Genomic DNA, 144,179 nt, shown 5'->3' with positions numbered 1-144,179 from the left:
AACAGTTATACATAATACAGTCTTGGCAGGCCTCTTGCTGGGCTTCTCTCGGCTGAGCTAGAAGTATGCGAGGTCAGAGGGACGTAACTGCAGCTTCAGTGTGTCAGGAGTCATGAAACACCCTTATTTCAGAAAAGTGGCTCGGGCTGCGCCACAAAATGGGTTCATTACAATATTTATTTAAAAGTGCACAATGCAATGCAAATACATGGGCCTTATGCTAACTTAATGTTTGGGAGACTTGATGACTGGCATTTCTAATGCAGAACATGTTTGCAGAGGCCTAGTGATTCAGGCCACTACAAGGAAATATGCATGGGTGACATGCACATGACATGTAACATAGGGTATATGTAGTGGACATTTTTGGTCAGGCAAAATATCATTTTCCTCATTCCCTCCTTGTCACCTACATAACCCTTCAGGATACATCTATTTTCATGAGACCGCATAGTTGATCATACAGCATCATTTGTTCATCTTTAACTCTTTGTTTACGTGGATGTGGAATACAGGCAGTAGCACACAGGCCGCAAATGGCCGGGCCACACTGCAGACAGAGACAGCAACCAAATACCATAAGTAGGGCCATTCCTAGGAAGGACATAACTTTCCATCCCCATGCAGATATTACACCCCAGAACCAACTGGACCAAGTCCATGTGCCTGGGTCTTGATGTATGACATTAGCAATTTTGTGGAGCCTTGTTATTGCTTCGTACACAGATGGTGCATTATCTGGGATGAAAACGCAACAACTAGATCGGATGACTCTACAGGCTCCGCCCCTATCCGCCAAGATGACGTCTAGAACGAGGCGGTTTTGAAGAACGACAAGTCTAATAGCAGACTGTTCCTGGGTCAAGTTCGCCAGGGCAGATGCAGTTACATTTACAACTGTTTCAAGAGTCCTTGTTAACCTGCGTATCAGTTTACTGTTTTGGACGGGACCTATGAAGAAAAAGAATCCTCTGTTGAAATCTGTATATTGCTCCAAAGCTGTTTCAGTCTGATCGATCCCTGCGGAATCTGTCTCTCTCTTTTGTCTAACATGTTCTAGTCGTGAATCTCTGTGATAATTGGATGGGGCTAGAAAAACGGGTGGCAATAAGAATGCTATATAACAAGTCCCACCCCAGTCTAAGGGCAGATGTACATAGGCTGTCTGACCGCAAATGAAATAGGTATGGCGTGATGTTTTGAAAGAAGAAAGTCCGTTATCATCAAACTCTACTACAGTGTTACACTTGCTGTGTCCCATATGTACTGAGCCTTTCTTACTAACACATAAATCACCTTTTGCTGGCAGGACTGATATAAACGGTGGACCTGTATTTTGCTTGGGCTGAACGTTTAACATTATAAAATTAACAGATGCATTTCCCTGTTAGTACTCATCATTCTCTAAATCGGTTCCCTTTCTTTGGGGGAATCCGTCTTTGTCTGGAAAGCATGCTTCATTCATTACTTTATTCAGGTTTCCATATATCCAGCCACCTGGATAAGCTATGTACCTTCTATCTATTGATGTCATTAGAGCAAACCATGCTCCACACGAACCATTGTGTGAGAACGGTAAAGGGTAGAAGGGCAAGACTCCCTTCGTTTCTTGATAAGGAGGCAGTTGGCCACATACCCAGCAATCGGTCGCATTGCTGGTCTGATGAAAATGGTGTAACATTCGAATGAATGTATTGTTACGCAGTGCAAGTCGATATGACAATTCATGAGGTGGCAGGTCACTAAATGTATGCTCTATGGTACTGTTACTGGAAGAGTGTATATGTGAGGAAATAGGAAAGAAAACATGTAGCAATAAACTAACACCAATTATAACAATGCACAGAATAAAAAGGATGATCAAAGTAACTATACATCTACTGCGTAATACCTTGCAGTACTTTTCCTTCTTATCTCTCTTCTTGCTATTCTCATATGTGATCTTATACATGTCAGAATCGAGTCTAACCGATTCACCACCGGGTGGGCTTAAACAATTAAACTACGTCTGACTTACTAGTTCTTAATCTAGACCTATACTCTTGCTGAGGGGTATTTTCTAGCAAAGGTCAGTGTTCTTTATTAAAAGTTTCAAAGTTCCAAAGTTCCAAATAGTGATGAAGGTGAGTTCGGCTTTTACGTCCTTCCACCAACTTCGGCGTCTTCCAACGTGGCTCAAGGGGACTTGAATGATCAAAAATCCGGACACAAGTATAGAATCCTCTGGTGCAATGGCATGTTCCTTGACCTGGGTGTTGTCAGGGAAGGCGGCAGCAACCTGTGAATGAAAAGAGAGTAGTGCAGAAATCAAGGAAGCCAGGTAATCTGTCAGCATGTTACTGTCAACATCAGTTGTTGTCTTTGGCATAGGCGTACCTCACATATATACTCCATAAGGAGATAGGCCTGTTTTGGAATGAGCTACCATACGCATGTAAAAGAGGGCAACCGGCAAGGCCACCATCCAATCCACGCCTTTTTCTGCACATATTTTGTCTTTCTACAAGGCCTGCGGCTTCTGGGTGTCTGACAAAATGGAATTTCCATGTATAACCTAACAGAAGGGACACTTGTTTCATTAATTCAGAGGAGAATGGCTGATCGTTATCTGAATAGATCACATGAGGTAATTCATATCTGGGGAAGTACTGCGCACTAATTGTCTGGCTGTTGTCACAGCAGTATAATCTGGAACTGGATATGCTTCTGTCCATCTAGACAGTGCACACACAACTACTAGGACATACTTGTTAACCTCTACATCTGTCCATTTGGATATAATCCATCTGGAGAACTTCAAAAGGGTGGTCAGGAGGATGAAATCCGCCTTGTTCCACCGTAATGCCTTTACCTGGATTGAACTGGTAATAGATCATACATGTTCGCTGCTTGTTAAACCAAATGTTCTGTAAGCTGTCTAGCATTGCCTTCTCTCCCAAGTGTGTTGGACTATGTGCTGAGAAGAAAACAATGTACCTTTTCCCCTAGTCATCTAACCTTGGTTAGTCTGGACCCCTCCTTGTAAAGTCCATTTCTTTATCTCATCTGCAGTGGCATGTGTCTGTATGTCAAGTACATCTTGTGTAGGATCCCTGACTGTCATACATGTTGTCAGTAATGGTACCTCTGTCCTTGTCGTGTCTGGTGGTGTCTGGGCTGTCTGAGCTGTTCGGTCTGCCAGGTCATTACCCTGGGAAATGGTGTCTGTAACTTTGGTATGAGCTTTATATTTCAGGATAGAAATGGCTGTAGGTAAATGTATGGCCTCTAACAGGGCCTGAATAAGCTGGCCATGCTGAATCTTGGTCCCATGGGAGGTCTCAAGAAACCTCTCTCTTTCTCCTCAGAACCCCGAAATCATGAACAACGTCAAAAGCGTATTGTGAGTCAGTATAAATGTTTGCTTTCAAGTGCTTAGCTCTTATGCAGGCTTGTGTCAGAGCAATGAGCTCTGCTGCTTGAGCAGACAATGTGTCTATTTCCTGTGGTCACAGCATAGGCTGCTACTAATTCTCCTGTACTCGTTCTCATGCATGAACCATCTACATAGAGTGTCAGGTCAGGGTCTGGGAGTACAATATCTGTCAGGTCTTGTTTTGGTCACTATATTCATAACGTCCACACAGTCATGTGGTGGTGTATTTACTGTACTTGAGGGCAAAAGTGTTGCAGGATTCAGAATGTTACAACGTCTGATCTCTATGTGTGGTTGAAATAATGTCAGTTCATATCCTGTCAGTCTCGCTACAGTCAATGTAAAAATAAATAAAAATAAAAAAGCATAAAATGTTTACTGTAACATGGAGTCGCTTAAAACTGGCGCTTGACATAATGCTCTTTTTAATTCCTCAAATGCCAAGGTGTGTTCTTGTGTCCTAGGGAGAACAGTCAAAATGGCTGCCTCCTGTGTAGTTAACTGTATGAGTGGTGTGGCTAGATATGCATACTGGGGAATCCATTGCCTACAGTAAGAAGTGAGGCCAATAAAGGCACGTTCTTCCTTTTGTGTCCTGGGCTGTGAAAGGTTAGTAATGAGCTGTATGATTCTTGTGTTAGCTGTCTACTGTGTTAGCTGTATACCTGGTGTACCCTCCTTGGAAAGCAAGTGTTGTACACCACTTGCTTTACACAGAAAGTGCAAGACTGTCAGAGATGCAATGTCACAGTCCGGTTCTGATCTTGCTGTAATTAGAATGTCGTTTATGTACTGTATCAGTGCTGTGTTGGTAGGCATGTAAACACTGTCCAGCCGTTTCTTTAGTGTCTGACTGTAAATGCTAGGGCTCACTGTCATCAATCTAGCAAAAATAAATGACATAGAAATAAATAAATAAAGAAAAATGAATTTTCAATTCAAAAGCTCTGCAGTTTACAAAAAAAAAATCCTACTCTAGATCTTGGGAACAGTATGACCATACTACCTACAATATGTTCTCTAAATGTATTTGAATAAAATCAAAGTATTCTTGTCATAGACAGAAGGCCTAGAGCCTCTGTGAGAAACAGCCCCTCCCTCTAGAATTATGTTCGCGCTCGGAGTTTTGAATCAACTCCAAGCCGGGCTACACTGAGATCTACAATTGAATGACTGCCAGATGCTGAACTCATTGCAAGAGCAAGACTCCTGCCAATTATTCTGTTTACACTACTGAGGGACAAACTTATACATTTGCAAGCGTGACTTATCTGAAGTCAATGAAGCTCTCAATGTTGACCGTTTCAGAGGAGCAACTTGGCCCCCCCTTTACATAAACATTGTCTCCGTGGCTCGTCAAGTATTTTTATTCTGTTCGCGAAGGAAGCCTGACTTAGCTGGAGAACAGCCAATAATCGTCCGCGGAAAGGAATTGGAGGATGGCCAAAATCAACAAGACAGGCACTCCAAGAGAGAAAAAGCCCTCCCTTTAAATAAACATCATTTACTGGGAACCAGGCCATCTCGGACGGACTGTGTCTCAAGGTAAAAAAAAACACATTCCTTGTACTTCAAAACATATCTGTTCCCAGGCCAGAGCTTTTCTAACTTTAGCTGAAGCAAAATTTAAAACGTGGTAAAAAGTAAATTAATAAAGACATATATTTTTCTGTAACTGAGTGACATGCTAGCATTTTAAAATCATTCTGTACTGCTACTAGCTGCAAGGGAAACAATAAACAGAACAAAACAATCATGGCATGGAAACACACCATATTTTACTTTTTTGAAAATAACATGTCAAACTCCTTAATTCTGCATTACATAACCAATATTTTCATAAGTAAGTGTGCAAACTATTCTATTCTACCTATTAAAAGGGCCAGATTCATACTTTTTCAAAAGGCCATCTTTTCTAATTTAAGTGGGGACTGTTCTCTGCATATATCAATTGAAGCAGCCTGTCAAAGTACATAGGTGAGCCTTGAAACTAAATGAATGCAAATTAAACTAATGTAGGGGACTCTTAGCAATGCATTAAGATGGTAGTGTATTATAGCTATCAAAAGGGCCACGTTCATTAATTTCACAAATAGCCATTTTCCTAAGTGAGTGTGCTCACATTCACACGCTATTCTAAAGGGCAGCTTGCATTGGGAAAAATATTCTGTAGAAACATTCCTATTAAAACAACACACTGTTCTATTACACTAATTTAAAAACGCATTCTATGAAGGGTCTGATGTATATTTTCTTGTCAACCCTGAAAACATCTAAGCACTCTTTGTGCAAACTCTTATCTCAATTCGACTGGTCTATTTACAATTTTACCGACCTCTGAGCCAAACACATTAAATCAAGCGTTCCACGGCATTTACCATTCAATCTGCAAACTGAATACGCCCATTGGATAACATGGCAAATCGCACCTCCACACAAAACATGCTTTTTCCACCACTTCCACAGCTCGGATCCTTTTCAAATTTGGCATCACAGTAGTCCAAGCTATTCCCTAAATCCTCACCAAAAAACAACCAAATCCCTCCACTGGAACGGGTACGAATGTCCGCTCAAAAACACGCCCCCCCAAACACCAAAAAACGCCAAAATCCCTCAACACCTCGTTAAACAAATACTGCATGTTAAAACAAGTACTGCCTTCTCAGTAAAAGATATCAACTCTTTGGCAGCTGAAGCACAATCATTCCCCAATGACTGCAGTACATGGGAAAGTCATGACCTCATCTCTCCACGTTATCACATAACACATACGCACATCTTCAAAACATTTTCTCTAAGCACTTGAAAGAGATCCAGCTCTCTCCTAACTAACGTAATGGCTAGGGACCTGATGATAACATGCTCTGCACAAAACATAACCACATGGCGCTATTCACAAGCCATATTTACAAGAAACTCAACAAGTCACAAAAATGACACGCTATTCACAAGGCATATTTACAAGGAGCTATACTTAAGAAAATTCAACAAACTACTCACAAGTCTTAATCACAAGGCGCTATGTACAAGGAACTACAAGCCACTCACAAAGCGTTACACACATGGATGTAACAAACTTATTCACAAGTCTTAAGCACAAAGCGCAATTCACAAATAAACCAACTAGTTACTCACAAGGCACTTGCGCAGTCCAGAAGGGACTTGTCTAGATACAAGGAAATGAACGCTTCAGATGCTGTCTGCTTTAATTCTACATACTCTAAAGGGTACAGGTGGTGGCGTTCTCTACCTACTGGGTCTTTCTGAGGCGGTCACTTGAACTAGTTCTTCTGACAGGGTGGGATAAATACCAGTAATGACGGAATTTCTTTCTCTAACAGTCTGTTCTGTCTTGACCTGTTCCCCCTTATCCCGTAGTTCTTTTTTCTTTGGCTTTTTCCTCTGCTAGTTTGTTTCTCTCTACTTTGTTGAATTCTTTCTCTGATCACCTATGTGACTCTTTGCGCCACAACTCAATGGCATCTTTCTGAGAGGGTCTTGACTTCTTTTTCAAATGGCGTCTAGCCCATGCTTATTATACATAAAATGACCACGTGTGTCTCTAGGCCGGATATTAACTGTCTATTCTAGTATACCTTTTCTGGTCCCTATCTGACGCAACTTTGAAAACAGTGGCATGTTTGAAATCAATACAATGAAAACACAATACACAAAAATAGACTGAAACATTCAACAATCATTCATACAAGAAACATTATAACATGAAAACACTAAAACAATACCATTACAGAGAGTTAAACATGTACTTGAAAAACAGTTTGTGCACTGAAAATACAGTACAACCATACCGGTCTCAGAAATGTGACACGTCTTGACCGTTCCCATTTAAAATGAGCCCGTCTTGAAACTTGATACATTTCCCATAGTGGTACTCACCGGGAAACCAGAACTTGAAACTTGAAGGCCTCGGAAACTTGACTTGACTACGCTTGCGCCTTGGAACAGGTGGACCTCTGGAGACCTCGGACCTTGCTCTCTCACGGGCTGGGCCTCTGGTTGAGACGATCCGCGTTCCTCACCGCCTCACATGGATGCCTGGTCGCAGTCCGTCCTCCTCCATGGGCCTGAGGGAGTGGCAGGAAGTCCTGCTGGTGCGCTTTGAAGTCCTTCACGGCTGTAGAAGGGGGCAAAGACTAGACCGACAACTCCGGCGAGTGGGGAAAGGGATATGTCCCTGTAAGGGCGCCAAATTATGTGGTAAATAAATAATTACCCTGGCAGAATTTCTAGGCATTAACAAAGTATCATGCATCAAGTGAGAGGCAGAGTCCGTGGTATCCGAGTTAAAATGGGCTTTATTCCAATAACTCGAGTCATAGGGAGAATATGTTCCATCACCACAGAGGTTCAGGAAGAGTCTTCTAACATTTAATAACAAAACATTATATTATATACTTTTTACTCCTTGTACATAGGAGCAGGCGCAAGACAGAAAATGAAATAAGAGCATGTGGGCGTGCATGAGGGTGTGTACTTTGATGAGTCATAGGTAGGTGATAGGTAGGTGTCATAGGTGGGTGGGTACTTAGAGGAGGAGTTGGCATGACCAGCTCGAACTGTGCCCTAATTGTGCAATTTGAGCATGACGTGCAATTGACGTGTAACTGGGAGGAGGCTGACTTTCAACCTAGCAGAGAGATCTCTTATGTCAAGGCGACCAACACATCTAGTACAACTGATATCTAGAGTCAGGGGATGTATTATCTGAAGAAAAGGTTGTTCGTCACTAAAAGACAGAGAGGGCATATTTATTCGTTCATTGTATGAGGGCTGTGAGCTCTTCTATGGTTGCAAGCACCGTGATTTACTTAAATGGAGTCAGAATGGCTAGGCCCTATCTCCCTCGGATAACAGTTATACATAATACAGTCTTGGCAGGCCTCTTGCTGGGCTTCTCTCGGCTGAGCTAGAAGTATGCGAGGTCAGAGGGACGTAACTGCAGCTTCAGTGTGTCAGGAGTCATGAAACACCCTTATTTCAGAAAAGTGGCTCGGGCTGCGCCACAAAATGGGTTCATTACAATATTTATTTAAAAGTGCACAATGCAATGCAAATACATGGGCCTTATGCTAACTTAATGTTTGGGAGACTTGATGACTGGCATTTCTAATGCAGAACATGTTTGCTGAGGCCTAGTGATTCAGGCCACTACAAGGAAATATGCATGGGTGACATGCACATGACATGTAACATAGGGTATATGTAGTGGACATTTTTGGTCAGGCAAAATATCATTTTCCTCAGGCCCACCCCCCCAGCAGCGTGCCTGTCGCCCATTGTGAACCCGAAATATAGACAAGATTAAGAGAACTAAGGAAATAAGAAGGGAGAAGGAAGAAATAACCAACAGCCCACAAGAGGGAAAGAGACATGGGGGAGACTCCCCGTACAGGAACCCCAACCCCCCTCCCCCCGCCCACCTTTAAATCAATCAGAAAACAAATAGACAATATTGGGAGCACCTACTTAAACAGGATGTATCAGTCGCTACACAGTCAAAGTCCCACGGAGGGAGCATAATGCACTCCCAACCACAGAATGGCGCCCTACGCACATTCGATTCTCACAGGGAAACAGGATCAATGATGCAGGTCCCACCCGCCCCAAAATGGCGGACCGGGGTAGAAACCACACAGTGAAACAATCATGGCAGTCCAGGAATAACCAAAACCTCTCCAAAGGCACAGGAGAAGAGCAATCAGCCATCACCGATCGTAGTCCAAGGAATACAATGTCCTGCAGCTGATCCGCCATGAGATGCACCACATTCTTGTAAATATGGTGCAGCCGTGCGTTTCCGAAGTGGCGGACCATGTCGTTAAGCCCAGAAGGGTAACAACACGCTCCGCCACTTCATTGTACATATCCCACAATGTGTTATACAAATGATGACAGCACAGCGTAACGTAAAACAGACCATTAAGCACCTAACACAAACCGTTAGGTGCTTAAGAAGAACGTGCCGCCTGGGCGGCACGGTTCTTAAATGGGTTTTCTTCCTTTCTGAAAGACCGACAGCAAACGATTCGGTCCCATCCTTTTGCTGCCCCTATTGCTGCCATGAAGGTAGGGGTTCTGCAGGGCTCGATCCTGAACCAGACTCTCTTCAACTTATATGTGGCCCCCCTCGCGCACCTAGCTGAGGAACACGGCGCAAACATAGTATCATATGCAGATGATACTACATTGCTGGTCACCTGTGACAAGGGCGCGGATTTCAGATACGACGAGATCAACATCTGCTTGACGGAGGTGTTCTCCTGGCTACGACGGAAACAATTAAAGTGCAATCCGGAGAAATCAGAAATCATTTTCTTTGGGCCCTCACCATGCGAAGCGTGGCGCTAGTGGTGGCCTTTGGACATGTCCCCCCCCCGGCAACCTCAGTAAGCACGGTGAAGAACTTAGGGGTCAAGCTAGATGCTAATTTATCTATCAAATCTCAGATCCAAACTGTAGCTGGTTCCTGTTTGGGCCTGTTAAAAATGTTAAAGGTTTTTCTTCCCCTACTTCCGGTTACGCACAGGAAGACTATAGTCCGAGCCCTGATTGCATCGAGGCTGGACTACGTCCATGTCCTGTACCTGGGCCTTCCAGAATACTTATTAAACCGCCTGCAGGTGGTCCAGATCGCTGCGGCTAGAGCATTTCTCATGTTAGGACCCGGAACGCGAATGTCCACCCACCTGAAGTCCCTGCACTGGCTGCCGGTCTTTAAGAGGATTCGGTTCTAAGCACTGGTCTTGGCTTTCAAAGCTGTACATGATTTTTGTGCCTTCTATAGGAAAAGGATTCAGCACTACGTACCATGGAGGTTTTACAACGCAAGTCGTTACAACGACTTGCGTTGGGGGGCGCTGGATAGTGAATAGTTTAATTTACTATTCCAACTCCAGTCCCTGTGGATTGTAGGGAAGGTGTTGGATAGTAAATTGAACTACTCCCTATCCTAGAGCGCCCTCCAGCGAAAGTCGTTGTAATGACTTTTGTTGTAAAACCTGCGTGGTAATGGTACCATGTTGTAAAAGTTTTGTGGTAAAGGATGTTCTCCCGCTCCCGCAGGGGCGGTCGCTCCTTCCAAGTGCTGGCCTCCCGTTTATGGAACTGTCTGCCATTGTCACTCAGGCGGGTACAGGATTTACTGACTTTCAGGAAGCGACTGAATACTTGGCTATTCCAGCAATAGCCATGTGCCTTTCGCTCCTTCTGATATAGTGCCGTTGTCTGTCTCGAGGTCTTTCAGCGCAGGGACGCTCTGTGGAGTAGCCGCGCGCTCTGTAAAGTCCCAATTTACAATTACAACGTGTTGCTCTTCATAATCATAAATAAACAACAACAGAGTACTAGTAACAACTCTATTTCTTATTATTATTAGAATTCATAATACTGCATGAAAATCTTGAGGGTGGTTATAGAGTAGGACTGGGACACAAAATTGGCCCAGGCACCAAAATAAAAGTTGCCCCACTTAGCAAATGAGCGAGCTGAAAAAGTGGCCCCGCAGCGGAGTCCAGTTTTAGGCGGTGGGGTCGCTGCTCTGTGACTGCAGCGGGGGAGCCCAGAGACAGGGCTGCCAACAGTGCCAGGGTGACCGCGAGGGACAGCGAGATGGGCTGACAGCGCCGGCACTGTATAGGCTCGACCTAAAAAGGGCAGGGGGAGTGTTGCCCCTCGAGATAGAAAATAACAAAAATACTGTTAGGATTTTTTACCACCCCAAAAATATTCTTTAAACAGACCGCTACCTTGTCACCCAGGTTCTGTAAATATAGGGGGCCCGATTCACAGAATGAACTTAAGACTCAATCCTAAACTTACTACTTTTTGGTATTCACAGAAGTTAGGATTTTGTCTTAAGTTTGTCTTAAAACAAACTTAAGACAGACTTAAGACAGACTTAAGATGGACTTAAGACAGACTTAAGACAGACTTAAGATAGACTTAAGACAGACTTAAGACAGACTTAAGACAGACTTAAGACAAAATCCTAACTTCTGTGAATACCAAAAGTAGTAAGTGCCTTCTGTGAATACTAAAATGGCAGTAAGTTTAGGATTTTGTCTTAAGTTAGTTCTGTGAATCGGGCCCTCTGTGCCTTCCTCCCATGCACTGACTCCCTCTCGCTCCTTGTCTTTTGTCTCCTCCAACTCTAGGCACATCTAACACGTCTACAGGTAAAAAGCAAAACCGGGTTAAAATAATCCTCTTCTTTCCTTTGCCCTCCATGTCTGCCTAGATGTCCCTTTTCTCGTTGCTCTATTGCTCTCCTATGGAAACATATCTCCCTGTTTCCGGACACTCTGGTTCTCTTTGCGGTTCATTGTGGGATACTATTTTCCCAGGATTCGTGTAATCCTCGTGCCCATGTCCTGCTTTGTAGGGACATGTTTTGTTTCGTATGTATGGACTGGTCCTACTTTTGTTTCTCCAATAAAAAATCTTTTGAAATAAATTTTAAAAAAACCTCCTCTGCAAACAGCAGGTGCATTCATAGTGCTTAAGTTACATCGCCGGGGTGTCATTTACAGAAGCAATAATGCGAAGTCACGTGACCCGGGTGAACCACAGAACTTGGCGAAGGTCCCAATGCTTCCTGAGGACAATGAAAGGACTCCTGTGGCCTGGTCTCAAATGTCCCAACTAAAAAGTAAAGTAAAGTAAAGTCCACATTTGTAAAGCGCACAATCACCCGTAAGGGTCTCTAGGCGCTGGGGGCCGTCGGGAAGATTAAGCGAGCTATTGCCCAGAGTCACATGGTGCTGGGCTAACCTGCCGCCGGAGCCGGGGATCGAACCGTGGTCCCCAGATTCCAGCGTCAGTCGCCCTGGCCGCGGCGCCACACCTCTCCCAAAAACAGCAGCCATGTCCAGGCCAGAGGGAGGGGTGGGCACCTTCCAGGAGGAGTAGGGTCAGTACTGACTGCATGAGGCGGGGCTTTCTCTGGAGTGACACATTGGTGGACAATTGCCCAGGGCCCCACCTTCCAAAGGGCCCCTTGGCAAAGTGAAATTTCTCTCTCTGACCTCTCTATACTAATTCCATCGAAACCCCTCGGTCTATCTCTACCTCTGTGTCATCTTAAGAATGTTTTGGTTCCGGGTTCAAGCATATTTCAACTGGTTTTGTGTGAACCAGTTAAAATTAAACACATCCTATTGTATTGTTTGGCGTCATGCTGTTTTGATTTAGCAGGTATCCAAACTAATATAATAAAGAGAGAGCCCAAACCTTTGAGGCGGGTAATCTCAGGAACCAGAAGCACCAATCACAACACCCAATACAGCGTTGGAAAGGGCAGTTGCAGCAGAAGGACATAGGCTATGCAGACGCCCACCATATACATTTAAAAGGTAAAAGAACTGTGCCAGCAAAGTAGTCCCTTGTGGGTGTGTCTGCGTTGTGCTGTGGGCGTGTGCTGGGGGCGTGACAAACGCTGGGGGCGTGTGGTAAGTTCCGCCCTTCATGCCATGTCTCATATTGTGTGCTAATCCCACCCTGCTCCCTTTAAATACCCCTGCACCCCATAATCATAACCCACCCTTACTCCTTAAAATACCCCAACACCCTTAAACACTAACCCATCTTAACCCTATAAATATACCCTGTACCCCAAAACCCAAACCTATCCCTAAACCCTAAAAACACCCCAAAACCCAAACCTAGCCCTGAACCCTATAAATACCCCTGTACCCCAAAACCCAAACCTAGCCCTGAACCCTAAAAATACCCCTGTACCCCAAAACCCAAACCTAGCCCTGAACCCTTAAAATACCCCTGTACCCCAAAACCCAAACCTAGCCCTGAACCCTAAAACTACCCCTGTACCCCATAACCGAAAACTATATCTGAACCCTTAAAATACCCAAACACCTCAAAACATATACCTCAGTACCCCAAAACATATACCCCTATACCCATATTTACCATATCCAAACATTCTTTTACCATTCATGCATTTACAACGCCTCTTTGATAATGGCTTTGGCATTCAATGGAATGCTTTCGGGATTACCATAAAAACGCCCCAATCCTATTTCATAATATTTCTCTTTCAGAAAACGAAGCCATGGTATTTTTATGGAGTTGGCAAGTTTTGACAATCTTTGATTATTTCTCGTGAGTAAATTAGTTCTTCAGATAGCCAGATTTTAGCCCATAGGAATGGGGGGGGCACAAGACATGCGATCCTCAATATCCTCTAATCCCAATTCCTCATGACATAGGCGGTTAGGGGCACTATTAGGCGTCATCAAAAGCCTTTTAGTAAATTTATTTTCTACTATTTGTAACTGGCGTTTTTATGATGTCCCCGCACCCCTACCCCATATGGTGCAATTGAAAGGCGTTTGGCTTTGTAAAGTGTAATTATTTCTCTCACGGTCTTATGGCCTAGTTTGCTTGCAAAGCAAAATAGCCCGTCCACAGCCCTAGTGGTATGGTGGCCTCTTGCTGTCACACGTGGGTCCCAACTTAGGGTCCGATTATGATTGCAGTTTTTCCGCATCCTCCGGGCCGGCGGAAGAGTCCGCCGGCCCGGAGGATGCGGAAAAACCGCTGCGGAGCCTTCAAAGACCCCCCGCGGTGGAAAAGCTCTAAGCAGCACCCGGCGCAATGTTAAAAATACAGAATGTGACCGCCAGGGTGGGGGTCACATCCTAATTTGCACGGAGGGATCGCCGCTGCCCCTGCGGATGGTCCCTCCTACTCTGGGGTGGCGGACGGACGTCCGTCCGCCATACTAATCGGCCCCTTGGCTTATTGTTAAATAAATTCCCCAAGTACATAATATTCTAAACCTTTTCTATTCTTTTGTCCCGTGCTACGAAAATTTTAGTCTTTGTACTCTTTAGGCCACAAACCATAATGCGTGTTTTAATAAAATTGACCTTTAGATCAAGTGATGACATAAAATCAATAAAAGCATTAAGTGAACTCTGAAGGCCATTCGCCGTCGTGGCCATTAACAGCGTGTCATCAGCATAAGATAGTAAGTGGGCAAATTTACTGCCAATTTTGGTAAAATCAAGTTTCCTGCCTAATAGAGAGGCCTTCAAACCGTTTGTATGTATTAAAAACAGAAATGGGGCTAGGATTCACCCTTAACGGACACCCTCTGTGGAAGCTATTGCGTCCATGTTTTCCCCTTGAGTGCCGTATCTAATGGAGACTGAAGTATTAAGATGTAGCCTACGAATGAGTGACACCAGTGCTTCTTCCACACCCAAACTTTCCAGAATATGCCACAATTTCTCCCGGTTAACAGTGTCAATGGCACTAGACAAATCTATGAAGGCCAAGTGTATCGAGCCCTTCCTGGCCTTCACGTATTTGTTAATAATTAAGGACAAATTAAGGCATTGCTCGGTTGTGCCAAGCCCCTCCTGAAACCGTATTGCATTTTGGATATCATTCCTGTGTTGGTTGCCAGGTCTCCAAACGGGCGAGGAGAACTACCTAAGATCTTAGCTGTGGCATCAATAAGCAAAATTGGCCTATAACAAGCCGGGTCACTTCTATTGCCCTTTTTAGAAACGGGGACCACTATTGCCTACTTCCAGGATGCAGGCGTTGGACCAATGATTACTGCCCTAAATACATTAGTCAACTGGGGTGCGCACAGGTTTGGATTGTTTTTAAAAAGGTCAAGGGGCACCCTATCAGGAGCTAGTACTTTCAGACGGGTCCCCTGGGCTAATGCTTCATCAACCTTGGTTACTGTGATGGATAGTCTGAGTTGGATAGCTGCAAGTGCAGGTGCTGTGTTTGGAGACACCCGATATTTTTTCTTGGCGGCCATCTTAGGGGAACTACAAGTCCCAGCGCTCTAGCGCTGCAGACGTCAGAATAAACCCTTTCCTGCCCTCAATTATGGTTTTATATTTGAGCCTTGCGGCTTACTAGATCGGGGAATAGCATGAAGTGCCCTTTTTAAATCCCTTTGGGCCCTTTTGGGCCCTAGAACAATCAGAGTTAAACCCCCGGGCCTCCTGGGGCTCCCCATGCTTAGGACTCCTCGTCAGCCTCTTGGCTCCCTCAGAGCAGAGGGACCCGAACTCCAGAACATCATCCTCTGGGGGAGAGTCTTGCTGCAAACACCCCAATATTGAGTGGGAGTTTCCTTTGATGATGTCTCTATCAAATTTGAGCGGAATGATTGTGAGAAGTTGGCCTGGCATGTCCACTATTCTAGTGGGCACCTTGCACCAGTCCAAACGACCCTTATTGATGGTAGGTTAAAGACAACCTTTATAGAAAGCTATCCTAGTGGTAGCTGTGGAGAGCAGCCTTCAGGCTAAGTCTTGAAGGAATGTAAAGCAGCTTGTTTTACCAGTCCATAATCTCTTGAATAAACAAATGAAAGGAGACCCACACCAGGTATATATAAAATATATGTATTTATTCTAAGCACACCCTACTAGTCTCTTTATGAGGCTAGAGGTATAAGCACATAAGTTATACTTATCATCACACAGTAAATTAGCACAATATACTTTGAGCCCTAGGGGCGTGCCAAACCATATATTATGAAAGTGGTATAAGAACCACGACTTGACCAGACACAAGGCCCACAGCCTGTAGAATCACTGGGACCACAAGGTACCACCCAAGGTAGTGACACAGGGGACCCACGGGGACGCGTGCAGTGTGAGAACACAGCAGCAAATCACCATTAGCTTCTATGGGTAAAGTCGCGGTTGGAAATTTAGGTGCCGATTCACAGAACTAACTTAAGACAAAATCCTAAACTTACTACTTTTGGTATTCACAGAAGTTAGGATTTTGTCTTAAGTTTGTCTTAAGACAGACTTAAGACAGACTTAAGACAAAATCCTAACTTAAGTCTGTCTTAAGTCTGTCTTAAGTTTGTCTTCGGACAAACTTAAGACAAAATCCTAACTTCTGTGAATACCAAAAGTAGTAAGTTTAGGATTTTGTCTTAAGTTAGTTCTGTGAATCGGGCCCTTAAAGATTAAGGACACTTAGGAGAGGACTTTGAGCTAACCCCTTTAGACTTAAGGGGTTCTAGAGCCAACAACCAAGGGAGCACTGGAGTACTCGAGTTACCTCACCCAGGGAAGCCGGGTGCATAGGTGTCTTTTGGTGTCAGGAATCGTCGCCGTTTTCAATCGCGATCTGCTGCAAAGTGCTGCTGCCGTCGAAGTGGAAAGTGTCTGGTGTGATCCAAGCCTGGATCGAAGATGAGAAGAACCTGAAAGCAGAGGGGACAGAGTATGGGTCACTTGCCAGTGACCAGGGGCACGATAGTCGAATGTCCAACGATGTCGGGTGATTTCAGGTGAAAGAGGTGAAGCTTGACTCTTCAGCCACGAGGACCAGGAGGCGTTGACCAGAATCTGGAATCAAAATGTCCCACAAAGGATGTCGAGTGCTGCGGTGTCGGTGCCCGGATTGGACCCAACAAGCCTTGGCAACAGCAACTCATGTAGTAAGTAAAGAAATGCTTTGGTGTGAACCAGCAAGGTTCAAGGGACTCACCACATGGTGGGGAGTCAGGGCATGTCTGGAGCAACCAGGGAAGCCCTAGGAAAATCAAATTTACCTACGTGGGGACCCACCAGTTGACAGACCAGGGATTGCAAAAGGGCCTCAAGCGGAAATGCAAGAAGCAGGCTCACAAAACACTCGTGGAGTGTAGGCCTTCAATCTTCAGTACAAAATGTGCTCGAAGCTTGGGCTATAAGTAACCCAAAGCACAACTTCAAGAGACATCGAGAAGTTAGTGCACTTGCAAATGTGAACGGTGTCTAGGAGTTCCGGTTTCCCATCACTCGTGAGGGCTGCGGGTCTCAGCTTTGCTGGGAACTCGGATCGGCCTCTGAGAAGTCTGAAAATCCTCTTTCCTTTCTGCAAATACTTCGGAATCCAGAGGGAGCTTCGGAGATGCAGACCGGCAAATGCTTTGTTGGTGCCTGCCAAGCAGGGGAGTCACTTCTTGAACCCAAGGGAGATTTTTCCATCCTCTAATCGTGAGTAGAGCACCAAAGTTCCAGGATTCAGTTGCAGAGATTCGTCCAGGTGTTGCCAGGGGTTCCTTACTTACACCTAAGAAAGGGATTGGACTACTCTGGTGACTGTCCGACTCTGCTTGGTCTCTTTGAAATAACCCGGAGATGTTAAGGCTTTGGAGGTCTCTTTAGTCCAATATACTCCTTCTAGTGTCTGTGTACAAGTCCGGAGAAGAAGATAACAAATTAAATGTTATTTTTGTCTTCATCCTAAGCTCTGTGTAGGAAATTGTTTCAAAGAATACATTTGAAAAACAAAAGACTTGAGAAAGTCCTCCTCAACCTCCTGCACAATTTCATTTAAAACTCCTCACAAACCAGTTTCTTCTCCCACTTGTCCCGCTTGGTTAAAGAGGCCATGGATTTAGTAGGCATTGACACTTCTGCTTTTGGGGCTCAGTCCCAAGGCCACAAAAGCTTTTTGGACTGGTGTCGGATTGAAGGACATTCTGAGATCTGTGGTTCTGAAAATTCTGGACTCGTGTAATAATTCTGGACTCGAGAATTAAACTTCGTCGTAACCTGACGAATTTGGTATCAAAAGACCGAGAATGGCTAGTACACTATGTACAAGCATTTTCGTCATATTCGAGTGACGATTTCTCCTCGAAATCGTCATTCTCGTTCTGAGCCCTTGGCTTCCATTTTGTGTATGGCAGCCATTTTGTGAGTTGCCCTCACATAGGCAAGACGAATTAAGCCAAATTCGATTCCAAAGGACACGTACACCTTAATTGACTTTTCTCTGACCTGGGCAAGTTGGAACCATTGCCCCAGGCCGAACCTGTTTGGTCAGTTCCTCTCCCAGTGGCCGAACGAGATAGCATCAAGGCACAACAGGCCATAAACCCTTTCATCACACACACACCCTGCCGAATCTTGTTCACACCTGTCCCTGCTCTTTTCTCTCTCACTTACTTTACGATGGGGAGGTGCCCGTTTTTATTAGGGGTCCACCGGTATCTGATGGAAATGCTGGGCCTTGCCGGGTAATTTGTTATGGGCTGGACAAACCGAAATGTGGGCTGTCATCATGACTCTGCTTTTCCTTTGTAGTGGAAACATTTCAATGGTATAGTAAAATGTGAAGAATTTTGCCTAAAGCACAATATTTCGTATAAAAAGAGAAGCCTGACTTTGTAAGATTGAGCAGTCTCCTGAGAATATACATCCCATGTTGTTGTACTTCTAGGACCTGTTACTTGGTTGCAGCCAATAAAATCGATCCTTGACTTCACCTAGAAGACTCTGAGTTTCTGTGGTCTGAATCAGGAAAGGACTCGAGGTCTCTGGGTGTACCCTGACACCGCTGGGTTACCGGTTCGGTACCGGTTCTGAAAAACCCAGTACCTCAGTTGGCGCCCAACGTGGGGCGATACCAGCGGTACCGGTCCAGCCAGAGGTTCGTGAGGAGCTTCGTGTGAAAATTCTGGAGGAAGGCCAACCACTTCAACGACCCCTGCTGTCGACGTGGTCCGAAAGTCTTTGCTGCGAGGTTCCCCGCTTCCCGACGGCTACAAAGGACTGCTGCCCTGGCTATCGCCCTGATTTGGACCCTTGAAGTTTGGTAGAGCGAAATGCTAAGACGAGTCTTCTGGTGACGTCATCGATATTTCAGTTAAGTATAAGTGGAGCGTCTCCCAGTCCTTAGTTGGTTCGTAGTCTTGGGTATCCTTTGGGATTGTTTGGAACTTGCAAGTGCCAAAGCCGAAGGACTCGTGTATTCACGAGAAATATCGTAATCGATAATCCTTTGAAGTTTGGAGCTAGACTAGAGAGCGAAGATGCCTGGTCTTAGCAGACTTGGAAATTTGTTTTGTCTTGGTTGTAGTAATAGGGACTCCCGATTGGAGGACTCATGTCCGGTTCCTCCGATTGGAACTCCAACATATGAACTGTATGTGAAACATGGAGTAGGCCCCATCACATATAACGAAGTGTGGATCAAATACACCAGAAAAGATGGTGTTTTAAAATGGCCCCAATATGGTAGCTTTGATACCGAAATCCTAGATAACCTTGAAGTTAAACTTTTTAAGAAGAAAGCCCGGCCGGCGATGTTTGACTCTTTCCGCCTATGGCGTAAGGAAGCCAAACAGAAGGAAATAAAATTAGCAAAGAAAAATAAGAGAGAAAGGGGTATTTCGATAATGCAAGCTGCTATGCAGTTTAAAGACAATGAAGAAGAACAGATGAGTGAGCAGTTGCACAGGCAACGTAAAATGGTAATAGATAAATGCTATCCAGTTTTGCCGCCTCTTCAGCTAGATGCAGCAAAAGAGCTTGAAAAAGATCCGTTAATGATGCATTTATTAAGTTCGCCACCCCCCTATGCGCAAAATGCTACAGCACCTCCGCAACCTTTAGTTGCGCAACGTGTGATTGCATTGCCTCCTGCTCCTCCACAGCACCCACCAGCTGTTCTTCAGCTGGCTCCTGCTCCTTCGGTGCAGCCTCCTCAAGGCCCACCGATCACATCTGCTTCACCTGTGCTTTCTACGACTTTGCCTAGTACACCTTCTATTTCTCCTAATGCTCCCTCTGCTATTTCCTCTGCTCCTGCCTTATCTCACCCTGTTTTTCTGCCCGTTCTTCCGTCAGTTTCTCCTTCCGTTTGACAGAGAATGGCCAACACTGTTACTAATCTTTTCTCACCTTTCTTCGGGTCGCCTAATACAACCCCTAACACGGAACGAAGACAGTTGCGGAGTCAACTGCCTGACTATCGAGAGAGAGATTTACTGAATCGTTTAGGGCATAAGTGGGTTATCGACGCTGTAAGGTATGATGTAGAGTCTGTCATGGAAGTCTTCCGTCAATGGGGAGCACCGAAGCAGAGATATGTTTTTGAACAAATGTGTGTTTTTCTCTGTGAAGATTTGGAAGACAATGATCTGGAATACAACCCGCCCGAGTTGTGTCGTGTGCGGTTCGATTTCGCAGAGAGCATGATAGTAGGTTCCGATGTCGAGAAAGCGGTTGAGACATTGTTGTCGTATCGGAGTAAGGGGGGCACTTCTCGATCACTATTTGAGCATGACGCATCCGGTAGGAAAAAGGCGCAACAGTATCCCATGAGAGAAGTTCCCCCACAGTGGAGGGAAGGGGACCTACAAGCTAACCCACCTATTCAGCCTCATTTTTAGCGTGTGTGGGTACATGTTCCATGGAAGCGAGCTGAAGTTTTAGCCCTTAAACATACATTGCCTGATCCCCGTAAAAATCCTGCAGGGTATTACAAAGAGTTGTCACAGACTGCTGGGTCATGTATCATGAACTTAGCCGATATCGATATGTTATTTGGGAATGTTGTTCCACAGCCTTTATGGGGAAAGATTCGTCATACAGATCATGATCAGGATCTAGGTGACTCATGGGCTAATATTGCTGCTGCAGATGCCCTACAAATTGGTGGTTCTAAACCTGAGCCTTTAGTAGCAGAACTTCCTGGTAAGATCATTGATTATATGAAAACTATAATGCCTGCGATGCGTGTAAACTGGGATAAATTGTCTGCGTGTAAGCAGAAGAAAGAAGAAACGGTGTCTGATTTCTTCACCAGGTTTGAAGAAACGTTTGTCGACCACAGTGGTCAAGATATGAGCACAGAAGGTGGTCAGCGTTTGTTCGTCGATAAATTCGTGCACAATCTGCTTCCAGAGTTGTGTAAGAAGTTAAAAGATTCAGAGAGTTCATGGGCAGTTTCCTCTTCAGCCCAGATATTGGCTACTGCACAATATTACGAAAATCGAGACAAAGACGAGAAAGATAGAGCAGAAAAGAAAACTAAAGAGCTGAAAACGAAGGTTCTGTTACAGCAAGCATATCCGCCACGTGGTGGTGGTGTCCAGAATAGTGGTGGTCAGAATAACTATCAGAGTAATTATCAACAGCCTCAACAGTATCAGAAGAACTCGCAAAGAGTCGAGTATACTCAGCCACGTGTCCCTGTAGGTCCCAACCAGTGTTCGTATTGCAAGGAAGAGGGTCATTTTAAGTATACATCCCCTATTCTATTACAGCGCGCAAATGGTGTTTCAAACACAAGAGGTAGAGGTGTTCAGCAAGTGCCTAGAGGTAGAGGACGTGGAAACGTCCCCCAGAACGCACGCCCCCTTCCACCTCAAAATTCTATGAATAGGTTCGATCAACAGAATAACGCATCTGGTAGGACAGCTCAGTGCTATGCTGATGATTACTATACAGAAGATGAGCATTGGGAAGGTAATGATTGCTAGGACAGCCATAGACAAAGAGAGGGAGTTGTTTCAGTTCCAGTAGATCAGAGTGGACCATACGTTGAGGTGATTACATCAGGTGTATCAGAGCCTTTTCTGTTGGATACTGGTGCTACAAAGAGTTCTATTATGCACTCCAAACTCCCTGGCGCACCTTTGTCTGGCGAAATGAATGTTTCTGTAGGTTTTTCTGGCGCCCCGGTTAGGAACCCGATTTCTGACCCTTTGTCTCTTTCTGTTGGTCCTTGTGAATTCGAAGCACCCTTATTCTGACAACAGGTTGTGGTGAAAACTTGCTAGGATTAGATTTGCTGAAAAGATTGTATGCGACTTTGTACTGTTCTCCTTCAGGAGTACAACTTACTTTAGGTAAGAAAGTGGTTTCTCCAATGTATTTATCAAGGGATAAACTTCCAACAGAATTGTCGTTTCTTCCTGATATTCTTTGGGCTACTGGTCCTAATGATGTGGGTCTTTTAGAAATACCACCATATGTTGTAACATTGAAAGCCAATGATAAAATGCCACGAATTCCCCAATATATAATTTCTAGTGAAGGTGAAAAAGCTTTGCTAGCGATCGTTTACGATCTAATTGAAAAAGATGTCATTGAAGAAACAAGAGGCAACGTTTGCAATAGTCCTGTTCTGCCTGTTTTGAAACGAACTGATCCTTCCCAGCCACCTGTTTACAGATTAGTGATTGATCTTAGAGAGGTCAATAAAATAGTTGTGCCACAATTTCCAGTTGTCCCCGACATTACTGCCATATTGACTATGATTCCAGCTTCTGCAACCTGGTTTTCGGTGATTGACCTGAAGAATGCTTTCTTCAGCATCCCGATTGCTGAGGAGAGCAGGGATATTTTTGCCTTCAGTTTAGGAGGACGAAGCTTCCGCTTTAAAAGAGCTCCCCAGGGCTACTGTGAAAGTCCATCAATATATAGACAAGCTTTAAAAACACAGCTTGATACGATTGTTTTACCTGATGGTGCTACTCTTGTACAGTACGTTGATGATTTGTTTATTGCTGCTGATACTGAGGAAATATGTAAGAAAGCCACATTGTCGTTGTTGCGTCATCTGTGTGATTTGCATCACAAGGTGTCACTTTCCAAATTGCAATATTGTTGACAAGAAGTGACCTACTTAGGTCATCTCTTATCGAAGGAGGGAAGGAAACTGACCCCAGAAAGAATTCAGGCAATAGCGAAATTGAGTGTGCCAAGAACACAGAGAGAAGTGCATGCTTTCTTGGGCATTACATCGTACTGTAGACAGTGGATTCCAAATTTTTCGTTATTAGCCTAACCTTTGGTGGCACTAACGTGTAAAGATACACCCAATCCCGTTCCTTGGTCTGAAGAGTGTCAGAAAAGTTTTTCTGAATTGCACACAGCATTATGTTCGGCTCCTGTGTTAGGTATCCCCAACTACAGTAAGCCCTTTACATTGTATGTCCATGAGAAAGAGGGTTGTGCATTATCAGTGTTGACTCAGTTGTTTGGAGACAAGAAGCGTCCATGTGCATATTTTTCGTCGACTTTGGATCCGGTAGCTAAAGCATTGCCGAGTTGTTTAAGAGCAACAGCGGCAGCAGCTGTTTCTATTCGACAGTCTGCTGGTCTAGTGATGAATAATATGTTAGTCATGATGGTTCCACATGCAGTGGACACGTTGTTGAACAGAACCAAGACACAGCACTTAACTAGTGCTCGACTGTCAGGTTACGAATTAACATTGTTAGCGAGTCATGTGCATATAAAAAGATGCAACACTCTAAACCCAGCCACGTTGTTGCCAAGTGTAGAGGAATTAGATGCTTCAGAACAGCATGATTGTTTTCTTAGAACAGAAGAAGAAACGAAAGGGAGAATAGATCTTAGGGACACTCCTCTTGCTGAATGTGATGGTACATTGTGGGTGGATGGTTCATGCTTCAAGCTCCCGAATGGTGATACGACTGCAGCATATGCTGTCACGACTTTGCATACAATTGTTGAAGCTGCACGTATTCCACATAATTCAGCTCAAGCAGCAGAATTGATTGCACTTACGAGAGCATGTGTGTTGTCAAAAGGAATGAAAGTGACCATATATACTGACAGCCAGTATGCGTTTGGAGCGGCTCACAGTTTTGGACGATTGTGGAAAGAACGTGGGTTCCTGACTTCGCATGGAGCTAAGATTCAACATGGTCAGTTGGTGAATGAGCTTCTTGAATCACTGACCTTGCCTCTGCAAGTGGCGATTATGAAATGTAGTGCTCACAAGAAGGTGACTGATGATGTTGGTCGTGGAAATGCATTTGCTGACGAAATCGCGAAAGAAACTGCAAGGAATGTGATGAGCCGAATGAATGTTGCAGGCCCTGCAAGATGGGTTGGTGATGTTGGAATGTGTGAAGACACGATAGAGAGTGTGAAGGCTATTCAAGCTGAAGCTACCGAGAAAGAGTTGAGTGTGTGGAGAGAAAGTACGGGTAGAATGGATGCAAATGGTTGCTGTATTGAATTGTCAGAGCATCAGAGATGGTTGTTGCCCGATGCGTACGTCCGATGCGTACGTGCTTGCAGTGGTTACAATGGCTCATGGAATGGCTCATATCAGCGTGAAAGGGATTTGCAAGTTGTTGGCTCCAGTCTGGCAAAATTCAGGAATTCCCAAGTGTGCAGAGAATGTCGTCAAGAATTGCATGGTGTGTCTGAAACACAATCCTGGTAGGGGAACCCCAACTCGTTGTTGTTTGTGCCTTCTCAAGATGGGTAGAAGCATATCTCCTAAAGGACAATACTGCCTTGTCCACAGCGAAAGCCCTTGTGAAAGAGTTCTTCCCCAGATTCGGAATGCCTAGAATGGTCTGGAGTGACAATGGAAGTGAATTTGTGGGTCGAGTGATGAAGAGAGTATGTGAAGGGCTAGGCATTGAGCAAAAGTTCCACGCTGCAAATCACCCCCAATCAGCTGGATTAGTAGAATGTTACAATGGCACGCTTAAGTTAAAAATGGCCAAAATTCAAGCGAGCACGGGTCTTAAATGGCCTGATGCTCTACCCTTAGCACTCCTATCCACCAGAATGACTGTGCATTCGCGAGTGAAACTTAGTCCCTATGAAATAGTCTTTGGACGCCCGGCCAACATATGGGGAGTGCCAAGGCCCACAAAGTTCAGCGAACTGAAACACCCTGTTTTGCTTGATTATTTGTACGAATTGACTGCTAAATTGCGTGTTTTGCATCAACAGGTCCATGACACCCTGCCTCCGGTCTCTGAAACTCCAGGTCACGCCATCGACCCTGGATCCTGGGTCCTCGTGAAAAACTTCCAGCGAACCAAGAACGACCAGCCCAGGTGGACCGGACCGCACTTCGTCCTTCTTTCCACAAGATCAGCTGTTCGAGTGGAGGGGAAGGCAAACTGGATCCACGGGATCCGCTGCAAACGGATCCCTCTACCTCTGCCGTATGACCAGTGGGTCCAGAAGGGTGTCGCCGACTCAGAAACTGAAACTGTGCCACGTTTTCTGCCTTTGCAGTGATGCACGCGTAAAAGGAACACTTACTGAACAAGAGAGCGATAACATTTTGCAACCAGTTGTATCACCATCAGTTCGATTGGACACTACAGAACCTGAACTCCTTTTCCAAGATAATACTATACCAGGAAAGCAACGGTATAATCTGAGGCCAAGAAATACGAACTAATAAAAGTGTTTTTTTTTCCCTCCAAGTACTATTTTTGAAAGTGCAGCTCTCCCATCTGAGAAACTTGCTTATTTTTGTTTTTCGAACCGCCATCCGGGTTCCGCTGCTAGGGCCGCGATTGCCCAAAGTCTTTGGGGTGCAGCTGACGACGTTAGGTCGGCAGTTCTGGTTGGTCCAAGGGAGTTTCCCTAGACTGACAGAGGCATTCCTTAGCAGAATCAATCTCCTATCGCGGGCAGCACTTTAGAGAGGATGGAGTTTTTCGAGATGGAGAGACCTGCCAAGGAAATGAACTTTAAACACAGATTATGTAAAATAATGACAAAGAAAAGCTTTTTTAAATTGTGCATTTTCATGTTATTCAGTATGATGATATTTTTATTAGGATATGTTTTATTCTCTTTTCGAGTAACATTTGCACCCACTACATCGCCCATACCTCCTCCTACTGTTTCCTCTCATTCTTTCCAACCCCTTCCTGAACATGAATCCGCTAGGAGATTAGAGTTCATTAATAACTCCTTTGTTCAGATCTTGCACCAACACCAACTTGTAATGAACACAACTAACTGTTGGGTGTGTGGTCTTATGCCTCACACAACGGATAAAGGTATCCCTTATCTGGTTCTGCCTTTCAGCCATAATGGTTCTGTGTGGGCATACAGAACAATGTTCATATATGCTCGTGAAGTCCACCCCCTACGTTCTGTAAAAGACAATCCTAAAAATAGTGCTCTAGTTAAGGGTATAGTCGACATGATTAAGGAAGATATTTCTTATGTAACTACCCCCGAAGATGAGACACTTGCCTATATAGGATGGAACGTGACCGGATATGGAACTACTCTGAGTGAGAAACAGCAAGCTAAGAGATCTTCCCCGATTTGGATTGTACCCCATCAGGGTCACCTGTGTCTGCAAGGTACTGGCAAGAATCCCAGAGCTCAGTTGGGGAAGAGTATCTGTACTGAAACGTATGTTTTTGGGTCTCAGACTTCCCCTGCGTTTTTAGCAGCTAAGGGTACCTATTTCATCTGCCATGATAGAGCCTATACATGGTTGCCCCCTGACTTTTCGGGCTCATGTTTTGTTTCGTTCCTGTTGCCCCCCAACTACACAGCAGCGGCAGATTACCACAAGACAAGGGTAGTTAGAGGTGTCTTGAGTAAAGAAGACACTGCAGGTCAAGAATTTTGGGACTTCGCAAAGGGTTTTCTGCCGTTCTGGGGACCCATGGATAACAGCAGGAACATAAGGCAATTAACAAGGGTGGTTGAGTCCACCGTGATCGAAACTGCTGGTGCCCTTAGTAACTTGACTGCTGAGCTCCAGTCGGATCGTCTTATGACCCTTCAGAACAGGGTCGCTTTAGATGTCATGCTTGCAGACCGAGGTGGGGTATGTAAATTGATCCAATCGAGTTGCTGTGTTTTCATCCCAGATAACGCTCCAACAGTGTACCAGGCCATCTCCAAACTGCATAAGATTTACGAATCTATTCATGTGGATAAAGGAGATTGGTCGTTAATGGGATGGTTCTGGGAACTGATATCCGGCTGGGGATGGAAAATTCTGATGGTCATTGGGATGGTCTTAGCCATTCTTTTCCTGTTCTGTCTGTGCGTGCAGTGTGCTCCTGCAATATGTGGCCTCTGTGCCACATCATGTGTAAGGAAGCCTGTATCAAGAGACGAACTAAGTAATAGAATGATGTTACAGCAGCATCTCAATGACTTTAGGAATATAGACCTGGACTCAGATTAGCATGAGATTAGGTTAATTGCCTATGTAAGGGCAAAAGGAGGGTTTGTGGTTCTGAAAAATCTGGACTCGTGTAATAATTCTGGACTCGAGAATTAAACTTCGTCGTAACCTGACGAATTTGGTATCAAAAGACCGAGAATGGCTAGTACACTATGTACAAGCATTTTCGTCATATTCGAGTGACGATTTCACCTCGAAATCGTCATTCTCGTTCTGAGCCCTTGGCTTCCATTTTGTGTATGGCAGCCATTTTGTTAGTTGCCCTCACATAGGCAAGACGAATTAAGCCAAATTCGATTCCAAAGGACACGTACACCTTAATTGACTTTTCTCTGACCTGGGCAAGTTGGAACCATTGCCCCAGGCCGAACCTGTTTGGTCAGTTCCTCTCCCAGTGGCCGAACGAGATAGCATCAAGGCACAACAGGCCATAAACCCTTTCATCACACACACACCCTGCCGAATCTTGTTCACACCTGTCCCTGCTCTTTTCTCTCGCACTTACTTTACGATGGGGAGGTGCCCGTTTTTATTGGGGGTCCACCGGTATCTGATGGAAATGCTGGGCCTTGCCGGGTAATTTGTTATGGGCTGGACAAACCGAAATGTGGGCTGTCATCATGACTCTGCTTTTCCTTTGTAATGGAAACATTTCAATGGTATAGTAAAATGTGAAGAATTTTGCCTAAAGCACAATATTTCGTATAAAAAGAGAAGCCTGACTTTTTAAGATTGAGCAGTCTCCTGAGAATATACATCCCGTGTTGTTGTACTTCTAGGACCTGTTACTTGGTTGCAGCCAATAAAATGGATCCTTGACTTCACCTAGAAGACTCTGAGTTTCTGTGGTCTGAATCAGGAAAGTACTCGAGGTCTTTGGGTGTACCGGTTCGGTACCGGTTCTGAAAAACCCAGTACCTCAGGTCAGCGGATTGGTCCAATGTTTCCACTTTTTTAACCTTTTATTGCAAACCCAGTCCTCGTGTGGCTAATCCTGTTGCAGTGATGCTTGAAACCAGCATGATATGAGCCTCCGGGCTTGTAATAAAATAGATATTAAGGGGTTCATTAGGATATTAAGGGGGTCATTAGGAGAGCACCGCCTGCCACAATGCTAAAAATACAGGATGCGCCCACCACAGTGGCGGACGCATCCTAATACCCCCCGCGGGACCCCCGCCCTTATGGCGGGCGGTCCCGATTACCGATGGGATGGCGGGCGGACTAAGTCCGCCCACCATCCTAATGGACCCCTAAGTCTTGATTTGGTTAAAGACACGGAGGCAAGAATTATTTCATCACATTTACTGAATTAACCTCCCCCTTGCTTTAGGGCCAACCAAAGCCACAAGCCAGATATCGTGAAATGCATCATCAGAGGGATATGGTCTTTAGGGCCGACAAGCGTTTGAGGCTGAATAAAGGCTACTCCAAACAAGACGTTCCTCAGGCTGTTGGCGGTCCCTCCTCACAAGTGCGATGCAGACTGTTGATTACAGACCTTGCTTTTGAATATTTTACATTTCTAATGGCATTTAGAAGTATTATATTTACTGGTCCTGTGATTGAAAACACTTATTGCTCCCAGTCTAGAGGTTTATAGGGTATCTGACAGATGATTGGTTGTTACCTTTGTGAGGACATATGGTAGATCTTTTCTCAGGTATTCATGGGTATTGTAATGGTTGATCTTGACTGCTGTTTGAAAAAGTGCAAGAAAAAAGGCACAAAACTAACCTCTGTGTGTTCAACACAATCAAGACTTTCTTTCATTAAAGCTGAGAAAATCTTCATTTCACTACCAAATTAAATTTATCTGATACCCAATTTGGGAAATGTATACATGACAATGTTTAGTGTTTACTTAAGACATTATTGAACACACAAAAGTTTACACGCTAGTAAGAAGATAATGAATGTATTATTTATTCAAATATTCCACGTAAGGAGCGGCACCAGCGTAGGGCAGGGACATCCACCCTAGGCAACTGTCCTTTCCATCCGCCACCCTTAAAACCGCCCACACTATCCCACAACCCCAACATTCCAAAACTATAGCACACATCTTTACTCCAAAACAAAATAATAACTTTAGACATAACTGATATTCAACAAATGTATTTGGATGTATGACGGTACAATCCAACAACGCAGGTTTTACAATGCAAGTCGTTACAACGACTTGCGTTGGGGGGTGCCGGATAGTGAATAGTTTAATTTACTATTCCAACTCCAGTCTTCGTGGATAGTAGGGAAGGTGTTGGATAGTAAATTAAACCATTCCCTATCCTAGAGCGCCCCCCAGAGCAATTCGTTGTAACAAATTGCGTTGTAAAAGTTCCGTGGTAATGGTACCACGTTGTAAAAGTTTTGTGGTAAAGGATGTTCCCCAATGTATTTACATCAGAATGCCAATTTCTACCAGGATGACACCATAAATCATACATGACATCAGGTGGACTAATCATCCTAACAGGTAATTATCAAAATAAACAGGAAGTTTCCTCATTTTTGCCCCCGTTGTACTTTTGCATTGCACCCAGGCTCTTCAACACACTCACTCATACCACGCCCACATCCTTCTACCTCACCACCACTTCTCCACAAGTCCACCTCCAATTATTTTCCAAAATATAACCATTACCCTCACTCAACTCACCTTCCCCACCATTGCACAACTTGATATTACTACTCTTCGCTTTGCATAAACTTACTCAATGTAGATTCCATTGTCTACCGTCTTCCAAGTCCACAGCACTCCTCAACACTTCCATCACTCCCAACAGTTCTGACCAATTAGATGCACCCTTCACAACAAATCTGTGATTCTCCACTTGTACAAATTGACCAACCTTAGGCCATCGAGCTTTGAGATTCTGTTCCTGTTCAGTCTGTTCTTGCAGATTCTCTACCCTCGCCCTCATAGTCTGATCAGGATTCCCGCTCCTTATTTTACCATGTCTCCTCATTATCCACCAGCGCACCAGCAAATTGGGTGTTTTCCTTCCGCTTAACAATTCAAATGGCACCCCACCAGTCACCGAATGCAGGGTAACTCAATAAGACAACAATCCTTCCTGTAAGGCATTTTTCCATGGTAGCCCAGCAACAAGAGCCAACTGGATGGCCTCCTTTATCACCCTATTAAACCACTCGACCTTTCCATCCTCTTCTGGATGATATAGTGATGTTTTCACACGCTAAATACCAGAATACGCAAACAATATCTGCGTTTTCGTGGATGTCAATTGCCTTCCATTGCCCAACACTAGCACTTCCGGGACACCTTCCCAATTAAATTTATCTTCCAAGAATTCATTCTCAGCATCCATAGTCACATTATTCACCGTTCTTCCTTACGCCACCTGGAATGTTAATAATCAATTAAAACAATAGCATAATTTTCCTTAGATGACAAAGTGGATAAAGGACCCATAAAATAAAGAGCCAGTTTCTGCCACAGACCCTCCGGCAACTCTCCATAGTCAGAGGTATGTTCAAAGGTTTAACCACCTTGTCACTAGAACTGCAAGCCTTGCAGTTCCTGACCCAGTGGTCTACCATAGGATCCAATCCGGCCCACCAAAAGCTCTCCTTAATTCTTCTTTTAGCACTTGACATACCCCCATGCCACTTGTAACTAATGTTTACAATACATTCTCATACTCCAACTGGAGGTACAATTCTGTCTCCCCTCAAGATCATCCCTTTGGACACAGATAATTAACCCTTTACTTTCCAAAAACATTACATTCTCCTTGCAACTGCCCTTCTCTTGGCCAACCACTCATCACATACCATCTCACTGACTCCATAACAACATCTTTATTTATTTCCTGTCCCGAAAGCTTTCTGTCAGTATCTGCCCTACTGATCTCATCTCTACCCCATACAATATCCACATATGTGAATGCCACCTCACACTCATCATCCATTGTTCCTGGGCAATCATCTGATTATTAGGCAACCATGACAATCCATCGGCAATTGTATTATTTTACACTCGATCTGAAAATGGAACATTTGTAATTTAGACGCTAACCTCGCTAGTCTTGGCGTCAAGTTCTTCCCACCCTCCGGTTTTCAAAATATTAACCAATGGTTTGTGGTCAGTGCAAATTTGTAATTTCCTTCCCCGTACTTACAGAATCATTCAGCTGCCCACACAGTTGCAAGTAACTTCTTCTCTATGACTGAGTCATTTCGTTTAGGTTGCGCTAGAGTACGGGATGCATACGCAACAATCCATAGGGCATTTTTATCCTTCTGTGAAAAAGAAAGGCCCAGTACCATCCACTGACAATACGCAATCAGCCACCTTACAAATCACTTTAAACATGGCGCTGCAGATATTTCCTCCATGATCGCATTAAAAACACTTAGGGGCCCATTATGATGTCTGGCGGATTGCCCCCGCCAGGCTGGCGGATTGCCCCCGCCAGGCTGGCGGTAGCCACCGCCAGCCTGGCGGGGGCAATCCGCCCGACATCCACACTCGTTTCCGCCCCGCCATTTTAGTATGGCGGGGGGACCTCGGCGGACGGAAAGATCGTCCGCCGATTTTCCTTGCGGCCGGGACGGAAAAGGAATAAAATGGTGGCGGTGTCTATTAGACACCGCCAGCCATATTATGATGGGCATTTTTCAATGCCTTTCCGTGGCGGGCATGCGGAGTCCCCCTGCGGGGGCCCATTGCGGGCCTCCAGGGGCTCCGGGGCAGTGGGTGGTGCCCCCCTGCATTTCAATGCACAACGTGCATTTTTAGCATTATGGCGGGCAGTGCTTTTTTTTTAGCACCGCCCGCCGCAATGCTAAAAAAGCGGGAAGCACCCGCCACTGTGGCGGGCGCATCCTAATCTGTAGGACGGGACCCCCGCCCTTATGGCGGGTGGTCCCATGCACCAGAAGGATGACGGGCAGACTTTGTCCGCCTGTCATCCTAAAGGACCCCTAAGTCTGCTCGCCAGAACATACACATTTTGCATTTTTAGATGCATATTCTCCACAAGTCGCGAATAGAATTCCGTAAGACCCAAAAACAACATTAACTGTTCCTGATTTTTCGTCTCCAGTGGATCTACAATAGCTTCCACGTGACAGATTTTTGGTCGAATTCCATCTTCAGAAATAACATGACCAAGATATTCCACATGTTGCTTCCCAAACTCACACTTCTCATTTTCCACAGACCTTTCTCTCTTCGAGCCAATAAAACCTCACGTAATACCTTATCATGGGAGATCTTATCTACACCAAAAATCAAAATATCGTCCTGGAATATCTTAGCTCCCTGTATTCCATTACAAATTGTGGAGTGGTGTGGCTCACTGGTTAGAGGCGGCAGACCCGGAAGCAGAGGTCGGCCCGGGACCAGGGTTTGATTCCCGACGCAGCAGGGTCTTGGGCCATGGTCAGCGGACTTGATAATTCTCGCCTCGGTGCCTACTCCAACCAGGGGTCCCACTCAGCAACTCTGGGCAATAGCTTGCTTAATCTCGACTAACGGCCCCATCAGTGCCGGGGATGCTTCTCTTCACCTTGGAGAGCCCAGGAGGGACCATCTCAAAAGGGAAAGCCAGGATGGGTTCCTCAGCGATATACAGCGCAGAATTCGGCAGAATTCGCAGAATTTCAGCGTTTGTGAACTCATTTGAGCAAAATGGTATGTATGTAGCAGATTTCAGTGCAAAATAAGTAATAGCAAATTTGTGATTCCTTATTTTGCGATTGCATTTAAGGAATCGCAAAATTTGTGATTCCTTAAATGCAATGTATGAAGGGAAACAAATTTGCTAATTGTCCCTAAGGAATCGCAAATTACCACCAACTTCAAGTTGGTTGTAATTTTCGAATTTCTTGAAAAATTCCCATTTTTGCATTTTTCAAAGTGCCATGTGACGCACATATGCAACACATGTTTACCCATGCTTATTTCAGGGGTGCAACAGGGTGTCCTTTGGACACCCCTGCACCCTTGAAATTATTCTCAATTTGCGATTCGCAAATTGCGAATCGCAAATTGAGAATAATTTCACATTCATTCCTATGGGCCTCCCGGCCCGTAGAAATGAATGGGAAATTATTCCTTAATTGCGATTAGCAATTTGCTAATCGCAATTAAGGAACTTTAAGAAATCGCTAAAAAATAGCGAATTTCTACATCCATACCATTTTGCAATTCTCAAATAGCGATTCCTTAAAAATCGCTATTTGAGATTCGCAAAAGTGTATCTTGATACATCTGGCCCTTTGTGTTTAAATGTATTCATCCTTCCCAGTTGATCACAGAAAACATCAGGGTTACGCCCTTCAAATTCCCATATACGCTCTTAGCGTTATCTTTTTTTCCACTGTCCTTTTCCTCCCTCTGCACAACGTACACTGCAGGGGTGACTCTTGGATCAATTTTCATCCCAAGTTCCATAATTGTGGCCATCCAAGAATTATGGCTCCTTTATCAGCGACATACACCTTCCCATGACAATCCCTAGAATCAAATTCGATATCAGTCCGCATGAATCCTTGCATAGGGATCTTATGCCCTGGATAAGCATCCGAGTCACACAATTTCCTGCCAGGCCATAGTTTCACAAACATATCCTTTCCCATGATTGCCTACCATGCACACGAATCCACCACGGTCTTAACTTGAGCACATCAATGCCCACCACACAAGCGAATGGAGTTGGGGCTGGAGATGATGAGATCCAGTGTCGAGCCTAAGTTGTGAGTGGGGCTGTCGCAGAACTGGGTGAGAGACAGGTCGGTAAGGAAGTTTTTGAGGGCTGCGACAGCCTGATCGTGGGAGTCATTCCAGTGGAGATTGAAGTCACCAAGGAAGATCTGTGGGGAGTGACGGCCCAAGTTGGAGGAGATTGTTTCCATAACTTGTTCGATTAGGTGGAGGTTATCACCTAGGGAGTGGTAGAAGAAGTGAAGGCTGCTTAGGGGTCTGTGTGAGCTGGTGATGTCTATGCAAAAGTATTCACAGGAGGAGAGATTAGCCGAAGGAGACTGTTTTGCTGTGAGAGAGTTGCGGAAGATACAGGCAATGCCACCTCCCAATTCCTTAACTCGATCTAGTCTGATAATGTTGTGAGTAGGAGGGACTAGAAGGTCAAGGAAAGGGCCGGAGGAGTCGTTGAGCCAGGTTTCTGTGCGGATAAGGAGCTCCAGATCTTGGGCGAGGATGAGATCGGCACGGTCTGTAGCATGTTTCACCACTGATCTACAGTTAAGTGGCATGTTTTTCAGGTGTGGTTTGTGCAGGGTGTCTGTGGGCGCGGGTTGTGTAGTGGGGATCTCTAAGAGGTTATTGATGTTTATGGAATTGGCGTTGGGTCTGGGCGTTCTGTCGGGGTTGGCGTGATGGTTCGGATGGGATCCGCATTACCATGTTTAGGGAGCGTTGAGTTATGTGCAATAAGTGGGGTTGTACGAGAGCATATAGCAGGGCCTGAGAAGGACGAAGGAGGAGAGGCATACTCACGGAGGAGGGAGACAATATCAGGTTCTGAGTATGGAGAGCCGTACTCACGGAGGAGGGAGACAATATCAGGTTCTGAGTATGGAGAGCCGTACTCACGGAGGAGGGAGACAATATCAGGTTCTGAGTATGGAGAGCAGTACTCACGGAGGAGGGAGAGAATATCAGGTTCTGAGTATGGAGAGCCGTACTCACGGAGGAGGGAGACAATATCAGGTTCTGAGTATGGAGAGCCGTACTCATGGAGGAGGGAGACAATATCAGGTTCTGAGTATGGAGAGCCGTACTCATGGAGGAGGGAGACAATATCAGGTTCTGAGTATGGAGAGCCGTACTCACGGAGGAGGGAGACAATATCAGGTTCTGAGTATGGAGAGCCGTACTCACGGAGGAGGGAGAGAATATCAGGTTCTGAGTATGGAGAACCGTACTCACGGAGGAGGGAGACAATATCAGGTTCTGAGTATGGAGAGCCGTACTCACGGAGGAGGGAGACAATATCAGGTTCTGAGTATGGAGAGCCGTACTCACGGAGGAGGGAGACAATATCAGGTTCTGAGTATGGAGAGCCGTACTCACGGAGGAGGGAGAGAATATCAGGTTCTGAGTATGGGGAGCCGTACTCACGGAGGAGGGAGACAATATTGGGTTCTGAGTATGGAGAGCCGTACTCACGGAGGAGGGAGAGAATATCAGGTTCTGAGTATGGAGAGCCGTACTCACGGAGGAGGGAGAGAATATCAGGTTCTGAGTATGGAGAGCCGTACTCACGGAGGAGGGAGACAATATCAGGTTCTGAGTATGGAGAGCCGTACTCACGGAGGAGGGAGACAATATCAGGTTCTGAGTATGGAGAGCCGTACTCACGGAGGAGGGAGAGAATATCAGGTTCTGAGTATGGGGAGCCGTACTCACGGAGGAGGGAGACAATATTGGGTTCTGAGTATGGAGAGCCGTACTCACGGAGGAGGGAGAGAATATCAGGTTCTGAGTATGGAGAGCCGTACTCACGGAGGAGGGAGAGAATATCAGGTTCTGAGTATGGAGAGCCGTACTCACGGAGGAGGGAGACAATATCAGGTTCTGAGTATGGAGAGCCGTACTCACGGAGGAGGGAGACAATATCAGGATCTGGATATGGATTTAAGGATCTGGCGGGTCTAGACGGGCGTTAGGGTAGGGAGTGGCGTTCGAATTTTGAGCAGAGGGTTTCGGGAGGATCAGATGTGGGATCTCGAGTGATGGCCTGGTGGAAGAGAGATGGGGGGTCTCGAGTGATGGCCTGGTGGAAGAGAGATGGGGGGTCTCGAGTGTTGGCCTGGTGGAAGAGAGATGGGGGTCTCGAGTGTTGGCCTGGTGGAAGAGAGATGGGGGGTCTCAAGTGTTGGCCTGGTGGAAGAGAGTTGGGGGGTCTCGAGTGTTAGCCTGGTGGAAGAGAGATGGGGGGTCTCAAGTGTTGGCCTGGTGGAAGAGAGATGGGGGGTCTCGAGTGATGGCCTGGTGGAAGAGAGATGGGGGGTCTCAAGTGTTGGCCTGGTGGAAGAGAGATGGGGGTCTCGAGTGATGGCCTGGTGGAAGAGAGATGGGGGGTCTCGAGTGTTGGCCTGGTGGAAGAGAGATGGGGGGTCTCAAGTGTTGGCCTGGTGGAAGAGAGATGGGGGGTCTCAAGTGATGGCCTGGTGGAAGAGAGATGGGGGGTCTCGAGTGTTGGCCTGGTGGAAGAGAGATGGGGGGTCTCAAGTGTTGGCCTGGTGGAAGAGAGTTGGGGGGTCTCAAGTGTTAGCCTGGTGGAAGAGAGATGGGGGGTCTCAAGTGTTGGCCTGGTGGAAGAGAGATGGGGGGTCTCGAGTGGTGGAAGAGAGATGGGGGGTCTCAAGTGTTGGCCTGGTGGAAGAGAGATGGGGGGTCTCGAGTGTTGGCCTGGTGGAAGAGAGATGGGGGTCTCGAGTGTTGGCCTGGTGGAAGAGCGATGGGGGTCTCGAGTGTGGGCCTGGTGGAAGAGAGATGGGGGGTCTCGAGTGTTGGCCTGGTGGAAGAGAGATGGGGGATCTCGAGTGTTGGCCTGGTGGAAGAGAGATGGGGGTCTCGAGTGTTGGCCTGGTGGACGAGCGATGGGGGGTCTCGAGTGTTGGCCTGGTGGAAGAGAGATGGGGGATCTCGAGTGTTGGCCTGGTGGAAGAGAGATGGGGGGTCTCGAGTGTTGGCCTGGTGGAAGAGAGATGGGGGTCTCGAGTGATGGCCTGGTGGAAGAGAGATGGGGGATCTCGAGTGTTGGCCTGGTGGAAGAGAGATGGGGGTCTCGAGTGATGGCCTGGTGGAAGAGAGATGGGGGGTCTCGAGTGTTGGCCTGGTGGAAGAGAGATGGGGGTCTCGAGTGATGGCCTGGTGGAAGAGCGATGGGGGGTCTCGAGTGTTGGCCTGGTGGAAGAGAGATGGGGGATCTCGAGTGTTGGCCTGGTGGAAGAGAGATGGGGGTCTCGAGTGTTGGCCTGGTGGAAGAGAGATGGGGGGTCTCGAGTGTTGGCCTGGTGGAAGAGAGATGGGGGTCTCGAGTGATGGCCTGGTGGAAGAGAGATGGGGGGTCTCGAGTGTTGGCCTGGTGGAAGAGAGATGGGGGGTCTCGAGTGTTGGCCTGGTGGAAGAGAGATGGGGGTCTCGAGTGTTGGCCTGGTGGACGAGCGATGGGGGATCTCGAGTGTTGGCCTGGTGGAAGAGAGATGGGGGGTCTCGAGTGTTGGCCTGGTGGAAGAGAGATGGGGGTCTCGAGTGTTGGCCTGGTGGACGAGCGATGGGGGATCTCGAGTGTTGGCCTGGTGGACGAGCGATGGGGGGTCTCGAGTGATGGCCTGGTGGACGAGCGATGGGGGGTCTCGAGTGATGGCCTGGTGGAAGAGCGATGGGGGGTCTCGAGTGATGGCCTGGTGGAAGAGAGATGGGGGGTCTTGAGTGTGGACATGTTGGGAGCGAGGCCAAGGGCTCGCTCCTCGGTGGTCTTAATGAGTTTAAGGATGGCAGTTTTGAGAGTTAGTAGTTCGTGGTTTATAGTCTTGAGTTTAGAAGCGGGATCAGAGTGGATTACGGGTCACGCAGAGGGGGGGGAGCAGGGACACCTTAAGGATTTTGGGGGCCCTGGGCCGAACATATTTTGGGGGCCCCTGTTTAGAACAGTTTTGAATTTATGGTCCAATTTGAGCTTCTGTTTCCCATGCCGTTTCTGCTTCCTCAGCGATCATTAGCGATCCAGTTTGCATCATAGGCATTAGCCTATATATTCCCGAAGTAAATTGATACGTGCAGCTGACAGTGGTAGGATTTAGTGTTTCCTGCCCTACTACTAGGTTTTTAATACTTTTTAAATTGTATATGTGTGGCTGAATTACTCTGTGCTATTTAACAATTTCTCCTACCTATGCGCCCTTGGACTTTACTTTATTCTGTTTGTCTACACCTCCTTAGCTGCTCCGATTCGCATCTCGCTTTTTCCTCCAGTCCTGGTCCGCCGCGGCTGATACACCGATTGTGCGGAGAGCTGGGGCTACTATCAGGCTCCTCACTTCCACCCACTCAGTTTCCACTTCCTCAGCTGTGTTAGCGATCCAGTCTGCATCATAGGCATTAGCGTATATATTCCTGATGCAAACTGACGTGCCCAGCGTGCGCGCCGCTGGCGCACCAAAGGCAAGCCCCTCTGTGCCTGTCAGTGTCTTGGAGGCGTCAATGCACCATCCATGCTGCCCAGTTCCCCTCCGGTGAGTTTCATCCACTATATTACATAGGGAAAAACTGCTTAGCCTTAGGCGGCTTCCATTATGTCAGTGTACAGTGGCTGATCCGAGCTTGGAGGTAGACTTTCGATGCAATAAGTGCAACTGGTCTCTCCTCCAGCCCAGGAAACTCGCACCCAAGATCCTCCCACGCAACAATAAGTGTAAAAACAATAAGAAAACAGAGGACTTAAAGGTCACCCTTTTAAATTGTTGCACTTTGCAAAAGCATGAACCACACATTTATGGCCTACTTTTAGACAAACAGACTGATCTTTTATTTCTCACTGAGACCAGGCTGTCTGAAGCCTCAGACCCTACTATCACCTTGGCCAACCCTATGGGTTATAAAACCGAGTGGGATGGGGGAACGGTGTCGCCATAATTTACAATCAAAAACTCGATTGCTCTCCCATTCCGATGGAAAACATCAAGGGTGCAGAATCCTTAGGCTTCCGCTATACCTTATCCCCCATCATAGCATCGCTAGTTTTCTGATTTACAGACCTTCCGGTGCAATTGGAAATATTATCACTTCGTTTAATACAGCCACTACCTCCCTGGCCTTAAAATACAACAACTGCCTTATTCTGGGAGATATCAATATATGTATGGACAATGGAAAATAGCCTCAAACAATTTCCTTGTTGGAGACGCTGCAGACCTGCAACATATTTCCATCTATCTCCTCGGCCACCCATGAGGAGGGCCACACCCTAGACCAAATCTTTCACAACTTTGACATATCAGTAAGCCTACCTCTTCCCATTACCTGGTCTGACCACCTCCTACTAAAATTCTTCATTCTCAATTCTGCCACAGGCCCTCAGGCTAACGCAGGGCAGAGGGTCCCTAATTACAGAACGTTCTATAAAATATCCATCCCGATGTTAGCAGATGGCCTCGGTCGTTCACCAGAGCTGTCTGGCTGTCCCGACTCGGACGCCCTCTCAATAGATTCATGGCCCTGAACCAACATTGCTGCAGTGTTACCAGTTGTTTCCCGCTCCTCAAAGAGGTCGGCCCCCCAGCTCCATGGTTTAACAATTCCCTCAGTTCTAGCAAAAGAGATTGTAGAAAAATGGAACGGAAATGGCGTAAATCTGATCTACCCGAGGACAGGAAGGTGTATAAAGACACCTTAAAAGCTCATTACATTCTCTTCAAGGCAGCCAAGAAAAACTTATTTCAAACCAAGATAGAAAATGCTCAAAATATGAGTAAGGAAATCTTTAGCATAGTTAAATCCTTTACCGACCCGAAAGCCAGCACAAAGGTAGGAGCATGCACAGAAGAATGACTAAGCAAATAGCTCAATTCTTCCACAAAAAGATCTCTGTGATCCAACAAGCCTTCACTAACATCTCAGAGGAAGAACTGACCTTCTACCTTAGTTCTAATAAGACCTCTGGGATCCTCCATCTTTACTAACTTTCCCTGAGTTTCAGCTTGAAGAGTCACTGACCCTTCTCCAAAGCATTTGGGGGCATAATAACAAGCTGAAGTATCGCCACTTTCTCGGCACAATTCGCCGAGAAAAAGGCGATACTTCCAGCGCCCTATTAACAAGAGCATTGCAACGCCTGCCTTAAGCCCACTTTGCATGTCAGCGAGAAATATCGCTAATGACATGCAAAGTGGGCGTTCCCACGTCCAACCACATGTAAAATGTGGTTGGAGGTGGTAACACCCTATTACCTAGGCAGGCGTTGGGAGAGGGAGACCTGCGACAAACTCGTTTATCGCAGGTCTCCCAACGCCTGCTCTGACCAGGCGTTAGGCATTGATAACATGGGGGTGTGGATCATAAAGCTGAATCCACCCCCCCATATTATCAAGGCACACATTAGCGCGTGAAAACAACGCTTGTTTTCACGCGCTAATGTTCACTATAACCGGCTATCGCAGGATTTACTATCGCCTACGTGTTGCGCGTTGATAATAACGCGCTAACATGGCGAAAAAATCCGGCGATAGTGAAATGTGCGAAGTGCGTTCTTTAACGCACATCTTGTTAATATGCCCCTAAGTTTGGCTCTCCTACCGACCCATGTCCAGCAAATATCCTAAACGTATTAGCTCCCACCATAAAACCCACGATAAACCAGCTCTTTAATGCTTCCCTCTACTCAGGCAACATGCCGAAATTATGAAAGAATGCTAAGATTCTTCCACTGATAAAAAGTCTAACGCCAATAAACGGACCCTGCCAACTACAGGCCAATCTCCCTTCTTCCAGCCCTCTCCAAAGTATTAGAGAAGCATGTAAACAAGGCCCTCCAAAAACACATTGAAGATAGGAAGCTCCTTCATGAGTCCCAATACGGGTTTAGGTCTTACTACAGTAGGGAGTCCGCTCTGCTGGAAGTGACTGAATTTCTCCAGCGTAAGCTGGACCAGGGAGGAAAGTCTGTTCTGATACTGCTTGATCTGTCAGCGGCCTTCGATATGGTCCCACATGAGAGGCTCCTGGAGAGACTTGCTAACATCTCTATTGCACCTTTGCTTAAAAAATCAACGTTAGATAGTTCAGATCCCAATAGTTACCGGCCCATAGCTAGACTCCCACTACCGGCCAAACTTATTGAGAGGGTCATGAATGCTCAGCTCTGTGAATTCCTCCGATCCTCTCAAAATCTGGACATAGCGCAACACGGATTAGGGAAGGCCACAGCACCGAGACTGCCCTCATTAAGTCCACCGAAGAAATCAGGAAGGTGTTGGACGCGAGAGGACGGGCAGTCCTAGTGCTCCTTGACTTGTCCGCGGCCTTCGATACGGTCCACCATAGCATCTTGGTGGACCGTCTTGAGGGGTGCGGAATTCGAGGAGCTGTGCTGAGCTTGCTGAAATCTTTCCTCTCGGACAGGGTTCAGGTGGTAGCCCTGGGAGATTTTGAATCTACTCCTTTCACACTCCCAGGAGGGGTTCCTCAGGGCTCCTCCCTGAGTCCCACCCTTTTTAATATATATGTTACCTCCCTCGCCCCGGTGATTCGGTCATTTGGCTTTGAATTGACATCTTACGCAGATGATACACAAATTGTGGTATCTCTGCTCCCGGGGCGAGAGGAAGGAACAGCAGCAAGATTCCAGGACTGCATGATTGCAGTAAGTTCATGGATGGCTAGGAACTGCCTCAAATTGAACTCCTCGAAAACAGAGGTTCTTCTTTTTGGCAATGAGGCCAATTTATGGACCCCCAACTGGTGGCCCCAAGAAATGGGAGAACCACCCATTCCAGCCACGACAGTAAAAAATCTGCTCATTGATAAACAACTATCCTTTAAATCACAAGTCAATGCCCTCTCATCCTCCGTTCATTGGATAATAAAAACTATTAGGAAAATTCTCCCCTTCCTTTCCATCAGTAGCAGGAAAACGGTGGTGACAGCACTTGTGCTGTCACGCCTTGACTACTGAAATAGTCTGTATTTGCAAGCACAGCAAGGGATTCTGAACAAACTACAGACGCTGCAAAATGCTGCTGCCCGATTAATTATGGGTCTACCCAAGTTTGCATCAGTCACTGGGGAACTGAGAAAATTGCACTGGCTCCCAATACGGAAACGTATGATGTTCAAAGCACTGTGCATAGTGTTCAAGGCAGTGAATGTACTAGGTCCGTCCTTCCTTCAACAACACTTTCAGTTGTATAAACCAGGTCGACATCTAAGATCATCCAACAAATGGCTTGTTAAGACTGATCGCATTAGGAAAGTTCGATGGGGAGGTCGCAGTTTTATCTCCGGAGCATCCGCTATCTGGAATAAAATGTCCCTCCCCCTAAAACAAAGCACTGACCTGATGATATTTAGGAAAAACATCAAAACATGGCTTTTTGACCTATAGGGATTAACATCGTATGGAGATATCATTTCAGCGCCAGGACACCTGCCCGGTAACAGTGCGCTTAATAAATTGTAAAAATAAATAAATAAATAAATAAACATCGGCCTGGGGAAGACCATCTTAACATGGATGTCATCCTTCTTGGCAAACAGATCTCAAGACATTTGGCTCCCCCTTTCTTATCCCCGGTTACGGCCATGAATTTAGGTGTCCCTCAGGGCTCAATCAAGTCAATCAATCAATCAAGTCATTTATAGAGCGCACTACTCACCCGTAGGGTCTCAAGGCGCTGGGTGGGGGGGGGGGGGTGCCGTTACTGCTCGAACAGCCAGGTCTTGAGCTTCTTCCTGAAGGAGAGGTGGTCTTGGGTCAGGCGCAGGTCGGTCGGCAGTGAGTTCCAGGTCTTGGCGGCCAGGTAGGAGAAGGACCTTCCTCCTGTTGTCGCTCTTCGGATGCGGGGGACGGCGGCGAGGGCGAGGCTGGTTGATCTGAGGAGGCGCTTGGGAGTGTAGAAGTTGATCCGGTTGTTGAGGTAGCTCGGGCCTTGGTCGTGTAGGGCTTTGTGTGCGTGGGTGAGGAGCCGGAAGGTGATTCTCTTGTTGATCGGGAGCCAGTGCAGATCTCTCAGGTGTCCGGAGATGTGGCTGCGACGGGGGATGTCGAGGATGAGTCTGGCCGAGGCGTTCTGGATCCGCTGTAGTCTCTTCTGGAGCTTGGCGGTCGTTCCGGCGTAGAGGGCGTTGCCGTAGTCCAGTCGGCTGGTGACGAGGGCTTGGGTGACCGTCTGCCTTGTCTCGATGGGGATCCACCGGAAGATCTTCCGTAGCATGCGCAGGATGTTGAAGCATGTTGGGCTCCATTCTCAGTCCTACTCTTTTTAATATATATCTATCCCCCTTTGCATTTCTGGTAGAGGAAGAGGGCGCCAACATGATTTCATATGCTGATGACACTCAGCTGATTTTTACGTGTGAAAAAGGAACCAACTTTGACGGGGCAATGGTTAGGTCTTGCCTCACAAAGGTTTTTAACAGGCTTAAGATCAGTCAGCTGAAGTGCAATCCTGATAAAACTGAAGTTATTTTCTTTGGTAATCCAGAAACACCTGACTGGAGCTCTAAGTGGCCAAACGATCTGCCGCCCTCACCCGCGGAAAAGGAGAAAGGTAAAAACTTAGTAATAGTCATAGATAAGACACTCTCCATGCGCAAATCCAAAATCTAACTGGTGCTTGTTTTGGCATACTCCGGATGCAAAAACAATTCCTGCCACTGTTACTGCTTGAGAGCAGAAAGATTGTGGTGCAGTCTATGGTGAAATCAAAGCTTGACTATGCCAACAGCTTCTACCTCGTTCTTCCCAAATCCTTTATCCTGCACGTACAAGTGGTACAAAACGCAGCGTCCAGAGCCATCCCGAGACCTAAACTCAGATCTAGTATGACCCCTGTTCTTAAGTGGCTACACTAGCTCCGCATAAAAAAAACAGATCAACTTCAAAGCGATGACCATCTTCTTTGAAGCTTTCCATGGCTTAGGTGCTGGCTACCTAAATAAGAGCGATAATTGCTACACAACAGATAGACCCCTAAGATCTTTCATTGCCAACCTGGCCATCATGCCTTACATATGCTGTGCCCACACTGAAGGTAGACCCATCAGCTTTCTAGGTGCAAAATTGTGGAATAGACCCCACAAGTCTCTGAGACTAACCACAGACCTACTCTCTTTCAGGAACAACTTAAAAACCTGGCTTTTTAATAACTGATGGGTCTTTTACGCACGTTTTCCTTCCACTGTCATGCACCAGGACACTCTAGTCTGAGTAGCTGCGTGCTTTATTAAATACACTATTTCATTTAATTTCATTAGGTCCCTGGCAGTGCAAAGGAACACTCGTCCAAAATCTAAGGGCCTTATTTATGAGGCCTTGATTCACTTTTATGCCGCCGGTGCGTCACTTTTTGAGACGCACCGGCTGCGTAAAAAATGTGCCATGTTGCACCCTATTTACAAAGTGATGCATCTAGGCAGATGCGTCACTTTGTAAACCCCTGCACCACATTACACCTGAGCCAGGTATAATGTATGCAGGGTGGGTGTACCACTGCAAAAAGCCTCGTAGAAGTGGTGCAGTGAAATCTATGCACCACTTCTAGGACGCCATTGCATCAATATCTCACACCTTGCCCCATGTGAAAGGACACATTGCCGGAGTTGCGTCTATTTTCAGACACACCCCAGCAATGCGTCACTTTTGCGCCTACAGATACGTCAGAAATACGTATCTGTAACTCCTTGCGACATGATGCGTCATACATTAAATATGAGGCATCCATCATGTCGCAAGGAGGGCGCTCTGAGAAGTGAAGCATCGCTGCTTTCACGCAGCAATGCATCACTTCTCATAAATAAGGCCCAAAATGTGTTTGCATCTAATATTCAGGGATGGTTGTGTGTGTTTTCAATATTGTAACACAGCAGCAGCTCACCACTATTACTGCAAATAATCTCTGTGATGCCCTCCTATTTCTTATGTTAGGTCTTGTTTTGATGTAAAATAAACTCTTTTTTTATGTGTATTGCATGAAACATAAACAGCATTTCTCTACAAAATGGCTGTACTAGACTCTCACACATCAGGTACATAAAAAATAGATTAAAGGAAAACAGTATTTCAAACAATGTGTTTAAGAAATATTCAAGGTCATTAGGGCAAAACTCTGGAGAACGGAGCTGACTCTGTCAGGGGGCCCCCTCAAAGGCTGGGGCCCTGGGCCAGAGCCCACTTTGCCCCTGTGTTAAAACGTCTCTGGGGGGGAGGAGGGTTGGTCAATGGGTCGATCGAGGCAGGTGGACGGGGGAGGGGTGGGGGAGTCCACTAATGGAGAGTTCCCTCTCCGAGGTACCGTCGCGCGAGGCGAGCGGGTGATGTAAGGGAGCCTGGTTCTCTCTCTTTCTCTCTTTCGCACACCCTCTCTCTCTCCCCCTCTCTCTCTTCCCCTCTCTCTCTCTTGCTCCTTCTCTCCCTCCCTCTCTCTCTCTCCCTCTCTCTCTCGCTCCCTCTCTCTCCCCTCTCTCTCTCTTCCGGTACCTCCCCCTCTCTTTCCTTCTCCCTACCCTCCTCCTGGCTCCGCTTCTCTCTCCCCTGCTCAATCCCTCTCCCGCTCTCCCTCTCTCTCCATCACTCTCTCCCCTCCCCTCTCTCTTGCTCTCTCGCTCCCTCCTCTCCCCTCCTCCTCCTGTCTCCCTCCGTCCCTCCCTCTGTCTCCCTCTGTCCCTCCCTCTGTCTCCCTCTGTCCCTCCCTCTGTCCCTCCGTCCCTCCCTCTGTCCCTCCCTCTGTCTCCCTCTGTCCCTCCCTCTGTCTCCCTCTGTCCCTCCCTCTGTCCCTCCGTCCCTCCCTCTGTCTCCCTCTGTCCCTCCCTCTGTCCCTCCCTCTTCCAGTCACCCTCCTTCCCTCTCCTCCTGTCCCCTCTTGCTCCCTCCCTCTGTCCCCCCCCCTCCCCCTCTCTGCGTGACTCAGCAGCTCCCAGACAGATAAAGTTTGGCTCGGAGTCTAGGCGCTGCACTCAGATTGCAGGGACTGGACGGGTCGGGGAGGCGCTGCTGAACCAGGAGAGACAAGTAAGTGCACCCCCCCTCACACACACCTTCCCTCCCTCCCCCCCTCCTTCCTTCCCCCCCCCCCCCCCCGTCCCCCCCCTCCTTCCCTCGGGCGTCACTGAGTCCGTCGGTGTTTTCCTGTATAAACAATTAAAAAACACAATGAGGAAATTAGCAAACGACGCATTCAGTTCAGCAGCACTGAGGGCTGTCTGCATTCATCGTAAATACTCATTGAAGCAAACAGAAGTAGAAATGCTAAGAAGCATTGGCAAAACCATTAGCCTCACCTCTCGCCTTTGTCAGTGCAGAACTTTTGGTTTTGCCAATGCTTTTTGATGACGCTTTCCAGCACCGGCAAAAAACACACCAAAAAATAGTTATCCACATTGGCATAAAAACATGCATTGGCAAAACTAATCATTATTATTTGCAGCTGAACAATTTATTTATGCGTTTTTATGTAGCGCGGACTTTACCCGAAGGCGTCCGAGGCTTCACAATAGGAACAGAACTGATACAAGAGGAGAAAATTACAAGTCAGCAAATTACAACAGCAAACGTTAAGTTGCATGATGCAAAAGTGACAAATGTGAGCAAACAAAATACAAGAGGAACAAAAGGTACATTACAGGAGGAAAAAGTGACACGTGTGCAGGTTACAAAAGAAAACAAAGTACAAGTCGAGGTAAAATACTGCAATAAATAAAGGACACTCAATCACAAGGAGAAACGTTACGTAGGCAATGGTGGCACTTGTGCAAGTATCGGAAGCAAACAAAAGTGAGAGGAGCAAACAGTGTGTTACAAGAGAAAAGTGACGTGTGCATGTTACAAAAGAGAACCAAACACAGGTAGAGGGATAATACTGCAATAAATGGCAGACTCTCAAACCACAAGAACACACTGGGAAGACACTTCTATAGGCCTGGAGTACAGAATGTTCTATAATGGAAGGGCTTCCTTCAGATAATAGAGAGGGCATGGATTAACTTTGGAAGTGTCTTTGAAGGAGGAGAACTTTGAGGTCAGTTTTGAAGGCCTGGGAGGAGGCGGTGGTCCGGAGCTGAGGCGGAAGTGAGTTCCAGATTCTCAAGGCGTTTCCTGAAAAGGATTGGGCCATTGTTCTTTCCTCCTTGAAAGTGGGAGGTTCAAGCAGTAGATTCTCCGCATTGCGTGATGGTCTAGAGCCTCCAGAGAGTTTCAGTTTATTCTCCAGGTAGCGAGGAGAGGAGGAGTGCAAGGCTTTGTGGGTGATACAGGCAGTCTTGTAGATAGATCTTGCCTCGACGGGAAGCCAGCGGAGGGTGGATAACACCGGTGTGATGTGGTCGCTTCTTTTGGCCCCAAAAATGAAACGAGCTGCTGAATGGAGAATAGATTTAAAGGGGGACACGTGGGATTTTGGGGAGTCCAGTAAGAAGAGAATTGCAGTAGTCAAGTCTGGAGAGGATTAAGGCAAAAGAAAGCCTGCACCACCATTAAACGTCACAAACAATAGATTGGAACAGAAGGTGCTAGTACCCAGGAACGCAATCCCTATACGATCCAAAAGGGAACTAGGAAACCCTAGTTCCCTTAACAAAATGCACGAAAAGTGGTCTGCACCCTTCAATGATCTAATACATATGTTGCATCTTACAAGTCAAGATCTTATATAAGTATACATAAATTCAATATTGTCAGTTTTCCCAAGAAACAGTAAACGGAGGCTTCCTCAGTTCTTGTTCAGTTCTTTATTTAATTTCTTAATTAAAATGCATCTGGTTGACCACACGGTGACTTTTGACGCTAACATATTGCGGTTTTACACTTTGCTGGAAAATAAATAAAGAGAAAAAATGTGAACTTATCGTGCTTTTCTTAAGAAGTTTATCTACAAATAAATCTAAAATTATTGAATAACAGTATTTCGAGAAGGAAGGAACTATGTCCATGATGTTGATGAAATTTAATCAGCCCTGAAGAAGTCCAGTAACGGACGAAATGTGCTGGCTTTCTGAATTTTAATTAAGAAATTAAATAAAGAACTGAACAAGAACTGAGGATTCCTCCGTTTACTGTTTCTTGGGAAAACTGACAACATTGAATTTATGTATACTTAAATAAGATCTTGACTTGTAAGATGCAACATATGTATTTGATCATTAAAGGGTGCAGACCACTTTTCGTGCAAGTCTGGAGAGGACCAGCGATTGGACCAGGGTTTTAAGGTCTTGCTCCGGGAAGAAGCGACGAATTCCCCAAAGAAGGCGCAGTTGGTATCGAGCAGACTTTGCAATGGAATTGATGTGGGAGATTAAATTGAGTTTTTTGTCGAGTATGACACCAAGTGATTTTGCGCTGTCGACAATGATGGGTTTATTGTTAAGTAGATTCATCTGATCCATCCATGATTGAACCGGGGGAGGAGAAAGTGAGGAGGAGAGGAGGAGGAATTCAGTTTTGGAGGGGTTCAAAATCAGTTGATGCGTTGACATCCAGTTTTGAATGGAGCCGAGAGTAGAGCTTAGGATGGAGAGATCGTGAGTGGAGGCAACCTTGAGGTAGATTTGAGTGTCGTCTGCGTAGAGATGATAGTTGACCCCAGATTTACTTAGGAGATTTCCCAGAGGTTCCAAATAGAGATTAAACAATGTGGGTGCAAGAATAGAGCCTTGGGGAACACCTTGACCTATCGCCAAAGGAGATGAAAGACTGTTCGCTATTTTGATCATTTGGGATCTATCAGAGAGGAAGGAAGCAAACCATTTAAGCACAGTGCCCTCCATGCCCATTCTCTATTGAAGAGTGTTGAGGAGGGTGTTGTGATTGACAGTGTCAAAGGCTGCAGAAAGGTCAAGGAGAATAAGAAGACAAGACCCCCCCCCCGAATCGAGTATCCGCAGCGCGTCATCACTCCCTTGCAGCAGGGCTGTTTCAGTGCTGCAGTTTTGGATGAAGCCGGACTGACAATTGTCAAGAAGCTCATTGTCCTTGATATGACGAGAGAGTTGTTTCGCTACACATCTTTCTGTGATCTTCGCAAGAAAGGGTAGATTAGTGATGGGGCGGAATTTGTTGAGGTCTTTCGCATCAGCAGTGGGTTTTTTAAGCAGAGGGGTGACCTGCCCAGTTTTGAAGGAGACAGGAAGGGAGCCTTGACTGAGGGAGAGGTTGACCAGAGTGGTCCAATAGGGAAGAGAATGGGTATAGAAGTCAATGGCAATGGCACTAGGGATGGGGTCCAGAGACTGGTTGTAGGGCTTTGTTTCGAGGATATACTTGAGGAGGACTTCTTCAGAGATGGGGTCGAAGTTCTCCCGTATGACTAGTGAGCTGCGCTCCTCTGGAGGGGTAGGATGAGCGACCTGATCCACTAGTGATTTCACTTTTTCATCAAAGAATATTGCAAAATCCGCTGCTTTCTTTGTAGAATCCTCCAGCTTGGAGGTTGAGGGAGAGCAGTTAGGAGCCTTGAAGAGATCGAATAGTTTTTTGGGTCTATTTTTGGCCGAGTCAAGGAGGGTTCTGAAGTGCGACACTTTCCCAAGGAAGATGTGCTTGTGGTACTTGGATCTTGCTGAATGAAGCGTGGCCAAGTTATCGATGGAGGGCGCATGCTTCCATTTTTTCTCCAGGAATCTAAGGTGCTTCCTTTCTTCATAGAGGGATTGGTTGAACCAAGGTGCTGAGGGGGTGGGCCTTTTCTTTTTGCTTTGTAGAGAAGCGACGTTAATGATTTCGACTGCATGGACTGTGAGGCATTGGGAGGTGAGTTTGTTAACATCTAGGTTAGGGTCTAGCCTTGGAAGTGACAGCAAAGCTGATTCACAGTAGGAACCAAAGTCAATTTTTTTAGGGTCACTGAACCAGGAGGTAGCTCTCTTAGGTTGGCCAAGAGTTATAGAGTGTGCGAGGTTAAGAGAGAATGGGATGAGGAGGTGGTCAGACCAGTCTACGTGAATAGGGGTAGCGATAGAAAGAATGCCTGCTTTGGAAATAACAAGGTCCAGGATTGAGCCCTTAGAGTGTGTTGATTCTGTGCAGTGTTGGATAAGATCGTTTGTAGAGAGGAAGGTGGCCAGCAGGTTCGCAGACGAGTCTTGCAGAGAGCCCCAGTGGAGATTGAAGTCACCCACGAAGGTCTGATTGTCACTTTGCGTGTATTGGTCGCTGATGAAATCAGTGAGTTCCTCCATAAACGAAGGGCCGCTACACGGCGGGCGGTAAATGGCATGTTTATGTTTATGAAATTTATAGAGCGCACAACTACCCGAAGGTGTCTCGGCGCTAAGGACTAGGCAAGATAGGTAAAGAAAGAAAGTTGGAGGTTACTGATTGAAGAGCCATGTCTTTATCTGCTTCCTGAAGGAGAGCAGTGTGGGGCTAGTTTTAATGTGGAGAGGGAGCTTGTTCCAGAGTGTGGACGTAGCATGGCAAAAAGATCTGTCGCCCCAGGAGACTTTCTTCGTGCGTGGAACAGTCAGGAGGGTGGCAGTAGAGGATCGTAATTGTCTAGGTGGATCGTAGGGACGAAGTGATTGTTTAAGGAAGTCGGGTCCCGTGGAGTAAATGGCTTTGTAGGCGAAGCAGAGGGCTTTAAACTTGGTTCTGTTTCTTATCGGTAGCCAGTGGAGTTGTTGTATGACTTTGGAGATGGGGCTGAATTTGGGAGTGCCTGTCAGTAGCCTGGCCGCTGCATTCTGTATCAACTGAAACTTGTTGAGAACTCTTTCCTGTGCATTGACGAATAAGCTGTTGCAGTAATCCACTTTGGACATGATAAGAGTGCTAATCAAGGTTTTTGTGGCTGATGACGGGAGATATGGGAGAAGTTTTTTAATGATTTTTATAGTGTGAAAGGCTGAGGAAACTGCAGAGTTGACATGATGCACAAATGTAAGTTTGGTGTCGAAGATGACCCTGAGGTTTCTGACCTTTGAGACTGGGACAGGGTGAGTCCCTAAGTCTGCTGGCCACCATTGGGGGGACCATGCCGGTGTAAGGTTGCCAAAGATCATCACCTCAGTCTTGCTGGAATTCAGTCTAAGGGAGTTGTGAGTCATCCAGGAGCTAATGGCAACCATTCCCGTCTGAAAGTTAGCAGCAACCCTAGCGCCATTGTTGTGTATTGCTAAAACTAATTGGGTGTCATCTGCATAGGAGGTAACACTCAGGTTATAGGTTTTGATGACCCTCACCAAGTCCGACACGTAGATGTTAAATAGTGTCGGGCTTAGCGAGGAACCTCGGGGTACCCCACAGGGAAAAGTGAATGAAGGGGAGGTGTAGGTGCCAAACTTGACTGATTGTGATCTGTCAGCCAGGAATGATGCAAGTAAGTCCTTGGCCCTGTGACTGATGCCCAGAGCAGTGACACGGTCGATCAGGGTAGCGTGATCGACCGTGTCAAATGCTGCTGAAAGATCCAGCAGAACAAGAACCGCGGCACCTCCAGTATCCAGGATTTTTTTGATTTCGTCGGAGGCCTTGATGAGGGCAGTTTCCGTGCCGTGTCCCTTTCTGAAACCAAACTGGGTGTCATCTAGTAGCTGGTGCTGCTCTATGAACTGAGTCAGTTGGCTGTTCATTATTTTTTCTGCAATTTTTGCAGGTAGAGGCAGGCGGCTATGGGTCTGTAACTGGCTGTGTCTGAGGGGTCGAGATTGGCTTTTTTGATCAGAGGTTTAATGACCATCTTTTTCCAAATGGAGGGGTATACGCCTGTTTTGAAAATGGAGTTTAGAATATTGGCTAAGTTGTGTCCAATAATAGCTGGGTTCATTTTCAGCGTGTCGGGGGGGCATGGGTCATCCGGGAGCCAGATTTCATAGAGGAGATGAGTTGGGTGACGAGGTCAGCGGAGACTTGGCTGAATTCGTCAAAGGTAGGAGAGGTGTGGATAATAGTGGAATCTGAGGGAAGAGAAGTGTGGATAATAGTATGGTCTGTAGAGGCCGGGAAGGTTGTGGGGATGTTGGACTCATTTGTATGAGCTAAAAAGTTGCTGGAAGTAAAATTGTCATAGATGGTGCAGACTTTTTGTTGGAAATATGCAGCTAGTGAGTCACAGAGTGATTGGGTGGCAGGGATTGGCGGTATTAATCCTTGTCCGGAAAGTCTGGATACCACATGAAAAAGCTGTTTGGGTGAGTTTTTGGCTGATTCAATTTGGTTTCAGAAGAAATTGCTTTTGGTTACAATCAGAAGTCAAATCAAATCACAAATCAAAAAGTCTTTATTTCGATTTTTTTCAATCATAAAAGACAATACCTTAAACATTTTCAAAAGATTTAACAATTTAAAAGAAAAATAATTTTTTTTAAAATTACTCTTCATTAGCAGCTAGTAGAATCCACAATTCATCACTTCGTCTCTCAATTAACAATTATTATTGGCCAACCACCAAACATAAAATCCGATACAATCAGAAGTCGTTTGTAGTCTTCCAAGGATTGCTTATAAATAGCTTTAGGGGAAGGGTCATAGTAAAGGCACCAACGACGTTCTAGCTGTCTGCATTTTTGTTTTGCGCATCTAAGGGTCTCTGTGAACCACGGCGCAGAAGCAGTCCTTCTATTACTAGATTTGCGTTTGATGGGTACTGTTTTATTGACTGCTTTATTTATCCACTGAGTAAATAGATTAGCTGCTCCGTCGTGGTCGCGAGGGGAAAAGTTAGGCTGAGATGTGCGTAAGGTGGATTGAAATTTAAGGGGGTCAATGTTACTCCAGGATTTGAACTGCCTGGGGAGAATGGGTTTTATGTAAGGGGAAGGATTGTTGTTTTGTTGAAAATCGAAGAGTACTGCATAAGGGTCGGACCATGGTAGCGTTAGAATGTTACTAATACAAAGCCTTCTCAACAAGGAGAAAGCTACTCTGAGCACTACGGAAGAGACCAACAGGTCTTGTTCATTGAATCAAAGAGTTAATCTTGAGGTAAACAACCAAATTATCCAAGGATCAAGTCATTTATTTTTCCAAAGTATAAAGATGGTTGAATCACAATCAACGAATTAGATATTCAATGGCATATCTTCATTATTGAAAACGTTATTAATGATGTTCACACATCCCGATGCATTTCGGGCACCGCCCTTCTTCAGGGGATTACTCTACAAAACAATCCAAAATAAATACTGTTCAAATACACAGCTGTATGGAATCAGAAATGCATTATATCGAATTTTCATACATAATCCAAATAGATAAAGACACTAAATGGTGAATACACCTTCACCCGAAAAACACGTATCTCAAAGAGTGCGAGATGGGTTGTGAAGTGTGCGAAACAGTCACCAAAGAAATCGTGAACCTCTCCACCAAGCGAATGAACAAAAATGGTGCATATGGCTAGTTAAAGTGAATATACCAGAACGAGTGTCTCAATGAAAACTAGCGTCAAAGTCACAGCAAGGTAAAATCATAACGCGAGTGCCGCATGCAAGATGTATCCCTGTGTGAGGTACAAACAAAGTGAATTCATTACATGGGGGCCGCGTACACAGGCCTGAGTATGATGGGGTCCCAAAAGGGTTACTTACATAAACGTGTGCAGATACAAGCTCCGCGGGCTACCGCAGAGAACAAGATGAACCGGAACTGAAACAGGTCCCCAGTGAAATAAGACGTGAACGTGAATAAAAATAAAAAACGGACAATGTGAATGAAAATAGAAAATGGACAACCCCGTGTGGGCAAGTAAATACGTAAACAGACTGATAGACAAAAAGGTGGAAATCAGAAGAAAGACTCAACAGCTCAAGGGGTGTCAGTAACAGGAATCATGAAAAAGAATTACCACTGAAAAATGCAAAGAAGAAATAAGAATAATATGAAAGAAAACGATTCATGACAAATGACAATATAGAATAACCAGATGACATAAATGCATTACAGATAACATAAAAATTCCATCCGATCATTAAGCCCATCGGGCACCATGGTGGACATAAATCGGATCCAAAAGTTCTCTCGTTTAAGTAATGTGTTCTTGTTGTTGTGTGTCACCTTGACTTGTTCCAAGATCAGAAATTTCAATTGTGCCACACTGTGTCTATTTTCATGAAAATGGTTTGCCACACTCGATTTCTGATTGTGTGTACGAATGTTGCTTTTGTGTTCTAAGATGCGAACACGGATCTTACGTTCAGTGTGTCCGATGTAACACTTACCACAAGGGCATTTCAACATATAGATGACATTACTGCTGTTACAGGTGGCATTAACTCGCAGTTTTATCATGTGTCCTTTCATCGGGTGGCGTGTGGTATTACCCGGAATGCAGTTGTTACAGTTACTGCAATTGTAGCAGGGTTTGAGTCCCATGTATGTAGAAGGAGTAGTGGTAGATTTGGGTTGACTGAGAATTTCCTTGACATTTCTGCCACGAGTAAATGCAAACATTGGTGGTTGACTGAAGAGTCCATGGAAGTCAGGTTCCATGGCTAAAATAGGCCAGTGTTTGCGAATGATGTACTGAAACTTGTTGGAAATCCTAGAGTGTTTGGAAACCACGACCATACGGTCGGAATGCTTCTTGGGTTTGGGTTGTAATAGTTCACTCCTACAGGTTTTTTCAGTTCTTTCTGCAGCTAAATCCAAAATGGGGGTGGGATACCCTCGCGCTTTTAGTCTCTCCAAAGTCAGTTTCTTGCTTTCATTTTCGTTGGAAACAATCCGTTTGACTCGAAGCAATTGAGCATAAGGAAGATTGTTTTTTAAACCTGAACGGTGAAAGCTTGTATAGTGTAATGTAGAATTCCTGTCCGTGGGTTTCCGGAAGATGGTCGTGTACCACTCATCTCGTTCTCTGTGAATTTCCACATCCAAATAATGGACACATTTCTCACTGAATTCCCAAGTAAATCGTATTCTCTCATTAAAGGTATTCCATGTCTCAAGAAAGTTCACTAGGTTCTCAGTTGATCCACTCCATAACAAGAATATGTCGTCTATGTATCGGAGATAAAGTTTACCGTGTTGAAGCCAGCTGTTGTGACGTAATATATGAGTCTGCTCAAATGTTCTCATGTATATATTGGCGTAGCAAGGAGCTGCCGAATTTCCCATGGCGGTGCCATTTAATTGAAGAATCCATTTGTCTAGGACGGTGAAATAACTGTGATATAGTGTAAACATTGTCAGTTGCATTAGGAAGACTTTCAAGTCAGAATCTAGATCTGAAGCAGCCAGTACTTGTTCAATTGCTTCAATGCCTCCATCATGGGGGATGGAGGTGTAGAGTGCACAAACGTCCACTGTACACATAATAAGTTCAGTGTTTCTTAGTTCATTCATGATCGGTTCGATTTTCAACAGAAAGTCTGTAGTGTCACGAACATGTGACCCAGTTTCCAATACAAAAGGTTGCAAATATCTGTCGAGAAATTTCCCTGTGTTCTGGTGAATGCTGCCTCTGGTGGATACAATAGGACGAAAGGGAGGTTTCGTGGGATGCTTGTGCATCTTAGGAAGCATGTAGAGCACCGGGGGTTTAGGATTCGTAGGTGTCAAGAATCTTCTGGTCTTGTCATTGATGGTACCGTTCTCAAATGTCAAATTGATTAGTAGAGTCAATTTTTTAGCAAATTCCAGGGTGGGATCCCCCTGTAGAAAATCATACGTGTTGGTGTCCTTGATATGTATTTCAATCTGTTGTTCATAAAATGTGGTATCCATAATCACCAAGGCGCCGCCTTTGTCCGCATTCTGGCAAGTAATGGCTGGATTGTCAGCCAGTTTTTTAAGGATATTCCTTTCCTTCTTGGATAAGTTACCATGTTTCATCGGTTGTTGAAACGGTAATTTACAGATCTCCTGCTTGATAAGGTTCTCAAAGGAGTCAATGATCTTATGGCTTTGTGGTGCCAGGAAAGTGCTGTGTGGTCGTAATCCTCGGAGCATGTCTTCTTCATGTGTATTAATAGGACAAATGTTCTGAAAGTAGTGTCGAAGACGGATGTTCCGTATTAATTTGAAAGCGCTGACTTCTAACTCTAGTGTATTGGAGTTAGTGGTTGGCACAAACGATTGTCCCTTTTGCAATGTATTAATCTCTTCGGTGGATAATGTCGTAGAAGAAATATTAATGATCAAATTTTCTTCTGGATTCAACGTTTTCTGTTTGTCCCTTTCCTTTGACTGCTTGAGGGGTTCTTTCGGATTCCTCGGCGGATTTTTCTCCCCCGGGATCTTTTTGCTGTTCCGGGCCTGATTCTAAAAAATGAACCGCAGATTCTGTAGATGTACTCGGAGTCTGTGTGTCTGTATTCGTTGGCACTTTGGAAGGTCTTGATCTGTTTTCTTCCTCTGAAGAGGATGTTTCATTGCCAGAAAAAGGATTGTACGGTTTGTTGGTTCGTCGGCGGGCGTACACCTCTGCCCAGGTGTACACCTCGCCGAGCTTGTAATCGATAGTGTCTCTTTTGAATTTCCGGAGCTTCCTTTCTTGTGTTTCCCTGGTGTGTTTCTCAATTTGAGTTTTCACATCTTCCAGCATGGTAGTGAGTTCTTCAGCAGACATGGTTTCGTCCAGCTCCTTTCTTACGTTATTGATTTCCAATGTTAGTTCTTCCAATGTTTTGGATAGCTCCTCCACGATCAGGAGGATCAGGTCAAGGGAACATTTGTTGAGTATCGAATACCATCGCTCAACAAATTGTAAATTATTCTTACAAAGTAAAGGCTTTAACGGGACCCTCAGGCCCCTTGGGATCCTTTGAACACGATGGTACCGGATGAGGGTACTGGCATGTAGTTTTTGGTTGGATTGTTTTTTGAGAAGGTAGAGTATTTGTCTGATGTTACTCTCCACACTGCGAGGATTGCTGGTGGAGGTAATGTCGTCCTGAATAAGGTCATAGATTTTATCAGCATCATCTTTGGTGAAGGCAAATGTACTCGCCTTTAAGTCGGTCATGCCGGAGACCGAATCGAAATTCATCTTCACTGCGTGCTGAGCTCCAGGGACAGAAATTAGTGACTACTATGACAGGAAGGGACTCGCACAGCTCGATAAATCACAGGTTGAACGACGATGACAGGGTGTAGTGTGCTGCTAGAGTAAAACACTGTCTGGCCTGGCAGTGTTAAATCCGAAGGAACTAATACAAAGCCTTCTCAACAAGGAGAAAGCTACTCTGAGCACTACGGAAGAGACCAACAGGTCTTGTTCATTGAATCAAAGAGTTAATCTTGAGGTAAACAACCAAATTATCCAAGGATCAAGTCATTTATTTTTCCAAAGTATAAAGATGGTTGAATCACAATCAACGAATTAGATATTCAATGGCATATCTTCATTATTGAAAACGTTATTAATGATGTTCACACATCCCGATGCATTTCGGGCACCGCCCTTCTTCAGGGGATTACTCTACAAAACAATCCAAAATAAATACTGTTCAAATACACAGCTGTATGGAATCAGAAATGCATTATATCGAATTTTCATACATAATCCAAATAGATAAAGACACTAAATGGTGAATACACCTTCACCCGAAAAACACGTATCTCAAAGAGTGCGAGATGGGTTGTGAAGTGTGCGAAACAGTCACCAAAGAAATCGTGAACCTCTCCACCAAGCGAATGAACAAAAATGGTGCATATGGCTAGTTAAAGTGAACATACCAGAACGAGTGTCTCAATGAAAACTAGCGTCAAAGTCACAGCAAGGTAAAATCATAACGCGAGTGCCGCATGCAAGATGTATCCCTGTGTGAGGTACAAACAAAGTGAATTCATTACATGGGGGCCGCGTACACAGGCCTGAGTATGATGGGGTCCCAAAAGGGTTACTTACATAAACGTGTGCAGATACAAGCTCCGCGGGCTACCGCAGAGAACAAGATGAACCGGAACTGAAACAGGTCCCCAGTGAAATAAGACGTGAACGTGAATAAAAATAAAAAACGGACAATGTGAATGAAAATAGAGAAGGCTTTGTATTAGTTCCTTCGGATTTAACACTGCCAGGCCAGACAGTGTTTTACTCTAGCAGCACACTACACCCTGTCATCGTCGTTCAACCTGTGATTTATCGAGCTGTGCGAGTCCCTTCCTGTCATAGTAGCGTTAGAATGTTCCCTAGGACTATAGTCTGGAGATTGGTAAAGAGTCCATCTAAGGTGTGTCCTGCAGAGTGGGTGGGGGAGGTGACTCTTTGCGTGAGGCTATGGTATCCTGATCGTTGTGTTCTTCTAGATGGAAATTGAAATCTCCTAGAATGGTGAGGTTGCTTTCACCTGCCACTGATTCTAATAGACTGCCTAGTGAGGACAAGAATTCTGGGCGGGAACTTGGTGGGCGATAGAGGAGAACGCCTTTAAATGGCAAAAATTGGGGGGGCTGTGATGGAAAAATAGCAAGCTTCACATGTATTGATAGGGACTAGTTCTGTTTTAAATAAATATTTTTCCCGGTAAATTATTGCGAGGCCTCCACCTTTTTTATTTTTTGGCCTGTCAAATCTGCATGTGGAATATCCTTCTGGTGCAGCTGTGTAAAAATCGGGTCCTGTAGTAAGGTCGCCCCAGGTTTCAGTGATCAATAAAACGTCTAGGTTGTGATTTTCAATGAGGTTTCGGATTTCCTATTTATGTTTTGGAAGTGACCGTGCGTTGATTAATGCCAGATGAAGGTTAGTGTGTTCTGGAGTGGTTCTGGAGGATTGGGGAATAATATAAGGGTTATTTAAAAAAAAAAAAGCATTCGGGGCAGCGCGATGTGGGGTAATGACTCGAGTTTCCAAGCTTAAAGCTGGGACGGTTAGAAGGATAGTTGCAAGATAGGCGTATGGTTTTTAAATGATCAGGTGAGTACACTATAGTATTTATTTGCCCTATGGTTTGGGTTGGAGGATTAAGGAGGGTGGGCCTTGGCCCGGTCCTGGCGCGGACGGGCTCAGACGGGCTTGCCTGCTGCGCGCGGACGGGCGCAGACGGGCTTGCCTGCTGCGCGCGTCCGCTGGCGAACGGAAAGGCATATTCTATTTGTAGTCTGGTTGGGCACAATAGCTAGACTGCTGACCTGCGTGCCACTGGATTGCCGGGAGTAGTAGTCACTTCCGGGGTGCGGTCGAGTTTATATCAACTTCCCTCCACAACAATCTGCAACGCAGTGGTGGACCGGGGAAGGGTTTTAAAAAGGTGAAAAGAGCGCGCAAGTGAATAATGTGCAGTTAAAACATTAGAGTGGTTTTAAACAGCATACAAAGATCGCAGCGTGATGGATGTCAAATTCAAAGAGCATTTAGCAGGAGCCCTTTACCAGGTGCTTCTAATATTATCAGCGTCCTGCTTTCTATTATACCTTCAGGCTGGGCCCTGGCATGGAGTCTGAGGGGTGAGTGGTGGTGCAATTAAAGCTCAAGAGAAAGGCATTCAAAAGTGCGGAAGGAGCTGATAGGAAAAGCCTTAAGTTGAAGGGAGTTTCTAAAGATGACTGCAACACCTCCCCCAACTTTTTCAATTCTGTCATTCCTAAGTAAAGAATAGCCTGTGGGTAGTGGGAGATCAAAGATAGAGTGAGAGGTATCGTTGAACCAGGTCTCTGTGAGGAGAGCATGTCTATGATGTGATGGGTGATGGTGTCGGACATTTCAAGTTTGTGTTTTACTGCAGATCGGCAGTTGTGGAGCAGACAGCGCAGCTCTGTCAAGACTGTTTTGGTGACGGGGCACTTGGGCTATGAAGGGTGATCGGGGTATTGTACTTATACGGAGGTGCTCGGGAGGGTTTAGGTGGATGCTTGGTTCTGACAGAGGAGATGGTCGGAATAGTGTAGATAGGAGGGTTACTTGGAGATGAAAGTTGAAGAAGGGTGAAGTTCGAGGACTTGTGTGAGTTTGCGATGTTTGCAGACGACAGGTTATGCTTGGCTATGATGGGGTGAGGGGGCGAGGTGCATCTCGTGGGAAGGTGAGAGTTTTTCAAAGGAGTTGAGGTGAATGGAAAAGTGGAAATCTTGGAGCTTAACAGTGAAATGGCAGCTACAAGCTGGGAGATGGAGGTGATAAGAGAGCCTAGCTTATTTTCCAGCGAGAGTAGGGCAGAGCACGGACGGTTGTGTGGCTCGATGGAAACAGGAGGGGGTGAAATTGGTGGCGGAAGGCAGGGAGAGCTGGTGGGACAGGAGGTGAGTTGGGGTAAAGTGTTCATATGTGGGGAAAGGTGGAGGTTGAGAGCGGGAGTTGGTGTATCAGAGGTGAGTGGGTGTGAGAAGTTGGCCTGATATGCAGTGCTCACTATTCTAGTGATCACTATGTATCAGTCCAAACAACCCTTATTGATGATTGGTTGTAAGTCAACCTGATAGACCAGCTATCCTAGTAGCATGGATACGAGCAGTCTAAGGCTAAACTCTAGAGGGCGTGTTAAGCCAGCTGTTTTACCATCACATTACCCCTTGAACACCAAGTGAAAGGACACCACACAAGTTGTTATGAAAATAAACAGATATTTATTTATAACAAGACTACCCTGAACTCTTTATGAGTCAGGGAGCTAAGCACACAACAAAACTCTTAAGAAAATACTTTAAGTCGCACAATTTACACAAATGCCCTAGGGGCACGAAAAACCATATACACAGTAAGTGGAATGCGAACTTGCTAGCAGGTAAGTAATACTTTTCTAGACTTAGGAATCGCTAGGCCTACAATTCTAAACACTGGGATTAGATGCAGGAGGCCTGTGGACGTCGTGTGCGGAGTGGGAACTCTCACGCGTAAGGCGGGAAAAAGTCTATGGAGGCTAGCAGTTGCAAAGTTACTGTTCTCGGGCGAACCCGACTAGGTGGGTCGAAAACGGGAGTGGATCCGAACACTTAGGGTGTTGGACTATGCTGGAGCACCGGAGTACTCAGGTTACCTAACCCAGGGGCTGCGGCTGCATAGGGTTGAAGTTGCGTCGGAAACCCTCGTTGAAGATCCAGGAGCCTGAAGAAAGAGTTGCTGGCAGGCGGCCAGTGAAGAAAGTTCGGAGTGATCCAAGCCTGGATCAGGGAAGAAGAAACCTGTAAGCAGAGGGGACCAAGTTCTGAATCACTAGCCAGTGATTTGAGTGGGCACCAGGATGGCACCGGACGAAGTCACCTCAGCCAGGTGAGTGGGCGCTGCTGGGCTCTGCAGTCTCTCGGACCAGGAGGCGTTGTCGGCGACCAGGATGGAGGTGCGAGCTGTACCACGAAGGTACTTGCTGTCGACGTCGCTGGACCCAGGATTGGGCAACAAGTCTTGGCAAATGCAAGGCCCACGCGGTGGACCTAAAATGGCGTCTTGAGTGGACCAGGAGGGTCCAGGGTGCTCCTCTTTTGGAGGGGAGCAAGGGCTAGTCTGGAGCAACCAGACCAGCAGTAGTTGTCGTCGTGGAGCGTCGTAAGAGGGCCACTAGCCAACGGGCAAGCGACCTGGACAACGCGGTTGGCAGCAAAGAGCAGAAGGGCCCCACGCAGATCTCGTGGATGCAGGGGGGCTGAACTTCGGTGCTGGAGCTGCTCAGTGTCGGGGCTTCTCTTACCCCAAAGCACTCAGTCGAGGGTCACTCGGGAGTCGTGCTGGACAAGCGTCGTGCAGTTCTGAAGATGGCCGGTCCCTCGAGGTCTCGTCGCACCCACGGGTCACAGCTGGGCTGATGATGTAGGTTGAGGTCAGAGGTGCCAGGGAAGCCGGTTCTCGTCGTGCTGGAGCAGTCTTGATCCGAAGGAGAGACTGGCAACAAACCGCGATGCTTGGTTGGTGCCTGCTGCTGCAGGGTGACTACTCCTTAGTCACAAGGGAGAAATCTTAGGAAGAAGTCTTGAGTTCCTTCTTGAAGAAAGTAGTTTCAGGATTCAAAGATGATCTGATTTGGAAGGGGGCCAGGTCCTACCTTTATCCTGCAAAAAGGGGCTGGCACGCGACTAAGTCCTGCCCTATGGGTGGGACTAGGAGGGGGGTGGTTACACCCCTCTCCTTTGGCGGGCTTTCCCCAGGCCAGGGGCTGGAGTGCCCCTGGAACTGGTTTCAGCCGGCCTATGCACAGTGAGCACCGGGGTGCCACTTGCAGTCACCTTCCTCTAAAGCCCTGCCTACCTAGAATACACAAAACCCTGTCTGGGACGGTGCTGGCACCGCCCCTGGCAGGAAACCCTTTGTCCTTGCCTCCTGCTCTGGGAGGACTCCCAGCAGCAGGAGGGCAGACTTGTGTCTCGGTGGCAGCATCCATTTTGTGGAGCTAAGGCTCTGTTTGACTTTAACCGGGGTTACAGGTTACATACATGTCGTGTCCCTCTAGAAGGGTGGAATGCTAACCCCGTCGCCAGAATTGGCGAGGGGTTAGTATTCCAATTCGTATGACACCTTACTCGACATGTTTTGATAAAGCGATACCAGAGTTGGCATATAACCGCGAGGATTATAATGCATTTAAGAGTATATGGTATGTGATATCATGGAAACGGCTAAGGGATAGATCCCGAAAGCCGCAGACAGGCTCAGCTCATGCCAGAGCACCATCTCACACGATTCCAAGCACTCTGCCTTCAGGATTGTCAAGGCCTGCCATAGGAGTGACTGATAGGAGATCTGTGTGTCCATGTAGGTTTAGATATAGGAATACTATATCTAAAGCAAAGGGTGATTACACCACCTTGCCCCAGCTGTCGTGCAGCCAGTTGTGTCAGATTTGGATGGCCAGCCAGGGGTGGCATAATACATGCTGCAGCCCCTGGTAGGCCCTGGGTACCTATGCCCTGGGTACCTAAGGTACACTGTACAGGGACTGATAAGATGACTCAGTATCCAATTAGATATGTACCTAAGGTACATGGAATCCATTTTACAGAGAGAGCAGTAGGCCTGGGGCCCTGAATAGCAGGGTCCCAGGTCAACTAAGTCAGAAAACCAGCAAAACACCAGGCAAAAAGTTGGGGGCAACCATAGTCAGGGATCTACCTTCCTACAGTGGGGAGTTGTCTTAGTTGGCGTTGGAAGAAGGAAAGGAATTAAGGACATAATTAGGGGGAGATGGGTGTGGATCGAGACGGTGATGCAGAAGGAGAGGACTGCGTGGAGTCATAGGAGTGAAGGAGGTTTGGGAGGAATAAAGGGGAGGGGGTTGTAGAGGTCCTGTCAGCTCGGAGGGGTGGCTGTGAGGGAACGGGCATCTGGCAGAGTGAGGGGGGTTGGGAGATAGGGAAGTTGAGGAAAAGAAGTGGTTCTGCTCGGCCCGAGGCAGGGAAATGGAAAGGGTTACCAGGGGGGAAAGGGGGTAGCACAGCAATGCTGGTGGAGTGGGGGGAGGGAGAGAGATGCAATGGGTTTGTGGAGAAGTCGGGAGAGGAAGGAATGAGGGGAGCATGGGGAAAGTTAACTGGGGGAGAGGGTTGGAGGAGAGGTGGACTAAAAAGAGGGGTGGCAGGTAGGAAAGTGGGGGAGGAGATAAGATTGGAGTACTGGGACGGGGCAGATTGGAGAAGGATCACATCAGCTAGAGGTAAGGCTGACGTGATGAAGGAGGGGCACACTGTGAGGGGGGAGGAATGGGAGCGGAGGGCATAGGGGGGGAAGAGGGCCGACCTGTGCTTCTCGAGGGTGCAGTGACTTGGAGTGTAGGAGGGTCAGGGGAAAAGTAAGGGAGTAGTGGTTGGAACTAGGTGAAGAGTCAGGGGAAAACCTGGTCGCAGAGGACGGGAGTAGGGAGGGCGCAAAGTGAGCACAGCTCACACATTCACACCGGCACAAAGTGACTACAGCTCACACATTCACACTGGCGCAAAGTGAGCACAGCTCACACATTCACACCGGCACAAAGAGAGCACAGCTCACACATTCACACCGGCACAAAGTGACTACAGCTCACACATTCACACTGGCGCAAAGTGAGCACAGCTCACACATTCACACCGGCACAAAGTGAGCACAGCTCACACATTCACACCGGCACAAAGAGAGCACAGCTCACACATTCACACCGGCACAAAGTGACTACAGCTCACACATTCACACTGGCGCAAAGTGAGCACAGCTCACACATTCACACCGGCACAAAGAGAGCACAGCTCACACATTCACACCGGCACAAAGTGACTACAGCTCACACATTCACACTGGCGCAAAGTGAGCACAGCTCACACATTCACACCGGCACAAAGTGACTACAGCTCACACATTCACACTGGCGCAAAGTGAGCACAGCGCACACATTCACACTGGCGCAAAGTGAGCACAGCGCACACATTCACACTGGCGCAAAGTGAGCACAGCTCACACATTCACACTGGCGCAAAGTGAGCACAGCGCACACATTCACACTGGCGCAAAGTGAGCACAGCGCACACATTCACACTGGCGCAAAGTGAGCACAGCTCACACATTCACACTGGCGCAAAGTGAGCACAGCTCACACATTCACACTGGCGCAAAGTGAGCACAGCGCACACATTCACACTGGCGCAAAGTGAGCACAGCTCACACATTCACACTGGCGCAAAGTGAGCACAGCGCACACATTCACACCGGCGCAAAGTGAGCACAGCTCACACATTCACACTGGCACAAAGAGAGCACAGCTCACACATTCACACTGGCACAAAGTGAGCACAGCGCACACATTCACACCGGCACAAAGTGACTACAGCTCACACATTCACACTGGCGCAAAGTGAGCACAGCGCACACATTCACACTGGCGCAAAGTGAGCACAGCGCACACATTCACACTGGCGCAAAGTGAGCACAGCTCACACATTCACACTGGCGCAAAGTGAGCACAGCGCACACATTCACACTGGCGCAAAGTGAGCACAGCGCACACATTCACACTGGCGCAAAGTGAGCACAGCTCACACATTCACACTGGCGCAAAGTGAGCACAGCTCACACATTCACACTGGCGCAAAGTGAGCACAGCGCACACATTCACACTGGCGCAAAGTGAGCACAGCTCACACATTCACACTGGCGCAAAGTGAGCACAGCGCACACATTCACACCGGCGCAAAGTGAGCACAGCTCACACATTCACACTGGCACAAAGAGAGCACAGCTCACACATTCACACTGGCGCAAAGTGAGCACAGCGCACACATTCACACTGGCACAAAGTGAGCACAGCGCACACATTCACACTGGCGCAAAGTGAGCACAGCTCACACATTCACACTGGCGCAAAGTGAGCACAGCGCACACATTCACACCGGCGCAAAGTGAGCACAGCGCACACATTCACACCGGCACAAAGTGAGCACAGCTCACACATTCACACTGGCGCAAAGAGAGCACAGCTCACACATTCACACTGGCACAAAGTGAGCACAGCTCACACATTCACACTGGCGCAAAGTGAGCACAGCGCACACATTCACACTGGCGCAAAGTGAGCACAGCGCACACATTCACACTGGCACAAAGTGAGCACAGCGCACACATTCACACTGGCACAAAGTGAGCACAGCGCACACATTCACACTGGCACAAAGTGAGCACAGCGCACACATTCACACTGGCACAAAGTGAGCACAGCGCACACATTCACACTGGCACAAAGTGAGCACAGCGCACACATTCACACTGGCACAAAGTGAGCACAGCGCACACATTCACACTGGCACAAAGTGAGCACAGCTCACACATTCACACCGGCGCAAAGTGAGCACAGCTCACACATTCACACTGGCGCAAAGTGAGCACAGCTCACACATTCACACTGGCACAAAGTGAGCACAGCGCACACATTCACACTGGCACAAAGTGAGCACAGCGCACACATTCACACTGGCACAAAGTGAGCACAGCGCACACATTCACACCGGCGCAAAGTGAGCACAGCTCACACATTCACACCGGCACAAAGAGAGCACAGCTCACACATTCACACTGGCGCAAAGTGAGCACAGCGCACACATTCACACTGGCACAAAGTGAGCACAGCGCACACATTCACACTGGCACAAAGTGAGCACAGCGCACACATTCACACTGGCACAAAGTGAGCACAGCGCACACATTCACACTGGCACAAAGTGAGCACAGCGCACACATTCACACTGGCACAAAGTGAGCACAGCTCACACATTCACACCGGCACAAAGTGAGCACAGCTCACACATTCACACTGGCGCAAAGTGAGCACAGCGCACACATTCACACTGGCACAAAGTGAGCACAGCGCACACATTCACACTGGCACAAAGTGAGCACAGCGCACACATTCACACCGGCGCAAAGTGAGCACAGCTCACACATTCACACTGGCACAAAGAGAGCACAGCTCACACATTCACACTGGCGCAAAGTGAGCACAGCGCACACATTCACACTGGCACAAAGTGAGCACAGCGCACACATTCACACTGGCACAAAGTGAGCACAGCGCACACATTCACACCGGCACAAAGTGAGCACAGCGCACACATTCACACCGGCACAAAGTGAGCACAGCTCATACATTCACACCGGCACAAAGAGAGCACAGCTCACACATTCACACCGGCACAAAGTGAGCACAGCTCACACATTCACACCGGCACAAAGTGACTACAGCTCACACATTCACACCGGCACAAAGTGACTACAGCTCACACATTCACACCGGCACAAAGAGAGCACAGCTCACACATTCACACCGGCACAAAGTGAGCACAGCTCACACATTCACACCGGCACAAAGTGAGCACAGCTCACACATTCACACCGGCACAAAGTGAGCACAGCTCACACATTCACACTGGCACAAAGTGAGCACAGCGCACACATTCACACTAGCACAAAGTGAGCACAGCTCACACATTCACACCGGCACAAAGTGAGCACAGCTCACACATTCACACTGGCGCAAAGTGAGCACAGCGCACACATTCACACCGGCACAAAGTGAGCACAGCTCACACATTCACACCGGCACAAAGTGACTACAGCTCACACATTCACACCGGCACAAAGTGACTACAGCTCACACATTCACACCGGCACAAAGAGAGCACAGCTCACACATTCACACCGGCACAAAGTGAGCACAGCTCACACATTCACACCGGCACAAAGTGAGCACAGCTCACACATTCACACTGGCACAAAGTGAGCACAGCGCACACATTCACACTGGCACAAAGTGAGCACAGCGCACACATTCACACTGGCACAAAGTGAGCACAGCGCACACATTCACACTGGCACAAAGTGAGCACAGCGCACACATTCACACCGGCGCAAAGTGAGCACAGCTCACACATTCACACTGGCACAAAGAGAGCACAGCTCACACATTCACACTGGCACAAAGTGAGCACAGCGCACACATTCACACCGGCACAAAGTGAGCACAGCGCACACATTCACACCGGCACAAAGTGAGCACAGCACCCACATTGACACCGGCGCAAAGTGAGCACAGCGCACACATTCACACTGGCGCAAAGTGAGCACAGCTCACACATTCACACTGGCACAAAGTGAGCACAGCGCACACATTCACACTGGCACAAAGTGAGCACAGCGCACACATTCACACCGGCACAAAGTGAGCACAGCGCACACATTCACACCGGCACAAAGTGAGCACAGCTCATACATTCACACCGGCACAAAGAGAGCACAGCTCACACATTCACACCGGCACAAAGTGAGCACAGCTCACACATTCACACCGGCACAAAGTGACTACAGCTCACACATTCACACCGGCACAAAGTGACTACAGCTCACACATTCACACCGGCACAAAGAGAGCACAGCTCACACATTCACACCGGCACAAAGTGAGCACAGCTCACACATTCACACCGGCACAAAGTGAGCACAGCTCACACATTCACACCGGCACAAAGTGAGCACAGCGCACACATTCACACCGGCACAAAGTGAGCACAGCTCACACACATTCACACTGGCGCAAAGTGACTACAGCTCACACATTCACACCGGCACAAAGAGAGCACAGCTCACACATTCACACTGGCACAAAGTGAGCACAGCGCACACATTCACACTGGCACAAAGTGAGCACAGCTCACACATTCACACTGGCACAAAGTGAGCACAGCGCACACATTCACACTGGCACAAAGTGAGCACAGCTCACACATTCACACCGGCACAAAGTGAGCACAGCTCACACATTCACACTGGCACAAAGTGAGCACAGCTCACACATTCACACTGGCACAAAGTGAGCACAGCTCACACATTCACACCGGCACAAAGTGAGCACAGCTCACACATTCACACCGGCACAAAGTGAGCACAGCGCACACATTCACACCGGCACAAAGTAAGCACAGCGCACACATTGACACCGGCACAAAGAGAGCACAGCACACACATTCACACCGGCACAAAGTGAGCACAGCACACACATTCACACCGGCACAAAGTGAGCACAGCTCAGTCTGCACCGGAGGACAAGCCAAAGGGGTGACAATAAACTGATGCAGCAACAGCTTTTCAAAGAGAGTAGGGCACCGCTAGTTCACTTGCATAGCTTTACGTTTACACTGATGTGAGGGGAGTGTGGAGCACGTGGTGTCCTTCAGTCTGGCTGTTGTCATGTAACACAACAGTTTTACACCAGTACACCAGCCTCTAACATCTTGCTTTGCAACGGTGCAAACAGTGGAGCATTTTCAGTTTGTTTCTATAAAAATGACTTTTCCTAAAGTATGTTGAAGGTTCGAAAGGCACAAACGTTGGGTTTCTAGTCATGAATGCCATCGGTGAAGTGAGCTATCGATACTTTACTCCTGCTCCTCCAGCTTGTAGCCATACAAAAATATATGTATTTGCTGCATGTCTTCAGTCGCCATAAACCTAGGGAGGGAAACAGCCTTTACAACGCATGCATTACAACGCATGCCATTACCCTGCATGCTGTTGCAACGCGAATGGCTTGATGCAGGAGGTAGTAGAAAGTGTTGGATTTAACTCCAACACATTCCCTACTGTTGCACACACTGGAGTTTGAATAGTAAATTATACTATTCCAATTTCAAGCACACCCCGACAGCAAGTCGGGGTAAAGATTTGCGCTGCAGCGACATGCGGGGTGATGGCGTGCGTTGTAACGTCATACAACCACCTAGGGATAGAGCGGTTTAAAATGAGAGAAACCTTATCTGCTCCATTTCTGGAAGTTTGTGGAAAGCTGCAGAACCCATAAATGTTGAAGTAATCCAATTTTACCCCGAGGAGTGGGCTCTCTCTAAAGGTTCTTATCCAACAGTTACCAAGTGGAGGCGTAGTAAATAAGCATTAAACAGAGTCGTAACTATATTTCCTTAATTTGACTATACGAGAAATTTAATTTGGTAGTGAAATGGGGATTTTCTTAGCTTTAATGAAAGAAAGTCTTGATTTTATTAAAGACACAGAGGCCAGTATTGTGTTCTTTTCTTGCATTTCTTTAAACAGCAGTCCAGATGAACAACTACAATACCCATGAAAACCTGAGAAAAGAACTACCATATGGCGCAGAGGATGTAGCCTTACGGCGAGAGCGGTCGACTTCGAAGCTGGGGATCCGGGGTCGCGTCTCGGCAACGACGCTGAACATCCTGTGATTCTGGGCAAATCACTTCATCTCCCCATGCCAAACAAAAATGAATGTGTACTAATGTAACAAAACTGGTGCTCATGTAAAGCGCTCTGATACCCAATATCTTCGGTATACAGCCTTTACAACAAAACTTTTACAACGAACTACCATTACAACGCAACTTTTACAATGCAAACCATTACAACGCATAGCGCTGGGGGGCGCTCTAGGATAGGGAATAGGTTTAATGTACTTTCCAACACCTTCCCTACTATCCACGGGGACTGGAGTTGGAATAGTAAATTAAACTATTCACTATCCAGCGCCCCAAAGCGCTATGCGTTGTAATGGTATGCGTTGTAAAACGTGCGATGTAAAGGTAGGCGTTGTAAAAGTATGCGTTGTAACGTCATACATCCGGTATCTTCGGGTCTAGTTCGCGCTATATAAAACTCTAACAAAAAATATATGCCGTCAGAATGCTAACAACCAATCAGCAGCTACCAGATACGGTTTAAACCTCTAGCCTGGGAGCAACAACTGCTCTTTTCTTGCGGCAGCAGATTGTTGGACTTTGGCCCTTAGGGCAGGTTCACCCCTAGACTTTTTGCGTGAAATGGTGACCTGGCAATGGTGATTTTTGGGATTCTGCGCACTTTCACTGTGTCCCAGTGGAAAGTGCGTGCGCACTCTGAGTGCATGTGCTGAGCTAGGCCTGCCCGCCCATAGGAATGCATGGGGAATGTATGTGTCCCTGGTAGTTCCTGATGCGTGGGGTGTACAGGCTTGAGTCTGGTATGTGTGAACTCGTGAGAGTGAATGCTGCGCAACGGTGTATGCAGCATGTATGTGTCTAGTAGAGAAGCGCCATTTCTAGACATGGCTGTACGTGTGCTGTGAGGGTGCTGGCGTGTGATTGGCTGGAGCTGGCTGGCATGCCAGGCTCCAGGAAGTCTGGATGGGTCTGCCCGGTGGTGAGTGGGAGATCTGCATGAGTAATGTGTGGGAGGAGTGTACCTGTGTCCTGGATGGGCTGGGTTTTCCCCACACAATGCTGGCTCCGCCCCCCTGTGGTGTGTCTAATGACCCAAGCCCTGCCAGTGAATAGAGAGGGTGGTTGAGGTAAACAGAGTACTCAAGAACCAGCTGCGACTGGTTCCGCCCCCACTCTGCACCCTTGAACAAAGGAATGCACTGTATAAAAATGGGGCTGTGTCCCCACTGAAATTGTTCTTGTTCTTGTTCCAGGATCCTGAGGGGGGCTGCTGCTGCTGTCGCTAGGCCAGAGGACCGCCACTTGGGGTGTCTCCCTGCCTGGAGACCCAGTGTGCTGGCTCTGGGCCCAGCCTTGCCCCCTGCCCCCCCTGAAGGGACTTTGCTGGATCTTTTTATTACTTCTAGCGCTGGGGAGCGCTTTCTGATTTCCCTAGCGCCTGGAAGCGCTTCGTTTTCCTTCTAGCGCCTAACAGCGCTTTATTCGGGCTGTAGCGCTTGGGAGCGCTTTGCCTGCTACAGCCGGTGCCCACCCGGCGTGTGCCCGCTTGATTGGCCGATTCTGGAAGTCCTCTGGCGAGTGCCCACCTCGACAGGGTCCTGGCCGCCATGGCGAGAGCCCACCTCGCCTAATATTTAATTCCTGGAGGGAGCCCACCCCTCGTTTGCCTGCTCGAGAATCGCCGCCGCCCGGCCCGCGACCAGGAAGTCAGGCAGGCCGGGGGCGGTACTGCGGGACACCTCTGACGTCATTCCCGGGCCGCGCTCTGATTGGCTGCTGGCCCGGGACCTGACGTGTAACCAGGAAGAGAGAGCGGCGCCTGCTTTCTCGGGGCTCCCGGGACCGAGGGGGAGCCCCGCCTGCTGCCGTGAAGAGGAGACCGGTAACTGAATCCAGGCCCAGGCGAGAGCCTACCCCGCGCTGGGCCACACCAGAAAGAAGACCGGCGGCAAGAGAACCGGTGAGTGCAGCTCCAAAGGGGACAGGGGGGCCGTCGGGGCACATTGCCGGTGCCCACGCCCCCACCTCCGGTGTGTAGAGCCTGTTGAGGCTCAGGGGGCATATCTTGGTATCCGAGCCCCCGAGCGGGGCTCCTACGTTGCCGGCATTTCCTGGGGGCACTTAACTGTTTTCAGAGTCCCCCGTGAGGGACTCCAATGATCCAGGGGCATTTGTGAGATTGCGAGTTCCCAGGAGGGGGACTCCAACGTCGGGCCATATTTGTAGTTAGGAGCCCCGAAGCTCCAGGGTCCCATGGTTATTTTCAGAGCCTAGAGAGGCTCCAGAGACGGCCGCATTTGGTGTTTGAGCCTGAAAGGCTCTAGGGGGCACAAGTGATTTGGCCAGAGCCTGCTGCGAGGCTCCAGCGTGTGGCCCCATCCTCACACAGCTGCCCAGCACTTTGTGGGCAGCTGCCACGTTTAGGCCCCCCCTAACTTTGGACACAGGGCGTCCTAGCCCTAGAGAGGCCAGTTGGCCTAGGGACAGTCACAGGTGGTGACTAATGTGATTTTGCGCAATTGTCCTTTACACCTCTGAATGAATGTTATGCATTGCATCATGTGTTTTCCTCTTACACCCCTACAGGTATTGTGATACATAGGTGGTTGTTTTCTCCCTAGTGCAGGTGGTGCTAGTGAGGTCCTGTTACCAGTAGTTACTGGTTGTGTGCTATTTTGTGCTAAAGTAAATTTATATTCTATGTACTAAGTGCTATTTCTGAAAGTGCTACTTCTGATTCCTGACAGTGGTCCAGGTGGCCCTGTCTTGTAAATATCCCCTTGTAAATTCTGCCCGTGCCTCTGGCACATTGTAAAGTGTGTGTTTTATCTAATGTGTTTTGGTGTAATACAAAGGCTATTTTTATATAACCTTGTGTGGAGTTTCCTTTGTGGTGGGCCTTTGGTTGTTGTTGCTGGGGTGCGTGCGCAAATACTTAGCCTACATCGCCTCCAAGTTTAGCCTTGCTGCTCGCGCCACGTTACCTAGAGGGTGAGTAGGGGTTATCTTGGCGTGTAACTCCCTTGCCCTGACTTGGGAGTGGTGGTCTCTGACTGACTTTGGCGAAAGCCCTGGCCGGCCGGGGATCCCATTTCCAACATTGGCGGCAAGCGGCGGGATAAGGATTTGTGTTTGCGTTGTACCTTGGTAGCAGCTGGCTGCACCACAAAACTCTGCATTTTAGATGACCACATTTTAGGGGATTGTTTTTTTGGAAGTTTCATATTTTCTTCTCCTGAAGGTATCCATTGTGTAATTGTGTCAGTACATTTGTCCCCCTCCCTGCGCCCAGAGTCGGTACCTGTGTCACTTGTGGTCAGGTTGAGGAATCAGGGGTGGTAGAAACTGCCTTACCAGTCCGAGGGGAGGGTTGTGTGTGGATGAATGGTGTGTGGCACTAGGCAAGTGAGTGTGAGTTCTCTGGGGTAGAGAGCTTGCTGATACCTTTGTGAATTGTGTACTCCTGTGTTAGCTCAGACCCCTAGGTTCCCTGTGTGATCTCTTCTCTAGAACGTCCGCCAGAATGGAGCTGGTTTTTGATTTCAATGATCTAGCCACATACGGTATGTGGGAGCTGAGAAAGTTCTGTGAAGAGAGAGGCATAGGGGCGGATCAGTCAGGCTGGTATGCACTTAGGAGATGCATGGTCAAATGGCAAGAGGATCAATGGGATCTTGAGCGCAGTGAGGAAAGGGCCCGGGCTCCACACCAGGAGGGTGGTGGGTCTGTGGGGAACCCTGAAGATTCAGAAGAGGAGGAAGAAGATAACAGCACCTGGATGCCAGTAGAGAGTGAGGACCCCATAGATAGGGAGTCCCTTGCTGGGTCCAGCGTAGGAGGCAGCGCCTCATCCCTTTCCCTGTCCCCAGAGGAGCTGGAAGATAGGAGGAGAGAAAGGGAGCACCAGCTGGCTTTAGAGAGGCTCAGGTTGGAGCATGCCCAGGCTATGGCGCAGCTGGAGCTTAGGAAGCAACAGCTAGAGACCGAGATGGTCTTAGCGCAGGAAAGGATAGAGGAGGCTGAGAGGGCCTCCACCAGAGGCAAAGTAGCTCTGGAGGATAGACTATCCCCTGCGCGCAGTTTTAATTTTCTGGATTCCCCAGGGAGGGCTGAGTCCAGTGGTGGCAGCTATTTAGACTTCAGTGCAGAAAGTCCCCTACCCCGTGCCCAACGTATGGTCCCTTGTTCCCAAGAGGAGGAGTTAAGGTTGAAGTTCAGGGGCAGTAGGAAACCGCCTCAACAGAAGTGGGTTTTTTTTGTGGACGACTGTTCTGATGCAATGTGGGATTGGCTGGCGGCTAGCTCGGATGATGAGAAAGACGGAGTACTGAATATGTTTCTCAAGGAGCAGTTGCTCAGTGTTGTTTGTCCAGAGTTGCGCCAGCACCTGTTGAAGTCTGAATCCCTTAATCCTTGGGCGCTTGCTGAGGAAGCAGAGCGCTGGGAGAGTGATAAAGGTTCTCTAGGGTCATTAGGGAGTGACTCCAAAAGTAGTGGTTCAGGTATCTTCCAGCCCAGCGTGGTGGAAGAGGCTCAGTGTAGCCCAGCTAGGTCCCAGGATAGCGAGGAGGGTATAGGGGCTCACTGCCTGGCTCAGTGGAGCAGGAGTGAGGGGGAGACCGAGGTTCCCCGGACGCCCGAAGCCCTGCCTCAGGACTTGGATGGTTTCTGTAGGGAACACCAGGTTGGGGACCTAGGCTGTCCTGTTAGTCCACTTGAGGAAGATCTCCTAGTGAGTAGAGGACCTGGAGCGTCTGTAACCAGAGCTCCTATGGTTCTAGAGTCTGGCAGTACCGCTCCGGTAGGGAGGGTACAGGAGTCCAGAGTGAGGAGTGATTGGGGGAGTTCCCCAGTGGAAGGACCAGTGGGTCAGGGACTACCCAGTTGGGCTAGGTTCCCGTGTAGTGACCATGGTAACACCACTTCTGGTCTGGGGGATCGTCACGCACTGTCAGGTGGACAGGGGACGGGAGATCTGCGCCAGACAGACAGTCACACAACATATGTCTCATTTGTTAGCCTCAGGGGGATGGAGTGTAAGTCCCCAGAAGTCCTGGAGTGCCAGGCAATTGTTCCACCGAAGGTTGTAGACCAGAGGTTGGAAGGCCAGGTTCAGGATCAGCCTGACCTGAAGGGTAGGACGACTGTAACCAGTGTCCTGACCGGTTCTTCTTCCAGAGGAACTTCTCTAGGTGGGAGAGGGCAGACCTCTGGAAGGGGGTGCAGAGGGTGGGAGAGCCCACCTCTTACCCCGGTGCAACCTGAGTGGATAAGTCCTGGGTTGGAATGGCGTTCTAGGGGTACCCCTCGCAGAGGGAGGAGGAACCCTAGAAGAAGAGGTAAGGGGAGGAGAGCCTTCCCTGAGACTCCTGGTCCGCCTGAGGTTGTAGGCCTTAGGCTGGAGAACCAGTGGCAGTCTAGTCCTGTCTTGCAGACAGGAAGAGTGGAGAATGGCTCCTATGTGCCAGGGGTTACTACCCCCCGCTCTGCGAATTGGCATGGACCAGTGGCACCTGGGTGGCCCAGGGCCTGGTCCTGGCCGCGGACAGCTGGGGAGTACCAGTGGGGTAGCCCAGTTGGTCCGGATAGTGGTTCTAGAAGGAATCCCATGGGTTCACCGTGGCGTAGAACAGGAGGGTGTCCCTGCAGTTGCGGGCCTGCGTCCGTGTTCTATCGCCCCAAGCAGGGAAGTCCATCACGGTGGTGATTGGTCTCCCCTGCGTTTTGGCTGGAAGGGGGTTATGTTGGACTTTGGCCCTTAGGGCAGGTTCACCCCTAGACTTTTTGCGTGAAATGGTGACCTGGCAATGGTGATTTTTGGGATTCTGCGCACTTTCACTGTGTCCCAGTGGAAAGTGCGTGCGCACTCTGAGTGCATGTGCTGAGCTAGGCCTGCCCGCCCATAGGAATGCATGGGGAATGTATGTGTCCCTGGTAGTTCCTGATGCGTGGGGTGTACAGGCTTGAGTCTGGTATGTGTGAACTCGTGAGAGTGAATGCTGCGCAACGGTGTATGCAGCATGTATGTGTCTAGTAGAGAAGCGCCATTTCTAGACATGGCTGTACGTGTGCTGTGAGGGTGCTGGCGTGTGATTGGCTGGAGCTGGCTGGCATGCCAGGCTCCAGGAAGTCTGGATGGGTCTGCCCGGTGGTGAGTGGGAGATCTGCATGAGTAATGTGTGGGAGGAGTGTACCTGTGTCCTGGATGGGCTGGGTTTTCCCCACACAATGCTGGCTCCGCCCCCCTGTGGTGTGTCTAATGACCCAAGCCCTGCCAGTGAATAGAGAGGGTGGTTGAGGTAAACAGAGTACTCAAGAACCAGCTGCGACTGGTTCCGCCCCCACTCTGCACCCTTGAACAAAGGAATGCACTGTATAAAAATGGGGCTGTGTCCCCACTGAAATTGTTCTTGTTCTTGTTCCAGGATCCTGAGGGGGGCTGCTGCTGCTGTCGCTAGGCCAGAGGACCGCCACTTGGGGTGTCTCCCTGCCTGGAGACCCAGTGTGCTGGCTCTGGGCCCAGCCTTGCCCCCTGCCCCCCCTGAAGGGACTTTGCTGGATCTTTTTATTACTTCTAGCGCTGGGGAGCGCTTTCTGATTTCCCTAGCGCCTGGAAGCGCTTCGTTTTCCTTCTAGCGCCTAACAGCGCTTTATTCGGGCTGTAGCGCTTGGGAGCGCTTTGCCTGCTACAGCCGGTGCCCACCCGGCGTGTGCCCGCTTGATTGGCCGATTCTGGAAGTCCTCTGGCGAGTGCCCACCTCGACAGGGTCCTGGCCGCCATGGCGAGAGCCCACCTCGCCTAATATTTAATTCCTGGAGGGAGCCCACCCCTCGTTTGCCTGCTCGAGAATCGCCGCCGCCCGGCCCGCGACCAGGAAGTCAGGCAGGCCGGGGGCGGTACTGCGGGACACCTCTGACGTCATTCCCGGGCCGCGCTCTGATTGGCTGCTGGCCCGGGACCTGACGTGTAACCAGGAAGAGAGAGCGGCGCCTGCTTTCTCGGGGCTCCCGGGACCGAGGGGGAGCCCCGCCTGCTGCCGTGAAGAGGAGACCGGTAACTGAATCCAGGCCCAGGCGAGAGCCTACCCCGCGCTGGGCCACACCAGAAAGAAGACCGGCGGCAAGAGAACCGGTGAGTGCAGCTCCAAAGGGGACAGGGGGGCCGTCGGGGCACATTGCCGGTGCCCACGCCCCCACCTCCGGTGTGTAGAGCCTGTTGAGGCTCAGGGGGCATATCTTGGTATCCGAGCCCCCGAGCGGGGCTCCTACGTTGCCGGCATTTCCTGGGGGCACTTAACTGTTTTCAGAGTCCCCCGTGAGGGACTCCAATGATCCAGGGGCATTTGTGAGATTGCGAGTTCCCAGGAGGGGGACTCCAACGTCGGGCCATATTTGTAGTTAGGAGCCCCGAAGCTCCAGGGTCCCATGGTTATTTTCAGAGCCTAGAGAGGCTCCAGAGACGGCCGCATTTGGTGTTTGAGCCTGAAAGGCTCTAGGGGGCACAAGTGATTTGGCCAGAGCCTGCTGCGAGGCTCCAGCGTGTGGCCCCATCCTCACACAGCTGCCCAGCACTTTGTGGGCAGCTGCCACGTTTAGGCCCCCCCTAACTTTGGACACAGGGCGTCCTAGCCCTAGAGAGGCCAGTTGGCCTAGGGACAGTCACAGGTGGTGACTAATGTGATTTTGCGCAATTGTCCTTTACACCTCTGAATGAATGTTATGCATTGCATCATGTGTTTTCCTCTTACACCCCTACAGGTATTGTGATACATAGGTGGTTGTTTTCTCCCTAGTGCAGGTGGTGCTAGTGAGGTCCTGTTACCAGTAGTTACTGGTTGTGTGCTATTTTGTGCTAAAGTAAATTTATATTCTATGTACTAAGTGCTATTTCTGAAAGTGCTACTTCTGATTCCTGACAGTGGTCCAGGTGGCCCTGTCTTGTAAATATCCCCTTGTAAATTCTGCCCGTGCCTCTGGCACATTGTAAAGTGTGTGTTTTATCTAATGTGTTTTGGTGTAATACAAAGGCTATTTTTATATAACCTTGTGTGGAGTTTCCTTTGTGGTGGGCCTTTGGTTGTTGTTGCTGGGGTGCGTGCGCAAATACTTAGCCTACATCGCCTCCAAGTTTAGCCTTGCTGCTCGCGCCACGTTACCTAGAGGGTGAGTAGGGGTTATCTTGGCGTGTAACTCCCTTGCCCTGACTTGGGAGTGGTGGTCTCTGACTGACTTTGGCGAAAGCCCTGGCCGGCCGGGGATCCCATTTCCAACACAGATCAAAAGTTTTCAACATAGCAACAGTAACTATAATATTTCTAAGTGCCATTAGAAAAGGAAAATATTCCAAGCAAGGTCTATAATAAGACTGTGTTGCATTTGTGAGGAGGGACCGTGAACAGCTTGAGGGACGTCTTGTTTTGAGTGGACTTAATTCAGCCTCAAACGCTTGTCGAACTAAGGCCAATATCCCTGATGATGCATTTTATAGTGCCTGGGTCGTCGCTTGTGGCTTTGGTTGGCCCTAAAGCAAAGAGGGGGTTACTTCAGTAAATATGACGGAATAATTCTTGCCTCCGGGTCTTTAATCAAATCAAGACTTAATCTCCATTTTATTACAAGCCCGGAGGCTCCTATCATGCTGGTTTCAAGCATCGCTGCAACACGATTAGCCACACGAGGCATGGGTTTGCAATAAAAGGTTATAAAAGTGGAAACATTGGACCAATCCGCTGATCTCAGAATGTTCTTCAATCCCGCACCAGTCCAAAAAGCTTTTGCGGCCTTGGGAGTGAGCGCCAAAAGCAGAAGTGTCAATGCCTTCTACATGCATGGCCTCTTTAACCGAGTGGGACAAAGTGGGAGAAGAAACCGGTTTGTGAGGAGTTTCAAATGATATCATGAATGAGATTGAGGAGGACGTTCTCAAGTCTTTTGTTTTCCCAATAATGGGGCCCATTAGGATCTCGGGCGGATCGCCAACGCCCGCATGGCGGTGGCGACCCGCCTGAGATCCGTCCCCGCCCGCCACCCATTTCCCCCCGCCATATTACTATGGCGGGGGGACCGCTGCAGATGGAAAGACTGTCCGCCGCTTTTCCACCCAGCAGACGGTTGGCGGACGGCGGAAGAGTTTAATGTGGTGGCAGTGTCTGTTAGACACCACCAGCCATATTAGTATGGGGGCGGAAACATGCCTTTCTGTGGTGGCATTGCCGCCACAGAAAAGCTTGCGGGAATTTCTTGCGGGGGCCCGTTGCAGGCCCCCAGGGACTCTAGAGGGTGCACATGGGGGTGTGCATGGAAGTACACGACATGCCTTCCTGGCATTGTGGCGGGCAGTGCTGAGTGCACCGCCCGCCACAATGTCAGTAATGCAGGATGCGCCTGCCACTGTGGCGGCGCGCATACTAATGGCCCCCATGGGACCCCTGCCCTTATGGCGAGCGTTCCCATTTTACGAAAGGATTTGTCCGCCCACCATCCTAATGACCCTCGAGGTCATTAGGATGGCGGGCAGACTCCTATCGTGAAATGGGAACGCCCGCCATAAGGGCAGACCCTGGGGGTCATTAGAATGATGCCCGCCATCCTATCGTGAAATGGGACCGCCCGCCATAAGGGCGGGAGTCCCATGGGGGCCATTGGGATGCACCTGCCACAGTGGCGGGCACATCCTGCATTCCTGACATTGTGGCGGTCGGTGCACTCAGCACCGCTCACCACAATGCCAGGGAGGCATGTCGTGCACTTCCATGTACAACATGGCAGGCACCGCGCGGTGGCTGCCATGTTGTGCATGGATCCCCATGTGCAACCCCCAACCCCCATAGTCCCTGGGCGCCTGCATCGGGCCCCCGCAAGCAATTCCGCCACGGAAAGACATGTTTCCGCCCCCATAGTAATATGGCTGGCGGTGTCTAACAGACAGCGCCACCATATTAAACTCTTTTCCGCCCTGTCGGCTTGTTGATTTCATGAAAGTCTTTGTCTGACGACTGATGAAAGGACATGTAGATTTTGCAGTGGCTCCCCGTCTGCAAGAAGATCACGTTCAGGCTCCTCACCCACTCACACAAAGCGCTCCACGACATGGGCCCCGAATACCTCAACAACCGCCTCTCCCCTCCGGCCAGCTCCGCTCCACCAGCCTCGCCCTCACCACCGTCCCACGAATTCGCAGAACCACCACCGGAGGAAGATCCTTCGCCTACCTGGCGGCCAAAACATGGAACTCCCTCCCCGCGCACCTACGACTGACCCAGGACCGTCTCACCATCAGGAAACACCTCAAGACCTGGCTATTCTAGTAGTAGCGAACCCCCCCCTCCCTTCAGCGCCTTGAGACCCTCATGGGTGAGTAGCGCGCTCAATATATGTATTGATTGATTGATTGATTGATTGATTGTACCTGTGTAGACCCCAATCACCCACTTTTAGAACTGTTCTGATTTCTCTGTAATTATGAACTGTACACCATGATGCTAAACTTGCTTATGGCATGTTTAATGTAATAGCCTATTAATGTTTCTTCCAACTATTTTATTGGCATTTTAATTAAACATACAACCAGTCAAGTATTGCAGAGCCCTTGCGAAGCATGCACAGGATGTACCATAAGACATAAGTATTGGAAGTCCATACATGAATCGGCGTTGGAACCAGCAGACATTCTTAAATTACAAGATACAAACGTATTGGTAATGGCACTCGATTCAGTGTAACTAGTGAGCATTTTTATCCTTTGTGAGATGAGTCCCAGTGAGACAGGAGACAGAGGTAGGATGCGTAGTCTGTGTTTATTATATTTTATATTATATTATATATTTTATTATTATATTTTTATATATATTATATATTATATATATAATAAATATATATATAATATATATAAATATATATGATAAAATACTCCAAATCAATAAACATATGGAGAGAGCGAGTGCCAGACAGCAGTCGAGATCTGGGGATATCTCTGGCAAGTGGATTGCAAACCACGACCTCTCTCTGGAAAGAGACCCAGGCCCACCATGTGAGGAAAGAGAGTTGGTTGAAGGAGTTCCTCTCAGATAAGATGAGCTTCACATCGATCGCCAGGGGATCAATCAAGGAGGGCCACGCGATGCTTCGAAGACTCAAACTGGTCTATTGCCTATTAATTCTCTTTATAAAAATTCTAAACGACAATGCTTGCTGTCATTCTTACAAGCTTGTTTCAGCATTTTTTTTAATTAAACTTCATCAATTAGAAATTGTGATGGAGCCATTCGGAAACAACAGAAGTCCGTATAGGGCTACGCTGCTCCCGGTCCTAGCCGTTGGCATGCCCCATGAGCTGGATTTCAGGGAACGTTTGTGGGTTGACACCACAAAACAAAAATTAGAAAACATCCTGTTGCTGAAATGTGGCAGCCATATGCTTGCAATTAAAAACAGTGTTTGAGGGCTGCTCTAGGGCCCTTTGCACATGTTGCCCTTCCGGCTGTACCCTTGGGCAGCGCTGTCCCTGTGAAGACTGCCCTCCAAGGTGTGCCCTTGGGCAGTGCTGCCCCTGTGAAGACCGGCCTTCAGGGTGTACCCTTGGGCAATGCTGCCCCTGTGAAGACTGGCCTTTCAGGGTGTACCCTTGGGCAGTGCTGCCCCTGTAAAGACTGGCCTTCAAGGTGTACCCTTGGGCAATGCTGCCCCTGTGAAGACTGCCCTCCAAGGTGTGCCCTTGGGCAGTGCTGCCCCTGTGAAGACCGGCCTTCAGGGTGTGCCCTTGGGCAGTGCTGCCCCTGTTTAGACTGGCCTTCAGGGTGTACCCTTGGGCAGTGCTGCCCCTGTGAAGACTGGCCTTCAAGGTGTACCCTTGGGCAGTGCTGCCCCTGTGAAGACCGGCCTTCAGGGTGTACCCTTGGGCAGTGCTGCCCCTGTGAAGACTGGCCTTCTGGGTGTGCCCTTGGGCAATGATGCCCCTGTGAAGGCTGGTCTTCAGGGTGTACCCTTGGGCAGTGCTGCCCCTGTGAAGACTGGCCTTCAGGGTGTACCCTTGGGCAGTGCTGCCCCTGTGAAGACTGGCTTCAGGGTGTGCCCTTGGGCAGTGCTGCCCCTGTGAAGACCGGCCTTCAGGGTGTACCCTTGGGCAGTGCTGCCCCTGTGAAGACTGGCCTTCAAGGTGTACCCTTGGGCAGCGCTGCCCCTGTGAAGACTGGCCTTCAGGGTGTACCCTTGGGCAGTGCTGCCCCTGTGAAGACTGGCCTTCAGGGTGTACCCTTGGGCAGTGCTGCCCCTGTGAAGACTGGCCTTCAAGGTGTGCTCTTGGGCAGTGCTGCCCCTGTGAAGACTGGCCTTCAGGGTGTACCCTTGGGCAGCGCTGTCCTGTGAAGACTGCCCTCCAAGGTGTGCTCTTGTGCAGTGCTGCCCCTGTGAAGACTGGCCTTCAGGGTGTACCCTTGGGCAGTGCTGCCCCTGTGAAGACTGGCTTCAGGGTGTACCCTTGGGCAGTGCTGCCCCTGTGAAGACCGGCCTTCAGGGTGTACCCTTGGGCAGTGCTGCCCCTGTGAAGACTGGCCTTCAAGGTGTACCCTTGGGCAGCGCTGCCCCTGTGAAGACTGGCCTTCAGGGTGTACCCTTGGGCAGTGCTGCCCCTGTGAAGACTGGCCTTCAGGGTGTACCCTTGGGCAGTGCTGCCCCTGTGAAGACCGGCCTTCAGGGTGTACCCTTGGGCAGTGCTGCCCCTGTGAAGACTGGCCTTCAAGGTGTACCCTTGGGCAGCGCTGCCCCTGTGAAGACCGGCCTTCAAGGTGTACCCTTGGGCAGCGCTGTCCTGTGAAGACTGCCCTCCAAGGTGTGCTCTTGTGCAGTGCTGCCCCTGTGAAGACCGGCCTTCAGGGTGTACCCTTGGGCAGTGCTGCCCCTGTGAAGACTGGCCTTCAAGGTGTACCCTCGGGCAGTGCTGCCCCTGTGAAGACTGGCCTTCAAGGTGTACCCTTGGGCAGTGCTGCCCCTGTGAAGACTGGCCTTCAAGGTGTACCCTCGGGCAGTGCTGCCCCTGTGAAGACTGGCCTTCAAGGTGTACCCTTGGGCAGCGCTGTCCTGTGAAGACTGCCCTCCAAGGTGTGCTCTTGGGCAGTGCTGCCCCTGTTTAGACTGGCCTTCAGGGTGTACCCTTGGGCAGTGCTGCCCCTGTGAAGACTGGCCTTCAAGGTGTACCCTTGGGCAATGCTGCCCCTGTGAAGACTGGCCTTCAAGGTGTACCCTTGGGCAGTGCTGCCCCTGTGAAGACTGGCCTTCAGGGTGTGCCCTTGGGCAGCGCTGTCCTGTGAAGACTGCCCTCCAAGGTGTGCTCTTGGGCAGTGCTGCCCCTGTGAAGACCGGCCTTCAGGGTGTACCCTTGGGCAGTGCTGCCCCTGTGAAGACTGCCCTCCAAGGTGTGCTCTTGGGCAGTGCTGCCCCTGTGAAGACCGGCCTTCAGGGTGTACCCTTGGGCAGTGCTGCCCCTGTGAAGACCGGCCTTCAGGGTGTACCCTTGGGCAGTGCTGCCCCTGTGAAGACTGGCCTTCAAGGTGTACCCTCGGGCAGTGCTGCCCCTGTGAAGACTGGCCTTCAAGGTGTACCCTTGGGCAGTGCTGCCCCTGTGAAGACTGGCCTTCAAGGTGTACCCTCGGGCAGTGCTGCCCCTGTGAAGACTGGCCTTCAAGGTGTACCCTTGGGCAGCGCTGTCCTGTGAAGACTGCCCTCCAAGGTGTGCTCTTGGGCAGTGCTGCCCCTGTTTAGACTGGCCTTCAGGGTGTACCCTTGGGCAGTGCTGCCCCTGTGAAGACTGGCCTTCAAGGTGTACCCTTGGGCAATGCTGCCCCTGTGAAGACTGGCCTTCAAGGTGTACCCTTGGGCAGTGCTGCCCCTGTGAAGACCGGCCTTCAGGGTGTACCCTTGGGCAGTGCTGCCCCTGTGAAGACTGGCCTTTCAGGGTGTACCCTTGGGCAGTGCTGCCCCTGTGAAGACTGGCCTTCAAGGTGTACTCTTGGGCAGTGCCGCCCCTGTAAAGACTGGCCTGCAGGCTGTGTCCTTGGGCAGGGCTGCCCCTGTGAAGACTGGCCTGCAGGGTGTACCCTTGGGCAGTGCTGCCCCTGTGAAGACTGGCCTTCTGGGTGTGCCCTTGGGCAATGATGCCCCTGTGAAGGCTGGTCTTCAGGGTGTGCCCTTGGTCAGTGCTGCCTCTGTGAAGGCTGGTCTTCAGGGTGTACCCTCGGGCAGTGCTGCCCCTATGAAGACCGGCCTTCAAGGTGTACCCTTGGGCAGCGCTGTCCTGTGAAGACTGGCCTTCAGGGTGTACCCTTGGGCAATGCTGCCCCTGTGAAGACTGGCCTTCAAGGTGTACCCTTGGGCAGTGCTGCCCCTGTGAAGACCGGCCTTCAGGGTGTACCCTTGGGCAGTGCTGCCCCTGTGAAGACTGCCCTCCAAGGTGTGCTCTTGGGCAGTGCTGCCCCTGTGAAGACCGGCCTTCAGGGTGTACCCTTGGGCAGTGCTGCCCCTGTGAAGACCGGCCTTCAGGGTGTACCCTTGGGCAGTGCTGCCCCTGTGAAGACTGGCCTTCAAGGTGTACCCTCGGGCAGTGCTGCCCCTGTGAAGACTGGCCTTCAAGGTGTACCCTTGGGCAGTGCTGCCCCTGTGAAGACTGGCCTTCAAGGTGTACCCTCGGGCAGTGCTGCCCCTGTGAAGACTGGCCTTCAAGGTGTACCCTTGGGCAGCGCTGTCCTGTGAAGACTGCCCTCCAAGGTGTGCTCTTGGGCAGTGCTGCCCCTGTTTAGACTGGCCTTCAGGGTGTACCCTTGGGCAGTGCTGCCCCTGTGAAGACTGGCCTTCAAGGTGTACCCTTGGGCAATGCTGCCCCTGTGAAGACTGGCCTTCAAGGTGTACCCTTGGGCAGTGCTGCCCCTGTGAAGACCGGCCTTCAGGGTGTACCCTTGGGCAGTGCTGCCCCTGTGAAGACTGGCCTTTCAGGGTGTACCCTTGGGCAGTGCTGCCCCTGTGAAGACTGGCCTTCAAGGTGTACTCTTGGGCAGTGCCGCCCCTGTAAAGACTGGCCTGCAGGCTGTGTCCTTGGGCAGGGCTGCCCCTGTGAAGACTGGCCTGCAGGGTGTACCCTTGGGCAGTGCTGCCCCTGTGAAGACTGGCCTTCTGGGTGTGCCCTTGGGCAATGATGCCCCTGTGAAGGCTGGTCTTCAGGGTGTGCCCTTGGTCAGTGCTGCCTCTGTGAAGGCTGGTCTTCAGGGTGTACCCTCGGGCAGTGCTGCCCCTATGAAGACCGGCCTTCAAGGTGTACCCTTGGGCAGCGCTGTCCTGTGAAGACTGGCCTTCAGGGTGTACCCTTGGGCAATGCTGCCCCTGTGAAGACTGGCCTTCAAGGTGTACCCTTGGGCAGTGCTGCCCCTGTGAAGACTGGCCTTCAAGGTGTACCCTTGGGCAGCGCTGTCCTGTGAAGACTGCCCTCCAAGGTGTGCTCTTGGGCAGTGCTGCCCCTGTTTAGACTGGCCTTCAAGGTGTACCCTCGGGCAGTGCTGCCCCTGTGAAGACTGGCCTTCAAGGTGTACCCTTGGGCAGCGCTGTCCTGTGAAGACTGCCCTCCAAGGTGTGCTCTTGGGCAGTGCTGCCCCTGTGAAGACTGGCCTTCAAGGTGTACCCTCGGGCAGTGCTGCCCCTGTGAAGACTGGCCTTCAAGGTGTACCCTTGGGCAGCGCTGTCCTGTGAAGACTGCCCTCCAAGGTGTGCTCTTGGGCAGTGCTGCCCCTGTTTAGACTGGCCTTCAGGGTGTACCCTTGGGCAGTGCTGCCCCTGTGAAGACTGGCCTTCAAGGTGTACCCTTGGGCAATGCTGCCCCTGTGAAGACTGGCCTTCAAGGTGTACCCTTGGGCAGTGCTGCCCCTGTGAAGACCGGCCTTCAGGGTGTACCCTTGGGCAGTGCTGCCCCTGTGAAGACTGGCCTTTCAGGGTGTACCCTTGGGCAGTGCTGCCCCTGTGAAGACTGGCCTTCAAGGTGTACTCTTGGGCAGTGCCGCCCCTGTAAAGACTGGCCTGCAGGCTGTGTCCTTGGGCAGGGCTGCCCCTGTGAAGACTGGCCTGCAGGGTGTACCCTTGGGCAGTGCTGCCCCTGTGAAGACTGGCCTTCTGGGTGTGCCCTTGGGCAATGATGCCCCTGTGAAGGCTGGTCTTCAGGGTGTGCCCTTGGTCAGTGCTGCCTCTGTGAAGGCTGGTCTTCAGGGTGTACCCTTGGGCAGTGCTGCCCCTGTGAAGACTGGCTTTCTGGGTGTACCCTTGGGCAGTGCTGCCTCTGTGAAGACTGGCCTTCAAGGTGTGCCCTTGGGCAGTGCTGTCCCTTTGAAGACTGGCCTTCAAGGTGTGCCCTTGGGCAGTGCCGCCCCTGTGAAGACTGGCCTTCAAGGTGTGCCCTTGGGCAATGCTGGCCCTGTGATTGCTGCCAGCATATCTTTTGTGCTGTGTTTGTTTATGGTGCTGTTTGCGAGGTAAACGGTGTGCTGGGGAAATGCAATTGGGAACTAACAATCCGAAGAGCATTTGGAAAACCTTGCTAAGATATTCAATGGAGGATTCAGACTCCAAGAACAGTGAGTCAATTTTCAGATATTCAAATTGTCCTCCATTTTGGATGACCAGTCAGAGGAGTTTGGTTGGAATCCATTCCCCTTCCCCAAGTTGGTTGGAGTTCATGTCTATATGGTGATGCAATCTGGTCGATTGGATGAACTACCTGTGAGGTTCTAAGAATTACAAAGAGGTTTTGTGACAATCCTGAAGAAGGCGGTGTTCGTGTTTAAGCGCCGAAACGCGTAGGTTTGATATAAAAGCTGCAACAAATAAGATGACGCACATAGGAATTGGATGAATAGATGTATAAAGAACATTTAAGAAAATAGTGTGAAATATTTGTGTTCCCTTTCAGTGGATGTACCAAGTGAAGAAATATAAAGAAAGTACAAAAATTATACAATTTCATGTGAAATTCCAAGACATGTGTGAACTATTGGGCAAATGAAGTTTGTATAACGAACATATGGATGAATAAATATGGTACCAGATATTTTTAAGAACACATAGAAGTGATACATCTTGCATTTTTCACCTATAAAGTGTCTAAAGGATAAAAAGTAGCATGAAATGTGTACAGTGCCTTTATACACTGTTCAAATTAAAGTTTTGAGAAAAAAGTGCCTAATGTATTTTCAATAAGTTGTATAAACAGAAATGAAAGGATAAAAACTGGATAAAGTAAAAAAAAAGTAAAGCAATACTTTGGTTTACGTTTAGCATATAGATTGATATGGATGAATCAGAAATAATTGTGAACTACTGAAGGAAGAATTAGATTGCTGGGGGACTAATCTCTAATAATAATATTGTATATGTGTGCGTTACACACTCTGATTCTGTTTTCCTTCTTGCAGTGGCACAGTACACCATCACCTACTTCAACCTCCGCGGTAAGTCACCTATTGTTTCCTCTTTCAGTTACACAGGGAAAGGAGTAGTCCTGGGCGGTAAATTCCGTTCTGCTCGCGGAATTCGCGGAATTTGGATCATTTCGCATTCCGCAGAGAACGCGAAATTGCCCAAAATTCTGCATTCCGCGGCATTGCGAAATTTTTTGCTTGTTCACGTTCTCAAATGCGTGTTCGTGAGATATTTCTCCCCGAGCACGCAAACAGCAATTGCGAACAGTAACCAAGCATCGTGAACAAGCAATTCCGCTTGTTCGTGGAATTTCTGCGTGTTCGCCGAGATTGTTTACCATTTCGCGGAGATTTACGTAACACGATTACGCAAATTCCACCCACCCCTAGAAAGAAGTAGTGCTGCAGCCTTGCCATGTGGTGCCCTCTATCCTCTATTCCAGGGAAAGGCCCTGCTGCTACTGGGAAGCAGTACACTCCATCCATGTTGTGGTTTGCTCTGCATGGCCTCTTCAGTACTACACTATGTTATTGCGTTCCCGTGAGGGCCAAGGAGGAGACCAGTAACTATATTTGGTTTGTGCTGCCCTCTGTTGCCTAAGAATAGAATTACAGGTTTGCCACTATGTGCTCTCTGTAGTCTGTATTGACATGGTCAGTCCTCTGTTATCATAGTTTAGAAAGAACTAAATCTAGGAAATGTTCTCCCCTCCTTAGTCATTCCGAAGAACTAGAACCATTATACTCGGTACCCACTATGGTCTGGTCATTGAGTAAACCTGTATTTATGACACTATCTGCCCTTTATAGCCAGATTGTAAAATTACAGCTCCAGCATGGCCCATCTGCTGTTTCCTGGGAGCAGAGCTACAGCCGTGTCCTGGTCTGATTCCATGGCCCCATTACAGCTACAGTTATTTCATCATTTGTTCCCTCCGGACATTCAGAGGGCCCGCTCTCTATGATCATCGAGTAAATCTACAGTTCTGTCCTGGTCCGCTCTCTATGGTCATTGAGTAAATCTACAGTTATGTCCTGGTCCGTTCTCTATGGTCATTGAGTAAATCTACAGTTATGTCCTGGCCCGCTCTCTATGGTCATTGAGTAAATCTACAGTTATGTCCTCGTCTGCTCTCTATGGTCAGTGAGTAAATCTACAGTTCTGTCCTGGTCCGCTCTCTATGGTCATTGAGTAAATCTCTAGTTATATCCTGGTCCGCTCTCTATGGTATTGAGTAAATGTACAGTTATGTCCTGGTCCACTCTCTATGGTCATTTAGTAAATCTACAGTTATGTCCTGGTCGCTCTCTATGGTATTGAGTAAAACTACAGTTCTGTCCTGGTCTGTTCTCTACGGTCATTGAGTAAATCTACAGTTATGTCCTGGTCCGCTCTCTATGGTCATTGAGTAAATCTACAGTTATGTCCTGGTCCGCTCTCTATGGTCATTGAGTAAATCTACAGTTATGTCCTGGTCCCCGCTCTACGGTCATTGAGTAAATCTACAGTTATGTCCTGGTCCGCTCTCTATGGTCATTGAGTAAATCTACAGTTATGTCCTGGTCCCCGCTCTACGGTTATTGAGTAAATCTACAGTTATGTCCTGGTCCGCTCTCTATGGTTCTTGAGTAAATCTACAGTTATGTCCTGGTCCGCTCTCTATGATCATTGAGTAAATCTACAGTTATGTCCTCGTCTGCTCTCTATGGTATTGAGTAAAATGACAGTTCTGTCCTGGTCTGCTCTCTATGGTCATTGAGTAAATCTACAGTTATGTCCTGGTCTGCTCTCTATGGTCATTGAGTAAATCTACAGTTATGTCCTGGTCCACTCTCTATGGTCATTGAGTAAATCTACAGTTATGCCCTTGTCCGCGTTCTATGGTCATTGAGTAAACCTAGTTATGTCCTGGTCCGCTCTCTATGGTGAGTGAGTAAATCTACAGTTGATCAAGTTGCTGCCCTCAGGTGCACAAAGTATTACAGTGCATCCTCCTGGAGTCCATTTTTCCAAATACAAAATAATAATCATGAATGAAGTAAGTGTATTATTTTATGTACCTCCTAAGTAGCAAAGACAGTACTCATAAATGATAATATAGTAAGCGTGATCAACTTTCTGCCATCCTAAAAATAACATAACTTGTGTATTTGTAAAGCGCACTTTCGCCCCAACCGGGATATCTTGGCGCTGAATAACAGATGTTTCTTGTTACCCAACGGTACTCATTTTATCGACCTCAGATGTATGAAAGGCTGAGTGGACCCGCCGGGATTTGAACCTGTGACCATGAGGTCGAAGACAGGCCCCTGCAGTGGATGCATTAGTCCACTGAGCCATCAGGCCTAATGTGGGATCATTTCTGATTCTGAGTCTCTTATGACCACTTTCACATCTGGCTTAAGTTCCTGAGTCTTGGTTTGGATTCCTTTAGATTTCCATCATTTTCCCAAGTGAAGTTTAGGGTGAAGACACTATGGGCCCGATTCACAGAATGAACTTAAGACTCAATGATAAACTTACTACTATTTTGGTATTCACAGAATGCACTTACTACTTTTGTTATTCACAGAAGTTAGGATTGTGTCTTAAGTCTGTCTTAAGTCTGTCTTAAGACAAACTTAAGACAAAATCCTAACTACTGTGAATAACAAAAGTAGTAAGTGCATTCTGTGAATACCAAAATAGTAGTAATTGCATTTTGTGAATAGCAAAATAGTAGTAAGTTTAGGATTGAGTCTTAAGTTCATTCTGTGAATCGGGCCCTCTAAGTCCCAGAGTTCAAGGGAGCTTAGCAGCTCGTCAATCCCGAGACTGGCACAACAACATTGGAACCCCAAAACCTTTGAAAACCCAAGGTTGCCAGTGACTATTGGTGATCCAGGAGCCGGCCCCTGAACCAGGAGGCATACCCCAAAATCAACCATCCAGTTCCAGTAATGTGTACCTTGGGAATGTCTCCCTATAAATTACTCAGGTTTGATTTGAGTCATATCAGGAATTTTGTGTTACGCTTGTTACGTGAAATTCCTGAAACTATGCCATCACGCCTCTTCACATAGTAACCAGCCATGTGCTGTCAAATTTACTGTGAATAGCGCAATTTACAGCACAAGCACGGAAACAACAGAGTGTGAGGGCCCGATTCACAGAATGAACTTAAGACTCAATCCTAAACTTACTACTATTTTGGTATTCACAGAATTAACTTACTACTATTTTGGTATTCACAGAATGAACTTTGTTAGAAAGGCGATCCCGGGGGAAGCAGAAGATGTCTGACTGACCACCCCTAGGTCCACCCCTCCTTCTCGGAAGTGGCCGAGCGTTGTCGAGAGGCCTCCGGTGTGAGGGCCCTCTCCTATAATCGTACAGCAGAGCAATCACACCACTACAAATGGACACCACACAAGGATAAGTTCTTAGGCTTTATCAAGAATAAAGGGTCGATTATCTTCGGTAATATGTACAAGCGGATCGAGGGATCCGTAAAGTCTCGTAACAGGGAACAGGGTAGCGGGACAGTCTCAGTACCTGTTGGGCGAAGGGATACCCTGCGCACAGCTCTCAATCCTCGAGCTGGGGGGTTCCGAAGGGTCGAGCCGCGGCAGCGCCAGCAGGACTCGAGGCAGGTTCGGTGAGGATAGGCCGCGGCAGCGCCAGCAGGCTCCAAGGATGGTTCAGCGAACGATGGACCGCGGCAGCGCCAGCAGGCTCCAAAGATGGTTCAGCAAAGATGGGCCGCGGCAGCGCCAGCAGGCTCCAAAGATGGTTCAGCTAAGATGGACCGCGGCAGCGCCAGCAGGCTCCAAAGATGGTTCAGCTAAGATGGACCGCGGCAGCGCCAGCAGGCTCCAAAGATGGTTCAGCTAAGATGGACCGCGGCAGCGCCAGCAGGCTCCAAAGATGGTTCAGGGTTCAGAGTAATGAGGTCTTTACGGGGTCAGCCGCGACAGCGTCAGCAGGGCTCTCGACTCCAGGATACAACTGGCGTCCTACTCCAGGGCTGGCCCAGATATAGGACTGGAGTCCTTTGATGTCCGGACCGTCGCGCCTGGGGGCCAGAGGGGCCGGGAGGGTGGTGTCCAGACACCCAGCAGGGGGGTGGAGCCAGCGCCCAGGGAGGCCGGAGGGCGATCGATACCAGGCGTCCGGGGATGGCTGGAGGGCCATCGAAACTCCCCTCCTCTTGGATTCGTTGAGTGGCCACTCTACCTCCTGGGAGGATCTTTGTGCCTCGATGTCGGGGCTTCGCTAGGGCCTTGGCCGGGGTCGGGCTGAGGCCACGTGCTCGGGACGTGATGGGCCCAAGATGGAGTCGGGCCTGAAATGGGGGTCTGGCGTGGGCGCCGGACCGGCAGCGTTGGGGCGTGCAGGGTCCACCGTGTTCCCGGGGAGGAGAGCCGGGGTTTGCCAGGGTGGCGGCTCCTGTCGGTAGTTCGTGTGGGGTTGTGCCAAGGGGCGACCGTGGCTCGATGGAGGGCCGATGTCGGCCTGGGCCCGCCATGCGGGAGAGGTAGGACCACGCCATGCGGCCGGGTCCAACACACGTCCCCTCCAGCTGAAGGCAGGGGAGAGTCACCCATCTTCTTGGGGGTTCTCCTCGCCGAGGCGGAAGAACCGGGACAGGCCATCAGCATTGGCGTGGTCGTTGCCGGGGCGATGCTCCACCGTGAAGTCCATCCCTTGCAGGGAGATGGACCACCGCAGCAGCTTCGGGTTTTCGCCACGCATCTGCATCAACCACCGCAGGGGCCGGTGGTCGGTCTGTACCCGGAAGTGGGTGCCGAAGAGGTAGGGCCGGAGTTTCTTTAGGGCCCACACGACGGCGAAGGCTTCCCTCTCGATGGTGCTCCATTGTTGTTCTCTAGCCAGCAGGCGCCGACTGACGAAGGCCACGGGAAGGTCGACTCCCTCAGGGTCTACTTGTGAGAGGACCGCCCCAATGCCGTGCTCCGAGGCGTCGGTTTGGACCACAAACTCTCGGCGGTAGTCGGGGGCCTGGAGCACAGGGGCAGTGCACATGGCAGTCTTTAGTGTCTCGAAGGCTGCTTGGCACTCGGAGGTCCAGTGCACCTTCTGTGGTAGTCTTTTGGAGGTCAGTTCTGTGAGGGGCCCCACAATGCTCCCATAGTCCTTTATGTAGCGCCGATAATATCCAGTGAGCCCCAGGAAGGCTCGGACGGCTGTCTGGGTGACCGGGGGCTCCCAGGCCTGGATGGCGTCAATCTTTGGTTAGAGGGGAGCCACCTTGCCGCTCCCTACTTGGTGCCCCAGATAGGTCATGGACCCTTGGCCTATCTGGCACTTGCTGGCTTTTATTGTCAGTCTGGCCCATCGGAGGGCCGTCAGGACCTTCCAGAGGTGTGTCAGGTGTTCGTCCCAGTGGAGGCTGTATACCGCAATATCGTCCAGATATGTGGCGCTGAACTCTTCTAGCCCCGCCAGCACTCTATTCACTAGTCTCTGGAAGGTAGCCGGGGCGTTTTCCATGCCAAAGGGCATCACTTTAAAGTGGAAGTGACCGTCGGGTGTCGAGAAGGCAGATCGCTTTTTGGGCACCAGGGGTGAGGCCGATCTGCCAATACCCGGCCGTGAGGTCGAAGGTGCTGAGGTACCTGGCGGCCCCCAGGCGATCGATCAGTTCATCTGCCCGGGGGATGGGATGGGCGTCGGTCCTGGTGACGGCATTCAGCCCCGGTAGTCGACACAGAACCGGAGCTCCGGGGGTGCGCCGGGGGCGGCGGCTTTAGGGACCAGGACAACGGGACTGGCCCAGGGACTGTCCGAGGATTCGACTACCCCCAGAGCTAGCATTTTGGCAACTTCGGACTGAATGCAGGCCCGAACTCGGTCGGGAACTCGAAAAGCCCGGTGTCGTACAGGCGGGCTGTCCCCAGTGTCTACGTCGTGGACACACCACCGGGTGACTCCGGGAGTGAGGGAAAATATGTCTGAAAATTGCCCCAGCAGCTTCCGGCAGTCTTGGTGCTGTTCTCGGGTCAGGGTAGAGGAGAGCGTGACCCCTTCGACGGAGCCGTCCTTTTCGGTGGTGCCCAGGAGATCTGGTAGGGGCTCGGAGTCGTCTTCCGCTCCGTCATCTGTAGCTAGCAGCAGGCTCAGTTCAGTGCGGGCAAAGTGAGGCTTGAGCCTGTTGGTGTGTAGAACCCGGAGGAGGTTCCGGGGGGACTTCATGTCCACCAAGTAAGTGACGGGGCTTTTGCGCTCCACCACTTTGAAGGGCCCCGTCCATTTGTCCTGGAGGGCACAAGGTTCGACCGGGGACATGACCCAGACCTGCTGGCCCGTCTCAAACTCGATGGACGAGGCGTTCTGGTCATACCAGCGTTTCATCTCCTCCTGACTGGCCTCAAGGTTGGCCTCGGCAAGTTCCCGGAACTTCCGAGTCTGGTTGCGGAGGGTCAGGAGGTACCGGTAGACATACGGTGGAGCATCTCGGACAGCCGTCTCCCAGCCTCCTTTGACCAGGCTGAGGGGACCTCGGACAGGATGACCATACAACAGTTCGAAGGGGCTGAACCCCAGGGACTTCTGGGGCACCTCTCGATAGGCAAACAGGAGGCAGGGCAGCAGTACGTCCCATCTGCGTCGTAGCGGCTCTTCTAGGCCCTTGATCATTCCCTTCAGTGTTCGGTTGAACTGTTCTACAAGTCCATTTCCTTGGGGGTGATACGGGGTGGTGAACTTATAGGTGACCCCGCACTGTTGCCACAGGGACCACATATACTTAGATATAAAGTTTGTGCCCCGATCACTCACGACCTCTCGGGGGAAGCCGACTCTGGAGAAGATCCCCATTAGCGCTCGGCCCACCACGGGGGCCGTGATGGTTCGGCGGGGGATAGCTTCTGGATAGCGGGTGGCATGGTCCACCAGAACGAGGATGAAGCGGTGTCCCTGAGAGGTGCATAGGTCCAAGGGCCCCACTATGTCGATCCCCACTCGCTCGAAGGGGGTGGTTACCAAGGGGAAAGGTTGGAGCGGGGCTTTGATTTTCCCCCCGCTCTTCCCGCTGGCTTGACAGGTCGGACAGGTTCTGCAGTGGTTGCTCACATCGTTGCGCATTTTCGGCCAGTAAAAATGGGTCACCAGACGGCTGTAGGTTTTGTCCTGCCCCAGGTGCCCAGCGAGGGGCACGTCATGTGCCAGGTTCAAGAGGAAGTCTCTGAATCGGAGGGGGACGACCAGCACTCGGCTGGCTCCCAGTTCGGCAATCTTCTGCTCACTGTAGAGGAGGTCGTGGTCCCAATAGACCCAGTGGGACCCCGATGGGCCTCCGGCGGCTTGTGTGGCGGCTTGTTTTCGGATTCCCTCGAGGGAGGGGCACGTTTTCTGTTCTTGACGGAACTGTTCGCGGGTGGGGCCACCTTCTTGACCGCCATTGGGCTAGTTCGGGAAGGTGGCCGAGCTCGGTGAGATCTTCATGGCTGGGCCCCTGCGGCTCGAGTTCTGGCCCGGCGTCCTCGGGGACGGCGGGCGGCGGAGGTGTGGGCCACTCCGGTTCTTCAGGCGGGGTGGCTTCGTTCGGGGCGGAGGCCTGGGCAGCCATGAATCGAGTGGTCGCGCAGACCCACTCGGGAAGGCCTAACATCCCCAGATGCTCTCTCCGCTCGACATGGGCCCAGGGGGAACTTTCCAGGTCGTTCCCGAGGAGGCAGTCCACGGGGGCATCGTCCCGGACGGTCACCTTCAGCATGCCCGACACCCCTCCCCATTCGAAGGGGATACGTGCCATCTGGCACAAGCTCTCGGAGTTGTCCGCCGACCGTACTGGGTACAGGACGTTGGGTAGGATTTGTTCAGGGGTCACCAAATGGCAGCGGACTGCCGTTACGCTGGCTCCCGTGTCACGGAGGGCTTCGGCTCGGTGTCCATTAATGGTGACTCATGGCGGTACTTCTGGGTGTTGCCTGGGATCGGGGCTCGGGGGATCATGTCTCTTTCGCCCAGGCATGCCAAGATCATAGCGGCGGGTTCCCACTCGGCCTGCTCGGGGTCGTCGTCCTCTTCCTTGCCTCTTTCTTCACCCAGGGCGGCGACCGCGATCTGGCGGTTTGGAGGACCGGTGGTGCCGGGTCGTTGGTTCATCGGGCAGAGGGGGTCATTTGCATAGTGACCAGGCCGCTGGCAGATAACGTTCGAGCGAGGCCCCGGTCGTGCTGGAGGGGCTCCCCTTCGGCCCAGGGCTGGCGAAGTGGAGGTAGGGGAGGACCCCGTGGGGGCGTCTCGGCCCCGGCTCTGGCCTCCTCCGCCGCCTCATGGTCGGTGGTTCCCCGGGGATCCCCGGCCGTAGTCTCCCATCGGGCTCCGGGGGACTCGGGTACTCACCCATCTATCAGCCTCGACAGTGAGTTTTCGTGGCTCTGTCAGTTTGCTGTCGAGGAGATGCTGCCGGAGTCCGATGAAGCAGTTATTGGAAAGATGTTCCCATATAATGAGGTCGACCAACTGCTGGTAGGTGGTGACATGACTGCCTTCGATCCAACCCTCGAGGGCTCTGCTATAAAAGTTTACGTACTCCACCCATGTGGTACCGGGGATCTTTTTACAGCCTCGGAATCGCTGCCGGTACATTTCGGGGGTGAGTCCGTAGCGAGTGAGTAGGGCGGTTTTCATGTGTTCGTACGAGGTCATCTTGGCATCGGGAAGCTCTAGCAGGGCGTCCCTCCCTTCGTTGACGAACTTCCCCCACAGGCCGGCGCCCCAGTCCTTGAGGGGTACTCGATGGGCGGTCATGGCTACTTTGTAGGCTTTGAACCACTGTTGGATGTCGTCGTTTTTATAGTACTCTTTGACGACATACTTGGGGATGTGCACCTTCGTGTCTACAGGAGGGGGCGAGGTCTTGCCCCAGGAGGCGCTGGCCTCGTTCGTTTTGGCCTTGATTTCTAGTTCCTTTAAGCCACGCTCGTGCTTGAACGTGAGTTTCTTTTCTTCGAGGTCTCTTTGTTTCTCCTCCAGGTCTCCTTCCAGCCGTAGCTGTTCGATGGCTATTTTTTTCTCTGCCAGCTGTAGTTCTCCGTCTAGCCGGAGTCGGGCGAGCTCCAATTCGTGGAGCCGGTTCCTCTCTCGTTCTCGGGCGTCTCCGTGGGGGAGGCCCATGTCTAGGTTGGCGGGTCTTTCCCCACCTGGGGACGCGTCGGTCTCTGGGCGTCCGTTCGGGCCCGGGTTATCTTCATTCTGGGGTGGCGTGTCTCCGGCTTCCACCCATGCTTGCAGGGCCGATTTAAAGTCTTCCTTGGTACTTAGGCCAGTGGTAGCGATGCCCAGGTCTTTGCAGAATTGTTTCAATTCTTTATGACTGTACTCTTGTTAGAAAGGCGACCCGGGGGAGGCAGAAGGTGTCTGACTGTCCACCCCTAGGTCCACCTCTCCGTTGAGAAGTAGCCGAGCGTTATCGAGAGGCCTCCTGGGTGAGGGTCCTCTCCTAGGATCGTACAGCAGAGTAACCACAACACTACAGACGGACACCACACAAGAGGATCAGTTCTTAGGCTTTATCAAGAATAAACGGTTACTTGTTCTCAGCGTTATCTACAAACAGATCGAGGGATCTGGAAAGTCTCGTAAATCACGGACAGGGTAGCAGGACAGTCTCAGTACGGGAGCAGGAAGGGATACCCTACGCACAGCTCTCAATCCTCGAGCCGGGGGGTTCCGAGGGATCGAGCCGCGGCAGCGCCAGCAGGCTCTCAGGATGGTTCAGCGAGGATAGGCCGCGGCAACGCCAGCAGGCTCTCAAGATGGTTCAGCGAGGATAGGCCGCGGCAGCGCCAGCAGGCTCTCAAGATGGTTCAGCCGCGGCAGCAGGCTCTCAAGATGGTTCAGCGAGGATAGGCCGCGGCAGCGCCAGCAGGCTCTCAAGATGGTTCGGCCGCGGCAGCGCCAGCAGGCTCTCAAGATGGTTCAGCGAGGATAGGCCGCGGCAGCGCCAGCAGGCTCTCACGGTATCTTCAGGTTACGGGAGGTGAGTTTGTCTGGTGTCGGCCGCGACAGCGTCAGCATGGCTTCCAGTCCAGGATAACTACCGTCCTACTCCGGGCTGGCCCAGATATAGGACTGGAGTCCTTTGATGTCCTGACCCTCGCGCCTGGGGGTCAGAGGGGCCGGGATGATGGTGTCCAGACACCCAGCAGGGGGGTGGAGCCAGCGCCCAGGGAGGCCGGAGGACGATCGATACCAGGCGTCCGGGGACGGCTGGAGGGCCATCGAAACTCCCCTCCTCTTGGATCGGTTGAGTGGCCACTCGACCACCTGGGCGGATCTTGGTGCCTCGATGTCTGGGCTCCGCTGGGGCCTGGGCCGGGGCCGAGGCCACGTGTTCGTGACGTGGTGTGTCCAAGATGGCGTCGGGCGCGGCCTCGTGTTTAGGCCGTGGTTCGTGGTGGTGGTCCGGGTTGGTAGCCGGACTGGCAGTGATGGGGCGTGTAGGGTCGGGCAGAAGGGCTGCCCGTGGCTGGGTGGAGGGCCGATGTCGTTTGGGGCCCGCCATGCGGGGGGGGGGATAAGGCCACGCCATGAGGCCGGGTCCAACACGCGTCCCTCCCAGCTGAAGGCAGGGGAGAGTCACCCATCTTCTTGGGGGTTCTCCTCGCCGAGGCGGAAGAATCGGGACAGGCCGTCAGCATTGGCGTGGTCGTTGCCTGGGCGATGTTCCACAGTGAAGTCCATCACTTGGAGGGAGATGGACCATCGCAACAGTTTCGGGTTCTCTCCCCGCATCTGCATCAGCCACCGCAGGGGCCGGTGGTCGGTCTGTACCCGGAAGTGGGTGCCAAAGAGGTAGGGCCGGAGCTTCTTTAGGGCCCATACAACGGCGAAGGCTTCCCTCTCGATGGTGCTCCATCGTTGTTCCCTGGCCAGCAGCCGCCGGCTGATGAAGGCCACAGGATGGTCAATCCCTTCGGGGTTAACTTGCGAGAGGACCGCCCCAATGCCGTGCTCCGAGGCGTCTGTTTGGACCACAAATTCTCGGCTGTAGTCGGGAGCTTGGAGCACAGGGGCGGTGCACATGGCAGTCTTTAGTGTCTCGAAGGCTGCTTGGCACTCGGGGTCCAGTGCACTTTCTGCGGTAGTCTTTTGGACGTCAGTTCAGTGAGGGGCGCCACAGTGCTCCCATAGTCTTTTACGAAGCGCCAATAATATCCGGTGAGCCCCAGGAAGGCTCGGACGGCTGTTTGGGTGACCGGGGGCTCCCAGGCCTGGATGGCATCAATCTTTGGCTGGAGGGGAGCCACGTGGCCGCTCCCTACTTGGTGTCCCAGATAGGTCACGGACCCTTGTCCTATCTGGCACTTGCTGGCTTTTATTGTTAGTCCGGCCCATCGGAGGGCCGTCAGGACCTCCCAGAGGTGGGTCAGGTGCTCATCCCAGCGAAGGCTGTACACTGCAATGTCGTCTAGATAGGCGGCACTGAACTCTTCTAGTCCGGCCAGCACCTTGTTCACGAGTCTCTGGAAGGTGGCCGGGGCGTTTTTCATGCCGAAGGGCATCACCTTGAAATGGTAGTGGCCATCGGGGGTCGAGAAGGCCGAACGCTCTTGAGCTCCAGGGGTGAGGCCGATCTGCCAGTATCCGGCCGTGAGGTCGAAGGTGCTGAGATATTTTGCGGCCCCCAGGCGATCGATCAGTTCATCTGCCCGGGTAATGGGATGGGCGTCGGTCCTGGTGACTGCATTCAACCCCCGGTGATCAACACAGAACCGGAGCTCTGGGGGTGTGCCGAGGGCGGCGGCTTTAGGGACCAGGACAACGGGACTGGCCCAGGGACTGTCGGAGGGTTCGACTACCCCTAGGGCCAACATCTTGGCCACCTCGGTCTGGATGCAGGCCCGGACTCGGTCAGGCACGCGGTAGGCTCGGTGTCGCACAGGCGGGCTGTCTCCGGTGTCGACATCGTGGACACACCACCGGGTGACCCCCGGAGTGAGGGAGATTAGATCCGCAAATTGTCCCAGCAGTTTCCGGCAGTCTTGGTCCTGTTCTGGGGTCAGGGCCGAGGAGAGCGTGACCCCTTCGACGGAGCCGTCTTTCTCGGTGGGGCTCAGGAGATCTGGCAGGGGTTCAGAGTCGTCTTCAGCTCCGTCATCGGTCGCTAGCAGCAGACTTAGTTCAGTGCGGGCAAAGTGTGGCTTGACCCGGTTAGCGTGTAGAAACCGGAGGGGGTTCCTGGGGGACTCCATGTCTACCAGATAGGTGACGGAGCTCTTGCGCTCTACCACTTTGAAGGGCCCCGTCCATTTGTCCTGGAGGGCACAAGGTTCAACCGGGGACATGACCCAGACCTGCTGGCCCGGTTCGAATTCGATGGATGAGGCGTTCTGGTCATACCAGCGTTTCATCTCCTCCTGGCTGGCCTCAAGGTTGGCCTCGGCAAGTTCCCGGAACTTCCGAGTCTGGTTGCGGAGGGTCAGGAGGTACTGGTAGACATCTGGCGGAGCCTCTCGGACAGCCGTTTCCCAGCCTTCTTTGACCAGGCGGAGGGGGCCTCGGACCGGGTGCCCATACAACAGTTCGAAAGGGCTGAACCCCAGGGACTTCTGTGGTACCTCGCGATATGCAAACAGGAGGCATGGCAGCAGGACATCTCATTTGCGTCGAAGCGGTTCTTCGAGACCCTTGATCATTCCTTTCAGTGTTCGGTTAAACCGCTCTACAAGTCCATTCCCTTGGGGGTGATAAGGGGTGGTGAATTTATATGTGACCCCGCACTGTTGCCACAGGGATCGCATATATTTGGATATAAAGTTCGTGCCCCGATCACTCACGACTTACCGGGGGAAGCCGACTCTGGAGAAGATCCCCATTAAGGCTCGGCCGACTACTGGGGCCGTGATGGTTCGGAGGGGGGTGGCTTCCGGATAGCGGGTGGCATGGTCCACCAGGGCGAGGATGAAGCGGTGCCCTTGAGAGGTGCGGGGGTCCAGGGGCCCCACTATGTCGATCCCCACTCGTTCGAAGGGGGTGGTGACCACGGGAAAAGGCTGGAGTGGAGCTTTGACTTTACCCCCGCTCTTCCCGCTGGCATGACACGTCGGACAGGATCGGCAGTGATTACTCACATCGTGGCGCATCTTCGGCCAGTAGAAATGGGTCACCAGGCGGCTGTAAGTTTTGTCCTGCCCCAGGTCCCCGGCGAGGGGCACGTCATGGGCCAAGTTCAATAGGAAGTCTCTGAATTGGAGGGGGACGACCAGCACCCGGCTGGCCCCTAGTTCGGCAATCTTCTGCTCTCTGTAGAGAAGGTCGTGGTCCCAATAGACCCAGTGGGACCCAGAGGGGTCTCCAGTGGCTTGAGTGGCGGCTTGTTGTCGGATTCCCTCAAGGGAGGGACAGGTTTGCTGTTCTTGACGGAACTGTTCGCGGGTGGGGCCACCTTCTTGGCGCCATTGAGCTAGTTCGGGAAGGTGGCTGAGCCCGGTGAGGTCTTCCGGGCTGGGCCCCGGGAGGTCGGTTTCATGGTCGGCGCCCTCGATGACGATGGGCGGTGGAGGTGCGGGCCACTCTGGTTCTTCTGGCAGGGCCTCTTCGTTCGGGGCGGGGGCCCGGGCGGCCATGGATCGGGTGGTCGCACAGACCCACTCGGGAAGGCCTAGCATCCCCAGATGCTCTCTCCGCTCGACGTGGGCCCAGGGGGAACTTTCCAGATCGTTCCCGAGGAGGCAGTCCACGGGGGCATCGTCCCAGGAGGTTACTTTCAGTATGCCTGACACTCCTCCCCATTCGAAGGGAATACGGGCCATTTGGCACAAAGTCTCGGAATTGTCCGCTGACCGGACCGGGCACCGGACGTTGGGGAGGATTTGCTCTGGGGTCACTAAGTGGCAGCGGACCGCTGTCACGCTGGCCCCAGTGTCACGGAGGGCTTCGGCCCGACGTCCATTGATGGTGACCCATTGGCGGTACTTCTGGGTATTGCTTGGGATCGGGTCTCGGGGGACCATGTCTCGATCACCCAGGCATGCCAACATCATAGCAGCGGGCTCCCACTCGGCCTGTTCGGGGTAGGTGTCTTCTTCTTCGCCGCCTTCGGTTCCCAGGGCGGCTGCCGTGATCTGGCGGTTCGGGGGGCCGGTGGTGCCGGGTCGCTGGTTCATCGGGCATAGGGGGTCGTTAGCATAGTGACCTGGTCGCTGGCATCTGTGGCACGTAACATTCGGTCGGGCCCGGGTCGGTCTAGGGGAACCCCTCCTCTGCCCAGGGGTGGCGAAGTGGAGGTAGGGGAGGACCCCGTGGGGGCGTCTCGTCCCCTGCTCAGGCCTCCTCCGCCGCCTCGTGGTCGGTGGTTCCCCGGGGATCCCCGGCCGTAGTCTCCCCTCGGGCTCCGGGGGACTCGGGTGCTCTCCCATCTATCAGCCTCGACAGCGAGTTTTCGTGGCTCTGTCAATTTGCTGTCGAGGAGATGCTGCCGGAGTTCGATGAAGCAGTTGTTGGAAAGATGTTCCCATATAATGAGGTCGACCAACTGCTGATAGGTGGTGACCTGGCTGCCTTTGACCCACCCTTCGAAGGCTCTGCTGTAAAAGTTCACGTACTCCACCCAAGTGGTACCGGGGATTTTTTTACAGTCTCGGAATCGCTGTCGGTACATTTCGGGGGTGAGTCCGTAGCCAGTGAGGAGAGCGGTTTTCATATACATCTCGGTATCGGGAAGCTCTAGCAGGGCGTCCCTCCCCTCGTTGACGAACTTCCCCCACAGGCCAGCGCCCCAGTCCTCGAGGGGTACTCGATGGGCGGTCATGGCGACTTCATAGGCTTTGAACCACTGTTGGATGTAGTCGTTCTTAAAGTATTCTTTGACGACATCCTTGGGTATGTGCACCTTCGCATCCATAGGTGAGGGCGAAGTCTTGCCCCCGGATGCGTTGGCATAGTTCGTTTTGGCCTTGAGTTCTAGTTCTTTTAAGCCGCGCTCGTGCTCGAGCATGAGTTTCTTTTCCTCGAGGTCTCTTTGCCTTCGTTTCTCCTCCAGGTCTCCTTCTAGCCGTAGTTGCTCGAGGGCTAGTTTTTTCGTTGTCAGCTGGAGTTCTCCGTCTAGCCGGAGTCGGGCGAGCTCCAATTCGTGGAGTCGATTCCTTTCTCGTTCTCGGGTGTCCTCGTGGGGAAGGCCCGGGTCTGGATTCGTGGGCCTCTCCCCCGCTGGGGTCGTGTTGGTCTCGGGTCTTCCGCTTGGGCCCGGGTTATCTTCATTCTGGGGTGGCGTGTCACCGGCGTCCACCCAGGCTTGTAGGGCCGATTTAAAGTCCTCCTTGGTGCTTAGGCCAGTGGTAGCGATGCCCAGGTCGTTGCAGAATTGCTTTAATTCCTTGTGACTGTAATCTTCCATTTTCTCTTTCTGGAATTCTGTAGTCGGTCTTGTTTCTTGCGTAGTCATGGTCGTAGTGTGTTTTTCTTGGTAGTGAGTGAATCACTCTCTGTACGATCTGCGTCAGCTCGGATCCCGTCGCTTGCCACCAATGTTAGAAAGGCGACCCGGGGGAGGCAGAAGGTGTCTGACTGTCCACCCCTAGGTCCACCTCTCCGTTGAGAAGTAGCCGAGCGTTATCGAGAGGCCTCCTGGGTGAGAGTCCTCTCCTAGGATCGTACAGCAGAGTAACCACAACACTACAGACGGACACCACACAAGAGGATCAGTTCTTCGGCTTTATCAAGAATAAACGGTTACTTGTTCTCAGCGTTATGTACAAACAGATCGAGGGATCTGGAAAGTCTCGTAAATCAGGGACAGGGTAGCGGGACAGTCTCAGTACGGGAGCAGGAAGGGATACCCTACGCACAGCTCTCAATCCTCGAGCCGGGGGGTTCCGATGGATCGAGCCGCGGCAGCGCCAGCAGGCTCTCAGGATGGTTCAGCGAGGATAGGCCGCGGCAGCGCCAGCAGGCTCTCAAGATGGTTCAGCGAGGATAGGCCGCGGCAGCGCCAGCAGGCTCTCAAGTTGGTTCAGCGAGGATAGGCCGCGGCAGCGCCAGCAGGCTCTCAAGATGGTTCAGCGAGGATAGGCCACGGCAGCGCCAGCAGGCTCTCATGGTATCTTCAGGTTACGGGAGGTGAGTTCGTCTGGTGTCGGCCGCGACAGCGTCAGCAGGGCTTCCAGTCCAGGATACAACTACCGTCCTACTCCGGGCTGGCCCAGATATAGGACTGGAGTCCTTTGATGTCCGGACCCTCGCGCCTGGGGGTTAGAGGGGCCGGGATGATGGTGTCCAGACACCCAGCAGGGGGGTGGAGCCAGCGCCCAGGGAGGCCGGAGGGCGATCGATACCAGGCGTCCGGGGACGGCTGGAGGGCCATCGAAACTCCCCTCCTCTTGGATCGGTTGAGTGGCCACTCGACCACCTTGGCGGATCTTGGTGCCTCGATGTCTGGGCTCCGCTGGGGCCTGGGCCGAGGCCACGTGTTCGTGACGTGGTGTGTCCAAGATGGCGTCGGGCGCGGCCTCGTGTTTAGGCCGTGGTTCGTAGTGGTGGTCCAGGATGGTAGCCGGACCGGCAGTGATGGGGCGTGTAGGGTCGGGCAGAAGGGCTGCCCGTGGCTGGGTGGAGGGCCGATGTCGTTCGGGGCCCGCCATGCGGGGGGGGATAAGGCCACGCCATGAGGCCGGGTCCAACAACTCTTCCATTTTCTCTTTCCGGAATTCTGCAGTCGGTCGGGTTTCTTGAGTAGTCATGGTCGCAGTGTTTTTTTTTTGGTAGCGGGTGAGTCACTCTCTGTACGATTTGCGTTGGCTCGGATCGCACCGCCTGCCACCAATGTTAGAAAGGCGATTCCGGGGGAAGCAGAAAATGTCTGACTGACCACCCCTAGGTCCACCCCTCCTTCTCGGAAGTGGGCGAGCGTTGTCGAGAGGCCTCCGGTGTGAGGGCCCTCTCCTATAATCGTACAGCAGAGCAATCACACCACTACAAATGGACACCACACAAGGATAAGTTCTTAGGCTTTATCAAGTATAAAGGGTCGATTATCTACGGTAATATGTACAAGCGGATCGAGGGATCCGTAAAGTCTCGTAACAGGGAACAGGGTAGCGGGACAGTCTCAGTACTTGTTGGGCGAAGGGATACCCTGCGCACAGCTCTCAATCCTCGAGCTGGGGGGTTCCGAAGGGTCGAGCCACGGCAGCGCCAGCAGGACTCGAGGCAGGTTCGGCGAGGATGGGCCGCGGCAGCGCCAGCAGGCTCCAAGCATGGTTCAGTGAACGATGGACCGCGGCAGCGCCAGCAGGCTCCAAAGATGGTTCAGCAAAGATGGGCCGCGGCAGCGCCTGCAGGCTCCAAAGATGGTTCAGCTAAGATGGACCGCGGCAGCGCCAGCAGGCTCCAAAGATGGTTCAGCTAAGATGGACCGCGGCAGCGCCAGCAGGCTCCAAAGATGGTTCAGCTAAGATGGACAGCGGCAGCGCCAGCAGGCTCCAAAGATGGTTCAGGGTTCAGAGTAATGAGGTCTTCACGGGGTCAGCCGCGACAGCGTCAGCAGGGCTCTCGACTCCAGGATACAACTGGCGTCCTACTCCAGGGCTGGCCCAGATATAGGACTGGAGTCCTTTGATGTCCGGACCCTCGCACCTGGGGGCCAGAGGGGCCGGGAGGGTGGTGTCCAGACACCCAGCAGGGGGGTGGAGCCAGCGCCCAGGGAGGCCGGAGGGCGATCGATACCAGGCGTCCGGGGACGGCTGGAGGGCCATCGAAACTCCCCTCCTCTTGGATTCGTTGAGTGGCCACTCTACCACCTGGGAGGATCTTTGTTCCTCGATTTCGGGGCTTTGCTGGGGCCTTGGCCGGGGTCGGGCTGAGGCCACGTGCTCGGGACGTGATGGGCCCAAGATGGAGTCGGGCCTGAAATGGGGGTCTGGCGTGGGCGCCGGACCGGCAGTGTTGGGGCGTGCAGGGTCCGCCGTGTTCCCGGGGGGGAGAGGTGGGGGTTGCCACGGTGGCGGCTCCTGTCGGTAGTTCGTGTGGGGTCGTGCCAAGGGGCGACCGTGGCTCGATGGAGGGCCGATGTCGACCTGGGCCCGCCATGCGGGAGAGGTAGGACCACGCCATGCGGCCGGGTCCAACACACTTACTACTTTTGGTATTCACAGAAGTTAGGATTTTGTCTTAAGTTTGTCTTAAGACAGACTTAAGTCAGACTTAAGACAGACTTAAGACCGACTTAAGACAAACTTAAGATAAACTTAAGACAGACTTAAGACAGTCTTAAGACCGACTTAAGACCGACTTAAGACAGACTTAAGACAAAATCCTAACTTATGTCTGTCTTAAGTTTGTCTTAAGTCTGTCTTAAGTCTGTTTGTCTTAAGACAAACTTAAGACAACATCCTAACTTCTGTGAATACCAAAAGTAGTAAGTTCATTCTGTGAATGCCAAAAGTAGTAAGTTCATTCTGTGAATACCAAAATAGTAGTAAGTTTAGGATTGAGTCTTAAGTTCATTCTGTGAATCGGGCCCTGAGTGTCCGGTGTTCGTCGTGCTCATGTTTTAATGCGTCCCGTGACAAAAATTGATGAAAGGATGCATTTCACTCTGAAAGATAGCAAAACATGATGGATTTGTATTTAGTGGAATTAGGCTTAATTTGGCTGTAATTTTGCATAATTACACAAAAGCTAATTATGCATATTAACCACCCCCCTCCTCTATATGCCGCCCACTTTTGAGTGTGCAGGACATTTCTAGGCAACCCGCTTTTAAGTGTGCACAACTTCTACACAACTTCTACTTGTCAGAACCTTACAAATCATGAATAATTCATAATTACATATTTTATTAGTTTAAAACTTAAGAGTTATCTTCGATAAATAAATAATTAGTGTATACATGTTTTTATCCAAAATTACCTCATGCTAATTAAACACAATTTAACATAACTGTTAAGTAAAAATAAAATTGCTGGTGTGGGTAGTATTATTTTATGTTTAAAAATGACTATTTATTAAATAAATACATGTATGTATTTAAATCATTTAAAAACATTAATTTTATAACATAAATCTGCGTCAACATTTTATTTTATTAGTTCTAGGGTAATAATAAGTATTTTTAAATTTATTTTCTATTAAAGTTTCCATTTCTTTCTACATTTTTAAATTTAAAAACTTTAATATTTTTTCCTATATTTTTCCCAAAGGGACATCTTGACCATGGCGGCAGACATCACCACCACAGTGTGGGAGATCTTCACTTAAATGTGAAAAGTTGCTAGCAGTAAATTCAGCCTTAGATGTCTTCATCCCCTGGACTGAGGTCTACACTTAGGTGTAAATCAACACTCAGAAATGGTGAACAGTGAAAAAGTGTAGGCTTACACCTAGCTACAAGAGTAAATATACATATAAGTAAATCTACACACACAGACAGAAAGAACAAAGACAGGAATTATGAGGCCTATTAGGATGGTGGGCAGACGCATTGCTGCGGAGCTGGGACCGTCCGCCATATGTGCTCCGGTCCCGCCCGCCGTATTAGGATGCACCGCCACCATTTTGGGCTTCCTAGACCGTCCGCCAGGCAATCGGGACAATCTGGCGGTGGGAAATATCCGTTCGATGGTGTTCCTTCCGCCATCATAATCGGCCCCTTTCATATTAAATGAAACATCAATTTGCAGTTAGTAATTTGTTGCAAAACAATAGCATCAGTTTAATTTAAATCTGATTAAAAAGGGGAGTAGTAACATTCAGAGAGATTCCTTCTTTCCTGTGATGAGCTATGTGCGGAAAATAAGAATTCTGTCATAAATTTCTCCATTCTTCTGATCACTGTTCATTTTAGAAAACCAGATCAGAAGTACAAAACACCAGTTCTCTTATTCGTTGTTTAAACAACAACTGTAATTATGCTCTGTGAATTACCTTTCACCTCGGCTGCTGGCAGTCGACAGTATGAGTCACTACTCCACTGTAATACATTATTACAGTTGAAAAGCTACATCATTTGGTTATTACAGGTGACTACTGTTGTGACAACTCAATTGTAATAAGGGAATTAGGGCGGGGTATTAATACAAGGATTGCAGGTTTATTTATCTCCCCAGAGCTGCGCATGTTTATCCCCACGTGCGATGATTTGTAAGGTGGTTGTAGTTTACTAGCTCTTGTGTCTCTCTTTCCCTCCAGGGCGGACGGAGACTATGCGGCTCCTGCTGGCAGACCAGGGCTGCCAGTGGAAGGATGACTTTTTGTCCATTCAAGACTGGTATGCTGGAAAGGTTGAGCTGAAGAAGACAGCGGTGAGTATTTATGATTCTGGATTTGGTTCCTATTACGCCTCTCGCTAAGGCCAGTCCTTTTATAAGGTGAGCCAGTGGTGGACTGAAGGTGAAGAAATGGTGGTCTTCTGAACTGGGACAGGAGCTGGGGTAGTTGGAAGACAGTTCTCTTTCTAATAAGGTGTCATGTAAATGTAAATGTACATGTATTTATATAGCGCAAATCACCGACACGTTATCTAAGCCCTTGCTTAGGGAACCCGTCCTGGTATTCCCCTGTAAAATAACCCGGCAGGGTATCCACAAGGTGAAAGATAGGCATCCCGCCGCGAGGGGCCGTAGTGGAGATTAAGCAAGCTGTTGCCCAGAGTCGCAGAGTGTGACCCCGTGAGTTGAGTAGGCACCGGAGCGAGAATTATCGAGTCTGTGGAATTTTAGAACCCGAGACCCGCCGAGGCGGGGAATCGAACCCTGGTCCACGGCCGATCTCAGCTTCCGGGTCTGCCGCCTCTAACCACTGAGCCACACTTGCCTGGAATGTTGGAACCAAAATACTCTGTTTAAGGAGGGGACGTTTGCCCCCGCTGGGCAGTGCTAAGTGCACACTTACCCAATGGAGGCTTGGTAAATGGCCTTTAGGTTTGAAGGTTCTTGCGATGATAACCCTTAGAAGACAGAGAGTCACCTTCTGTCAATGTACGTTGTTGTTTTTGCAGCTACGCCAGATCTAGGAGCTGCAGCGTCCTCTAGCGTGAATGCCCCGTTGAGGGTGGACAGTCAGTTCGGGGTACCTCAGTCTCGCGGTTAAGGCAGGTGAGACAAAGGCTGCATGGATGGCTTGTCTGGACATTGCATTGCACTCTGAGACTGTCCCATATACCCCTGGCTCTCACAGATGGACAGGGAACCCAGGCATCCTCGCCTCTTAGGCTAGGTGGTTCTATGAGGTGAACATTGATAACAAGACACATAGGTACTCATGGGGCGTTGACGCTGGGGATGTCTCAAGTTATCACCAGGGGCTGATCGGCTGAAGCTCTATCGATCATGCTCTACCCACCAGAATCCTTTCAGTAGGGCTGTAAGATCCATAATGGGCCCAATATATTTACTCTCTCTTCTTTCTCCTCATTTTTCAGGTATTTGGACAGTTACCCATGCTCGCTGATGGTGATTTTAACCTGTTCCAGTCCAATGCCATCCTGCGATATCTGGGGCGCAAACACGGTGAGCACCATACAAGGATTTGTGTGGTACGAACTCACGGTTGTGTTTGGGAAATCCTTTCTTTTGGTAGACATAAGCAAGGAGTGAGGTGGAGTAGATGTGACTGAGAGGGAGTCGAAGGTCTCACAATGCTCGTTTCAATGAAATTCTCAGTGTCTCTGGAGCGGTGAAGCCCGCAATGCACCAGGGTTCAACAAGGGGAAGGTTTCGAATCGACCCTACCGTGCTCATAAGACACTGAACGAGCATAGACTGATTGTCAACCCAGTTATATGGCTGTATGACAGTTCCTGCCCATTGCACATGTATCCCCCAGTCCAACCTTCTAAACCCCTCTGCTTCCCTCCAGATCTCTACGGGAAGAACAACAAGGAAGCTGCGCTCATTGACATGGCCAACGACGGGTTGGAGGACCTGCGACTGAAGTTTTACAAATTCTTTTTCTATGAATGGGTAGGTTTTGTCTTTATGTTTACTACTGTAGTGTAGTTCCTATATTCCCAATAGGCTCTGCGCGTTAGAATAATATATCCTATAGATGTGTCGTAGGACTTAGGTCGACTAGGTCTCTATCGAATGTATTAAACTTAATTGTGAGTGCCAGCTAGCTCAGAGGTCACTAGAAACTTTCTCGAATAAACAAGAAGGGATTCGTTTTTCACAACCACATAAACATGACAACTTTGTTTCCCCAAGATAAAACGTATCTTCAGAGTCGTGGAAATGATAGATAGATATTTTACTCAGTCATTCGTGCATGCTTCGTTTAATCAGAGGTGCAGAGAAAATAGAGAGACGGGCGTTTTCAATAAAAGTATTTATTGAACAGTCTTCTTTCTCATGTAGATGAAATGAACCGCTACAATCGTAATATTGGCTGTAAAGTATAATGCGTACAGCAAGAAGAGTATTATAAAATAATACTGTAAAAGCATGGTATGGTTTCTAAGCCATAAAATACATACATAAATAACAAAGACTAAAAGTACTCAACTGGTGCTTCTAAAATACGCCCACCCCGGTGTTCCTAACCTAGGTCTAGTACGAGGGAAGAAGTAAGTGAGGTGTAGCCTAAGTTTAGTATTCTTTGCCAAGAATATCTCCAAGAATTCTCTAAGGGTCTAATCAGCTCCGTACCTTGGTTTAGAATGAAGGAGGTCTTGTATCTCTCTCTCAGGACTCGATTTCCCAGCAACCCGCAAGGGTAGCCTGGAAACACTGGAGCTGGATTCTCAGCGAGAGAAAGGCAGCCTCTCTGTCAGTGTGTCAGCTGGAGGGTCGGCTTCCTTCGGCACTTGCTGTAGCGTGCTGCGTCGGGAAAGTAGATAGTCGAACTGCTCCAAACCGCTGTGTGTTTGCTAGGGCAAGTGTAGGCATATTTATACCTTGAAGGTGCCTTGTTTGACGTAAAGTCGGACATAATAACGTCATCAAAGAAACCAGAGGGAATGGTAGTTCTTTGAAAACTCCATGATTTCTAGGACAAGTCAATATTCAAGCAAGGGGATGTCCCTGACTGCTGAAGCCGAGTTTTCCAGGAAATCGTTGTGGCTTTTTGGAACTAGTGGAAGTATCCATGCCTGTATTTGGACTGGATGGGCTATGTCTAAATGTGGTTATGATTTCTATACCTATATAAGGGCAATGGGAATTGTACCTATATAAGGGCATGAATCGGTAAATTACGCTTGGATTCTAAAATGCTACACAACACTACAAGATGGCCGCCAGAGAGCTGGGTCCTTCCCTTTAAGGGATCAATTTATAGCACCAAGAGAGAAACCAACAACTATCTTTAGAGGAAGGTAGCCTATTGGAAAACGGGATGATTTCCTTCCAAATCGATCCTCAATACGAGAAAAAAGACTGATGAGGGGAGGAGAAAGGAGGACAGAGAGAGAAATAAAAAAAAGAGAAGGACAAGGAGAGACAGTGAATAAAAAGCAGAGAAGCAAAGCACAAGCCAACATGGAGCAGTTAAAAAAGACCTGGAGACCTTAAGTAGTCAAGAAAGAGACAATGTCAGAGGGTGAGAGAGAAAGAGAGTCTAAAAGTGAGAGAGGGCTGTATGGGGGTGCTTTAGCACCTCCTGCATCCTTAGTTCCAGGACCACTGAAGAGAGTGAGAGCAAGAAATAGAGATCTGTCCCTAGATACTCTGTAGACAAAGAGACCCTGAGAATAAGACCCAGTAGTTCTTCAAAGTAAAAACAAATGTTTACTGAGAGTTGTATTGTAAAGGGAAGGACTTCAGTTATTTCCCTGGCTGTCCTAAAGTGGTCTGCTGATTAGTTGTGTATCTCTGTAAGCCCCCACAGGTTTGCTCAAAGTGCAGAATGAGCGGCAGAATGAAAAGAGGGAAAAGGAGAGGAACTGCTTTCTGCTCAGTAGAGACGATACTCTGCAACCAAAAATCAAGCAGGATTGGATTAAATGTGCAAGACCCGTCGATCAAATCAATTTTCAGCCTGCTGAAACCCAGCGTACACTAGCGTGTTGACAACTCAGCCTTTTCTCAATTTATTATTAGATCAATTCATCCAATGTGTCTGATTTCGGTCTGTCACTCCAGGTAGAAGCTAGTTTGACGTACTTAGCATTCTATCTGAAAGTATTTTGTTATGCCAGTATAGAGCCTTCCCTCCAAGAACTCTTAATTCATGATTCCTCACATAAGAACTCTTTTACATGTGTTAAACTCCCGGAGATAGAGACTTCTAGCCCTAGATTCCTTACCTTATAACGGCCCCCAGGTGTCAGACTAAATCCGCAAAATCTTGAGCAGTACCGCTGCGGACCAGTAGGTGGCATTGAAAGGCTCTGTGTTGGCGCCGTAGTCGTCATCCCAGCCAAATATGACGTGCCCGGTGTCTATCTAGAAGCCACCCCTGCATCCTGACATCAGTTCATTTCTTTCTGCAGGGGCGGCTCTAGGGTCATGGCGGCCCTGGGCAGGGAGCATAGGTAGGGGGCCCCGGAAGAGGGCGTCCGGGCGGGGCGGAGCGCGGAGGCCAGTGAAGAGGGAGGGGTCAGGGTGTTTGGAAGTGGAACAGAGCCGGAGGACGCCAAATCCCTGCCAGGGGCCGCGACGCACATATGTATCCATCCTCAGAGGATTATTATATTAAGGATATATATTGGCGTGGTGGCCCCTGGGGTTTGGTGACCCTGTGCAGGTGCACAGCTTGCACATGCCTAAGGCCGCCACTGCTTTCTGCGCCAACCATGCGGATCCAGAAGAGCTAACGTGGTCAGTTTCTGATCGCTTTTTCAACATTTTGCCGAAGCTTTGCATCATTTTCCTCCCAGTGTGCCTTAGGATGTCCCCTAAAAATGATTGAGTTTTACACCTTGTGGGGTCTTTCACAACCAAATGTCTGTGACGGACTCCTATCTGGCTTGCCTGTAGTACTTGGAGCTGAACCACGACTCCAAGAGTGTCCCAAATCCTCACCGTGAATCCAAAGGTGATTCAGGAGCAGGAGTTGAAGCGACAGGCCACTCGACATCAGAAGACGCTGCACCGCTCCAGTTCCCGGTCACGTTGAAGGTCGCGGGCCTGCTCTTGGGGTCCTTCCTGTAGGTCATCGTCGCAGTTGAAGTCATCGTCGGCCCCGCTCCTGCACTCTACCTGTGGAGCCCGAGCATATGTCCACTCCATGCCTCCTTGAGTTTCCTGGAGCCCGAGCAACCCCAACCAGCTCAAAAAGGTTTATGAAGCCATGAGCCTCATATTTGGGTGGCCTGACCCTTCTGGAGTGCATTTGTGCTTCACTGGACTCCTGCCGGCAGGTTTGCCATTGGTATCCGTTAGGCCCTCTGCATTCATTCAAGGATCAAAAATCCATGACCCTTCATTGGGGTTCAGCCCTGCGTTGACATTCCCAGTGCCTTTCGGCAGTGCCAACCCTATTGTCATTCCCAGGTCCGATACGGAGGTGGTCTGCCATCACTCGATATCGATGCTGGGTCAGACAGGACTCCAACGACTGTCCAGGTCGGAGACTTTGCCTCCTTTCTTTGGCAGGCCCCTTGGGGATATTGACTGGGGGCGATTTGAAAATACTTATGGCTACCCTGATGCCCATGATGACTCATTGACCCATTTGGATGGTGACTACTGTTATGAGGAGCGGCTCCCACCAGTGGCCTGCACACCTCAACAGACACTAGCCTGGTGTGACTATGGAGGATGGGGCTTTCTTTGCTATGGTGGTGTGGAGGGTGGCCGAGGTCCGCAGCCTCCAACTACCCTCATTGGAAGTCGAGAACAATGTCTTGACTGAGGTGCCTTAGGCAGGGGGGTAAACATCGTTTACAATGCGGTGTTTACACCGCAGTGCCTTTACAACGATGCCATTGCAACACAAGTCGTTACTAACACTTGCGCTGGATGGCGCTGTTGATTAAGGAATGTTGTAATTTTATATTCCAACACCTTCCCTACTGTTACGTGGACTGGTGTTGGAATATAAAATTCTAATATTCCAAAATCCGCGCCCTCCAACACAAGTCGTTGTAACGACTTGCGTTGTAATGCCCGCGTTGTCAAGTACCGCAATCTTTTAGATCGCGTTGTACTGACATACATCCAGCAGGGGTATCCCACACAGAAGCCCCCTGCCCTTCAAAGAAGCCCTCTCTGATGTCCGGCTCTGGGCCTGGGCCATGCACTGCACAGGCACCCTTGTGCACAGCACGATTGCATGTCACCACTTTCCTGCTCCAGGGCACCCAGCGTTCCTCACCAGGCACCCCACCCCTGAAAGAATGTAGGTGCAGGCTTCCACCTCTAAAGTGAATCCCAGTGTGCTCCCTACTACTCCAGTGAATAGAGAACACAAGAGGTTGTATACCTTTGGGAAGAGGATTTTCTCTTCTCGTAGCTTTGCACTGCGTTCGGTGAACACTGCGTGCATCTTGGGCAGAAATAGCCACACTGTGTGCGACTTAGTTGTGCAAGTGCTACGTATGGTCTCTCAGGAGGCCTGAGCTACCCTGAACCCGGCTGATGGCACAGCAAAGTTCACCATCAGATGTGGGCAGGACACAACAGATCGCTGGTAAGGGCAATTCCTTTGTTGGTGTCCTTCCGCCACCACGCCTGGCTGAGATCAACTGGCTTTTCAGAGGATTTCCAGCCATCCTTTATGGACATGCACTTTGATGGCACACACGACGAAGCCCATTCAGCGATTGAGTGCTTCAGGCAGAGAAGGGTCACCACCCGGTTGTTAGGGCTCGCTATGGCCCCTCGCCAGCCTCTCTCTTCCTTTTGCTTCTTCTGTGGCTATGATAGGGGGTACCAGCTGAAATCTTTCCAGCAAAGCATCAACAGCCAACAGGCTTCCCAGTCTTTTCGTGGCTGCTGATATGGGTCCCACAAGTCCTGTGGGAATCAAGGCAAGAGATCTTCCCAGGACACAGCCCTGTGGCAGCCCCATCAAATCTCTTTAGTGTGCCCCACAACAACACAGGCAGCCAGTTGAAGGCAGGATCTGGCACCACCTGCCCCAATGGAAAGCCATAACATCAGACGAGCGGGTGCTCCAAATTGTCCAGCAGAATTACGCCCTTTCACTTCTAGAAACCGAGCCACTCCTGCCACCATACTCAAATTGGCCGATGGAATAAGACTAAGTCTGGGTGGTGAACTCCGCTCCGTACGCAGAGTTTGCAGAGATTTCCGTCTTGCATTGCGGTGCTTTTTCCTTGCTCGCGTTCAACGTCAAGTTGGCAAGTGCGAGCGAGAAAAATCCACCAACCGGTGAGATTTTTCACCTCCCAGCGAGATTTCTCAACGCAGGCGGTCAGATTTTTCATTGAATGCTTTGATAAAGCAACTTTACATGTTAAAAAAGCATATAACCAATTCACAAAAGTGACCTTTGAAATTGAAAAATATCAGGCAGCGAGAGAGGTGATGATTTTGGGGTCCTTCCTAACCTAGGGGGGAGGACCAAGCAGATGCCTTGAACACAAAGAGCATATCATGCTGAACGATTCAGTGGCCGTCCCATCCTCCTAGGACCACCCCAAGCAAAGTTATTATGGGTAAAAATAGAATTCCAACCAAAGGCCCTGCAAAGCATTATGGGATGAGATTAGCAGTGGGCTTTGAATAATATAGTATCCAATATCAAAATAATTCTACAAAGAGCTGCAGTTCACCTAGTCGTTACTAGATGTCCCTCACGAGTCAAATGCAAAAGCATTGAAACCCTTTCATGAAGCTGCAGTCCAGCTCTTTGTAGAATTGATAGGAGCAGACCTTCTCCACGCTGGACTCCACCCTCAGGAAAGAAGAGTCTCTTATCAACTAGTCACCAAACTAAGGAACCCTATGGCCACCTTGTAACTGGAGCTGCAGGCTCCAGACACATCCTCGGAGGGGAGGACAGACTGACGTCAGCACCTTGAACTGACAGTGGTGTTCCTGGACCACCGACCTCAGGTCCTGCTGACTGCCCGCCCTCCACGGGACATGGACAGTTGCCTCCTGCAGACCCAGGGTTCGCAGGACGCTCTGCCCGGCTAGCCATGAAATCCCCATGTGTAGTGTCAGCGTCAGGAGGGCGTGTCCTGGACAGGCTGGGTGACCCAGTTCAGTCCTGGAGCGCCTGCCGCCCCTGCCTAGCCCAAGAAGTGCTCCACGCCCTCTCTGGGAGCCTGGCACCTGAAGTGACCCTCAGCAGGGCGCCTGCGCCCCGCCCACAGAGGCAGGGTGCACCAGGTTTACTAGGAGTCATGGAGAGGGGCGGTGGCCCATCGTGTGAGGAAACCTCACCCGCCCGACCACACCCCGGCCTCGAAAGGGACATTTCCTGTCCATGCTTCCTCTGAAAAATGAGATCAAAGCCGAAAGCCATCTTCCTTTCCTCTACTGACTTTTTTAACCATTTCATCCAGATGTGAATCAAACAATTCCCCCCCCCCCAAAGATCAGACCCGTCTGGCTGTCTGTGATCTGCGCGATACACCTGATGCTGGCAGCAGGCGCGCTGACCCTCTGTGCTACTCTGTGTACAGCAGTACTCAGACATCCTGGTTGTATCTGTTGTGCACGCCTTCAGCGCTCTGGTGAAAGTCACGAGGGCTCCCTTGTGAGTTCACGTCTGAGCATTTATTTATTTATTTAATGCATTTTTCTATAGCGCGGACTTTACCCGAAGGCGTCAGAGCGCTTCACAATAGGAACAGAACTGAGACATGAGGACATGACAAGTGAACAAAACACAAAAGCAAACGTTAAATGACATGAGGCGAAAGTGATCCGACTCCAGGTGCACTTGCATGAGAGTCAGGCAGCCAGACCCTCCGGTTTATCTGCATACATTTCTGTCCTTGATGAGCGAGCGCCCCCTGCTGCCCGGGGCGTGTACTGTCTTCCTTCCAAGGTCACCTTGAGAGGCCGCTGGTTCAAGGCTGTCCGAGCATCATCTGTCCTTATCGCCTCGCCGCTCCCTTCACCTGCCCTTGAGTTTCATTTATAATTTGCCGTTTAAGTTAGCTGCTCGCCTTGTGATTTTAACGCTTGTTTTATTTATTTCTGTAAACCCCCCGCAATGAGCCTACCATTTTGTTCGTTTCCAAGTTAAAGGTTCAAAGGACTTCAGAAGCTTGTCAATGGCTGGCATTGATTATATTCGTGACGCGTGGACATTTTTACACAGAAAGGCACGCGCTTCAAAGCTTATCTTTTATTTGCCCCCCAGATTATTTCAGATCGCGCACGACCAACGTTTTTTCAGCATAGACAATTGTTTCAAATTTTATTTCGGACACTGAATCTGCTTAGGCCCCGCCCACCGCTTCCCATTGGCTGCCTTTATTGTCCCTCATTTGCTTGCTTCTTATTTATCAGCTCGCGTGGGTTTTACTTCCTCTTCTGGCATTTGTTGCCCTGAAGCATAACTTGTATCCTTCCACTGTTTGCTTTTCAGTTGGTTCTTTTTTCTTTTTGTTTGAGCGCTTCACCAGAGAGCATGTGTTTTTCAGCTGTCTGCCTTGGATACTTGTCTCCCTCTCTCTGCTGTGCTCGTGTTGCTCTGACTGAGCTTTGTGCTGTGCTCAGCTTCTCTCCTCGTGCCCATGTTGCCTGCCTGCCCACCCCCGCTTCACGTTGCTCTCTCTTGTTCTTTTTCTTCCCTTGCCGTGCTATGCGTGCTGCTTGTACCTACACATGCCTGTGTTGCTTCTTCCCACTCTCCATGTTTCTTCAACGCCTTCCATGATTCTGCCCTCCATGCCCTGCCCCCCCACTCCCTCCCACCGGCATACTACCCGCAAAATGGCGTAGCCAGTCGTGTAGGATGTCACCCTGTTTTCTAGGCTTGCTGCACAGTAGCATGGCTAAAACTATTGGTAAAGCCAATAGGTTTCTTAGAAAAAGAGAGGGACCCTTTAACACCCAAAGGACTAGGGTTCAAACAGAAATTCTAAAAGAAGCGTCCTCTGGGAATGCTAAAAAATAATTACACAGTATTCTATCACAGACACAACTACCACTCATCCAACAATTCTTCCACATTCAGTCTAGGTCATCACTGTAGAATACCAATGGTGTAAGTGTTGGCGCAGAAACTTACAATTGATGTACCGATATGTTGATTGTATTAAAATAGTACTACAAGATTAAACACATTTCATCTAAGAAAGGGTATCTAACACAACAGTCACACAAAATGTTCATTGAAAACAGTCAGAGAGATAAAAAAAAAATTACATTTTTTGTCCTTGGGTTCCACAACCACTACCAAAGACTGTTCACAAAAATTCCAATGTTTCAAAATTCATCAGCATTTGGGGTGAATTAGAGCGTTGGGTTTGTGGTGGACAGGCGTTGATGCGTTTTGAAGGGTTAGTAATAGTGGGACCTTCTTTTTCAAGACTAAATATAATTGTACTCTCGGTAATAAAGCATCTATGGATCTTAGGGCCAGATGTAGGTGAGGGACATTTACCGATTCCAAAATACCTATTTTTACCGATTCGGTATTTTCGAATCGGTAAATGCTATGTAGCAAATTATTCGGTAACAACTACCGAATCGTTAAGATTCGGTATTTACCGGATCGGTATTTACTGATTCGGTATTCCCCATTCATTCCTATCGGCCTGGAGGCCCATAGGAATGAATGTCAATTACCGAATCGGTAAATACCGATCCGATAAAAGGGGAAAACATTGAACATTTGTGTATGGGTGCACATGAGGCACACATACATTCCCCAAGGGCATTTATGCCTGCACATGGCACTGAAGTAATTTGCATGAAAATGCTTTTTTGGGGGTTTTCATTATTTACCACCAACTTGTAGTTGGTGGTAAATAACAAATCCTAACATGGGATAAGCACTCACTTGAGTGGTCCCTACATTAGGAATTCGGTAATTTACCGAATCGGTATTTTAAGGAATCGGTAATTTACTGATTCCTTTAATTACCAATTCAGTAAATTACCGAATCCTTAATTTAGGCCCCTACATCAGAAAAGCCTATTACCGGTCGGTAACGGCCAAAATTCGTTGATTTCGGCCGTTACTGACCGCTAATTGGCTTCCTACATCTGGCCTCAAGTTCTTTATAATCAAGGTGCAGGTTCACCATTATTGAGTTGGTCCAACTATTTCTTAGGCAAACCGGAATTTGTATCAATTAATCAATCAATCAATCAATCAATCAATCCAGACACTTCTAAAGTACACTACATACCGTGAGGGTCACAAGGCGCGGGGGGGGGGGTGCTGCTACTGATCGAAGAGCCAGGTCTCACCTATCACAGACTAGAGAATGCTTCATAAAATGGAAGCTCTATTCTATATTCTGGCGGTATTTCTTCCCGCCAGTTCTGGATTACTCGAGACCCATCTCTGGTTGCCTAGGGTCCGCTGGCTCAGTCTGACCCTTAACCGAGCTCCCTTCTTCCACGGTGATTTTCTTTCAAAGGTCATAAAAATCGGATTTTTGTATTTACTCGTTCTTCTTAGGGTCCTAAATTTGATCTGGCCCATTCAGAAACGCGTGCAGGGAGTCGGCGTGCCCTCAATTATTCCGTTTCTGTTCGTGTGGAGGACGAAACGGAATAATTGAAGGTCTGCTCTGCTTATCTCCGAGTGAATGCGATGACTAGGAGTGTGAGCTGCTTATCTCTGAGTGAATACACGGACTAGGAGTGTGCTCTGCTTATCTCAGAGTGAATACACGGACTAGGAGTGTGCGCTGCTTATCTCAGAGTGAATACTCTGACTAGGAGTGTGCGCTGCTTATCTCCGAGTGAATACACTGACTAGGAGTGTGAGCTGCTTATCTCAGAGTGAATACACGGACTAGGAGTGTGCGCTGCTTATCTCTGAGTGAATACACGGACTAGGAGTGTGCTCTGCTTATCTCAGAGTGAATACACTGACTAAGAGTGTGAGCTGCTTATCTCAGAGTGAATACTCTGACTAGGAGTGTGCGCTGCTTATCTCCGAGTGAATACACTGACTAAGAGTGTGAGCTGCTTATCTCAGAGTGAATACTCTGACTAGGAGTGTGCGCTGCTTATCTCCGAGTGAATACACTGACTAGGAGTGTGAGCTGCTTATCTCAGAGTGAATACACGGACTAGGAGTGTGCGCTGCTTATCTCTGAGTGAATACACGGACTAGGAGTGTGCTCTGCTTATCTCAGAGTGAATACACGGACTAGGAGTGTGAGCTGCTTATCTCTGAGTGAATACGCTGACGAGGAGTATGCGCTGCTTATCTCAGAGTGAATACACTGACTAGGAGTGTGCACTGCTTATCTTTGAGTGAATACTCTGACTAGGAGTGTGCGCTGCTTATCTCCGAGTGAATGCACTGACTAGGAGTGTGAGCTGCTTATCTCAGAGTGAATAGGCTGACTAGGAGTGTGCGCTGCTTATCTCCGAGTGAATGCACTGACTAGGAATGTGCACTGCTTATCTCCGAGTGAATGCACTGACTAGGAATGTGCGCTGCTTATCTCCGAGTGAATGCACTGACTAGGAATGTGCACTGCTTATCTCCGAGTGAATACACTGACTAGGAGTGTGCACTGCTTATCGCCGAGTGAATACACTGACTAGGAGTGTGCGCTGCTTATCTCCGAGTGAATGCACTGACTAGGAATGTGCACTGCTTATCTCCGAGTGAATGCACTGACTAGGAATGTGCACTGCTTATCTACGAGTGAATGTGCTGAGTAGGAGTGTGCACTGCTTATCTCCGAGTGAATACACTGACTAGGAGTGTGCACTGCTTATCTCTGAGTGAATACTCTGACTAGGAGTGTGCGCTGCTTATCTCCGAGTGAATGCACTGACTAGGAGTGTGAGCTGCTTATCTCCGAGTGAATACTCTGACTAGGAGTGTGCGCTGCTTATCTCCGAGTGAATACACTGACTAGGAGTGTGCACTGCTTATCTCCGAGTGAATGCACTGACTAGGAGTGTGAGCTGCTTATCTCCGAGTGAATAGGCTGACTAGGAGTGTGTGCTGCTTATCTCAGAGTGAATACACTGACTAGGAGTGTGCTCTGCTTATCTCAGAGTGAATACGCTGACGAGGAGTATGTGCTGCTTATCTCAGAGTGAATACACTGACTAGGAGTGTGCGCTGCTTATCTCAGAGTGAATACACTGACTAGGAGTGTGAGCTGCTTATCTCTGAGTGAATACACGGACTAGGAGTGTGAGCTGCTTATCTCAGAATGAATACACGGACTAGGAGTGTGAGCTGCTTATCTCAGAATGAATACACGGACTAGGAGTGTGAGCTGCTTATCTCTGAGTGAATACACGGACTAGGAGTGTGAGCTGCTTATCTCAGAATGAATACACGGACTAGGAGTGTGAGTTGCTTATCTCTGAGTGAATACTCTGACTAGGAGTGTGCGCTGCTTATCTCAGAGTGAATACACTGACTAGGAGTGTGAGCTGCTTATCTCCGAGTGAATACACTGACTAGGAGTGTGAGCTGCTTATCTCTGAGTGAATACACGGACTAGGAGTGTGAGCTGCTTATCTCTGAGTGAATACACGGACTAGGAGTGTGCTCTGCTTATCTCAGAGTGAATACACGGACTAGGAGTGTGAGCTGCTTATCTCTGAGTGAATACGCTGACGAGGAGTATGCGCTGCTTATCTCAGAGTGAATACGCTGACGAGGAGTATGTGCTGCTTATCTCAGAGTGAATACACTGACTAGGAGTGTGCACTGCTTATCTTTGAGTGAATACTCTGACTAGGAGTGTGCGCTGCTTATCTCCGAGTGAATGCACTGACTAGGAGTGTGAGCTGCTTATCTCCGAGTGAATAGGCTGACTAGGAGTGTGCACTGCTTATCTCCGAGTGAATACACTGACTAGGAGTGTGCGCTGCTTATCTCCGAGTGAATGCACTGACTAGGAATGTGCACTGCTTATCTCCGAGTGAATGCACTGACTAGGAATGTGCGCTGCTTATCTCCGAGTGAATGCACTGACTAGGAATGTGCACTGCTTATCTCCGAGTGAATACACTGACTAGGAGTGTGCACTGCTTATCTCCGAGTGAATACACTGACTAGGAGTGTGCGCTGCTTATCTCCGAGTGAATGCACTGACTAGGAATGTGCACTGCTTATCTCCGAGTGAATGCACTGACTAGGAATGTGCACTGCTTATCTACGAGTGAATGTGCTGAGTAGGAGTGTGCACTGCTTATCTCCGAGTGAATACACTGACTAGGAGTGTGCACTGCTTATCTCTGAGTGAATACTCTGACTAGGAGTGTGCGCTGCTTATCTCCGAGTGAATGCACTGACTAGGAGTGTGAGCTGCTTATCTCCGAGTGAATAGGCTGACTAGGAGTGTGCGCTGCTTATCTCCGAGTGAATGTGCTGAGTAGGAGTGTGCACTGCTTATCTCCGAGAGAATGCACTGACTAGGAGTGTGCGCTGCTTATCTCTGAGTGAATGCACTGACTAGGAATGTGCACTGCTTATCTCCGAGTGAATGTGCTGAGTAGGAGTGTGCACTGCTTATCTGCGAGTGAATGTGCTGAGTAGGAGTGTGCACTGCTTATCTCCGAGTGAATACTCTGACTAGGAGTGTGCACTGCTTATCTCAGAGTGAATGCGCTGACTAGGAGTGTGTGCTGCTTATCTCAGAGTGAATGCACTGACTAGGAGTGTGCTCTGCTTATCTCAGAGTGAATGCGCTGAAAAGGAGTGTGCACTGCTGATCTCAGAGTGAATGCACTGACTAGGAGTGTGAGCTGCTTATCTCAGAGTGAATGCGCTGACTAGGAGTGTGTGCTGCTTATCTCTGAGTGAATGCACTGACTAGGAATGTGCACTGCTTATCTCCGAGTGAATGTGCTGAGTAGGAGTGTGCACTGCTTATCTGCGAGTGAATGTGCTGAGTAGGAGTGTGCACTGCTTATCTCCGAGTGAATACTCTGACTAGGAGTGTGCACTGCTTATCTCAGAGTGAATGCGCTGACTAGGAGTGTGTGCTGCTTATCTCAGAGTGAATGCACTGACTAGGAGTGTGCTCTGCTTATCTCAGAGTGAATGCGCTGAAAAGGAGTTTGCACTGCTGATCTCAGAGTGAATGCACTGACTAGGAGTGTGAGCTGCTTATCTCAGAGTGAATGCGCTGACTAGGAGTGTGTGCTGCTTATCTCCGAGTGAATGCGCTGAAGAGGAGTGTGGGCTGCTTATCTCTGAGTGAATGTGCTGACGAGGAGTATGCACTGCTTATCTCCGAGTGAATATGCTGACTAGGGGTGTGAGCTGCTTATCTCAGAGTGAATACGCTGATGAGGAGTATGTGCTGCTTATCTCAGAGTGAATACGCTGACGAGGAGTGTGTGCTGCTTATCTCAGAGTGAATACGCTGACTAGGAGTGTCAGCTGCTTATCTCTGAGTGAATACGCTGACTAGGAGTGTGCGCTGCTTATCTCCGAGTGAATGCACTGACTAGGAGTATGCGCTGTTTATCTCCGAGTGAATATGCTGACTAGGGGTGTGAGCTGCTTATCTCTGAGTGAATGCACTGACTAGGAGTGTGCGCTGCTTATCTCAGAGTGAGTACGCTGACGAGGAGTATGCGCTGCTTATCTCCGAGTGAATATGCTGACTAGGAGTGTGAGCTGCTTATCTCAGAGTGAGTACGCTGACGAGGAGTATGAGCTGCTTATCTCTGAGTGAATGCGATGACTAGGAGTGTGAGCTGCTTATCTCCGAGTGAATGCGCTGACTAGGAGTGTGCACTGCTTATCCTGGAGTCAGTACACTGATTAGGAGTGTGTGCTCCCTATTTCAGAGTGAATACGCTGACTAAGAGTGTGAGCTGCTTATCTCTGAGTCAATGCGATGACTAGGAGTGTGAGCTGCTTATCTCCGAGTGAATACTCTGACTAGGAGTGTCCGCTGCTTATCTCTGAGTGAATACTCTGACTAAGAGTGTGCGCTGCTTATCTCTGAGTGAATGCGCTGACGAGGAGTATGCGCTGCTTATCTCTGAGTGAATACTCTGACTAGGAGTGTGCTCTGCTTATCTCCGAGTGAATGCGCTGACTAGGAGTGTGCACTGCTTATCCTGGAGTCAGTACACTGATTAGGAGTGTGTGCTCCCTATTTCAGAGTGAATACGCTGACTAAGAGTGTGAGCTGCTTATCTCCGAGTGAATACTCTGACTAGGAGTGTCCGCTGCTTATCTCTGAGTGAATACTCTGACTAAGAGTGTGCGCTGCTTATCTCTGAGTGAATGTGCTGACTAGGAGTGTGAGCTGCTTATCTCTGAGTGAATACGCTGACTAGGAGTATGCGCTGCTTATCTCCGAGTGAATACTCTGACTAGGAGTGTGCGCTGCTTATCTCAGAGTGAATGCACTGACTAGGAGTGTGCACTGCTTATCTCTGAGTGAATGCGCTGACTAGGAGTGTGTGCTGCTTATCTCTGAGTGAATGCGCTGACTAGGAGTGTGCGCTGCTTGTCTCTGAGTGAATGTGCTGACTAGGAGTGTGCGCTGCTTGTCTCTGAGTGAATGCGCTGACTAGGAGTGTGCGCTGCTTGTCTCTGAGTGAATGTGCTGACTAGGAGTGTGCCCTGCTTATCTCCGAGTGAATGCGCTGACTACGAGTGTGCACTGCTTATCTCCGAGTGAATGCACTGACTAGGAGTATGCGCTGTTTATCTCCGAGTGAATATGCTGACTAGGGGTGTGAGCTGCTTATCTCTGAGTGAATGCACTGACTAGGAGTGTGCACTGCTTATCGCCGAGTAAATACTCTGACTAGGAGTGTGCGCTGCTTATCCCTGAGTGAATGCACTGACTAGGAGTGTGAGCTGCTTATTTCCGAGTGAATGCGATGTCTAGGAGTTTGAGCTGCTTATCTCCGAGTGAATATGCTGACTAGGGGTGTGAGCTGCTTATCTCAGAGTGAATACGCTGATGAGGAGTATGTGCTGCTTATCTCAGAGTGAATACGCTGACTAGGAGTGTGCGCTGCTTATCTCTGAGTGAATGCACTGACTAGGAGTGTGCGCTGCTTATCTCAGAGTGAATGTGCTGATTAGGAGTGTGAGCTGCTTATCTCTGAGTGAATACGCTGACTAGGAGTATGCGCTGCTTATCTCTGATTGACTGCGCTGACTAGTAGTGTGCACTGCTTATCTCCGAGTGAATGCTCTGACTATGAGTGTGCACTGCTCATCTCTGAGTGAATACACTGACGAGGAGTGTGAGCTGCTTATCTCAGAGTGAATACGCTGACTAGGAGTGTGAGCTGCTTATCTCCGAGTGAATGCACTGACTAGGAGTGTGAGCTGCTTATCTCCGAGTGAATGCACTGACTAGGAGTGTGCACTGCTTATCTCCGAGTGAATACACTGACTAGGAGTGTGCACTGCTTATCTCTGAGTGAATACTCTGACTAGGAGTGTGCGCTGCTTATCTCCGAGTGAATGCACTGACTAGGAGTGTGAGCTGCTTATCTCCGAGTGAATGCACTGACTAGGAATGTGCACTGCTTATCTCCGAGTGAATACTCTGACTAGGAGTGTGCACTGCTTATCTCCGAGTGAATACTCTGACTAGGAGTGTGCGCTGCTTATCTCTGAGTGAATGCACTGACTAGGAGTGTGCGCTGCTGATCTCCGAGTGAATGCACTGACTAGGAGTGTGAGCTGCTTATTTCCGAGTGAATGCGATGACTAGGAGTGTGAGCTGCTTATCTCCGAGTGAATACGCTGACGAGGAGTATGCGCTGTTTATCTCCGAGTGAATATGCTGACTAGGGGTGTGAGCTGCTTATCTCTGAGTGAATGCACTGACTAGGAATGTGCGCTGCTTATCTCAGAGTGAGTACGCTGACGAGGAGTATGCGCTGCTTATCTCCGAGTGAATATGCTGACTAGGAGTGTGAGCTGCTTATCTCAGAGTGAGTACGCTGACGAGGAGTATGAGCTGCTTATCTCTGAGTGAATGCGATGACTAGGAGTGTGAGCTGCTTATCTCCGAGTGAATGCGCTGACTAGGAGTGTGCACTGCTTATCCTGGAGTCAGTACACTGATTAGGAGTGTGTGCTACCTATTTCAGAGTGAATACGCTGACTAAGAGTGTGAGCTGCTTATCTCCGAGTGAATACTCTGACTAGGAGTGTGCGCTGCTTATCTCTGAGTGAATGCGCTGACGAGGAGTATGCGCTGCTTATCTCTGAGTGAATACTCTGACTAGGAGTGTGCTCTGCTTATCTCCGAGTGTATGCGCTGACTAGGAGTGTGCACTGCTTATCCTGGAGTCAGTACACTGATTAGGAGTGTGTGCTCCCTATTTCAGAGTGAATACGCTGACTAAGAGTGTGAGCTGCTTATCTCCGAGTGAATACTCTGACTAGGAGTGTCCGCTGCTTATCTCTGAGGGAATACTCTGACTAAGAGTGTGCGCTACTTATCTCTGAGTGAATGCGCTGACGAGGAGTATGCGCTGCTTATCTCAGAGTGAATACTCTGACTAGGAGTGTCCGCTGCTTATCTCTAAGTGAATACTCTGACTAGGAGTGTGCACTGCTCATCTCTGAGTGAATACACTGACGAGGAGTGTGAGCTGCTAATCTCATAGTGAATACGCTGACTAGGAGTGTGAGCTGCTTATCTCCGAGTGAATACTCTGACTAGGAGTGTCCGCTGCTTATCTCTGAGTGAATACTCTGACTAAGAGTGTGAGCTGCTTATCTCCGAGTGAATGTGCTGACTAGGAGTGTGAGCTGCTTATCTCTGAGTGAATACACTGACTAGGAGTGTGCACTGCTTATCTCTGAGTGAATACTCTGACTAGGAGTGTGCGCTGCTTATCTCCGAGTGAATGCACTGACTAGGAGTGTGAGCTGCTTATCTCCGAGTGAATGCACTGACTAGGAATGTGCACTGCTTATCTCCGAGTGAATACTCTGACTAGGAGTGTGCACTGCTTATCTCCGAGTGAATACTCTGACTAGGAGTGTGCGCTGCTTATCTCAGAGTGAATGCACTGACTAGGAGTGTGCACTGCTTATCTCCGAGTGAATACTCTGACTAGGAGTGTGCGCTGCTTATCTCCGAGTGAATGCACTGACTAGGAGTGTGAGCTGCTTATTTCCGAGTGAATGCGATGACTAGGAGTGTGAGCTGCTTATCTCCGAGTGAATATGCTGACTAGGGGTGTGAGCTGCTTATCTCAGAGTGAATACGCTGATGAGGAGTATGTGCTGCTTATCTCAGAGTGAATACGCTGACGAGGAGTATGTGCTGCTTATCTCAGAGTGAATACGCTGACTAGGAGTGTGCGTTGCTTATCTCTGAGTGAATGCACTGACTAGGAGTGTGCGCTGCTTATCTCAGAGTGAGTACGCTGACGAGGAGTATGCGCTGCTTATCTCCGAGTGAATATGCTGACTAGGAGTGTGAGCTGCTTATCTCAGAGTGAGTACGCTGACGAGGAGTATGAGCTGCTTATCTCTGAGTGAATGCGATGACTAGGAGTGTGAGCTGCTTATCTCAGAGTGAATACGCTGACGAGGAGTGTGAGCTGCTTATCTCAGAGTGAATATGCTGACTAGGAGTGTGAGCTGCTTATCTCAGAGTGAATACGCTGACGAGGAGTGTGAGCTGCTTATCTCAGAGTGAATACGCTGACTAGGAGTGTGAGCTGCTTCTCTCAGAGTGAATACGCTGACGAGGAGTGTGAGCTGCTTATCTCAGAGTGAATACGCTGACTAGGAGTGTGAGCTGCTTATCTCAGAGTGAATACGCTGATGAGGGGTGTGAGCTGCTTATCTCCGAGTGAATACGCTGACGAGGAGTATGCGCTGCTTATCTCTGAGTGAATACGCTGACTAGGAGTGTGAGCTGCTTCTCTCAGAGTGAATACGCTGACGAGGAGTGTGAGCTGCTTATCTCCGAGTGAATACGCTGACGAGGAGTATGCGCTGCTTATCTCTGAGTGAATACGCTGACTAGGGGTGTGAGCTGCTTATCTCAGAGTGAATATGCTGACGAGGAGTGTGAGCTGCTTATTTCAGAGTGAATGCGCTGACTAGGAGTGTGTGCTGCTTATCTCTGAGTGAATGCGCTGAGTAGGAGTGTGTGCTGCTTATCTCAGAGTGAATACGCTGATGAGGAGTATGTGCTGCTTATCTCAGATTGAATACGCTGACGAGGAGTATGCGCTGCGTATCTCAGAGTGAATACGCTGACGAGGAGTGTGAGCTGCTTATCTCCGAGTGAATGCACTGACTAGGAGTGTGCACTGCTTATCTCAGAGTGAATGCGCTGAGTAGGAGTGTGCGCTGCTTATCTCTGCTAAGCGTGTGCACTGCTTATCTCTGAGTGAATACTCTGACGAGGAGTGTGAGCTGCTTATCTCTGAGTGAATACTCTGACGAGGAGTGTGAGCTGCTTATCTCAGAGTGAATGCGCTGGCGAGGGGTGTACTTCTAGGGATTGTGCCTTCTCTGCCTCCCATCTCTCTACATCAGTTCTGCATGGATGCTGATCATTTAGCTCTGGATCCAGGAAGTTTGATTCCTGAAATGTTGTGTTATGAATGCAAAAAATCTATAACAGTGAAATGATCAACATCATAAATGTTAAATTTACTGTTTCTAATGGAAATGAAACTTGATTAAGTAGGTGTTCGTGCTTGCAAAGATTGCCCTGCTTTCTTACTTGTTTTTATATAAAGAGGTTAGGAGCTGCCTGGGCCTTTAGTGAGTAAACTGTTGTAACTGTTTGTGTTTTGCTAGATGGTAAGTTTAAGGGATGCTCAGATAAGACTATGGTGTCAGCAATGGTGCTTGTTCTAATAACTGCACTGAAAGGTTGGTCATGAAGTCTGAATACTGTTCCCTATTAGTGATGCCTCAAAAGGGAAGGGAAAGGATGAAATGAGCATTTACACTTCACTTCTTTCCCCACCTCCATTGTGATTTCCTCTGCAGTGCAAAGAAGCCTGCTTCCCTCTGCCACAAATTCTTCAACCAACTGTTCATCCATTTTCCTTCATCTTTGCCCGGTGGTCATTGCCTTCATCCACTAACTTATTAACCATTCCTTTTGTGTTCCATGTAGACTTGTATGTCTGGTATTGACTGTGATTTTTGTGTCTGTGTGGGTTTGTGTACAATGGTGGGTTGCTGCATACATGTATGCCTGTGTGTTTTGTGCACGCGTACTGGTAACTGCAGTTAAACTTGCTCTTGTAAGTATTTAGGTCTCCATGTGTGGGTGAGACTGTTGATCGGTGTATGCGAGGTGGCGTACATGACCACCCATGTCTGTATTTTGTTTATGTCTCCCAATATGCCAATTGATGTGTGTACACGAGTGCCTACATGTCTGCTGTTTTATTTGCATGGGTACATACATGGTTATTGGCCTTCATACATGGACACCTGTATGTTGGTCTGTGCACACGCGTGCCTTGTTGACTATATTGTCTATGACTTGTGTGCTTGTCTGTATACTGTCACTTGTGCATGTCTACCTTTGTAGGTTGTTACTTAATTGGATTCTTGAACGTGTTTTGTATCTGCACATCGGTGGATGCGTGTAGTGTGTCCTTGTAAATCTGCAGGTGTGAATGCACGACTGTTGGCCAATGTACGAGGAGTGTCTGTTTTATGGAGGTTTGTGTGCATTGCTACCTGAAAGTCTGTTCATGCACGTTTATGTATGTTTGTTATTACCCATGATTGTCTATATGTCTGTTCTGAGTATAATGGTGTCTGTGTGTCTGCTGGTTGAGTTGCATGGGTACCTGTATGCATATTGGTCTCTCTACACATGCCTGCATGCTTGTGGTCTCATTGGCTGAATACCTGCATGATTTATGCCTGCATATATATTAGCTTGTGTGCATGGGTAGTTATTATTATTATTATTATTATTATTAAGCGTTCTTATATAGCGCTCGATTACCCGTAGGCATCTCGGCGTTTGCCTTGGGAACCCGTCCTGGTTTTTCCCTGTGAGATACCCGTACTGGGCATCCCCAAGGTGAAAGCCAGGCATCCCGCCGCGGGGGGGCCGTAGTGGAGATTAAGCAAGCTGATGCCCAGAGCTGCAGAGTGTGAACCTGTGACTCGAGTAGGCACCGAAACGAGAATTATCGAGTCCGTGGATATTTGGGCTCAAGACCCTGCCGCGTCGGGAATTGAACCCTGGTCCCGGGTCTGACCTCTGCTTCAGGGTCTGCCGCCTCTAACCAGTGAGCCACACTTCTCCATACAGTTGATGCCTGTATGTTTTCTGCCATTATATACATTAGCTTCTTTGCATGAGTAGTTGTTGGTGGTGCCTGTAGGGATGCTGTTCTGTGTTTATAGGAGTCAGCACCCACATACCTGAATTGTTTATGCCTCTGCGCCTGTTTGTTGGGTGTCTACATGTGCATGCAGTATACAGAAGCCAAACCTAATGGGTTTGTCAATGTTTGTTTTATTTCGATACAGGAAACTAGCAAGGAGAAGTACATGGAAGATCTGCCCAATCAGCTGAGGCCTTTTGAGCGTCTTCTCTCCCAGAATGAGTCTGGATTCCTCGTTGGCAGCACGGTGAGTAGCATGACTGCCCTCTGGAGGGGTGATAATGAACTGCAGGTAAAAGAGAGGTTGGGCTTCAGAAAATCACAGTGCTGGAGACTTGCAGTGCAGCGGGCCCATGGACTCTGCCCCTCACAATGCATTATGGGAACAGAGACATAGGGCCTGATTACGATGTCGGGCAGACGTGATCGATGCGGTCTCGGAACCGACTTACCTCCATGCAGAGTGGGTGGAGCCGAGGATGAGGACTTGTGTTTTCTCTGAGTTGAGCTTAAAGCAGCTGTTCCTCATTCAGGTCGCAGCGGCTTTCATCCCTTCTGGGAAGTTGTGCCTGGAGATGTCAGGTTCCTTGGTGAGGGAGAGGATGAGCTGGGTGTCATTGACATAGGAGACTATGTTGAGCCCATGGTTTCTGGCGATGGTTGTGAGGGGGCCATGTAGACGTTGAAGAAGGTTGGGCTGAGGGAGGATCCTTGGGTCCTTGGGGTACTCTGCATCTGTTCTCTGTCGGTTGTGAGAGGAAGGGCGGTAGTCTTATTCTCTGTGTTCTGCCTGTGAGGAATGAGTGTATCCAGTTGATGGCCTTTCCTTGGACTTTTACGGTGTTGTGGAGTCTGGTGGATAGTGTGCGGTGGGAGATGGTGTCGAAGGCAGCTGATAGGTCCAGGAGGATGAGGACTGCCGTTTGGCCTTGGTCGAGGAGGGCGCGGATGATGTCTGTGGTGGCAAGGAGGGTGGTCTCAGTGGTGTGGTTGCCGCAGAATCCAGATTGAGAGGTGTCTAGGGTGTTGTTGGCTTTGATTAATTAAGCTAGCTGGGTGTTGATGACCTTTTCGATGACCTTGGCTGCGAAAGGAAGCAGTGAAATGGACCTGAAATTATTTAGGTCAGTCGGGTCTGCGAAGGGTTTCTTTAGGAGGGAGTTAACTTCGGCACGCTTCCAGTTGTCGGGGAATGTGGCGGTCTCAAGGGAGCAGTTGATGGTTCAACGTAGCTCAGGTGCGATGGCCGTGGCGACCCTGTGGAAGATGTGTGGCGGGCAGGAGTCTGAAGGTGCTAAGGAGTGGATGCTCTTCATGGTCTTTAGGGTGTCTCCTGTCATGAGTGGGGTCTGTTGTTTCGCTATTGGGCTTGGCAAATTCTTGTATCATGGAGTAGAGTTCTTTGGAGTTGTGGGCATTAGAGAGGATTCTGTCTTAGAGGAAATTCTTCTTTGTGGATCTGATGAGTTGGTGGTGTGCCGTGGTGGCTGCTTTGTAGGCAGTGCGTGTTTCCAGAGTTTTGCTGTTTCTCCACGTTTTTTCCAGTCATCAGCAGGAGCGCTTGGATTCTTGGAGTGCCATGGTGAACCAGTTCGCTTTCTCGTTGTGTTGTTTTGTAGTCTTCTGGAGGGGGGCAAGTGTGTTGGTGCAGTTGGTGATCCATTGGTGGAGGTTGCTTGCTGCGGGGTTGGCGCATTTTTTAGTTGGGGGTGGCGTGCCGGTGAGGTGTTCTTCGGAGAATTTGTTCCAGATTCTGCATGGGAGGCGGTGTGCATGCTTGTGAGCTGTGGGTTTTCTAAAAGAGCAATGGATGCAGTGGTGGTCAGTCCAGAGCAGTTCCGTGGTGTGGCTGAAGAAGATGCTGTTTCCTCCTGTGAAGATGGGGTTGAGTGTGTGTCCTGCTGTGTGAGTGGGGGCAGAGACAAGTTGATTCAGTCCTATGTTGTTGAGGTTCTCTAGGAGAGCGGTGGTGTTGGGGTTGTGGTGACTGTCCAAGTGGAAGTTTAGGTCTCTGAGTAGTATGTAGTCGGTGGAGATGAGGGCGTGGGGTGCGATGCTTACGGCGATGACGTTAGTGAACGGGGCGCAGAGGCCAGGTGGTCTGTATACGAGGGTTCCGCTAAGCGTGGTTATGGGGTTGGTCTGGATCTGGAAGTGGATGTGTTCCATGGGGGGGCGAGGCGTCATCCGAGTCATGGTTGGTGTGCGGAGGGAGCTTTTGTGGATGATGGCGAGGCCTCCTCCTGGGCGGATGGGGCAGTCTTTCCTCGGGATCTTGTATCCGTCGGGGATTGCGGTTGCAATGTTGGGTCCGGAGCGGGCGTTGGTCCAGGTCTCTGTGAGGAAGGCGACATTGGGAGTGTTTAGTAGTTCCCAGATTTCTATGGCGTGTTTGTGCAGGGAGCACACTTTGAGGAGGACGCAGTTCAGTGGTTTGTGTGCGCTGGCATCCGGTGGGTTGGGGCTGCTGCTGGGGTCCGGAGGTGAGGTAAGGTGCGGCCGCAGTGTCGGCTGGAGATCGGGCTTTGGTTGTTGCTCGGCGTTGAGAGCTGGCAGTTGTTGCTGCATCCGGGGTTGAGAGCGTGGAGGGTGCTGGGGTCATAACGGCGGTGAGTCGGAAGACCAGGGTCCCTGGCGCTCGTCGCGTCGCAGATGGGCGCAGACGGGCTTGCCTTTGGCGTGCCATTAAGTAAAGGGTTGGGAGGATGGTGATCAGCTGGGAGGTGGGAGCAGGTGCGACACGCTGAGGGGCTGCATGGGCAGCAGCCACGGGGAGCGCAGGAAGAGGGAGCAAAAAGGGGCAAAAGGGAAAAGAGGCAAAAGAGAACAGAGGACAGAGGACACAGAACAGAGCTGAATAACAGAAGAGCAGGGTGCTCTCCCACTAGACTACCAGGGATGAGATGCAGGCAGGAGCCTGCGGGTGAAGGAGGGCCTCGAACGCCTTCCTGGCAAGGAGCTCGGACTCAAGGGCAGTCCCTCAACTGTGGAGCTGCACAGGGGGAGAGCAGTGACATTGACCAGGAAGGTCAGAGGCCTATAACTCACTGTTATCCCATGCTGATTTCTTCTTCTCTGCTGTCCTTTTTCTCGGACCGGTCCTTTTCACGTTTGTCCCTTGGTGATTTCTTCATCTTCTGTGTTTTCTTCTTCTCCAGATGAGCCACATTTTCGATAGTGTTCTTTATTTTTCTTTGTGTGATTATTCTTTCTTCTCTTTGTCTTCTCCTCTGGACAGATCATCCCCAAATAAACAAAGTCATCAACGATGGGGAAGGTAAACATCCATCACAACGCGGTCAAAACACTGCGGTGCTTTTACGACGCATCTTTTACAACGCAAGTCGTTACCACGACTTGCGCTGGAGGGCGCTCTAGACTAAGGAATAGTAGATTTACTATTCCAACACCTTCCCTACTGTACGTAGGCTGGAGTTGGAATAGTAAATCTTACTATTCCTAAGTCCAGCACCCTACAGCGCAAGTCGTGGTAATGACTTGCGTTGTAAAAGATGCGTTGTGATGTACCGTGATCATTTTGATCGCGTTGTAACATCATATAACCATGGGGAATTAGTGTGGCAGCTGCAAAATATCCCCTGTGTTTTTTTCTGGGATTCACATGAAGGAATTGTCTGAGATGTAACCAGTTGAACAATTGATCACAAAATGCTTTGTATGGTGGATTGCTGAATTTTCAGACAGCCAGGGCCCGATTCACAGAATGAACTTAAGACTCAATCCTAAACTTACTACTATTTTGGTATTCACAGAATGCACTTACTACTTTTGGCATTCACAGAATGAATTTACTACTTTTGGTATTCACAGAAGTTAGGATTTTGTCTTAAGTTTGTCTTAAGACAAACTTAAGACAGACTTAAGACAAAATCCTACCTTCTGTGAATACCAAAAGTAGTAAGTTCATTCTGTGAATACCAAAAGTAGTAAGTTCATTCTGTGAATGCCAAAAGTAGTAAGTTCATTCTGTGAATGCCAAAAGTAGTACGTTCATTGTGTGGATACCAAAATAGTAGTTTAGGATTGAGTCTTAAATTCATTCTGTGAATCGGGCCCCATGATCACAACATTTGATCTACAGACCTCAAAACACTGATCTGGTCTCCCATCCTAGAGAATGCACTGACTCCCAGTACAAGCCATGATTGATTTAAGATTGTGTGATTCTGTCTCTTTGGTGTATCCCCCTAGAGGCTCTGATAAAACTTCAACAAGTGACACCTGTCTAAATCCTCCAGCTGATCTTATGCTTCTGACATTCCCAAAAGAAGCTGCAAAACACACAGAAGATTTGCGGTCTTCAGACCTAGATTATGGGTACTCTCAGTCTCCATCGTAGAAAGGAACTTTCACCACTGCCCATTCGCCTGCCTTACAAGGCCTGGCTTTTCTGATCATTTTCTCCACCTTCCTTCAGCCGCACAGAGTTGCTTACCCAGTGCTGAGATGTGAGTTGACTTGTGTCTTGAGGGCAGTACTAACAAATAAACAGATCTTCTTTGCTCTTATTACTCACTCTGGTCACACAGGGGGTTCCTTTTTTCCTTCTCCATCTTCTCCTCTCAAAAGGTCTCTTTTGCTAATATCTTGCATATCCCATGAGCAATCCCATCATCAATTGGCATGTCTTTTCCTCTGGACAGGTCTCCTTTCCAGATTACAATCTTCTAGACCTTCTCCAAAGCCACCTGATCTGGGCCCCAGACTGCCTGAACATCTTCCCCCATCTGAAGGCCTTCAAGGACACGATGGAATCTCGTCCCAAACTCAAGACCTACCTGCAGTCGGATGACCACAAGAACCGCCTCTTGCACCCCACCAGGAAGCTGTAGTTGGAACATCATCCAATGTGCTATCGGCCACCGCCTCAAACCTCTCGACCTCCTCACAAGGAACAGCTTCATCCAATGAAAGGCTCTGATCAAACTCTGAGCTCATGGGAGGATACTGAGAATAAAAAAACTCTGTCAAAGATTCTTGTCTGCCCATCTACAAGACTGTTTTTTAAATTTTCTTTGTATTTATTCGAAGCATAGCACTTTGAAAAGAAGGAATGCACTTTGTAAATGATGGAACAAAGGAAGATTGGAGGTTACATACAGAAGTGATGCTATCGAAGAGGTAACAAGTACAGACATAGGGTCCGATTCACAAAGGTAAACGTAGACCTCAAGTCTAACTTTACACCTGAAGTCTAACTTTACACCTGAAGTCTAACTTTACACCTGAAGTCTAACTTTACACCTGAAGTCTAACTTTACACCTAAAGTCTAACTTTACACATCAAGTCTAACTTTACACCTGAAGTCTAACTTTACACCTGAAGTCTAACTTTACACCTGAAGTCTAACTTTACACCTGAAGTCTGACTTTACACTTGAAGGCTGACTTTACACCTGAAGGCTGACTTTACACCTCAAGTCTGACTTTACACTTCAAGTCTGACTTTACACCTCAAGTCTGACTTTACACCTCAAGTCTGACTTTACACCTCAAGTCTGACTTTACACCTGAAGTCTAAGGGCTCAATTCACAAAGGTATTGGTAGATCAAAAGTCTAAATGTACTACTTTTCTTTAATCGCAAAGGTAAGTTACTACTAGTAACTTTACTACTAGTAGTAAAGTTACTAATAGTAAAATTACTACTAGTAACTTACCTTTGTGAATACGAAAAAGTAATAAAGTTACACTTTTGGTCCAACTTTACCTTTGTGAATCTGGCCCATTATGTGTTGATAATATCACATATTTACATTCAGATATAGAAGCTTGCAGGCATGGGGTGCGTTGTATGGGGGTCTCATCAGTATTGCTGCTCCAGCATCGGAAGTGAGGGCAGACTTGCAAGCAGAAAGTTTGCACCCCAAGTTTGCAGGCAAGGGCGCTCCTTTGGAGGAGTCCAAGTAGTTTGCAGGATCTTCTTGACGTGAGTACTGGTTGGTTTGGGAATAGACAGGTGGCTCTGGATGCCCAGGAGCTGTGACTGATCTTGGGCAAAGGGAGAGATAGCAGCAAGAGGCAGACCGGAGCTGTGCCATCCGCTGCCTGGTAGTAGTTAGGAGTTTGCATGGTTCTTATGACGGCCATCTTGCCGCCTCTAGGGAGAAGTATTGGCGAGTCTAGGAACTTTAAAGACGATGGGCCTGATTCACAAACTGCTCTTTCTAGTATGTGTTGTAGGTCTACAAAATTTAACAGAAAATATAAACGTACTACAAGATGCAAGTTTTACCTATACTTATGGGCGTGGAGTGCTTCACCCCGACTGCGGTGTCTCTGCACATGTACATATCGTTTTTAGTATAAATACAGGAGGGACTCAGGGGAGTGGGTGGGAACAGGGGCAGAGTTGCTTGTAAAGGGGATGGATTTAGCGAGGAGAAAGGAGGTTAAGAAGCTTCGGGAGGTTTTTAGAGAGGGACGGCGACGAGTAACCCATTGCTTTACTCTGGAGGTGGAGACATCTAACGTATACATTTGTAATAATTTTACACTTGGAGTCTGCGTATACTGATAGAAGTAAACTTACTCCAATACGTTATATTGATTAAAAGTGTAAGTCACCTTTGTGAATCACGCCCAGTGTGTTTGGCAAAGCGTATTATCTTGTAAGTGCGAGGACAGTCACTTACAGAGTTCAGACTAGAGGATGTGGCAGAAATCTAAGGTTCTTGTGACGAGGTTGGTTATCCGTGATTTGGTGATTGTACAGGGAGGTGAGGGCTTGCTCCCTGGTGCTCAGAAGCTTGAATCTGACCTCTGCCTCATTTACCCTTTGAGAGAGTGAATTATTGCAGTCCAATGTTGGAGTAGAATTGCACACCAGGCTAGTGGGTGGGAAGTGATTGTGAGCCCTCCTCGTGTCAGTGTTAGTGGGAGGAACAGTGGAAGAGAGGAAGATGGTGAGGTGCTCAACTACAGAGAGGGCGGCACTCACAGAATGATGACTGAAAGGCAGCCAGAGATTCTCACTCAGAAGGAGAGTGGGGAGAGGTTGAATTGGAATGAGTTCACTTGAGCACTTAGCACAGAAGTGACATCAGATGACATCACTGATGCTCATGTGTAGAAAGAGAGGGCGGTAACCACGACTGAACCTCCAGGGACCCCTACTGATAGGGGTGTGGTCTGAGACCATGGGAGCACCGGGACACTGGCATAAACTGGGTGCTATGATGGGACGAGAACTAATCCAGTCACTGCTGGAGATGTCTAAAGGCTCAAGAGTAACTGGCATGGCAGGAGTTCAACTGCGATAAGCACCAAGAGAGGTTAATAAGGATAAGGGTGGAGAGGTGGTGGTCCGCAGTCAGGAAGTTGGTGACTCTGTGGTGCAGACCGTAACAAGAGAGTCAGATGTTGGACAGATAAGGACTTTTCTGCGGGTCTGGGACAGCCAGATGATACTGGACAGGTTATTCCGTATGTATTGTCACAGGTGTGACAGGGCTCTGGACACTGTTACACCTGTAGTGGTGCGCCTCCTAGGGGTTCCTGCTGGATCCCTCAGGGAGAGGTACTGAACAGACTCTGGGCCTGACTTACATCTTGGTGGAACAAGTTACTCTATCACAACGTTGACGTATATCACGTCTGCCGAAATAATAAATCCCATTATAGCTTATGAGAATGATATATCTACGGACAGGGAATCTGTCACCATTGTGATGGAGTAACCCATCTGCCTCAATCAGGCCCTCTGTCACTCAAGCTCAATATGCCTTTCGCTGATGACGTCCTCACCCGCACTCAAGTGTTCCTCGGAGCAGGCAAGGTACCTGCCGGTCAGTCGACCTATCCTGTGTTCCAGAGAAGAACTTCATCCCCTGTATGGATGACAGGACCCTGTCTTCTCTCTGGATAGGTCCCTGGGGGGCTTGGAAAACTGGGGGCATGTTATGTTATGTTAATCTGATGTGTAAAGCTGGCTTTGAAATGGCCGCACTGAGGGTCTTCCCAGCGTTGGCATAGCAGCTGTAGAACCAAGCTTTTAATTGCTTACAGATCTGGTCTCCTAGAAGGGGAAAGCGAGTTCAAATATGCATAAGACGCCCTCCATGTCTGGCCAAGTTCACATGAAGAATCACTGCGAGGTTGTGACTGACCCAAGCGTACCCTCACGGCACCCTCGGCACCCAGATACCCCTAGGGATGACAGTGCGGCGCTATACAAATGCTGATTGATTGGATTGAGTGTAGAGAACGGTTGGGAAACCAGCATCCTTAAAAGGTTAGGTCCTGACCGCGTCATGGCTTTATGCATGTAGCAGCAGAACGCTTTGAGCTTCATACGCTTGTCTATATTAAGTCAGTGAAGATATCAAAGCTGAGAGGAAACCGACACATGCTTAGGGATGCGACGCAGAAGGTGTGCCGCAGCGTGGGAACGACCTGATGCTTTTTCACAGATGATTTGCGGCCCCCAGTAAAGTACATTACCATACTCCACCCTTGTTGTAAATATTTTTGTCCACCCTAAGCGTGGAAGGGTATACTCAGACATGAGTCCCTTGCTCATTGCACCATCAGGATTCAAGCAAGCCGGGCCGAAGACGGCTGAAATGCCAGAAACCGGTCCCCGGAAGCTTGTTTCCTTCCCAGTGTAAGAATTGGCTTTTGTAGTTTGGTTTGCCCTGTTCCCATCATGCACTGGGACAGGAACAGACTAATTTGCATACAGCCAGGTTCTGAAACTGGGATGGTGCAGTGAGCTAAAAAACGGTGTTGGATCTAGCCCTGATCTCTTGACTGGGTGAGAGTATTCTGCTTAATTCAGAGACTCTGTCCCTCACCACCCCTTGTTGTAAATATGCTTAGGGATGCGACGCAGAAGGTGTGCCGCAGCGTGGGAACGACCTGATGCTTTTTCACAGATGATTTGCGGCCCCCAGTAAAGTACATTACCATACTCCAGACGAGAGACGATCAAGGCCTGAACAATCGTCCTTTGGGTACAAATGGGCAGGAGTCAGGGTTTTATTCAGGTAGACTTCTTACTCATTGGACGGCCATTAATGAGTTCCAAGATACTACACCCCCTGGATAGGAATAAGGAGCGCAAGAAGCTGAGTTCAAGGGTCTCAGAGATGACAGAGAGCAGAGGCTGATCTCAAGGCCCTAGGCTGTGGGAATGAAATGTGTTTATATTATCTTTGCTTGTGCATTAGTCTATGTAAGTTAGCATTTGTAGCACAATTTTATGCTTGGCCGCCATTTTGATCCAAGTTTGAAACGAAGCCCGGGCCATGGGGAAGGCACAGCGGAACCAATGGGGGCCTGGGACAAATGCCTCCCGGAGGAGGAACCCCCCCCCCCCCCCCCCAATCGCGGAAGCCTGTGAAAAAGGAGCAACCAGCATTGGTCGCCCCAGGATAGGCTACGGCAAGTCAACAAGTGGCTGGGGGGGTTAAATAAGGGCACAGGGCCTTGGACAAACACAAACCCCCCCCCCCCCCATTTGCCAGGACAAGTAGAATACGGCGTCGAATACGGCATCGCATAGAACCAGTGTGGGCAGTCGGTGACCGGTGTCCCAGCGTCGTGTGAGGTGTGTTGGAGCGGAGCAGCCCAGAGGCAGTGACCTGAGCCTGTGGAGGACGGCGATCTGGAGCCTAGTTTCGAGCTTCACAACCAGTGAGGCGGGCAACTGATTTTGCCCAAGAGCAGCGCCAGCATTGTTCACCAAAGACGAGACCAAAGCGACACACCGACGTGCTGTGCAGCGAGCTATGGTCACACTCCGCGGTCCACAAGAAAAAGCAAGGACAATGGCGGGGAGGAGAGACTCGGACATGGACAGAAAAAGGGAAAGATAAGGGACAGTACAGAGGATACGTGCTCTGGGGCGAAAGACAGAAATGGAAAGAGCCGCATGGTTCGCAGAAAGCCGATGAGGGAAACGAGAGACTGCGGAAGAGAATCACGCAAGAGCATAAAGGGAGAGCGACATAGGGGAGAATATCTGAAAGGATGAAGCCCACAGCAGGTGTGATTTGACAGGAGCTTTATCGCAGGAAGGTACACAGGTCTAACGGGCCCTGAGGACCAGCACCAACTGAAGAAGGTGTTCTAATCCACTGCCCCCCTACATTCTAATACAGCATTACACTAGAGAGACGCACAGAACAATGTTATGTTATATGAATTTGTAACGCACACGGCTACTCATGAGTGTCCCGGCGCAGAGCCTAGCGGGGTTTGGGCAGAGAGCTGCAGGAAAATAGATGTTTTCAATTTCCTCTTGAACACTGGTCACTGGATCAAGGAAATTTGACCATATATCGCCACATTTGAAGGCATTAAACTGGCTACCATACGAAGCCAGAATCCAGCTAAAAATGGCATGCATAACCCACAATACACCCAAATACCTTGCTCAGAAAATTAAGCTATCTGGAGGTAACAGGCCAGCCAGGAGCACAAAGGAGCTAATGCTGAGACCTGCCATCTTCCGGAAGAAGAAAACTTACGACAGGGCTTTTTCAGGAGCAGTCCCTAGAATCTGGAATTCACTTCCTTCAAACATTAGAAACATTGAAGATACAGCATCCTTTAAGAGGGAAACTAAGATCTTCCTAATGAGTAAATTCCTTCCATAGACGAGGCGCGGGATGACAGAATTCATGTTCAAGGACTGGAACTGAAACATACACAGGAAACAGACCATTAGGATCGATTGATTCTATTACACATTATATTTTACTATATACTAAAACCTGTGTCATACTATATACTATTACTCTTTGTAGAAATGTTATTGATATTGTCGCTTTATGTATCATATATGTACCTACCTCATAATATTGTGAAAGTTTACGATAACAATGCAGGACTATAACTACCTCATGTAATGTGAAGCGCTCTGATACCCAAGGGTCTTGTTCGCGCTATACAAAACTCTTAATAAATAAATAAATAAATAAATAAACACGACTGGGTTCTGGATGGTACCCGGTGCAAGAGGAAGAGCATTCCAAGCAACCGCCGCTTTCACTGCAAATGAGCCGCCCCCTATCCTCTGACGCTTGAAACAAAGGACCTGAGCATAACATAAGGATGAGGACCGCAGGGAGCGTGCAGGAACATAGAAGGAGAGACGCCTCTGCACGTAAAGAGGACCACAGTCATGGAGAGCACGGTGGGGCAAAACTAGTAGTTTAAATGTAACTCTATCCACCATGGGGAGCCAGTGGAGAGAGCGCAGCTGTTGACAAACACTGTTCCTAGCCGACGTGCCCAATAAAAGTCTGGCTGCCGTATTTTGAACCACCTGTAACTTCTTCAACAGGTAGCCCGGGATACCAGCATAAAGGGCATTGGCATAGTCCAGCCGTGACAATCCCATCATTCTATTCCATAAAGGATACAACAGGAGGGAACATAGAAATGCAATAGGCAGAACACCACATATCCCCACCCCCTTTTCCTTAAAACTAAGAGAAAAAAAAATAAAACCCTTTGCCAACTCTTGCTGGACACAGGACTGGTTTGGGAACGGGAGTACTAGTGGTTAGATGCTTGTCGCTATAGGAACACTGGGCACAGTTCCTGACAATACTATTAATGTCACGGTCCATGCCTGGCCACCCACAATCTTTTCTGATCCTGCGCTTGGTGGCATTCATACCTAAGTGGCCAGAGTGAGCGGTTTCCATTATCCTCACTCTGAAAGTGTCAGGGGGAATAAGTTTGCTATCTCTAACCAACTAGTTATTTTCAATAGAAAGTTCATCTGAGATTTTACAATACGGCTGTAGCTCAATGGACAGGGATATCTCCTTGGGCCAACCTTTGATAACAAATTCCATGACCTGCTTGAAAATGGCATCATTGGTTAGAGCGCTTTCCCAGAGCGTCTGTTGGGGCAAATGACAGTGTTGTCAATGTTGGCAATGATACATTCCTCAATATCTTCCGGAATATCGGGATACATTTCAGAATTATCCACAGGAAGCCTGGATAGGAAGTCCGCCTAAACATTTTTTCCACCGGAGATGGAACCACAAAAAAAATTTAATTCCAGGAGTTTGGTATATACCTAGCTATTCATTATGTGTTTGTCTGTATTGTTTTATGTCCTTTATTTTTACAGGTACAAAGCACAGAAGGAAGCACCCTCTTACCCATATTGCACCACATAGCCTGTCACTTATACTCAATTCCTGACCCTGCCTTTTTTAAAATCACTTCACGAGCACTTCACACATTCATAGGTCCTGAAGAAAGCCAGCTCATTACCAAGGCCTGGCTGAAACATGTTGACCACACAGGATGTGGGAGACCATAGATAACTCCACAACACATCCATTGCCTTGTTTTTAACACTGCCAAGGGCCCACTAATAAAATTAGCTAGTATAAGAATTGGGACCAGAGGACAGTTTTTAATTCACACTCACACGCTATCACTGCACACTCATTCACCACGAAACCAGATCCTCTGTAAACAGGCATTGAAGCACACCCGGGACACATTCGGTGTCACCGGGTGGAGCCCGATGATGAAGCATGCCACCAACGAGGTTGGTGGGTGAGGGCTTTCAAAAGAAATAATATTTCTTTCTTCCGTACAAACACACTATCCCTATGCCCTTTGAGGTGTGTTCCATTAATAATACATATATTTCAAATATAAATATTTTTATAAATATAAATATATTTTATATATTTTTGACACCTAATAATTTCATTAATTCTAGTCAATAGCTGAGCAGATAGACACCATGGGGAGTAAAAAAAAACCATTACATCTCCTTAAATACAGGCATATGCTAATAAATATTTGTATGCAATGCTAATATTTACCTTTGGGTGTAGTGTTTTGTTATATTTGGCTGCCTATTTAGCTAAAACTTTGCAGGTATCAAAGTATGAGTGCATGTTTAGCAGTTAAATAAACGTGCAAATATACCATTTTACTTCTCCATTTATTCTTAAAACACATAAATATGGAAAAACACCAATAAGATGGTCAAAAAATAAATATGGATAAATACAGAAGTAAATGTTACAAAACTAAATACCATAAAATCGGGAACCCAAATTACGATGTTGGGTAGCGGAAAGGAACCACTCGACCTCAGGTCGGCAGTTCAAACCCCAGGATTTTGATGCGACTGCCCATGTTGCGTTCGCAATCCTCAGTTTCTCAATGGAAGCTTGTGCGGTGGGCGGAAAAGGCTCGCAGTACAATCTTCCATTGAGAAATAGAGGTTTTGAAACATCCCTGCGGTGCCTGCCACGCAGTGCAGGGATATTTAGGGGCCCCCATTCCCAATTGCGGAGGGTCAAGGGGGAACGGGCCCTGCTAGGGGCCCCCAATGTTGCATTCCAACAGCCTTTCCATGACAGAAAGACCGACATGGAATGGTGTCAGAAACTGACATCCTTAGTCCGACGGCAGAGCCACTGTTTTTAATGTATTATGCAGTCTGTCCGACGGACCAATGGGGGAACCATGCCGGAATACCCCCACAGGTTTACCTCTGACCGCCGTCATCCTAATACGGCGGTCGGACTGTAAACCTACCATGACGGCTTTCCGCCCAACATCACAATGAGGCCCATAATTCTTAAAGATAATCTTACCTAAAAAAAACGATATTTCTGCATCACAATATTTTTGTATCACCATATTTTTTTGTAATATTTCTGTCACCTGATATTTACCACTCGATATTTTGTCCAAATACCCAATGACATGGCTGCTGTAGCACTCTGTGCCACAGATGGGAGGTGGTGGTGTTGCTGTTGTATTACTCAATGCCACAGATGGGAGGTGGTAGCATTGCTGTTGGCTACAGAGGGCAGTGATTGACAAGGCTGCTATAGTACTCAATGCCACAGAAGGGAGGTGATGTCACTGCTGCAGTACAACTGTTGGCCACAGAGGGCATTGAACAACATGGCTGCTATAGTACTCAATGCCACAGAAGGGGGGTGATGTCACTGCTGCAGTACAAGCTGTTGGCCACAGAGGGCAGTCATTCCCAAGGCTGCTGTAGTACTCAATGCCACAGCTGCAGTACACACTGTTGGCCACACAGGGCAGAGAATGACATTGGTGTTGTAGTACTAAATGCCACAAATGGGAGGTGGTGTAATTGCTGCAGTACATGCTTTATGCCACAGAGGGCAGTCATTCCAAAGGCAGCTGTTGTATGTAATGCAGTAGCTGGTGTCAAATCCAGAGGACAGTCAACAACATCACCTCTCCTTAGAAAAAGTGGTTCTTCCTGAGGGTTTTAACTATTCCTCTGCTCTAGACTCAGTAGAGAAATGGAGTCAACTCTCTGTTGTGAGCTCAGGGCAAGCTGAGGTGACAAGGCTTCTCAGACACTTGATCTCCCCATCCATGTGCACTTAAAAGAGGCGATGATACGTTACTTGCCGCGGAGGTTGAAGTAGGTGATGGGGTACCTTGCCACTGCAAGAAGAGAAAAAAGTAATTAGAATGTGTAATGTCCACTTTTTGCGGTTTGAGTTGTGAAAAGAGGAGCACGCATGACTTAAGATCAAGGCTACCGGGAGTGGGAGACTTTGGACTGGCTGTCATTAGTGAGACGCGACCTTTGTCATAAGAACAACCCACCCCGAGAAAGTTTTACCTCTGCAGAACCACGAGATTGAGATCTGGCAAATAGTTGCATTTCGGGTAAATTAAAAGGACCAACAACAGACAGTCCGTACATACCGCCAGGGGGCAGTGTCCATTACAAAAATAAGCAACAAGGTGAGACTCATAGTCAAAAAAAGAGCGGTTCCCAGGAGAAGTAATCTTAAAATCAAGAAGGAATCCACTAAGACCTAAAAGGTGACACGAGAGAAATCCTAGAGATACGATCAAGGGTGATGTAACCAGGAAATTTCTTGCAAGTGGAAACCAACCAGTGCCCAGAAGCAGGAGAGACTGATTATTTAGGATTGGTAAAGATGGCAGAGTATCAATTAAAGCCATCGAAACGCGTCAACGCTACTGCTGCACAATCAAGAAACCAAACCTATCCTGTAGACAAGATATAAAACGGGTCCAGGTTTAGATTTTGTGAATACCA

The 144,179-nt window shown here is 49.0% G+C and overlaps 1 protein-coding gene across 1 annotated transcript; it reads left to right on the top strand.

Moving 5' to 3' along the window:
* The first annotated feature begins 45,774 nt into the window (after positions 1-45,774).
* LOC144812403 (glutathione S-transferase P 1-like) lies at positions 45,775-134,113 on the top strand. Its single transcript, XM_078673938.1, has 7 exons — positions 45,775-45,894; positions 86,805-86,840; positions 106,948-107,060; positions 108,179-108,266; positions 108,616-108,719; positions 129,250-129,351; positions 133,769-134,113. Coding segments are annotated over exons 1-7 (633 nt in total). The 5' UTR covers positions 45,775-45,893; the 3' UTR covers positions 133,958-134,113.
* The last annotated feature ends 10,066 nt before the right edge of the window (positions 134,114-144,179 follow it).

Source organism: Lissotriton helveticus, chromosome 1_1 (assembly GCF_964261635.1).
Source record: "Lissotriton helveticus chromosome 1_1, aLisHel1.1, whole genome shotgun sequence".
NCBI lineage: Eukaryota > Metazoa > Chordata > Amphibia > Caudata > Salamandridae > Lissotriton > Lissotriton helveticus.
This window is presented reverse-complemented; position numbering and strand designations above follow the sequence as displayed.

Coding starts and splice junctions, on each gene's coding strand:
- LOC144812403 (XM_078673938.1), top strand. Junction 108,267..108,615: donor ATATCTGGGGCGCAAACACG/GTGAGCACCATA, acceptor GCTTCCCTCCAG/ATCTCTACGGGAAGAACAAC. Junction 108,720..129,249: donor AATTCTTTTTCTATGAATGG/GTAGGTTTTGTC, acceptor ATTTCGATACAG/GAAACTAGCAAGGAGAAGTA.